This window comes from Dermacentor andersoni, chromosome 8 (genome assembly GCF_023375885.2).
Source record: "Dermacentor andersoni chromosome 8, qqDerAnde1_hic_scaffold, whole genome shotgun sequence".
Lineage (NCBI taxonomy): Eukaryota > Metazoa > Arthropoda > Arachnida > Ixodida > Ixodidae > Dermacentor > Dermacentor andersoni.
Genome location: NC_092821.1, coordinates 47,998,777 through 48,141,950, shown reverse-complemented (window position 1 = coordinate 48,141,950; position 143,174 = coordinate 47,998,777). Strand labels below are relative to the sequence as shown.

Genomic DNA, 143,174 nt, shown 5'->3' with positions numbered 1-143,174 from the left:
TATGGTTCCCAAAAACCATGATAAGGCTCCGTATGGGGCTATCCTGTGACGCCGCATTCTTGCCGATCATAAACCTTATATCTAACATGGCCCTCGGAGAGGAAAGTCCAGTGCTCGTAATAGACCTCATGGGCATATTTGATAAAGTTTATCAAAAAACAATATTGGAAAAACTCGAACTGACGGGATGCGGAGAACGTGCGTGCAACTACGTGTGGGCTTTTCTCTTCAACCGAACCGCGACAATAGGCATCGGTCAAATCTCTTTCCACAAGTTCAAGATGCACAGTAGAGGTACACCCCAAGGGGCAATAATCTCACCTTTGCGGTCCAACATAGCGATGTGTTGTCTGCGTTGACCGCTGGACCAACTCCATGATTGCGGTTACACATTGCACGCAGACGACATAACTCTGTGGGCAGTAAGGGGCCCTCTGGGATACAAAGAACACGTAATACAACAAGTAGCCGAGGGAACAGACAAATTCTCGAGGAGCAGTGGCCTCAAATATGCCCGCGAAAAAATTCACGTCATTAGGGTACACTCGAGGGGCTACATATCCAACGGATCTGTCAACTTCGTTGCGGAAGGGTACACGGTCCAAGAAGTTACGACAAAGCAGATCCCGGGTTTATGGCACAAACTTAGCAGGAAAAAGTCGCACAGCATCAATACACCAAAAACCACCAGAATAACATCGCACAAATGACCAGCCGCGTAACTTATTGCAAAACAGGCATGCAAGGAAACAACATGCTAAGGCTCGTCCAGGCACTAGTGATACACCAAGTGACGTACGGCCTGCCCTACCACTTCCTTAGTCTTGAAAAGGAGAGGCAGGTTGACATCTTAATACCAGCAGATAAAGCCTTCCTCGGACTACCCAGGAAGACGTCCATAGAGCACCTGATATCCTTAGCAGTACACAAAAGATTCGAAGAGTCAAAACTAGGCACACACTCTCAGAGGGAACACCGGGGCTAGACTCGGGCATGATGGGCTCCTTTGACAAGAGCACGTATTCACCGACACCTAAAACTCATTAGGGAACGCGTTTTACCACTACCACCCTCAACACAAGCTCAAATAATCGTGGCCCCCATACTCAAATCATGCACCGAAATACAATAAAGCAAGGCCAAAAGCGTGCGCACAACGTATTAGAACAGTGTATGAAAATAACCATGCGTGCAACACATTATACACGGACGCAGCCCCGTATCCGAATGTAAACCCCAACGCCAGCGAATGCACAAAGGAACAAGAGGTAGGCAGTGGCAATCGTGGACACGAAAGCCAAGGAACTGTTTAAAGCATCCATCAGGGCAGGTACTTCGGCGGCTGCCGAAACGTTCGTTGTGGCAATGGCTCTCGCTCACGCCGAACGCGCGCACAAGAGTCTCACAATAATCACAGACTCAGAAGAAGCATGGCGCCTGCTTCTGAGGGGCCATATGACCAAAACGAGTCACTGAATATTACCGACGAAATTCACTTATCATCCCCGGATCGGATGGCGCTCAGGTCACACAGGCCTTCAGGGGAACGACCTGGCCGATTCGCTAGGCCAAGGGATCATTGACCGGGCCGACTTGACTAGGACGGTCCCGGGAATCTACTGTATTCCCACTGAACACGCATTGGTCTATTAGCCGTCTACAACATGACTTGGAATGATCAGGAAGACATCTTAAATATCAATATAAACGTCTACAAGACATATTCAAGACTTGGCAAAATATTTAAGACTTCTTGAAGACGTCTTAACAAAACTATCTCTTAAAACGTCTTGTAGCAATCGTGAAGACCGTCTAGTACACCACCAAATAAGGGATATAAGACGTCTTGCAAGACATCTCGTAGCCCTTTTAAAAACAGCTATAAGTCGTTTTGCGAGACGTTTCGTGGCCGTTTTAGAATTAGGTATAAGATGTCTTGCTAAACATATTAAAGGCGTTTTAAAAATGGTTGTAAACAGTTTTGCGACACGATTTGTAGCCGTCTTAAAAGGGTTTTCCCAACATAATGAACAGATTTCTGAAAAGCACGGTATGATACCTTATAGACAATATTTGTGTAATGTAGCCCTATAACTTTGTAAAGAGATTTGTTCAGTTACATTTGTAAATCTGTTGAGTGACAGGTAAAGGCCGTAAAGTGGCGTACGTACAAACCCTTTAAATTTCTTTAAACAGTGGCGGCACTTAATTCTAGTCAAGAGTGTTTAGCGTTCATTGCCAGCGTCCATACTTTAAAGCGGTATCGAAAACCACCACTTGTTCATAGGGCTAGGGTGTTGTAAAAATGACAGCAAGATCTACCAAACCTGTCAATATACAGCGGGAACACTATTAACAGGGTAGAACTAGCACAATGATGACATTTTAAGTTGTCTCCAGACGCTAAAATTCAGTCATAACATTGCAATCCAGACTGTGTGTCTCCTTCGATATCAACTGTTCAACGAAATGTTGCTGAGCTTCATTAAGCTGTCTAGAAACGGCATAAACAGCACATATGTGATGGTCTGGGAATACCGAAAAGGATTTTCCGTACCTTGCCAACATTGTTCGAGATCTGCCGATGGAATATTATCAAGGACTACAGCAACACTATCACGCAAGTTTTTTCTTAGATAGATGTTTGGCACACACATGAATTTAGGAACACAACACACACTTTCGCTATAGCACTAACTATAAAGGAATTAAGTGTCTCTTGATGTTTGCTAAATGGACAAATTAATGAAAATTTTCCTCATCCTCGCAATATTGAAAAAAAAAACCTTTGGCTACACCGAAAGCACCAATCCATATGGCCCATTTCTTACAACCCACCCTACCACCACTGAAATATTGGCAAGGCCGCAAAGTTATAACAACGTTAAAGCTACGTGTAGAATAAAGCATTATTAATCAGACATTTGAAGCGCAGAAGTGGCCAAAGGTTTCATAGAATTTTTAATAAATCAAATCAATAATACCACTACATAATCAAAATGTTTCTAATGCACTTTCTTGAGATTTGCTTTGTTACTGTCCGCTATCCCACATTAGTCACTTCATAATTCAGGGAGCTGGCTTAGACAGTTCCGCAGGCTGATGCACTGCCGACAGTGTAGCTTGTTCCTAATGTTGCTTGAGCACAGATCTGCTCCCTGTAATTAGATGGTAAGACAAGATTTAAACAAATACATGTTACAGTGAAACATCGTTATAACAAAACGGGCATAACGAATTATTCGATGTAACAAAATGAAATCTCCTTTGACATCTCCGTAGATGTCCGTGTTTCATAACCTTGTTTCAACGAAGTAATATTATCCTGGCAATAAGTATGCGGAAATTCAGTTGTCTCTGAAATGCAAGTTTGATTTGTCTCCGAAACAAAAAATGCTCAACCTGTGCAGGCTCCGTCGCGTTCGGCGGCGTTCGGCGGCGTTCGGCACACATTCGGTGCCAAAGCGTTTGGGTATTTGCGTTTAATGCGACTTTAATGCGTTTAATGTTCTTTCTCACCACTGCGCGTAGCTGCGCATAAGCTGAGGCTCATTATCGCCTTCGCAATTTCTCTCACTACGGAACCGCGCAGGCTAGCGCAGCTTGGCATGGCCTCAGAGATTGCACCGGTACAATCTCAGAGACCAGGCCTCCCTGTGTACCACGTGCTGCTTGAACGGCAGCACGTGAACGGCGTCGCCATTTCGCGATGCTAGAGACAAGCCAACCGAAAGCAGAAACGAGAGACCATCACATTGAAATACAACGCAGCTATCGTAAACGCAATCGTGTCATGTGCCAAGAAGTCCAATGTTGAGGACGCTGAAATTTCTTTTCCTGTTTTCTGTTGAGCGCACGTAGCCATGTAACGGTTCTACTGGCCGTACGACCATCTTATATGCAAGTTCAAATTTGTGCACTTCATTACGCATGCATTGCAGTGAAGAGCAGTAATGAACATATTGAAGCGATTTCGGCTCTCCCTGCAACGTCGTTACAAAGGGATTCCATATGACTGATAAGAGTTGCCACTTATTTGTACGCAAGCTTTGTTTGCAAACATTAAGTGTTAGAAATTCGACCTAGGTATCTTGCGTATGCGTATGCAATCACTGCGATTCAGCCTTTTGCGTAGTCTGACAGGTAGCAGCCGGGATACTGCCGTGAAATCCAGATTCTTGGCGATAACGAAAGCGTTATCCAAGAAGGCTCAAAGTGTTATCCCAGAAGGTCATGATCTAGGTATGTTGCAAGCGACATTTTTTGTTTTCACGTCATACACGCGCCACTTCAAGCACTTTTCGAAAATTCATCTTTTGTTCAGGTAAATGCAATCACAGTTCGCGCACAGCATACCTTTACCACGCGGAGAAACGATTTCACAGCATGTCCTTCACATGCACCATTTCAAGCTGCAACTTGCAGGCAGCTATATATATGCGTCGCATTGACTTCAAAAGCTTTCAGAAACCTCCGTATCGCGCTCTGCCATTAAGCTAAGTGCGCAGTAACGGGTTGTGCGTCATTGATGACGTTCTCTCGGGCCTAGTAGTGTTTGCATGGTCTATTATGCGTTCGTGGTGTGTACTGCCGGTGTCGCCTTAGTGGAAGACGTCATTCTTAACCGACAACGCACACTTCGCGCGTTCAGTGCGGAAGCTGTGTCATAGTGAACTCGGCAAACTGAAACTTTCTGGCTTCTTAGCAGCTGCTTTGCTTCGTTGCATTCATTGCTGTGTGCTCATAACGCAGTGGATTTGTAGCTAGGCCATTTTACTGGCTTATTGACTTTACGACGAAAGTAAAATTGCTCCGTTAGTTATTGGCATCCGAGATGACTGTATGCCGTTAGTTTTTGTTTCTGTAGGTGGCTCGCTTTACCGCTCCGAACGCGCAGTATTTGGTTTTTTCAAGTGCGCTGGTTGACTCAATCTTGCCGCGAATGGCTGTAATTTTTCCGTCAGTGGTCGAATACGTCGATTATCTTCCTTGAGAATAATACCACTGTTGCGCGTCGGAGCTCTGGAACCATTTTTGATGCGGATGAATAGTGACCGGCTGATAACCAATAAAAATTATCGTTGACTGCTAGAAAATGAGCTACAAAGTAATTGCCCATTCCCACCAGTGCACATAGAAAGCGGCTTAAAACGCAGTTTGAAGGAGTCATATGACTGTCCCATTGAGCATGTTCACGTTTAACCTCAATTTATAAATGTGTGCTATTACCGGCATGCTAAATCTACCACGAAGTACGTTGAGCTTGGTAATTGAGGCGAGGATGCCAGGAGAAACTGAATACGTCATAGCGGCCTCGATAATGAATCTATACTTTAGAAAATGCACGGACGGAACGTCCTATTTAGTGTACATATGTTTTTTGTGACTTCAAATAAATAAATTCATAACTGTGCCCTGTATGCGCGGCATATCTGTTTTTGTGTCTTCATTTTGGGACCGAGTGAGTGTTGCAATTCCAGAACCTTTTGTTGACGTAGCATTTTTCTTTCGCTGCTGCACTTGGTTAATGAGAAATCTACTTGTTCTACCAATTTAAACAGCAAGAACGTATAATAAGCAAATTTCTGCCGTCTTCAACTTTTTGCTCACCCTAACTTGCGTACTTTGCAACAGGGAAGAAAATTCAAATTCAGTGCTTCGTATGGCTTATGCGTTCTCCCGATTTTGGAGTTCATGTTACAAGAAAAAAAAGAAAGGGCGCTGATCAAAAAGTGTTAATAAAAATTAGACGTTTAGGCTTCTGTACGGAAGACTTGTTCGTAGACAGCTCAAAACTATGGAGTTCTGAGTATGAAGGCTGAAGAATGCTATCGTTAGGATTGAGCGTTTCTTCTGTAGTCTGGATAGCAAGAGAGTCAGATATTGTCAGATGACACCTTTATTTATAGGTACCTTCCAACTTTTCTTGTGGAGAATTAGGGTAGCTGCGGAATCTTGGTAGATATTTTCCAAAATATTTACGTAAGCCTCTTCTACTCCTTGATAGCGTAGTGCCTCTATGACTGCCGATACCTCCACTGAATCAAATGCCTTTTCGCAATCAATGAAAGCCTTGTAGAGACGTTGATTGTACTCTGCAGATTTCTCGAATACCTGATTTATTGCATGGATATGATCTATTGTACTGTATCCCTTCTTGAAGCCACCCAGTTCCCTTGGTTGACTGAAGTAATGTGTTGCCCTTATTGAATTGGAAATTATCTTCGGGAATATTTCATGCAATACTGGAAGTAAGCTATTGAGCCTATTGTTTCTCAATTGTTTAATGTTCCTCTTTTTGTAGATTCGTATAATGCTGGCTTTCTTCTAGTTTTCTGGGACCCTTGAAGTCGTGAGAGTTTTCGTATAAAGTGCCGCAAGCTTTTCAAGCATGATGCCTCCTCCTTCTTTGCTTAAATCGACTATTATTCCATCTTGACCTGTCGCCTTTCCTCGTTTCATGTCTTCTAAGGCCCTTCCAACTTCACCGACAGTTATAGAAGGAGCCTCTGTAACCTGTTGTTTACTACTTTCAAATTAGGTGCGCTGGCTGCTCTGGGTAGTACAGTATAGAATTATTCTGCTCCTTTTACTATATTTTAGAAATTGTTGATGATATTGCCCTGCTTATCTTCCAGTGCATACATCTTGCCTTGTCCTCTTCCATGTTTTCTTCTTGCTGATTTCATGCGGCGTACATTTATTACTGCTTTCTCAGTCTTTCTTACGTTATAATTTCTAACATTCTTTATTTTCGCCTTGTTCATCAGTTTTGACAATTCCGCGCATTCTATCTTACCTATCGAGTTGGACTGCTTCATGCTTTGTCGTTTCTTTATTAGGTCTTTCTATGGTTGGGCGAGCATAACTACTGGTTGCCTTAGTTCATTGCCTCCTACTGCAAGTGTTGCTTTTGTAGTCAGCCTAGTTACGGTTTCATTCATTAGCTCTATGTCATCTACAGCTCGCTGTTCTAAGGCTGTATATTTGTCTGCAAGTACCAGCCTGAATTGGTCCCCTTTTGTCCTTGTTGCGTCTAGGATGGCCCGTTTCTTCTGGATGAATTTTACTCTCTCTCTTTTCAAATTCAGGTGAATCTTATACTTCACTAACCTATGGTAACTACACTTTACCCTACCTACCACTTCAACATCCTGCACTATGCTGCGATCTGCAGAATTTATGAAAACTATTTCATTCCTTGTTTGACCATGAGGGCTTTACCAGGCGTACTTTTCTTGCTACGCTTTCTGAAGCTGTTCATTATTGGTAGCTTCTTCCTTTACATGAATTCTATCAACATCTCTTCTCTAGTGTCTCTAGAGCCGACGCCATAGTATAGGTATATTCGACATTTTCTAAAGGTCAGTCCTTATCCGCAGGGCTCAACGTCATTCGTCCGACACTGAACGACGAAAATTTACAGCCGGTGGCCGCGTAGAGAGAGAGAAGTATTGCGCATAAAGACGGCCGGTGGTAGACCTGGCATGGCGCTCTGGAGTGCCGCGCAGTGGCTCATAAGGGCATGGTGGCTCACTAGGCTAATGTTTTCCTATCTACCCTAAGGAAGATTTGTACATACAGAGCTTATGTTTGCAGGATTCGTGCATATCGTTCTGGTGTTCAAAATGTATATTTCAAATTTTTAGGCTTATTTTGTGCAATGCAGCTGTAATGTTTCCATCATTTTTTCGGTTTTGTTACAACTTTCTTTTTTCATGATTTTTTCATACTATTTTTGATATAGTACTGCCTCGTTGATATGTTCCCGCTTACGTACGTTTTCCCGGCACGTTCGCAACCGAGAACACAAAAAATAACCAAATAATGTAATGCTCATTTATTATCGGTTCATACGTTCCCGGAAAACACGATTTTTCTGCACCAACGTGATCGTGCGACCGTGGGATACGCTGCGATATACTGCGATCGTGGGATATGCTTTCTGTTTCCTAGATCCTATGTAAACAAGAAAATGGCCGAGGCGCGTGCGATCGAGAACAGTATATAGCTGCAAGCCGCAGCAGCTTCACCGCAATTCTCGCCCACCCTCCTCACGTGAAAACGTCGGCACGCACTCAGTTTCTCATTTCGGTGCCAGCAAATCTTCTCCGGGGTCGTCGCACGTGGCATTCACGAATATCACCGCCCATCCTATTGCGATAATCATCTTCGCCTATGCGTTTCACAGTGCGTGGTGCGTTGAAAGTGCGGCGCACACTTTTGATAAACGGTAAGCGAAATAAACTGCAGAAGTGTACGGATTTGGGCTTGTTGGTTCATGATTACGAGCAGTAAAATAGCGCTAAACAACAGGACGAGGAGAGGGACACAGACTACAGCACTGTTGTCTGTGTCCCTCTCCTCGTCCTGTTGTTTAGCGCTATTTTACTGCTTGTGATAAACGAAACGTGCCGCGGTTGCCTGCTGCAGACCGGGATAGTATACGTTCTCCGGCCGCCAGATTCCATGTGAACAAGAAAAGCCGCGATGGGTGCTCGATTGACAGTAGTATATAGCCGCCCGTATCACGTGAAAACGACGGCGCGCAGTTTCTTATTCCGGTACGAGCAAATCTTTCCCCGGGTCGTCGCACGCCTTACTCACAGCTATCACCGCCGAACCTATTGCGATAAGCATCTTCCCCAATCTGTTTTACAGTGCGTGGTGCGTAGCGCCATTGGTATACCGTATGTATTTAGTAGCCTATAACCCAAACGCGCCGCCGTTCTCTGTTGCAGGCGGCACCCGACGTCGCCCACTAGGACGATTTCAGTTCGGTTTTCCGTCGCCTTCTTAACACACCACCCAATAGGAAAACAACAAAACGCGTCTAGGGCCGCCGGAACACCACCAGCTCGGGGCGCGCCGGCGTCTCGTACCGCAACCATCTGCATGACACTTCGCATTAGGCAGATGCCAACAATAGTTGAGTCTGTCAGTTTTTTTTAGTTCGGATCGTACGTTTTCCCGGTTAGCAGGTTCTAAAACGTATGGACGAGGTTCTACTATAAAACTGTTGTTGGAAATAATTGTTGTTGGAAAGATAATTCTCCCTCTACAGTTTGATACCATACCCTTAAACATTAAGTAAATCCTCTGGTACGAAAAGCAATATTTCCTAGACCACCTGAAAACTTCGATTTTCCAGTAGTCACGAAATTGTTAAGTACATGAAATACAAGATGTTTTTGAAATGGCCCTGCCAGCAGCTATGTTAAACAGTGCGCGACCAGACATTGTCCCATGGTTGTTTTTTTTTATCTGGCATCTTGCTTGAGCAAGCTCCGTTGCACACTGGTACGACGAATATCGAACTGAAGCACAAACTCGACGAAGAAAAAGAAAACTGACCCATAGCTGAATTTTATTATTCTGTTGGAAGGTATGCAAGATAATGAATAAACAGTTGAATACGGCGCAAATCTACTTATTATACGCTCTTGTGGTTTAAGTTAGTAGGACAAGTAGATTTCTCAGAAACCAAGTGCAGCAGCGAAAAAATATATCGCTACCTCATCAGACGGTTCTCGAATTCCAAGACTCATTGGGTCCGAAACTTGCAGGTAATGATGACACAAAAATAAATATGCCACCCATACAGGACACCGTTATCAAGTTATATATTTAAAAGCGCGAACAACATAAGTACACACAATAGGACGTTCGATTCGTGTGTTTTCTAGTCTAGCCTTAACGAGGCATTCAATTCCTCCTGACATCCTCGCCTGAACGGTAAGGTAAACTTACCTAGCGGTAAATATAGCTTGCCGGTAACAGCACAGTATATTGAGACTACTAAACATGGACACGCCCAATGGGCTATTCATATCACTGCTTCAAACCATTAAATTATGCTATTAAGCTGCTTTCTATATGCAATGGTGGTAATGGCCGAGGGCTTTGTAGCTGATGTTGTACCAGTCAACAGTGATTTTGAATGAGTATCACCCGGTAACTGTTCCTCTGCATCAAAAATGGTCCCAGAGTAACGACGCACACCATTGGTATTATTCTCAAAGAAGATAATCGACGTACGCGACTACTCACGAACAAATTACAACCATTCGCAGTGATGCTGAGTCAACCAGCGTATTCGAAAAAAGAAAGTATTGCGCGTCCGGAGCGGTGAAGCGAGCCACATCAAGGCCCAAAGAAACTCTCGGCAATACAGTCAGGTGGAATGATAATACCTAATAGAACAATTTCACTTCGTAATAAAGTCGCGCATCTAGTAAAATGGCCGAGCTACAAGTTTGCTGCGTATACGAACACACACAGATCAATACAACACAACAAAGGAGCTGATAAGAAGCCAGGGCGTAAGTTTCAGTTTGATGAATGCACCATGATACAGCTGCCTTGCCGAATGCGCGAAGTTGGCGTCGTCGGTTGAGGATGACCTCTCCGACCAAGGCCACGTGGACAGTATGAATGCATGACGCGCCACCAACGCATAATCGAACAAGCACGCACTACTAGCCCCGACAGAATTTTATCGTAAACTACGCACAATCGGTTATTATGGCACACAGGATTTAATGGCAGAGCGATTATATGCGCGACATAGAAGTTCCTTCCTCCATGATGTGCGAGCACGTACTGGCACGTGGTACATTGATAAGATTAGCTCAGTGACTCTTCAGCTCATTTATCCTGATAAATGGCAGATGTCACAGCACTCTTCGCATTATGTGGTAGCGACCGCCTCCTGGCACTGACCAAAACCCATCTTCACTCTAAAACAAACAGTTCCGGGAACTCTCTTCGAGGGAGCACCTGTTTTTACGATATTTCACTCTCTTTTCGAAAATAGATCGACCCTCTTTGAGAGAGAGTAGAATAACTCCTCCTGACACAGTTTTATTACTCCACCGCTAGGGAGTGTTAGTACTATTTCGCAGAGTGCTAATACTCTCCCCACAAGGGTAATAGTACTCGTTCAGACTTAGTGCTTCTACTCCTCCAAACTGAGTACTTCTACTCCTTCAAGCCGAGTGTTTCTATTCCTCAAACACTGCTTGTACTCCTTCAGAACAGAGTGCTAGTACTCTTCCCAATAGTCTAAAAGTACGATGTAGAGCCATGGTCGCGTCACAATCCTTACATGTGGGCAATATTTTATTCCTTTGTAAGTAGCGCCTGCACTTATGCTTGGTGAATTGGATGTAATCTGTAGACGCCGAGTTACTCAAATGAAACATTTCCTCTGTTAATAGGTCAATATGTTTATTGGTCAGTCAAAAGAGAAACTGAATAATAATATCAGGAACATACTGACAAACACATAAAATCAGATTACAATGATGCCCATGAACTTTACACATCTTGTAATAAAGCATAAATATATTCTCTAAAATTTCATCAGTATTATACTGTGCAAATATCCTTTATTTTTCATTTCACTCCACCTTCTCAAACAAAGTATACAATAAACATACAACAAACGTGTGCAAACTCTTTAAGTACTGACGGTACAATTTCGAAGAGAAATTTGCGCCACATTACAGGCCAGCAAACGCAGTTCTGGTACAAAACGCATGCACTTATATGGCAGAGGTTACCAGATGAGCTGCTAAGCACGCGGCTGGTAACGTAAATACAATGGGCAAGCAAGTTTTTTGTCTGCAATATTCTAATCAAGCACCTCATTTGATAACTTCCTGTACAGCATATGGATGTTCCTGACTGAGAGTACAGTGCATTTGTAAATGTGCTGTGTTTTTTATGTGCGGACGCACGTCTAGCTAGCTTCGCTTATATTTCACATAAAGTCATTCATGTATGCGTTGCACCCCATTGATTCTAAGCGTGTCTTGTCGTTGTTCAGCAGCAATATCCTGCCCGGCCTCAAAGCGGTACGGAGGCGTATCATATTTCCTATTCGGTTGGCCTCAGTTCAGTTCAGTTCAGTTTATTGTCCTTAAAGACCCCCAGAGGGTGTATTACATAAGGGGTGGGTTTAACATAAGTTCCACATTTGGTACACTTCATTAGTTATGTTCAAAGTGATAAATCACACGCTGTAGGAATAAAGACAGGCAAGGGATGCTAACAACGTCAGCAGGAAGGCCGTTCCAGTCTTTAGCTGCTCGAGGAATAAACGAGGCGGAAATATGAGTGGTTCGGGCACGCGGGCGTGCGACTTGCTGCGGATGACTGGTGCGGTAAGAGATGCGTGCCGCAGGAACGATGTATGGCGCATGATGAAGGGTACTGAAAAAGAACTTGTGATAGAGTTCAAGACTAGCAATGCGTCGGCGATTAGATAGTAGTGTTAGTCCGGACTGTGTTTTAAGTGCGGAAATACTGACATCATATGAATATTGTGAGTTAATGAACGTAGTAGCGCGGTTCTGAACAGATTCAAGTGGGGTGATAAGATACGTTTTGTGCGGGCTCCAGATGGCAGGTGCATATTCAAGTTTTGCCCGAACAAGGGACTTGTAGGCAAGCAGTTTTACGTTTTGAGGTGCCTGGCGGAGATTACGTTTTAAAAAACCTAGTGTTTTATTAGCAGATGATATGATGTTAGAAACATGCCAAGACAGATCATTGCATACAGTGACACCTAGGTATTTATAGGACTCTGCCAGTTCGGGAGGCATGCTTCTAATTTGGTAGGGAAATACCAGGGGATTACTGCTACGAGTAAAATACATAACTTTTCATTTTTGCCCATGAAGTTTCATTAACCAATGGTCACACCATGTTAGTATGTTGGTGAGGCCTTTCTGCAGGGCTGTTTGATTGCAGGTGTTTCGTACAGTGCGATAAATGACACAATCATCGGCTAACATTCAGATATTACCGGACACATATTAAGGTAAGTCATTAGTATATATTAAAAATAATAGAGGGCCAAGAACCGATTCTTGAGGGGCGCCTGATGTTACTGGCACAGGGTTAGATAGGTGATTACTTTTTAATGACAGATTGGGAGCAGTTGGTAAGAAATTGAATGATCCCATTCAAAATATCAGGATACAAAATTGAGTCTTGTAAGTTTCAATATTAGACGTTGATGAGGAACTTTATCGAAGGTCATAGAGAAATCCAGGAAAATTGCGTCAGTCTGTATGTTACTGTGAAGGTTAGTGTGAACATCGTGCAGGAAAACGGCCAGCCGTGTTTCACAGGAGACACCTTTGCGGAAACCGTGCTGGGCGGGATGAAAAAGTGATTCAAATCATGAAAATTCATGATTAGAGAGTAGATGACATGTTCCATGATTTTGCCGGGCACGCTTGTAAGGGAGATGGAGCGGTAGTTAAGAGGCGAGTTTCTGTTACCTGATTTGTGGACTGGAACGACCTTCCCAATTTTCCAGTCATCTGGAATGAAACATGAAGAAAGAGACCGGGCAAATATCAAAGACAAATATGCTGCAAAAATAAGCTTAGTGTTATTTTTAAATTGAGTTAATCTCGTCCATGCCGGAAGATGATGAACACTTGATTTTGTCAATTATCGAACAAATACCGTCTACATTGAAAGCAATAGCTGGCATTAACGAGTTTATACTAAGCGATGACGAAACGGGAGGCGCATTAGATTCGTTTGTGAACACAGAAGCAAAGGCCAAATTAAACACGTCGGCGCAATCGGAATCATTATTAACTTCGTTCGATTCGTTAGTTATCTTAATAGTGTGCGTTTCGCTATTGTTTATAACTCTCCAAAATCGCCTCGGGTTATTGATTAATAGGTTTGGTAGATTATTGTGATAAAAGGAGTGTTTAGCGTGACGCAGTGCGTCAACGTAGCTCTGTTCGGCTTCATAATATTTATCGTTTGCGCATGGGCGTCCTCTCTGTTTGGCGGCGCGATACAGACGTTTTTTTGTTTTTTTGTTTTCTAGGCATTTTAAGGCCTTTGAACCATGGTTTTTGCTGATAAGAACGAAAGGTGACTTTAGGAATAAATTTATTTGCAAGATCACTTAGTTTGTTCTTGAAGCGCGCCCAGTGCTCTTAACGGAACGGTCTTGAAAAGTTGATTCGAATATAGGAAAGAATGTATTCATAGCTTCAGTTATAGCTTCGTAATTTCCTTTGTCGTATAGACATCTTGTTTTCTTAAAGGTATCCCGTGTCAACAAATTGAACGAAAAAGTGGCATGGATGACTTTGTGATCACTGATCTCAGGCAAAGAATAAATGGATGAAAGGCTGTCAGGGTGGTCGGTTAGTATTAGATCGAGGACGTCAGCAGTTTGCTGCGAAATCCGGGTTGGTTCAGTTACTAGCTGGGAAAGGTTAAAGTTAAGGCCGAAATCGACAAAATTCTTGGCCTCTGTGTGTTCGGATACCGAGAATGATTGTATGGTACGCCATTCTATTTGTGGGAAGTTAAAATCACCGAAGAGCACGATTTGCGCGTTTGGGCGGGTGGTTACCAGTTCGCTTATGACGTTGTTAAGTTGATGGCAGAAATCAGAAGTAGCACTGGGCGGTCTGTAACAGATACCAAGTAGCAGTTTTTTTGGATAGGTATGCATTATCACCCATAACATCTCAAGATGTGATGTAACGTTAATTAGAGAGCATGGCAACTGCTCGCGAACAGCGACTAGTACACCACCACCACGGGTTCCTGCGCGGTCGTTCCGATAGAGGCAGAAACCGGGCAGGTCGGCTAGAACTTCGCTATCAGTAACGGCGCTGCTCAGCCGTAATAGTATGTTGCTACCGGTTGATAAAACTATGTTCGACACCAATACACGCTTTGGGAGGAAACTGCACACGTTCGTGTATATTATAGAAAGCGAAGCGCTATCTCTGGAGTAAGTCGGTGTTATGTTATTTTTTTTTGCTTGGGGTGATGTAGCTGCTATGCCAACTCTTTGACACTACTCGAGGCGGCATCAAAGGTGTATCTTGAACCGATGAACAAAGTCTCAAAGCGGAGAGAAAACGGAACGCCTTTATCATTTACGAACGCACAGAAATGTTTTCGGGAATTTCGTACTGATCGCGAAAAGTCCTCGTTAATACTGTAGTCAGTGCCCTTAAGCTTTCGGCCACTCGAAAGGATGTTAACTTTGGTTTTATGGAAAGTAACTTTTGCTATAAGGGGGCGAGAGTGATTGGAGGAGTGACAACCGATGCGATGTGCACGTTCTATTTCTTTTGGGTCAATGGTTAGTAGCAACGTATCGCGGCAAAAGTTCCACAATCCATCTTTCGGAGTCGGCAGTAGTTCCCGAGCTGGAAGGGTCAGGAATGCCGTAATAAATTAGGTTGTCCCGCCGTGAGCGATTTTCGGCATCATCGATACGGGCCTGGAGCTCGGAAATACGAAAAATAGCCCGCTCAGTCGTGGTGCGCATTGCATCCACTTCGTTTCGAATGGGCAAAAGCGTCTGGTAGTGACCCTCAAGATCGTTCATTCGTTTGCTTAGATCAGTAATTGCTTTGTCGGCAGAAGTAAGTTGTGACCTAAGACCATGAATTTCACTGATCAGCTGGTTCTGACCGGCGGTTAGTTTTTGCAATTCGGTTAATAGGCTTTCAGGAATGTCAGGACCCGGGTTTCTTTCCACATCACGGGACAAAATCAGCAAGGCATGAATAATATGAGCACATTCGACAGCAATGGCGGCACAGCAGTGCTCGGCCTCCTCACGAAAGTGGTTTCTTGGTGCTGTTGGGATTGATCTGTTACACTTTCTCACAAATAAATAAAATTAAATTTGCAATATTACTTAGTGTGAAGCAAATGAGTATAAAAGTGCAAGAAGCATTGGCATTAAAATTTTGCGCGTCGACTTTTTTGTCATATATGGTAGCTTTTCATTCCCATTACGGCAAGAATGCTATACTTCTGAGGAGCAGCTTGCATAATTACATAATCAGTGATTGTGACTAGTTGAAAATGCAGTATAACTAACCTATAGCCTGGCTTCACATATGAACGAAAAGTCAGATGTGATGAATATGATGCATCAAAGGAGACACAAGCATGAGTACAGTGAGAGAAGTGCACGAAAAAGACAAAGAAGCAAATCGGAAATCGGGAAAGTCATCATCCCGTTTCACATATCCCTTCGATGCATGTCGATCTCGAATGCGGCTATGCATATACTTGCACAATGAACCAACTACCTGAAACCAAAGTTTTTCCCACTGAAGTGCTTAAGATGCGCTAAAGTAGGAAAAATCATCACGCTTCACAGAATCTTATCTTCGTCTCGAAACAAGTACATATGTGTCTGTGAAGATTAATACGTCGCCTCACTGTTCCCTTTATATTAAGTCCAGAAATATACCATGTGCAAAAATGCCCTATTTTATTTTGCCTTATAAAAATCATGCCTGCAGAAGCCATCAAACTAAGCGGCTTTTGCTTGATTAAACTATATGTTCTCATCCGACAACTGATTAGCAAGTGTTCCACTCAGATGCTCTCAGTTCTTTGCATTGAACACATATCTGCCTCCACTAGCATACATGGTTGGCATGTAGATTGTGTCGCCCAAATCTAAATATCGAATACTTGCCAGAAGCTATCACATGACTATTTCACAGAAGGATAATTCACAATTTTACTTATTTAAAATAATTTTAAATTGCATGTGATTCTGTGGCTTCTAAGGCGTAAGGTGCGCACCACGGCGCACACAGTTAAAGGTCCTAATTTCTTCTTGCTTTCGCTTCGGGAGGCACGAGCGGTTCTAATGAACTCGTTTCGGGCCCATGCACGTAAACGATAATGACTTCTTAAACATGGGATGTTTTGCCCCCAATGCTTCCTCTTTTTGGAACCTAAGAGGAAGCCATACTTATAAAATTAGGCGTAAAAGATAGATAAAGGGGAAAAAGGGAAGACATGAAAATCTGTTTGCTTCATGTCAGCATTTTAAATAAAGAATGACAGTGGTTTGGGTTTTCGCCCTTACATTCACGTGCTGTTAAATTATGTGAGGAGCTAACCAAGCATCAGCTGTTGTTTTTTATAAGGAACACAGGCACCGTGATCATTGCAAGTATGTATTATGTCACTAAGCGAACGTGCAATTTCATTGTGCCACTATTTTTTATCACATGGATATATATGTTTGCGACGCGAGACAAAAAGCAGCCAGTTCTTGTAAAACTTACCAGCTATATTTAAACACATTTATAACTTTTCAATTACACTTGCTTCTATATGTTTGTCTCCAAAGAGCATACTTTGGCTTGAGTTTCCCATCAGAGACATTACATAAATATACCATGTTAAGATGCCTGCCTAGAGCACGTGAGAATTTGCATCTTGCTGTTGCATACTGTATTTTGAAAGTTTTGTTGACATTTAGTCAAATGGTACACCCAATATAACCACATTCTCGTTTTCCCGTCTAAATTGCATGGTAATGTATTTTGATTCTTTGGCGTGCGCTCTGCACTACGTGGGTCGCGCTGGGCTGGCTCTTTGACATTGCGTCCTTGAAGTTGCCTTCCTGCATTATATGAAGATGATACCTGAAAAATATCATGTGCAAAAGCAAAGACGAGGACATGGCGTAAAACAACATCAACACAGTCAAGAAATGAGGTCACGGCATTAAAAGAAAACCTTAGCTCTTAGTTTTCCTACTGAAATGCATGCGAAACATCGAAATGACTGCAACAGTCAACTGCTAAACTAAATTCAATGTTTATATTTAAAGAAAAGAGGAATAACCAACAGATCATCCTCGCTCAGCAGCAATGTTACAATACTAAATATAATTTTGGCCATTATCAGTTATCATAAGTGTGTCATTAGTCTGCATGGTGTGTCGCAAACACCACTTGTGGCACATCCTGAGCATGTGCCCAGTGTGCCCCCCGCACCATGTCTGGTTGTGCCAGTGCTCAAGCCATAATTTGAGGATCATATCTGCAAACATGATTCTCAGTAGGGATGAAAATATGGTCCTCTAGTTCAATGGATATGACTGGATGTGCCTATAAGAATGGGCAACAAGGCGTGTTATGGCAAGCTTACCCACATTTCAACACTAACAAGAAACAGTTCACTGCGGCCTGTATCTAAGCTTACTAAAAGGCATGAACTTATTTTCAGTTATGAGGCGCGCAGTGGAGTTCATTTTTTACAGACTCGACTACTGCTGCAGTTTGAAATCTAGCATTTTTAATTCTTGAAGGCTTGTGAAAGTTGCAGTTAGGCCGCAGTTATTAGTTTATTCGATAAACTCTTTGTTTTGTCTACGACAGACGACTGGTAACCCGGAATTAAAGCAACGTTTTAATTTGATACTTTAATCCTCTACTAAAAATATTAAAGCGATAAACACATTTTGATCGGCCATGCAGTAGCAAAATGCACACATTACGCTTGTAACCCCAAGATGAAGTGTGATTTAGCTGTTGATATGACTTAACTCAGAAGCACCAATGCCTAGTAGCAAATGCACAGGCATGTCCAAAACAGTAAACGTATGCAAAACGCCCCTGCATTTGTAATTCCACGCAACAGCTCTTTTATTCGATGCCGATGCATAACTCGCTTCTTCACGATTCACCGAGTTCGTACACATAATCACCCTTTAAGATTAGCACTGTGCTCGAAAACAGAAACAGGAGACATAAAAAAATCAGATGTATAATCACAACATTTCAAAACATGAGCAAAAACAGTTTACTCTTAGGGCTAAACCCCATGAGAGCTATTTTGTGCGCGACGGCTTCGAGCAACCTCTTCGAGCGACAAAACGGGCCGTCGCTTGAACAGATCGCTGGGTTCTGGAAATCTAGAAATCATCGCTCGACACCCCGAAGTCCTATGAGTGACTAGCCAATAGCGCGAAGCCGGAACTGGATGTACATCACTCAAACAGTACTGGTTGTCGCACGGAACGAGCAAAGGATATAATTTTTATACTTGCAAGGAAAGGAACCTACTGCAAGACCTTCAGAAATATTTTAGGCTGCTTTTTACAGTAAAATACACCAAGTTAAATTTCTAAAGCACGCGTCGCGCTAGTTTCGGTGCGTATTTGCAGCCCTCATAGCGGCAACACTGGGGAGACGTCACTCAAAATCGTCGCTCGCACGGAGTACGACTTGTAGGCGATGAGCGAACGCGACAGCCATCTCCATCGCATCGCTTCTCGCTGTCGCACGCAACATCGCTTATATGGGGTTTATATATTGTTCAGCATAAAATATGAATTCCTCATGCATTTTCAATAAGTTCAAGATAACACGCCCAACTGACCTCTTGCAGCCTGAAGCTGAATGCCTGAGGCAAAGTTTCTAACCAGCACCTGCGCTGCGCGTAACTTCAGTTTTCGCAGATTACCCATGGGCGAAAGACACCGTAAAGTGCTCGGCTTATTTATAACAAAAGCATGTGGCCAGCAAAATGACGCCGTCTGTTATGTGACTCCTTATTTCAACAGCGTTCCGTGCAGAGTAGACTGCCAAACTGAACAAATTCAAACACAGAAAACGCACGCTAAGCCCGCTCCGCATAGGCTCGAAATCATGGGCTGGAGAACAAACCATTTTAAGCGTGCTCTCGCCTCACGTCCTATTGAACATACCATGATTCTGGCAGCGCTTGCGATTTTCAAAGTTCTTACGGATAGCGGCAAGTGATAAAATCAAATGCCGTTACCGCGACTACTGCCTTTTTCGATTGACATCAACAGACACAGCAGGCTTGCCTAGTCCGTTGTCAATCGCATCGGCATCATATATGCAGAATGTGCAGCTAAGTTAGAATTCACTTACAGCGGAGGATTTGTTGTTATATCCAACGAATGGCGAACTACTGTCATGTTTTCGCGGCGACGCGAGATGGCTGACACACCATCTCCCTTGGAAGACCTTCGTTGCTGCTCGCTGGTGGGATCGCCTTTCTCCGGTGCTGGCATGTTCCGAGATGATGTGCGCGCGCTAAATTGGGCAACTCCGAGTAAAAAAAGTAGAGCGTTGTCTCCGCGTTCGGTTTAACTGTGGCTGCCTGTTCCCTAAGAAGCAAAACGGTGTGTTCCTTGCTCAGCGTGCATGAGTGATACATCGCCATGTTCGGGGCCAGCTTCCTACAGTTGAAGCAGAAGGTTACGCTACGTTTTGTTCTGTATGGCCGCAAGAGTAAAATGGGCACTCTACTTTCTCTCAGAAGGGCCGAGAGAAAAGCACATTTCACTCTCTCCTTGATTATGGAATGACCAATGCATTTCACACCACTCCATATTTTGAGAGTAAAACAACGCTTTCAAGATTAAATCGGTCCCTGCACTCCTGCGGCGCCCTCCCTAGTTTTTATTTCACGGTGGCCTCAGAGATTCTGCGGCGCGGCTGAACCTTTAGAAGCTTTAACAGAATGATTCAGATGTGAGCACTTGTAGCAGTAATCGTACCACTGCCTGTTTTCTCTTATTGCAAGGCATTTTTTATTTGAACAAATCTTTAAAATATTGCCTGTGGCAGGTAGCACAATTTTGATTCTTGTACTACAATACTCGATGAGGCTGCCCATTATTCTTACAAAAAATCAAATGCTAAACTGAATATTTGATATAATTACGCAAATTACCTTTTTATTAGTTACTTTACTGCGCATATTTCAATCTACAAATTCTACATAGGGTGTACGCAATGCATATCAAATTGGAACGAATTCTGAAGATGGCACTGGTTTGAAGATATGCGCTGTAAAACTTGCGGTAACAATGCACTGTTGCTTAACTTAATTTTTAAGGAAACGCTGTTTCAAGCACTCAAGCATAAACTATTTGGTACTCCAATGCACTTTGTTGGACACTTTGAAATTTATCTCCAAAACTGCAAGCAGAGCCTTCAACCGGAAAAAGAAAATCACGCAGAAATTCCTCTGGGAGTTGTGTTGGTATGCTTAAGCATCGTGCCAATTATCTCCACACAGCCCGGTGTCATTATGAATGGTATAAATCCTGATCCTACCAGTATAAACGACAGCTAGACGGCTACACGAACTGCTGCGAACGGCGACGCAAGGTGTATCAAGACGCAAGAAAACTACTGCCGGTAAGTGCGGCCGACGGGTCAGGCGTGCTGATGACGTTCTGATCGTTATAAGCCGTTATCGGTCTTTAGCGATAACGGCTTGCACGGCTTGAACATGCACGGCTTGAACATGCACGGCTTGAACGGCTTGAACATGGACAACGCCGCACCGCGGCGTTCTGCATGTTCGCGGCGTCTCCACGCTTGCCCTTATATGGCTTTGCCTTAACCCGCGTTCACGAGGTCAATCGCCAACGGAATTTCTTCAGAACACCATCCGAGCCTCTCGAGCGCAAAGCTTACGCTTGCATTCGCTCCCAATACTTTGCCATCTCGTCGAAATTGCCAATTTTCTTTCCCCCTGTCTGACAGTTTTCAAGGGTTCTTTTACCTCAATTAAGTGTTCAGCTGCTTCTGTGAACACCAATATTCAAATTATTTTTGTTTGAACAGCGCATGTGGTTCAATGAACACGTTACTGCTTACAGCAGGCGAGAAAGTTCTGCTTTTGCCTCTGAGCATGTTTGCAGGTGTATATTATATACAGTTGGCATTTTTATTGGTAGAACAGTGTGATACATCCACATGGTGCGCACTCTGAGATGTCATAGTCGCCCGGTTTTCCTCTGAGTAACGAGCTTCACCACCCAAATGCACATGAACAATGCATTGAGTGCAGCCATCAAATGGAGCAGCCCGTTGTAGTCGCCATAAGTGTCTCTGAAGTATCCTGCGAAGTAAGAAAAAAAAATAAAGCATCGCAATGTACAAATAATGTACGTGGCCATCTAACGTAAAACTATTCCAGTCTGCTTTTGTTCCCCTCTGCTGACGTCACGTTTACGTAACCGCCGACGCAAGCATCGCGCAGTCACGCGCAGCGTTGTTTCAAATACGCAATAAAACACTCTCCTCGTTTATAACGGAACATTTTTGTTTCCTTTTGAAGCTAATATTATTGCCGACCTCGAGAATTTCTTTTTCATGGCTGACAAGAGCCGAGGAGCACACAGAAGTGGAGAAGGTTTAGTTGGGGCCAGGCTAGTGCAGTGAGAGTAGCAACCAATTGAGGACAGTAGTGCCGGCGTCTGCGATTGGCCTGCTTCCGCTTGTTTAACTTGCAGTGGTTGGGGAAGTCATGAGGAAAGTTAAAAATACCACTAAAATGAAACCTCAGTTAGGGAAAGTTGGCGGATACACGTATCCATATGCGTAAAACGGTATCCACAACATTATGCTGCCCCGCAATACTTGTTACTACACATAAAAAAATTGGTTTCCGCTAGCATCTCCGAGTAGCCAATACCAGAGCGATCAGTGGGCGTTCCATTGCGATCGGAACCGGGTAGCGTCCAGCTATTCTGAAAAAAAAAATCATATTTTTTTCGGCATATTATTTATTGTTTCATGCATTAAGTCCCTTTCGCGTAGTGAGTTTTCTCGCTTTGTGACCTCTGGTGACAAAAAGGCGAAGTGGCCGCAGCCCGAAAACTTTTGACCTTAAACGGAGGCAGACAGCAAAAAAGGTGTGGAATCGCAAATAATAATTCATGCGAGGCGATTATATGGCCCCTTAAACGAAGATTCCTCGTAATCGGTGGCGTCACCGATTCATGGTACCAGAAATGGCCGACGGTGCAAACAGTAAGAACACGACAAAAAAATGCTGGAATTGATGTCAAACTTCTCAGGGAGGTTCCTTCGAACAGATTAAACTATTGCCTTTGAGAAGAAAATTTGGCTGTGAATCGGCTGTGAAATTTGCGTGTGAATCGAATCCGGGTGTGCGGGGCGCTAGAAGAGCACGCTTCCCCGACGCCACGGTGGCGCAACGGTTCTCGCTTACTAAACGTGTCGCCTAGTGCGTGCGTCCTTGGGCACGTGACGGTGCAGCCAATTGGCAGGAAGCGGCGCCGCGTCAGGAGTGTATAAAATTAGTAAATAAAAAAAGCATTCATGTCCAATTGAATGCCAGCGAGCGGTCCTTCGAGTTACGAATCCTCGAAACAAGCGGACGCGTGAGATGCTTCGTGTGTTTCGATCTCGCCTTACCGAGGCGCAGTTAGAGAGCAAGCGAGGGCTTGCGCCTAATAGGAACGCGCGAAAAAAATTCACCGGCGATTACCATACTCACTAACGCGAATATTGAGCGCTACTGCTTAGGTGTTTTCAATTCGCGATACATTGCGGGAATGCATTCGATACTGAACGACAGGGTCCTCTCGGCGGGAGCGCTGGGTCTCCTTTCGGGCAGCTCGTTTAGCACCAGCGGCAGGCGCAGCTTCTTCATTTCCACCGATTGCGTCGCTAATTGTTCAGAAGGAAAGCATGAACACGGCAACGAGTCGCTCGCGCGGAGCTCATTCCTTAGCGGCGGCGGCGCAGCATAAGTAGCGCACGCGTTGTGAGTCCAAAGCCCACGCCAGCACTTTGTTTCTATAGCGCTCGCCGCATGCTTGGTCTCTACATTGCTCCTCGCCCTTTCAGCATACGCTCCACCTCCGTTTCCCTCCTTATGCTTCCACTGCACCATCCTCCTCTGGTTTCCACATCGCGCTCTTTCTTCTCTCACCGTCTTTCATCTCCCGCTGTAATATACGTTCGTTCTTTCATCCGTCGCTGTTTTCGTTCGCTCGGTTACGAGGGATAGCAGAGTCCCTCGTAAGCTCAACGGAGGAATGGGCGCCTAGGGGCTGCGCTCTAAAACTTTTAATCAAACAGACTATAATGCTTTCGCATTCCCACACGCAAGCAATCCTTAGTGTTTCTGCCAAATTTCCTCCTCTGTTAGGTCTTATCTGGCATTATTATTGTGCATACATGTTATAACAGATGAACTTTTGCAGTTTTCATGACGTCGCATCTATGACAGGCGAAGTGAGGGCATCGCGCAATATTTTGACCAATCGTAGAGGCGTGATTGTAGGAATAAAATAGAAACAGTTTGGAAAAGCTTTACGTTATGACGCCCATGATCTACCGCTTATAAAAATTTCGCCTAACGGAACGAAAGAATACGCCGTTAGGCTGAGGGAAGTAGAAATGTTGTCGCGCCTATATGCTATCGACTCATGGGCAAGTTTAAGTATGTGCAATTTTTAAAAAGCTTCGGCCTTGGTCTAAAAGGACAAATCAATTGTATAGGAAAATTTGGAGGATGCTGAAGCATATCCTTTAAGAGTGGCAAGCGATAGCATTCAAAAATCCCTGACTGGTTTTCAGGCCTCCCCGCAACCGCAGCTCATGCAACCGTAATGTTAACCCTGAAAAGCTGGCGGCGAACGGTGTAGACGAAGGCGAGCTATCTGGTGGAAACCCGGCATCATGCGTGGGCCGCTCCTTGAGGTAGCACCGCAACCGGGGTAAAAAACAGATCATTTTGAAGTTTCTGTCATTGTTTCGCACTTTTAATAATGAAGTGTGACAACATTTAACATCCAAGGCATGCACTCTCGGTGTTTTGTTTCATAACATTTGTCTGCGGGCTGTAATTTCCAAAATTCCGAGGAATAACTTTGCCAAGAATGTAAGACAAGGTATGATCAAAGTTTGTGCTCGAATGGTGTAGTAATATAGCGCTGATATACCGCATACCATATATCAAGGCGTGGCACATACAGATACCTAAATATATACGGCAATTTTCGCTCACGGCATCTCCGCTGGCGCCGACACCGAGATCGAATTTTCCGCGACATAGGCTCCTTAATTTTATCGCATTAAATCTCGGATTCTACCTTGACCGCCAGTCTGTTGGCTGGATATGCACTTGTTGGAGAATTTTAGTGCATCCGGTATTCCGGCAAACGCGGGCGGTTTGCTGGTTTAGCGGGGCGTAAACGCTTGCGGCCAGATTAGTGGCGCCAGCTGGTGGCGCGAAGCTTAACCACACAAACATAAAGGTAATTACTATATTCTGCTTAGCTGCTGCTGTAAATTTTCGACAGCGGCATAAATGCGAACATGATTACGCCGCTGCCAAAGATTTGCACCAGCAGCGAAGCAGGATATAGTGGGTTTCTGCAGTTTTAGCTCTGTGTTTGCCTGGTTTAACTCTACGCCATCAGGCGGCTGCACCGTTCTGGCCGCTCACGTTTACGCCCGCGCAAATCCGGCAATCAGCCCAAACCGCCCCTGTTTGCTGAAATAGAGGACACGCTAAAAGTCTCTATTTGCAGCTTAGGATCGCCAGAAAGGTTTATAAAAAAATGTGAAGTGTGCTGCATAAACTCTGCGTTATTCCAAAATTAATGCCACGGGGAGAAGCTGCATGGAAATTTGTCGGGTTAGTGTAAACCATGACTCGTATACATTTCCTCACTAGAGAAGAATGCGATCATACTTAGACATCCCAACGATCCCCAACAAGCCCATTACAAACGAACAACTGTACCAGTGACGTCTAAAGAGGCCTTTCTTGCGTCAACTAACTCAACCCTAGATTCTTGTTAGCGATCTGGTCATCACGCACTTTTCAGTGACATAGCAGGACACTATGGCATTACGGTCAATGAGAACGCCAATCACGTTGCACGATCAGCTCATGCAGATGGCTCGTACGAACCTATTGCGTTCTAAGAGAGGAAGAAGCTATGAAAAAATCAGTGACAATTTAGTGGAAAATGCTAGACAAATGCGTTAGCAATACGTCGCACCCCTTTCATGTTGCGGATGCATGATTTAAACCACATTCATCACACTGCTCAGTGTTGTTCATGAGCTTACTCGAAACATGCCCTACCTCTACGATGAGCGAAGTGCGACTGAAAGTGGTCCGGAAGAGACATTTGAGAACAGCTTAGTGTAGCACCTGATACAGAACTAAATCTTGACAGCAGTGACGCTCTGCGTGGAAGACGCACTGAACAAGACAGTTAAATATTGCAGTAGTGACGCTTTTACCAGTGACAGATGTATTCCGCATTACCTAAGTGGCAGTGGGTGGCGTCGTGGGTTGGCGAGCTGTTGTCACCCTAACATATAGACGAGCAATTGCGGCAGACCCACGGTTTTCAGCAAGGGTGCAGCAGCAAATGTTTCGGATCATAATGGAAAGTGCCGCAGCGAACGTCGCGATGCTGCTACGCCGGGTATCATGAGTTCCAATGCTGCAGCAACCGCGACAGTGATGCTGCAGCAACAGCGACCCTTTAGACTACACACTCAACAGTACTACAGTGTATATCACAGTGAGCGTAATACATCTATAAGCAACTTGGCCTTGTTAATCTGGCACTGGTGCCAGGATTGCACGTAATTCTTGATATCTTCCTTCATATTTTTCGACTTGAATCGATGTTTTATCTTCCAATAAGTTACCTAGAAACCATCATGCCCTCCTGACTCTGGGCTCTCATGGCACAGCTTCAAAACCTTTTTCACCAAACTTTTCGGCACGCAGAATTTGCCATTATCCGAATGTTCGGTGCCTTTCCACAAGCTGTAAACGTATGCATGAGCAGATGTGCTCCCTTCTGAGATTTGGAGCCGGGAAACAGCATCTGCATCAGGGAGCTTCATCATCATCACCATCATCCTCGTTACGCCCACTGCAGGGCAAAGGCCTCTCCTATACATCTGCAACTACCCTCGTGATGTACTAATTGTGGCCATGTTGTCCCTGCAAACTTCTTAATCTAATCCGCCCACCTAACTTTCTGCCGTCCCCTGCTACGCTTCCCTTCCCTTGGAATCGTGTTTGTAACCCTTAATGACCATCGGTTATCTTCCCTCCTCCTTACATGTCCTTCCCATGCCAATTTCTTTTTCTTGATTTCAACTAAGATGTCATTACCTCGCGTTTGTTCCCTCACCCAATCTGCTCTTTTCTTATCCCTTACCGTTACGCCTATCATTCTTCTTTCCATAGCTCGTTGCGTGGTCCTCAATTTAAGCAGAACCCTTTTCGTAAGCCTCCAGGTTTATGCCCCGTACTTGAGTACTGGTAAAACACAGCCGTTATACACGTTTCTCTTGAAAGATAATGGCAACCAGGGACCTTATCACCAGGTAAACGGCTTACATCGAAAGTTGAATGCTGTATTTCACTGATTCAACGCAGCGCCCTGCCCTTAGGCTGGGTTAATTCCAAGAGGTAGGTTAACGCTCAGTTGCCAGTGAAAAGCAGGAAATGGCGACCCTCTAAGTAGCTTTTGAAATACCGGTGTGCTATCACAACAGCCAGAGCCTCTTTATACGACCACAGAAAATTTTCTTGAGCTTTTGAGCACGTAGAAGAATAATATCCGATCACTTTGAGTTGTCGTCCTTGCTCCTAGATTGTGTCTCGTTGGTAGACAACGGCGCGTATACCGTATTTTGAAGCGTCTGTGTGCAGTTCGAAAGGCTTCTTGTTGTCAGCTAGCGCAAGCGCAGGATCCGACGATATTGCTTCAACAAGGTGCTGGTAAGCTTTCTCGCGCTCTTCCTTCCGCATTAATGGCGCATAATTTTGCGTCAGCTGAGTGAGGCGTCGGGAATTCGCAGCGTAATCCTTAATAAGCGCACGGAAATTACCGGCGAGTCCAAGGAAAACACGGCGTGAGTGTAGGTCATATGCCTTGACGAGCTTCTTCATCCTTTGTACAGAGGCCACTTTTGTTGTTTTAGTTTTACGTCAAAAACTCTTCCCAGAAAGACATATCATAAAAAGCCAACAAACAATAACGCCAAGGGCAACATAGGGGAAGTTACTTGTACTTACTAATTGAAATAAAGAAATGACAAATAGACTTGTTTGTTGGCTTCTTTTGATATGATTAATAAACAATCGGGCCCCTCGGGTAAGCTGTTTTTTTTTCTCCCAGAATGACAACATCAGTCTGTAAAAATTTGCTCTTGCTTTTGTTAATTTTTAACGCCTGTTATAAAGCTTAAAGATCGTTAATTCGTGCAGCAAGATACGCATAGTATGTATTTTGGTGTCCGCGTGTTCTGATCGATGTAAGGAATCCATCGATGCTAGTTGGGGCAGCGTTGATGGCATCTCGGGGGGGGGGGGGGGGGGTTCATTATGAAGAAGCTGGAACTCATGTGCGGTCCGACCGCTGAGATGACCTCAGGTGGCAGTTTTCCCGATCTCTCAAGTTCAACGCCGATCAACTTGAACTGTTGCTCACGCAGATAAGATCGATTGCGACGAGCAAGAAGAAGTCGACTGCGAAGAAAAAAACTCCTTGGCGAAATCTCTGAGTGGATAGACGCGCTCAAAAATACAATCCCCTTTGAAAATGACTCCCTGACTACGGCCGGGTATCAATGGTGCTTCTGCGGAGAATCAGTACTGGCACAGCCATAATTACTGCAAGGCGAGTGCTGTTGCAACCTTCAGACAGCAAGCCTACCAGCAGAAATAAAAACATGCCTCCCCGTGCCAGCCTACTTCCATAAAGCGCGGCAAATGTGCGAGGCAAAACACAAGTCAGGCACATGCGCACATCCGTACGAAACACGTTCCTGGTGCACAGCCCCAGTAGGAAAGGCAAACCTGGAGCACGTTACATCAGAGCACTTGCACCTTCGTGATACAGGCACAAGGTAATCGAATAGCTACCTATGAATCAATCACCTCGCTCATTCCTTGAGCGGAATCGTCGCATGATACGACCGCTAGATCGAGAGGAAGTACTGGAGAGCCTCTTGGAGTTTTTACTGAAAGCGCAACTCTATAATTTCATTTAGCCCTAACAACACCGACAAAGGGCAAAACGCGGGGATCCCGGATTTAGGAGCTCTATAGCACAATAAAGTAATCTTCAAAAAATCTGAGATGCAGCGTTGGTTGCTTTTTCGAACAACGCTGTTCGCGCTAACGAGCATTCTCCAGTTCTTGCGCCATGCCGGGATAAGCTGTCCAAGGGCACCGGCGGCTTTTCCGCAATGCCGAGCTTTCTACGCGTTTCGGTCTCGGGCGGTCACCTCATATCCATGGCACCCGCCACCTCATCGAGCAGTCCCCTTGCTGGCATAGGTGCCTTCTGCCGGAGGTGGTGCCACACCGCGCACACAAGTGCACTCATGCTCTCAAAAAACAGCGCTTGACTTCGCAACTACAAGTGCATGCTCCCTGCCGCCCTAGAGCGCCTAATAGCGTAAGACTCGACTCAAGTGCCTTGATATGCAAGCGCATGCTTGATTCTTCGCATTGACCACGAAGCCAGCGCCAAGCCCTGAAATCCTGAATACGTCTTCTTTTATTTTGACAGCACCTTTTCCTTCTAAAGTGTTGACAAACTCCATATCAATGAAAATGCTAGTGTTTAGCATTATTCGTCGTAATATTCAACATTACCCAAATTAAAAGAAGACCTGCGCTTTTTTGTCATTATTTCAGTGACATTTTTCTGCGCACATTCTTCACGAGCTTTCTTTTTCTTCTGTCAACTTAAGCCTGCATAGTCGCATGTAGTCAAATATACGCTGGCTAAACACTGATCGTTAATAAAGAATTTTTTTTAAGATGCAGACATACACAGCAAACGTGGTGCCCGCTATATTGTTGGTAGTTCTAAGTAATTAATTTTATACATGGGGAAAGCAGTGATTGCTCGGAGGTGTCGTGCAAATATGGTCGACAAGCGGCAAGCTGAGGGGTTGTTTGACACTAGTCTTATAGCGAAGAAAGCGTTCTAGCACTATGAAAATTAAGCAGCGCGTCCCGTGTGGTCACTCTAAATCGAAGCACAACTATGACTTCCATCGCATATTTCGCAGCACAGACTTTTCAGAGCCTAACTTTTCAGAACAGTGCTGAATAATGGGAATAAACACAAAGATGAACATGTTCTCAGGGGCGCCAAGTGTACTCACATGTTCTGATATTCAGTCAGCAAATTCTCAGTGATTGCCATAAAGTATCTGCCATTCTTCTGATAAAACAAACTTTAATACGGCCGCATGGGCTCAGCCAAGACAAACTTATAATGCCTACGTTCATTAAGAAAATATTACAGAGCGTTTGCGTGCTGTCCTATCTTTTGTTTGAGTTGTTAGCAATGGCCGCTCTGCATATCTAAGCACTAGCGTGTCTCTCAAAGAATTGAAAGATCTCATTCCAAATACAAACAAAAACGACAGCAACGATCGCGTTGAACGTTTGGTGTGGTTATTGCGACATAAAAACCACTTCTAGAGAGCACGCCAAAACAAGCAAGGAGCAATGAACATAGGTGAAACGGAGGTGTAAGTTATCCTTCGGGAATGCTGTGAAGCCTGTCCCGATGGCAGTTTAGCAGGAGCCATTTTGACAAGAATAAACGGGATGCTTTGCCTGCCGTGCAGGCAACACGTTTTTTTAACGTGAACTTTCCTTTGCAAAATATACCGCTATTTTGCGTGTCGTCTCCTTCGTCGTCGTTGGTTATCTCTGCGATTAAAAGATGCTTTCATTGGGGCAAAACACAAGCTTGGTATACTGTTACACCACCGGATGGTGTTAACCATGCGTATCACGGACGTCGCAACCCAACAGGCACCGATATGTCGCCGCTCTACTCCCCATTCCGTCCTAAGTTTATGAATAAATAAGATCTTCATTTTTACTGGCCAAAATGACCATCTGATTATTGGCAAGCTGTAGTGGGGGACTTTGATTAATTTTGACCACCCGAGGAATGCACTGTACACTGACCGCTATTTTTTTTGCATTTCGCCCAGATGGAAATTCGGCCGCAGGGGTCGGGATATGATCCCGTGACCTCGTGCTTTGCAGAGTACAGCCATAGCTCCTAAAACAGCCCCGGCTGGTCCTCCTAACTTAACGCGACGGATGTGATAACCAGCAACGTGCTTCAGCATCTGGCCAAATGACGAGTCCCACTGTGTGCGTGAGGGGTCTGTTTGCGACTTGTACAACGACTGTCAGGAGACAACAGGAATCAGGAGACGATGATGAAGGCCAGCATCACGAAGACGAAAAAGGACAATGTTTTTTTCCAATATATTGAGAGCGGAGTGTCTTCACCGGAATTCTAAGTTGTTGTGCTAACTGCGGGGCCAGATCACCTCAAATACCATCTCGCGTATAGCGGAGACAATCAGCTGAGAATTGCAAGGAACGTTAGTTTTTGCCCTCGTGGTTTGTCTCTGTTGTCTCAGTCATTTACGTTTGTGGTTATGGGTATGCAAAACGGTGATGGCAGGTAAATCAGAAACTTGTCCATTCTCAAAACCAAGGGCGTGGGTAAGCAAAATGAAGTTCCCAAGACAAGCTTCCGTTGTCGCAGTTGTAGCGTTTCACCGCCGTCATGGAGTGTGGCGCACCTCAGTAGAGAAAAAAATTATAACGTTAACAGAAGGAGGAAAGTAAGCTCAACATGAAGAACAGTCAGCTGTTTTCTATAAAGGCAAGACAGCTGGAAGCGTGGCCCGGATTTGCAACGCTGAATTCGAGGCCGATCATAAAGCCGGCTAAGCATCCTTGTTCTCACACAAGAGGCTGGTGGCGCGGGTGCTTATCGCCGCTGTTTGCACCGTGGCCGAGGCATTGCGCTCACTCACGCGAGAAATGCAGCGCCCCGTTATGCGTTAGAGTTTTACTGGACTTGCGCCACAAATGCTTTCCTTCGTCTTCTTTGAAGTCTTCGATGAAACGACGCGAAGTGTCTATAAGGAGGTGGTTTAACAGAAGAGATCGCTCAAGAATATTGCCCCTGAATACAACCTATTTTTGATCTTTGTAGGCCATTGCGGCTGATTACTATTAGGAATGAATGAAGAAATAAGCTACAAAATTCAGAGAATTGCCTACCAATGTGTAAGCATATCTTGGCTTGACTGTGAGTTTGTTCTTGCTTAGTTTTGCTTACTTGCTTTTTCTAGCTTATGGGCGTCTACCCATAGCCTTTTCTGGGGCAAAGAATGCTGACGCTTTAGCAGACAATTGTCAGATCTTCTCTTCGTATCCGGCCTCTTCAATGCAATCATACCAATTGAGCCGGAACACCGGACACAATAGTGCCTCGACAGAACGGAGTGGTCAAATGGGACACTAGCTGCCGCAATATTGCGTGAGGCGTTCCGTTCGGGTATAGTACATCGCTGCAAAGCCATGCCACCTTCGCTGTCACCTTCGCCAGCCTGTATTATGCGTGCGTTCCTTGTCCACACAAGCTCTCGCCTGCGTTCTGGCTGCACCTTCGTAAGGACCAATGAAAACGCGCGAAGCATTTCAAGGCCCTCGATTGTCCGCGAGGTGTTCCTAACTCGAAGGACGCTTAGCAGCGTTCTGAGTTAGACATTGCGCCACAAAAAACATTCAAGTTAGGCAACATCCGAATTTCACGTTGGCTCACCCCAAATTTAAGTAGGTTCACCCCAAATTTTTGGTGGGCCCTACTACACATTTCAGTTGGTCCACATAAAATTTCAAGTAGGCTCAGCCCGAAATTGAAGTTGGCCCACCCGCAAATATAGGTTGGACACCCTCCACCCGAAACATCAAGTTGACCCACCCCTATATTTAACTTGTCCTGCAGGGAAATTCAAGTTGGCCTAACCCAATATTTAAGTTGACCCACCCCCAATTTCAGATGGTCTGCCCAAAAATTTCAATGTGGTCACCCCCCAAATGTAAGTTGGCCCACCCTCAGATTCCTACTTTGCCCGCCCCAAATTTCAAGTTGACCCGTCCCCAAATATAACTTAGCCTACCCCCGATTTCAAGTTCGCCCACCCCTAAATTTAGCTTCACGCACCCCAAAATTTCAAATGGGCCCATCCCCAAATTTAGGTTAGCTAACGTTCTAATTTCAACTTGGCCTACCCACCAATTTAAGTTCGCCCCCTACTAAATTTAAGTTGGGCCACACCCAATTTAATTTGGCCCACATATAAATTTGAAGTTGACCCAACCCCTAATTTAAGTCGGCCCACTCCCTCGTTCCAGTTGGCTCACCCACAAATTTCATGTTGACGTACTTGCAAATGTTAAGTTGACGTACTCGCAAATGTGAAGGCCGAGGAGGAAGGACATGTCCAAACGTATACTGTCTTGCCCTGTAGCTAAGTAACGAATGCCAAGTGGTGTTAAGGGTACTTCATTTTTTAACAGTTGTTTGCCTATTATCGAAACAAAATCGCACTCCGACAGCGAAAACATGTGTTCCATGGATTCTGCTTTCTTGCAAAGTAAACAGTGAAGTAGCCTACGGTAAATACTCTCGTTCTTCTGCGAGCCATGTCTTCACATGCGATGTAATGCAGTTTAAAAAATGGTTTAACTCCCCTAGTGCCATCATCCATTTCACACAGTTTCACGCATCTTTCGCCTTGCGTTCGTGCTGCACTAATCGCTCCAATGGTCCTGAGAACAATGTCTAATACATGCGAGCTTCTCCGCTTACAGGTCAAATCAGCCAAATGTTCGAAGGAAAAGTTGTGGTTTAAAAGTTATAAATACCACGACTACTTCACGTCGAAATTTGCTCGTTACGTAACACCCACCCTCCTTCATTGAGACAACAAAATTAGGTAAGTTATTGCTCAATCTGACTTCAATAACTGTTCGCGAGAAAGGATTTGTCGTGTCTGGCAAAACCGAAAATGTAGAAACCAGTTGCTTGAAATGTAGGTTCGGTAATGACAAGTGCGCCGGAACTAACTTCCGAAACAAGTTATTCCTGCTTCTTCTTTATTAGTGTGATAGCCATACAGATAAGGTGAGTGCTCTACGAAATTTCTTAAAATATTATCGGGAACAGGTCAGGACTTGCATGAGATACCAAAGCTTTCTCATGAATAAGGTCCTGCTAATGGCCGTACCTGTGAATATTGCGAGGTCACGCCCCACCCACTTATCAGTTTCAGCTGTTGATTCCGGTACCCTTCCATTCCATAACTATTTGGTGTCTCATTGAGTGCCTAAAGGTAAACAAAGATAAATCCCAGGTGTGAGACTCAACAGTACACCTTCAAAAACACATGGCGTTGTTGGCCAGTGGCCATGCCAGAAACCGACAACACTTATTCAGGTTTACATTACGGTGTGTCATGTCACAATACTTGCGCATAATTGTCAGAGCAGTTCGAACACTCACCTTATCAGAGCAGAAAACAACGACAGTATCAGCGTAAGCTCATACACGCTCTTCACTCCTTTCTTGGCTGAAACAGTACCACATCTGGACTATTAATAATTTCTTTTTTACACGGGGCCTCTAGCTATATCGCGAACAAAAGAGGGGACACGTGGCATCCCTCACGAACAGAGGACCACACTTCTGTCCTTTCATTTACCGCATAGTTTATAATGAGGTTAGTTATGCAAATATTATACGCCATTTTATTTATCTCTGTTATCAATGATCCAACTCCGACATAATGAAGAATTGAAAACAGCAAATTGCGACATACTTTGTCGAACGCATTTTCTAAATCAATTTGTAGCATACGAACTTTCCTAAAATATGCGTTACAAGTTTGAAGTAAGATAGGAGCCATTTAGATATTAGGAAATCGAGGCCTCCATTAATCTCGCAAGTGTGATGCGGTCCTAGCAAAGCACCAATAATAACTTTCAGTCTCCGCGCAGATATCGTCAACAAAGCTTTATAAGCTGCGTTTGTCAGCGTAACTGGAGTGTAGCCTGTGACATAATTAGCTTTATTCGCGTCATAGCTTTTTGGTGTCCAGACTATATACGACCTTTTAAAGTAAGGTGGCAGGTGACCTGCTTGATAGCCTCCTGAAAAACGAGTTCTAATACTGTGGCTATCCGCGAGCAGAAGTTTTTTATAAATAGCTGCTGTTAAGCCGTCTGATGCTGGTGAGCTTCTAGGGTTAAGGTCTTCAATAGCCATTTTGAAGTCGTTTGCTGTGGTACCTACTGACAATCTTTCCGTTTCGGGGGCATTTATTGCAACTAGAGTGGTCAGAAAATGGCTGCCATAACCAGGCTTGCTTGGTATTCTACATTTGAACAGCTTTCTATAATATTCCTTAAAGGCATAAATAATTTCATCAGCATCTATACATAATTTTTCCTTGAAATCAGTGTGATCTATTTCGTTACACCCGGCATATATATGTTCTGTCAGCTTCGAAAGCACGCTTTGTTGGCATTTCATTTTTTTTAACCGTTTGTGCCTCAACAAGTGCGCCACGGTATTTTCCCACGTCGATAGACTCCATTTTAATCTTTGCTTCTCTTGCTTTTTCCACAAAGGTGCCCGGCGCTGCAGTTTCAGAATGCATCAATTTTCGAATAATTCTTTTCAGGTTATTTTCTTCTTGGAGCTCTTAAAAATGTATTTTTACTGCTGGCTCTATGGTGTTCACTTTTACAGCTTCTTTAAACCTCTTCCATCGCTCACACAATTCTCTTTCACAGTCACTATTTGCTTTAGCAATTTCTGTTCCTATACCTTTCAGAAATTGATCGTCTTTTCAGAGTATTGCGGTAATTTACCTCTTTCCCACTTCACTCAAGGTTTGGCGCTGATGTTTCTCCTATTGTAAAGTCTACTAAGCAACGGTCGCTAAATGCTATGTCAGCCCCTTGTAATCAACGCACAGTGCGGCAATTTCTTGCGAAACATAAGCTCTGTCAACTTTGCATAGCTTTGCATTGTAATTGAGTATAATGCCAATTATTACATCCAATCGCGTATTGTGCATTGTCCTCCAACAGGGCTCTTCCTATGGCCCGCCTTAGGAACACAACGCACTTATCAGTCCAGTATCCCTCTCTCTAACGATCGCCCGATTTCAAAACGCTACTCAAATCTTGTAAAACTATCAGACATCTGTCTGTTTTCATGTACTGTGATATTTCTCGAAAGAAGCTTAGCTGGTCATTCACTTTTGTTGGTGCGCACACACATAATGTTCGGAATTCCATACTGCGAGAAACAAAATCCACAGCAGGAATCTTCAACTCTGACAAATTATGCTTATTCCACTGCACCCGGACCTTTCGTAATATATATGCAGCAACCGGGAGTTGTGCCAAGAGCAAGGTTAACGCAAATATCGTAATGATGCACCTGTACAGCCCTACCATCAGTCTGACTTGCTCTTATTTTTGCCTCCTGAATCGCCCACATATCCCAATCTTCCTCCAATATTGCACGTCGGAGCTGACACTGCCTGCGTCTCGCCTGAAACCTCTAACATTGAGCGTTTCCACGCGCCATGAGGCTAGCGACATATCGATTTTAAATAGCAAGCGTAAAACAACGGTAAGACCTACAGCAGTTAGCAACTTTCACAAGCGGAGCCACACTGTCGGCACGACAGCTTGAACAGACACCCGCGGCACCAGTCACGGTGGTTGCGGCGTCGCGTGCATTTCTTGGATGAGTGACGCTGACATTTTCGCTGAGCCTTACTTCCCTTTCTAGGTTTGGGTTGACCAGACCACCATCCACTGCGGCTCCAAGCGCTGAACACTACCCCGGTCATGTACTAATTGTGGCCATGTTGTCCCTGCAAACTTCTTAATCTTATCCGCCCACCTAACTTTCTACCACCCTCCGCTATGCTTTCCTTCCCTTGGAATCCATTCCGTAACTCTTAATGACCATCGGTTATCTTCCCTCCTCATTACGTGTCCTGCCCATGCACATTTCTTTTTCTTGATTTCAACTAAGATATCATTAACTCGCGTTTGTTCCCTCACCCAATCTGCTCTTTTCTTATCCCTTAACGTTACACCTATCATTCTTCTTTCCATAGCTCGTTGCGTCGTCCTCAATTTAAGTAGAACCCTTTTCGTAAGCCTCCAGGTTTCTGCCCCGTACGTGAGTGCTGGTAAGACACAGCTGTTATAAACTTTTCTCTTGAGGGATAATGGCAACCTGCTGTTCATGATCTGAGAATGCCTGCCAAACGCACCCCAGCCCATTCTTATTCTTCTGATTATTTCAGTCTCATGATCCGGATCCGCAGTCACTACCTGTCCTAAGTAGATGTATTCCCTTACCACTTCCAGTGCCTCACTACGTATTATAAACTGCTGTTCCCTTGCGAGACTGTTAAACATTACTTTAGTTTTCTGCAGATTAATTTTTAGACCTACCCTTCGGCTTTGCCTCTCCAGGTCAGTGAGCATGCATTGCAGTTGGTCCCCTGAGTTACTAAGCAAGGCAATATCATCAGCGAATCGCAAGTTACTAAGGCATTCTCCATTAATCCTTATCCCCAATTCTTCCCAATCCAGGTCTCTGAATACCTCCTGTAAACACGCTGTGAATAGCATCGGAGAGATCGTATCTCCCTGGCGGACGCCTTTCTTTATTGGGATTTTGTTGCTTTCTTTATGGAGGACTACGGTGGCTGTGGAGCCACTGTAGATATATTTCAGTAATTTTACATACGGCTCGTCCACACCCTGATTCCGCAATGCCTCCATGACTGCTGAGGTTTCGACTGAAGCAAACGTTTTCTCGTAATCAATGGAAGCTATATATAAAAGTTGGTTATATTCCGCACATTTTTCTATCACCTGATTGATAGTGTGAATATGGTCTATTGTTGAGTAGCCTTTATGAAATCCCGCCTGGTCCTTTGATTGACGGAAGTCTAAGGTGTTCCTGATTCTATTTGCAATTACCTTAGTAAATACTTTGTAGGCAACGGACAGTAAGCTGATCGGTCTATTATTTTGCAAGCCTTTGGTGTCCCCTTTCTTAAGGATTAGGATTATGTTAGCGTTTTTCCAAGATTCCGGTGCGCTCGAAGTCATGAGGCATTGCGTATACAGGGTGGCCAGTTTCTTTAGAACAATCTGCCCACCATCCTTCAACAAACCTGCTGGTACCTGATCCTCCCCAGCTGCCTTTCCCCTTTGCATAGCTCCCAAGGCTTTCTTGACTTCTTCCGGTGTTACCTGTGGGCGCCACTGGTACTGTATAAACCTCTATAGAACTCCTCAGCCACTTGAACTATCTCATCCATATTAGTAATGATATTGCCGTCATTGTCTCTTAACGCACACATCTGATTCTTGCCAATTCCTAGTTTCTTCTTCACTGCTTTTAGGCTTCCTCCGTTCCGGAGAGCATGGAGAAATATAGGAGAGGCCTTTGCCCTGCAGTGGGCGTAACCAGGCTGCTGATGATGATGATGGAAGGAGTGTCCGGTTCCTCACTGGCCATCTCATCAGGAGCCTCATTTGGCATCTCTGGCTCCCCGTCTATCTTTGATGTTGATGATAGCGATCTAAAGAAAAGAAAGACGCTTGATCCTGCAACCCGTGAGACAGCACGGCGAAGCGTCGTCAGGGGAGAGCGAGTAGGAAGTAAAAGATGATAGAGAAAGAGGGAGCATGTGGCCTGTTATGCTCCACTTTGTGCGACAGGTGGCACTCCTCAGTAAAGTGACCAGCGTTGGAGCGGACGCCCACAGAGTGTCCATTCCAGTGGAATTGATAAACTCCAGCAGGCTTTGCAGCGCAGGGAGCCGGGGACAAACTGGGAACAGCAGGTCAGTCTCTGTGGCTGCTGGAAGGCCATGGCGTCCGTAAGCGCTGATCACTATGGAGCGTTCGTGCGCCAAGGGTGGGCAGGCACAGAGAAGGTGCTCCAGAATCTCAGGGTCCCTGCACCTCTTGCAGGCAGGTGACGTGGCGCGGTCCTTGGCGTACAGCCGGGCCGCAGTCCTGGTGCCGCCACTCCACAAGCGCAGGAGCGTGGAACGGTCTCTTCTGGAGAGCCGTTTTCTGGAAGCAGCTTGGGGGCCCTGCCGCTAGCCACTACGGGGTCCGGGGACCCCCGTACCTTGTGTAGCCGATATATTGCGTAGCCCGAAGCCGCTACCGCTCTGGGAACCGGTACTACATCATCGTGGGCAGCTATGGCGTAGGTATCCCCTTGTCGTAACCGGCTACCCCTTGTTGCGTTCTCCAGGCTAGCGAACCCCACCGTTGCCGACAGCTGTTGCTATGCCTGTTTCTCGCAGCTCGACCGGAGTTACTATTGGGTAGTGTGGCGTTGTCGGCGGGCTACAGGCGTCCGGCAGACCATGCCGATCAGGCAGGCACGAGACAATTTCTAGTGCGAAACTTGCTCGGTTTATTCAATGGTTCGTGAAAGATGAGAAGAAGAGAATGAAGTTAAATAGTACACTGCGGGCCCTTTGAATTGGCCGAGTAAAAACTCCCTTATTATTATTTTCCAGCTCATTTAACCACCCGATTCACGGCCAATGCCCCACTGTGGGTATGTGCCACGGCCACTCAGGACAACAGCAACAACGGAAAAATCGCAGGCGGGATCTTGTTCACGTCAACCTCACGTGACATGCACTGAGTCCCACGGCACTTCGCGGCGGCACCCACTTTCCCAGAACGATATTTTCCCCCGTATGCCTGCGCTGGTGGCAACTCGCGGGTCCTGGGGATCGTAGGCAGGTGATCACTTCCTTCGCGCGTTGCTGATTCGCGGCAAGGGCGTCTGGTTGTGGATGGGCGATTGATCTATTTTGCCAGTTGACGTCTTCACAAGCGTGCCACCGCTGGCGGCAGCCCGGTGGTCGTGTCTGGTTTGCGGAAAAGGTTCTCACGCACACGCACAAAGGGGCCTGTGAACACTGCGGGGTGTCCACCGGCTTCCAGTCGAGACAACCATAGCAAACTAGGAATCCACTCTTCGTTTCGCTTCAGCATGGATACACACGAAGGGACCTGTAAGTACTGCGGCGCACCTGCCAGACCGGTAACCAGTCGAGACAACCACAGCAAATTAGGAATCCACCCTTCGTTTCGATGAGGCATGGTGGTAGAGCATCGTTTTTTCCTGGGGTGTTATACGCCAACCGTAACAGCATCTCCCGCGGGGGAGGAAGATCCCGACGCGTAGGGGCCAGCAGCCACTGGGCGAGGGATAGGCATTTCAGCCGTAGAATTTCCCTCAGGAGTGACGAACCCTTGGTTCATAGTTGGTAGATTCCTGGGCGTCGTTCATCAGTCCTTGTGGCACTCTTGTGCCTTTTCTGCTTGGTCCGGTCTGGTGAAGTGGACTTGCAAACCGGTCTCGCAGCTTTACGTCTCCTGTTTGGGCAAGCAATCATCTGAGAACAGTGCCGGACCCACAATCACAAAGAGGCGAGCACAATGCCACCCTCCCCCAAGATACACCAGGCTTTACAAAAAAAAAAAAAAAAGAAAACCCGCTACAGCTTTCCCATGCCTGTCACGCGTCCTTCCCCCTGAACACTAAAACAGCCATTTCTTGAAAGCGTTAAGACGTGGTTATTAAAATCAACTAACAATCAATTACAACTTCGCGATAAAAAAAGATGTATGAAAAAAAAATACCAACGAAATAATGCCACAGAAACCCGAGCCGAGTGGGCCTGAGGCTTTCGTTACTCTATGGCCAACGACTCAGACCGTAGGAATTGCCGTTAAGCTTACCCTTCTTGTATCGAACATCGAAGGTGTACTGTTAACGAGCTAAGCTCCAGCGCAAAAGACGACCGTTTTTCGTAGACATGGACTGCAGCCATGTGAGGGGACAGTGGTCAGTCTCTATGGTGAACCTTGAACCAGTGATATAGCGAGCTAGCTTCTGCACCGCCCATACTACGCAGGCGCATTCCTTTTCTGATGCACTGTATGCTTCCTCACGAACTGCAAGCTTTATACTGGCGTACAGTACAGGGTATTCGTTTTTGTCATCTCTCTTTTGAGAAAGCAACACAATATCACACTGAATATTGAATGACTTAGAGTAGTCGGGCGCGTTCAACACTGGCTGACTCGTTAGTACTTTCTTTAGCATACTAAAATCCTTTTCTTCTTCGTCATCCCACTTTAGCGTTTGTGGTTCTGTTTTTCTGAGAGCATCTGTTAAAGAACTTGCAATCTCGAAATAACGCGGGATATATCTTTGGTAATAACCAGCCAAGCCAAGGAATGACCTGATGTCCCGCTTGGTGTGTGGTTGCGGGAAGTTGTCTATTGCGGTCAGTTTAACCTCAAAAGGCTGACGATGGCCTTGCCCTATTGTATGACCTAGATGAGCTATCTCCACGCGCCCTAATTGGCATTTGGGAGCCTTGACCGTTAAGTTGACCTCTCCTAGATGACACAACACGGTGCGAAGTGTTGCATACGGTCCACCCATCATGAAGAAAAGATTGCAATATCATCGAGATACGGAAGTGCAAAGTCCTCCATTCCCCGTAGCACCTGTTCCATAAGGCTACAGAAACAATAGGGAGCATTCTTCTATCCAAAGCTCAGGAATTGCGACCGAAAGGTTCCCATCGGGAGAATAAACGCCGCAAGCCTGCTTGCCCTCTCGGTCAACGGAACCTGCCAGTACCCTCTGACTAAACCGAGCGTGGAGATGAAATTAGCACTGCTAACTCTCTCAAGCCTTTCCTCGATATGCGGTATTGGGTAGGTCTGCCTTATCGTGATTAGGTTGAGTCTGCGGTAGTCGATACACGGTCGTGGCTCCTTTCCTGGGACCTCAACCAAGATAAGAGGCGAGGTATAATCACTCTCTCCGGGTTCAATTACACCTAGTTCTAACATCTTGTTTATTTCAGCGGCCATGACTTGACGTTGACGAGGTGAAACGCGATAAGCTTTCAAACGAACTGAGTCCGATGAGGTTAACTCTATATCGTGAACGATCGCACTGGTCCTGCCAGGTGCGGCTGAAAATATGTCTTTAAATTCAAGCACGAACTCAATCAGTACGGCCCTTTGATTGAGATTCAACTCCTCCTGCTGTACTAGCTTGTCAATGGTTTCATGAATGTCTTTTGCTTCCGTCACTGCTGTTAACTCCGGAAAGTCGACAGGCATCTCCACAGGTTGGTTAAGGGAGTAGTCACTATGGCCTCCCTCTGCCGGTAGATTGCTGTGGTACATTTGCGGCGTCCTTGGTTTTCCAGTACCGTGATTACGTAGTTTGTTTCACGTAATTTCTGACTTATGTCAACGGGTCTTTTCCATTGAACCTGTATTTTGTTTTGCAATGAGGGTTTCAGGATCATTACCTTTTCCCCAACTTCAAAGCGTCGCGTTCGAGCCGCCCTGTCATGGTAATGTTTAGCTTTGCTTTGTGCCGCACGCATTTCCTGCTCAGCAATCATTGTGGTAGGGCTTACATTCAATAACTTCCTCCCGCATTCTGCCTCTTGAGACATTTCAGGCTCCGGTGCTTTCCTGACCTCTTCATTAGCTAGTGTGCTTTCCGCAATATCCACTGTAGGGCTGTCCTGTTTGGTGGTGGTTGACGAATCCTCTGTCAGACCTGTTTTCTCCACCACTGGACATTTCTACACTGCCTTGGACGCGAGCTCCTTTGCCTTCGAACGAATTAGGGCTTGCACTATTCCCTCATTATACCCGATTCCCCTGCGTCGTAGCAAATCCTCGGATTTGTTAGAAAACAAATATGGAGATGTGCCGAAACGGCGGCTTCAGTGTCGAGTATTCCAAAAGGGCCTTCGACGTGAATCTTTGCCACAGGGAGACAAACACTGAAGGCCTCGGCGGCTTGCCTTATCCAAGCACATTCTCCCATGAACTGGCCTTCCTCCACGTACGACGGGTGCACCACATCCATTGTGGCTGCCGAGTCGCGAAGACCCCGACACGGTTTGCCGTTGACCATGTGGTCTCGAATGTATGGCGCCAGCAAGTTCAGATTTTCCATGTTACTACTTAGTGACTTCAACACTACTTTGAGTTGTAGCAAAATACTCGTTTGTTTGCCTTGAAAACATTTTCTTTTCCCTTCTGCCCTCCGCTCGGGTAACTCCTCCTTTCCCCCGCGGTCCTCGTCACTATTTTTCACCGAATCTTATCTTTCCTTTGAATTATACTAACTCAACTTTGACTATCGCTTTGGCTTGTCATTACACATAGTATATTGCAAAACATAGCACCTAATGATAGATTGGCGCTTTTGGAGTTAGCCAATGACTCGTGGAAAAAAGAATGCTCCCTTGATTCTTGGAAAACAGCAGGCATTATATCTTTATTGAAGCCTGGTAAAACGCCCCTTGTACTTGAGTCTTTTCGTCCTGTGAGCTTGAAGGTCTGTTTATGGATGGTGTCGGAGAAAAGAATTCACACTAGGCTGCAACGGTGATGTGAGCAAACAGAAACACTTCCCGGTCACATGGCAGGATCTCGAAGGCGGCGACGCATCACGGATTGAATTTTGGATATCGTTAACTATGCAGAGCAAGAACGAGCTAGGGAAATCTCACAATACCGGTTTTCTTTTATATTTTGAACGAACCCTCGACACAGTCGCTAATGCTCATATATTGTGTGGCCTGTTACAGGTGGGATTCTGTGGAAGCACGCTACCTAGGATATTTTACTTCTTAAATAACAGATCAATAACAATTCAAACAAGCAAAAGGAAAAGTTCCTCTCATAATATTATTTAAACAGTCCCACAAGGCACTGCTTCAAGTCCGTTTCTCTTTATTGTGGTATGGCGGATCTACCGCGCATATGTCCACGTGCACTACTCTACTTCATTTATACAGGGATTATGTTTGTATTTGGGCCTCTGCTTCAAGTACCGGCATTGGTCAATCAACTTTGCAGGATGGCCTAAACGTTGTTAACAAATTCTTAAACAAAAGAGGAATGGAGCTGTCTTACACTAAGGCAGCTGTGCTGCTTTTTAACAGAGGTATCTAAACGATTTTCAGCTGTCCCTTGAGGGACCACCTTCAGAAGTAGTGAAACAACAAATTTCTTGGGCTTATATTAGACAACAAAATTTTTATAAATGCTCACAATAAAGCCCTCGAACAAAAAAAAAACTCACTAATGTTGCCGCGTAGCAGGCACGACATGGGGAGGGTTCATTTCATCTCTACTGAAAGTGCATAATGCAATTCTTAAGCAAAAGATAGCATATTCTTCACCTGTTCTGCATGGAATCTCTCGTTCCTCTGAAGGGAGGCTTCAACGATTAAAGGCTAGGAGCATTAGAGTAGGCTTAGGCCTTGCTCGAGCAACCTAAAGTTTTTAGTAATTACAGAGGCACGTCCTCCTTCATTTGTTATTACGAGGAAGGTTTAAAGTTGTCGACAATACATTAAAGCTTCAGTGCAACCCAAAAGGCACCGACTAGTAATTACAGTTATAGAGAGGGACAGGGCGAACTTCAATACAGTGATGCAGGTGCTCAAAACTCTACTACCATATCAAGAATTTTCGTTCGCAAATATCCCCTGCGATTCATGCCAACTCCTCGCTCCAGAAATTGAACATTCGGTTGCAGGAATAAGTCGCGAACGAGATATTCTTGCAAGCAGCACAACAACTCGCGTTATATCAGATATACTTTCGATGCCCTGGCTATATTCAAGCCTATACAAATGGTTCTTGCCGAGCAAATTCTTCTACAGCTGCCATTGTAATTCCAGAGTCGAACCAATTACAGACATTTAATCCATCTCACACGATATCAACAAGAGTAGAGCTTTTAGAATATTGTCTTTGTTGTGGTCATAAATTCAATGCAAAAAAAAGGAACAATGGGTCATCCTCTGTGACCTGCCGGCAGCTTTGCGTTCACTTCAAGTTGACATCAGCAATTCGCAGAACATGGCGTTAGCTTACGAGACACTAAAAGAACTCACAAAAGGAAATATAGGAAATTGCAGAATAATGTTAGAGCGCATGCCTGGCCACTGCAATTTCACTGGTAATGTTGCAGCCGACAGGGCAGCTGGACAAGCGCATGTCAATTAAGCCGCACATGGTCTTCATCTAACGTCAGGCGAATGGCAGCACATACTAAGATAAATATCCCGTGATCGCAAAGTGACATGGTTTGTTCAGAACTCAAAATCTTCAGATTGGTTTTTCCTTGAGCCATCGCTTCAATATAAGATCCGCGCCACATAAGATAGTAAGAAATATTCAAGTTATTCAAGAAACTGCGGACTTGCGATTTAACAATATCGTGTTAAAATGTGAGAGTAGCCTCACACACATAGCTACATAAACCTGCATCTGCTTGTATGAATGTCACATTGCAACATCACTGGCAGTTATTTCGCGTGTGAAGGAAATAACATAAAACATTCTAAGAAAACGCAGATTGGTATCAGGTCCAATGAGAATTGTATTATAAAGGAAATTCGCTTGAAGACGAGGAGCGTTATAAAACGTAATTTCTTGATGTAGTACATCAGAGCGCTGTCCCATATGTTCAATGATGCACTGAGTATTAGGAGAGCAAACACGCTACTTTTTAGGAGAGAGTCAGAGAAACAAAATTACATGTTTCGATTAAAAAAAGCAGCATTGCTATTTTAGTTTTATTGAAGTGACATTATAGAAACAGTGCAATCACAGGTTGACTTCCCTGCAAAATAATAAACTTTCAGAAATACAAGAAAACACATAAGGACTTTTGGCATACACACAGGTTATCGTGACAGCTCTTTTCAACTGTACTATATACATAGAAAATTATGCATACAATATAAAGTCTGCTCGTTACTGCCCATAACTGTTCATACAACACAACAGACTTGCAGGAATGCCCACATCATTTCTCGCTTAGAAATTCCATAAGGAAGCGTTAGTTCTCCCAGTCTAAATGCTCGTGCCCATTAAGTCTAGAGAATCACTTGCATTAGCTTACTTCATAACAGGAAGCAAACAAGCGATAGTTAAAGCTCTTGCAAAAATCAAAGTTTCAAGCAAATTTTAATGAAACTATTTCTTAACTGTGCATTCCGACATCAACATCGCAAACTCGAAAAACACGTTTATAGTTTTTGTCGTTGTACTAGTCGTCTTGTGTTAAGCATAAGAAGGCATATTACATGAACCACAACGCACAAAAACGGGCGCATGCACCAAACTTGTTTACCTCTGAATGCGTGCTCGGCAAACGCTCCGTCATGCCACAAATATCCGGCATCCGCCCTCCTTCCGGCTTAAACACTTTCAAACTAGGGATGAACTCTAGGACGTCATAACACGACTTTTATCAAATCCTTCCGTACACTGCCATTCGATGCGAGAGCACCAGGTTTTCATGAGCCGGGAACAAAGAAAGCGCGAACGGGCCAGAGCTGCAATGCTCGGAATCGTCACACCGCATAAAAGATACGGTAAGTTAATGGCTTTACGAGAGCACAGAGGTTTTGCGGTAGTTAATGCACACGAAAATGAGCCGATTCACGTAATGGCGGCAATGTTGTTTACATCGTCTACCGGTAATTGTATCGCATGGATGGTCGCTGGTGGCGTGAATGTCGTAGTATTTCTATCTTATCCGAGTGGTATTCGGCATGTTTCAGCAACGGTACTTTCAGCTGCGAGGACAACAATCTGCGGAGCAGCTTTATCAGCCGGTCAGGGCTGAACTTCGCCGCATATCGTCATTTGGTTTGCGAATGCTGCGGGGTGTATGTGTTATTCTGCGGCAGTAGTGTAAAATGACTGTTTCTTGTGTGCGTAATCGACGACTCACTTGGAGTGGAGAGGCTTCCATGACACCCTTTTTATTGGTTTCTGTGCGGTCCTGCGGATGTGTATTGTTGATGAGTAGAGCCGTCTATGAATCGGACGCTACTGTACTGTCATGGCGGCCTAATTTCTTGCATTGTTGTGCACTTGTTGAGAGAGAGAGAGAGACAACTTTATTGAACCGAGCTCGACATCTTCTTAGACGCCGTCGATGGAAGTGGTTCCCTCTTCACGGGACCCATATGCTTCCCCAGCTGCCTGGCCCCTGGAGATCAGGACGAGCTGGTCTTCCAGGGCGGTGCTGGTGAGCAAGGTCTCCCATCGTTCGGTGAGGGTGGATGAGGGATGGGGTAGGGTAGTGGGGCAGGTAAGAGGTGGGGGGATTGCCTTGATGAAATCGCATACTCCAATGACGTGTTGGAGCATCCCTAACTGAGTTTTGCAGAAATTACAATCCTTCTCGTACCTTTCCGGGTACATCTTGTTTTGAAGGTAAGGGTGCGGGAAGGATCCTGCCTGTATCTGCCTGTAGATCGCTTGAATTTCTCTGCTAAGCGACTTGTGAGGATCGGGGTAACGGCGCCTCTCCGTCTTATAATGGTTCGTAATAAATCTATAACTAATTATGGACTGTGGCTCACCTTCCTCTACCCGGTGTTCCATCGCTCAGGCGAATTGGTGGGCAAGTTCATTGCCCTCCAGCCCAGAGTGAGCCGGTGTCCATATCAACTCAGCTTTCCTTTCAGGTACGTCGCGTTTACTCTTGATAATAACTAGTGCCACAAGAGACACCCGCCCCTTTCTGTAGTTGTTATACGCCTTTTGCGAGTCAGTGACAAATTCTTCCCACCTTGGGCTGCGCGAGTGCTAGTGCGATCGCGGCCTCTTCTGCCACCCCCGGAAAAGACGTCTTGATGGAGGCGCAGGTTACGAGCACATGCCGCGTCGTAACTGCCAGCGTTGCTTTCGATGAAAAACTGGGTAACGAAGCGTCTGTGAAGAGAACGACCCCCTCTTCCTCTTCTACTATTTGACCCAATGTCTCCGTCAAGGCCGCTATACGAGCCACTCTGCGGCCGTCGTTACGACCCGACCTCATGTTTCTAGGCAGTGGCTTACTTTGGATTTATGCGCCCAAAACCTGTGTAACGGCGCCGTTTCCTTCCGCTCTGCCTCTTGGCAGCCCAACTTGGCAATAACGCCACGTCCCGCCGACGTTTGACTGAGTCGAACTCTTTGATTAGACAAATGGGCTTCTATCAACTCTTCGACGACGTTGTGCTTGGCCATGCCGAGAAGCTTGTCGGTCGAAGAATGCTTCGGAATGCCCAGCGCCGTCTTGGTTGCCTTGCGTATAATGACGTTCAACTGGTCCCTGTCTTTCTTCAGTAACTTGAGGTACGGCGCAGCGTAAACGATGCGCGACGTCACGAATGCCTCGACGAGCGTCAGTGCATCGTTCTCCTTCAATCCCCTTCGTCTGTTAGTGACTCTTCTGATCATGTACGAAATTTGTTCCGTTGAAACCTTGATCTTATCGATCGACGCCCCCGCCTTGCCACTGTTCATGAGGATGACACCCAGGATACGTGATTGCGTGGTTGGCGTTATGGTCGTCCCATCGATGGTGATGCGGACGTTCTCTTGGTCTCCTTTTTCTCTTCTTGGCTTGATAACGAGTAACTCTGACTTCTGTGGCGAGCAACTGAGGCCGCACCATTTAGCGAACTCGTGCACGGTCTTTGCCACTCTCTGAAGGGTCTCCTCCATCCAACTCTCCTACCCTGCCCTCGACATCCACACAGTGATATCGCCTACATAGAGAGCGTGATCTATGCCCTCTATGTCTTGAAGCAAAGCCGGGAGAGGGAGGAGTGCCAGGTGGAAGAGAAGCGGCGAAAGAACCGATCCTTGCGGGGTGCCTCTGTCTCCCAGGGTTATCGGTTTCGACTTCTCTCCAATTTTGATCGTTGCCGTTGTATTGCTTAAAAAATTCTGCACATATTTGAAAGTTCGCTTTCCGCATCCCGTTGGGCGCAGGTTTCGGAGAAGACTTTCGTGTGTGACGTTATCGAAGGCCCCCTTGAGATCGAGCGCCAGGATAGCTCTTGGCGTAGGGGTCTTCGCTTGCTTGATAACCAGTTCGTGTAGTTGTACCAAGACGTCTTGCGTGCTCAGGTGCCTCCGGAATCCGAACATGGTCGGTGGCATCTGATCAGTGACGTCCAAATGTCTCTGTAGTCTCTTGAACACCATACGCTCGACCACCTTCCCTACACACGACGTGAGGGAGATGGGGCGCAGATTGTCGACGTGGGGAGGTTTCCCTGGCTTGGGAATGAAATGCACCTCCGCTTCTTTCCCTTCTTTTGGTAACGAACCCTTCTCCCAGGGCGCGTTGGCGAGGTTTAGCCGTTCAGCTCGGCTTTTGTCGCTCATATTTGTTAGCAACTTGTATGTAATGCCGTTAATTTCCGGTGCGCTGCCTTGATTACTTTCATCGATGGCTGCAACCAGCTCCAGTTCGGTGAAGGCTTCGTCCATCACGACGTTGCTATCCCCTTCATACTCATGAGTCGGGTTAACGCTCTTCTCGGTCTTGAAGCATTTACTTGTGAGTTCACGAATGAGCTTCTCCCCGCCCCCGTCGTAACTGTTAATCGTTCTTGTGAGGTCTCTAGCGCATGCGCTCTTGCTTTTTAACGGATCTATGTGGTGCCGCAACAGCTTCCAAGTCTTGTCTTCTTCATAGACAGTGTGCCTTGCAGGTCGTCACACATCTTCAACCAGTTTTCCCTGCATAGTTGTTCCGCATACTCGGTCACTTGCTTGTTGAGCTCGTGTATACGTCTGCGAAGCTTCTTGTTATGTCTTTGCCTCTTCCACCTTCGAGTAACACCGTGCCTGGCCGCCCACATGTGAGTAAGCCTGCTGTCTACGAAGGGAATTTGCGTAGCCATAGTAATCTTCTGAGTAAATTTGTTTACAAATTCGCGTTGCTTTATGGCCCACGCCTCATACGTCTTGGTGTCTTGGTCCTCGTCCTCGCCTTCACTGTCTGCTCTTCTACGTAACCAGTCCCGGTCTGTAATGTTGGCTTGACTCAGTTTCGCCTTGATGTCGGTCCCCCCGAGGGTTACAAAATTATATCGTGATCCGAGCCAAGATTTTCCCCCGTGTTACGCCAATTTGCGTCGAGGTTCCCCCGAACTAGCGTCAGATAAGGAGCGGTGTCTCTGACCGTGCTAGTGCCCGTCCTGGTCATTACACCCGGTTCGTTAACCACCTCCATGTCATGATCCTTTATAGCTTTAACCAATTGGTTTCCTCTTTTGAACGAATATTTGTAACCCCACATCGTGTGGGCGGCGTTGAAATCTCCTATCACTAAAATCGGTCTTGTTCTTGCTTCTTTAATGCAGTCCAATATGGCGCCTTCAAAGTCAATGACCCTGCTGGACGGTCGGCAGTAAGCATTCAGGACGAAACTGTTCCTGCCCCCCCCCCCCCCCCCCTCTTCTGCTGTGCATTTCGATGGGCGTATGTTCGCAGCCTCGCTGAGCGGTCACGCGCTGTGTGGTCGCGACGTTGCTGTGAACCAAGATCGCAGTACCCGTTTCGCTAGGGTCCGTATAAGTAATTTATCCCGTGAGCTTGGCCCGGCTGTTGGTCTCTTGTAACGCCATGATATCCGGTTTCTGGTCCAATTTATCAGCGTATAGTTGTAACTCCCCTATATTGTTTCTAATAGTCCTACAGTTTCATTGAAATAATGTCGCAGTCTCTTTCTGCTTTCCTTTAGTCTTCGCCATTTTCTACTTTCTGAGCGATAGATTTACGCACGGAACCAACTTTTCGCGGCCTGACCCGAAGATCTTTAATTTTTAGTTTTTAATTTTAATTTTGAATTAGCACAGTTGAATATTCTTCTTTCATATTGCAATATCTATTCTCGCAATCATATAACTCTGGCATGCTTCCGCTAGATTGGAAAACAGGAAAAATCATTCCCATGCACAAATCAGGTGACACTCATAATTCCTTTAATTATAGAACAATTTCTCTTACCTCAGTACCTTGTAAAATTATGGAACATGTAATCTACACGCATCTCATTAACTTCCTTGACGACAATAATTTCTTTACTCCTCACCAGCATGGGTTTAGAAAAAACTTCTCTTGCGAAACACAGCTTCTCACATTTACAAACGATTTACACTCTAACCTTGACGCAGGCTTCACGACGGACTGTATTTTTTTGCACTTCGCTAAGGCATTTGACAAGGTCTGTCATGCTCAACTCTTACACAAACTAAGCATTTTAAACATGGACCCTACACTACTTAAGTGGACCTGTAGCTTTCTTACATCGCGCGTTCAGTTTGTTTCTGCTAATGAATGTACTTCCTCTCTAGCCCCTGTCGGCTCAGGCGTCCCTCAAGGATTTCTCCTGGGCCCACTTTTGTTTCTTATATACATTAATGACTTACCTATTAATATTTCATCAAAGATATGTTTATTTGCCGACGATTGTGTGATATACCGCAAAATTTCCAATCACTGCGATGTAACAGCTCTACAAACCGACTTAAATAAACTAACTGATTGGTGCAGCACGTGGAAAATGCAACTTAACATTAAGAAATGCAAAACTATGAGGGTTTCTCGTACTAACTCTAGTTCTCCAAATTATTCTCTCACTCATATATCACTTGAACGTGTCACCTCGTATCGTTATTTAGGAGTGACCATAACTAACAATTTGTCTTGGAAAACGCATATTGATATCATAGTGTCCAAAGCTAACCGCACTTTAGGGTACCTGCGCCGAAGTTTTTCTCGTGCACCATCATCATCAAAACAATTACTATATACCACTTACGTTCGCTCGCAACTTGAGTATGCTTCATCAATATGGGATCCCTGGCATTCAACACTAATACATACGCTGGAAGCTATACAAAACCGTTCAGCCCGTTTCATATTAAATAACTTCAATCGGACAGCAAGCGTAACACACATGAAATGTTTTTTAAACCTGCCTCTCTTATCCGACCGCCGAAAACACTCACGCATTTCTCTTTTTCACAAAATCTATTATCATAATACCTTTTTACACACTCTTTGGATCAGGCCAGCACCCTTTATTTCTTCTCGCCGTGATCATAATCAGAAAGTTAGCATATCTCATTTCAATACTATCATGGGCGCAAATTCATTCTTACCAATGACTAGCAAAGACTGGAACAGCTTATCCCCTTCATTAACAGGTATAATTATTCCACTTATGTTTAGAAACGCACTTGAAAACGAACTTTTGTAATATACTTACCATTTGGCTTGACTATGTGTATGTACCTTTCTCTATTGCAGCGTTTTCATCAGTTTTCAACAGCATCATAATCAAAAAGTTAACAATCCATTTTGTAAATCTACTGTACATATTATGTTTTTTTTATCTCTTTACCATTGTGTACATCACATTTGTATTTGTATCTTTTGTACCTCTGTTTATTATCATCGGATGTCAACTCAATATTTGAAATTATTACTGCTGTTATTTATTTTTGTTTGAGTTACTTTTACCGATGTTTACTTTGTATTTTCTTAGCCCCTCCCCTCTATAATGTACTATGTACCTTGAGGGTAAAATAAATGAAATGAAATGAAATGAATTAAGTCGTCATGACTTCATTTTGGCAACGGTGAGATGCTTGTTTTTCGCATCCAACGTCATGACTCTAACGGAGAGTTGGCTGCATTTGGCCTCCACATTATCCATTCTTACTGCTAGACTCTTCACTCGCGCAGACATTTGAGAAACTTGACTGGAGATTTGCGTAAGCATGCTCATGACCGACTCCATTGTCGGAGGAACAGCGGCCTCGGCCTTCTTTTCTCCATGGCAACAACTGCCGTTTCTGTCTGTGGCGTTTGCGTCACTGACTGCGTTAACGCCAGTGACGTGATCAGCTTCGTCGCTGCTGGTGCAGCGCTGGTGGTGTCTCTCTTGGGTATATTCCTTTTAACTGCACTGACGTCATTATCACTGTTCTTTGTTCTACTGAGCGTCTCAATACGCTCCATCATTGCTTTTATCTGATTGTTTTGGCTCTTGATTTGATTGTTCTGCCTCTCTATCATCTCCTTGAGTTCCAAACAGTGTCTACACTCGTTGTCTTTGGAAGGGCGCGAGGAGGGGAGGGGAGGGAAATTGCTATTGTCAAAAGCGACGGGAGACCCCGCTGCACAGCCCACCTGTTTCTCGGCGCCGTTGCTCCGCCGGGTCTTCGACTTGTACCTCGAACGAGATTCTCGCCTGTGAGCCCCAGCTGCTGATGGGGATGTGGTATCGCCCGTGCTTCTCCCTCGCCTTGTCTGAGAGCGGCTGCGATGCTCGCTCGGCGCCTGCCACGCTGTCTGCTGCCACACTGGCCCCCTCGGCTGCTGCCACTGCTGCTGCCCCTGTTCTCGTTGCTGACGTTCCCAACGCCGTTTACGAACGACGTATGGCGTCTTGAATCTCGCTGTACACTCCTTGTCCGCGGTGAGGTGGTTGCCCCCGCAGAGGCTGCACTTGGGTTTACAGCAAACGTGGCTTTCTTTGGGATTCTTCTTGCCGCAACCACGGCATATCTTGTCTTTGGCGTTAGGACAAACGTCCATCCGGTGACCGAGGCGACCACACCGGTAGCGCATATCGATCTGCTTGCAATACAGCGAACACTCGACGAGCAGGTTGTCGTATCTGATGTAGCTCGGGACCTTGTCGCCGTCGAATGAGATGACCACCGTCGTCGTCTTGCCAATGCGGTTGGCTTGCATAGCAGTGGGATTATGCTCTTGAACGATGTAGTCGTTGATTTATTTAAAAGTGTCCGTCATCGGAACACCGCTGATGACGCCCTTAACTTAACGCGGTCTCGTAGGCGCTGGCTTCGTGTGCCGTGCCGTTGATAGTGAGTCTTCTGACGGCCGAGTAGCGGTCTGCGTTCTGTCGTTTAGGCGTACTGATAACCACTATGTTTTGCTGTTTGTTCGGGCAGACAACATCTTGCGTCACCTCCTTGCCACTCACGTTCGCAGCTGCGATGATGGCTCGGCTGATCTCGAATATAGATACTTCCCCAAGGTTCAGACCTCCCCTGGGACGCATGAGGATCTTGATGCCTGGCCTCGGCAACCCAGGCACCCTCGCTGCCTTGAGTAGCTTGCTCTTGAAATTTTTCCGCTGCGGGCGACGATGCCCGGCAGCCGCCGGCCCCCCGTTGACCGGTATTAGACTTAGCTTGCTCTCTTGCTCCTGGGTCTTCTTCTCCCCGGCGACCCGCCAGCCAAACTTCTCGGAAACCTCCTCCGGCATTATTTCTTCACCCTCCACTTCTACACGCATAGCGTACGCCATTTTCTTGATGCACTTCGCCTCTAGATCCCCGGCAAGGTCGATGGCCCCGCCGGAGCACGCTTAAGCACGGCCGCTATTTTGCTTTCTTCAGGCATAGCTCGCAGCGACACTATGCTCGTAGAAAAAATCCTCCTAAATCGGAGAAAAATGGTTTCCCACCTCAAATTTTGGTATCCACACGGTCCTTGTAACTTCACGGATGCCGTTGTGTGAGAACTTGCATGAGGTGGGGTGAATTACCGGGCCTATTGCCGAAAATCGAGGAGCACATGTGCTCCTCACATGTGCACTTGTTGAAGAGAACTTCCACAATATCGCTAGCGCTTTCGGACATTGCTTGCGTTCTCTTTGTGTGCTTGTGTGCGGGCGCGCGCCTGTGATATTTATTGTTAGTGTGTTAGCTAAGCCAGCGAATTCCAGTGTTCCCTGCATTTGTCCACGACGTGCCCGAACGCAGTGATATGCTACGTGTTCGTTATTTAGAGAGCTTCTTTCAATGCTGTAGGGGCATTGATTTTTGCTGTTTCGTGGCCAGTTTTTAATGCATTGCAAATAATTACCTTGTGGTGAATGATAGATGGCGCACTAACCGCTTCGGTATTTCTCCTTTCATTTCGAGTTTTGTGTTATGTGTTCTAGACAATGGCTACCAACTTGGCAAGCTAGTCAGAGCCGAGAGCACCATTTCTGTTACCATAGGGCACAGGAGGCTCTGTCAGCAAGCACTAAAAGTGTCAGTTGTGCATTTATTGTTTCAGGCATTCTATGTGGCAGATCTTGCATATTAAAAAAATATGTATGTAGTTCATACGGCTCCCAGCTTTTTTTTTAAATGCTGTAGATGAGAAACCTGGCTTTGTCATTTCTAAATATGGACGTGTTTTTTCTTGCGCACGGCATTTAAACTTCAAAAAAAAAAATTTGGGCGTGCACGCACTCGCACCTGCAACAAAATTAAGCCATACATTCTATACCACTCTTACATATTGCTTGAATACTGTAATCATGTATGCACCTGTTCATGAGGCTACACGTGTGTGTTATGCTTGTACAGATTCCATATGTGCTGCCCAATACTAATAGATTGCATGTCTGTAATACGCGCATGAATTCCGCATGCATACGGTCATACGCTTTCCGTACACTTCCTACAAAGGTTTTCCATATGTCCAGCACAACCTCCGGGTGCGTCTATGAAAGCCAGTTTGTTGTCCTTATCTTTCTATATTATCCGTAGAAAGTTTCCCTATGCGCCGCATAACTTCCAGATGCTTCCTTAATATTCCCATATCATGTCTTACTTAAGGAAAATATACGGAATCCATATAATTTCCATAAGATCTTATACGAAACGTTTCAGTATAGGCTTCACAGAAATTGACCTATTTACGCCTAGATGGCAGCAGGAGTATTCTGGGAAACCAAACGGAAGGACCAACGGAATGGGGCAGAGATTGTACCGGGCATCTAGCCAAAGAATGCTGTGCATTAAATATCCGTAAGGACGCATCACGTTACAAGAGCGAAGATCACACAAATCCATGTACTATCAATAACTTCCATGGTGTCTACACAATTGTAGTGCCAAAGTTCCTTCTAGTAATTGCTGTAGAAAACAGTTTGACATGAACTGTTCTTAGAATTTTCTCGAAACACGACCATTGCACGCGACGTCGGAGAACAAGTGTTGCATAATAAGCCAGAAAAATAATTTCTGTATGATTTAATTGCATGTATTGCTTTAAAGATAGAAATTTTGTAACTATGCTGAGTTATCAGTGACGACGAATGCAGACGTCAAAACGCGGCGAGAATAAAACGCATTGAGAACGCAGGCGACAGCTTGCGCGCGCAAGGTACGCGCACAAAACTCAAGCAACGACATATTTGCGTCCGCCGCAACAGAGAGAAGCTTTTGAAGAAGACGCGTTGGAACGTAGGCGAGTGCGTCAGTGGGCATAGAATGCGAGAAAAAAAGCACTGCATAACATTTCTTTCAGTTATAAAACACGAGATTAGCGGTAAAAAAGAAATTTCCCGGGAAAATTGTCATATTGTGCTTATTATTATTGGAGTTGCTAATCTCTTAAAGGGTCCTTTACCAGGCCACATAGCAAATTTTAGTTATGCACTGAAAGTTGTCACGTGCCCTCTAGGGAGATTTCTGCAGCACGAATTTTTCAAATTTGTTTCTTAATATTAATTCAAGAAAAAACAGCGCTACAACGACACGGACTAAGTATGTTACACAAGTATGTTACACCAACTCGTCCACATCGAGCTCCTGCTGGTTCATTATATATTTCAGCGCTGGGAACCCATGATTTCAGGAGGCGAGCGTCAGCATCAACATATCCTTCTCTCTCCTTGTTCCCGTCTAGCCTATGCAAGCGATAGCCCTTCCCTGCATTTTCTCATAACCAACCGGAGGATCACGCAATGCGTACGTCATGGGCCCCACCTTCCTTTTTTTTCCCGCGCTTTCTTGCGGCGCGCCCACTTCCGCTGACGGTCAATCGCGCGAGCTGTTGCGTTTCTCTCGTTCCGCGCAGCGCGAAATTTTTGGCGCCGGGCACGAGAACGCCTCACCAGCGGGCACTGAGCAAGCCGCATGCGGATCACAGTGCATCATCGCGCTCTGGAACACGGTAGAAAATGACATAGTTTAGCTCTCTGTGCGCGCCCCTGCACGGCATGGGAACAAGCAGATGAAACAGAAGTACATCTCTCTTGCTACGGTACCAAGTAAAACAAAGACACACAGACATTCGATTTGTGGGTTTTATTATTGCTTTCAACTTCAATTCGTCTATTGAATTAACCGAAGCAACAAATAAATGATGTTGCCTTTAATAATTATGAAAGTCACCTGCCACAATGAGTGTCGTCACAGCATTGCCATGTGCGTAGCCGCACTTGGGCGATGCACGCGTACATCGACTCTAAAAAAATTAAATTATGGGGCTTTACGTGCCAAAACCACTTTCTGATAATGAGGCACGCCGTAGTGGAGTGGTCAGGCAATTTCCACCACCTGGGGTTCTTTAACGTGCACCTAAATTTAAGTACACGGGTGTTTTCGCATTTCGCCCCCATCGAAATGCGGCCGCCGCGGCCGGGATTCGATCCCGCGACCTCGTGCTCAGTAGCTCTACACCATAGCCACTGAGCAAAACATCGACTCTTTCTAACCAGACTGCGTTTGGTTTGAAATTTCAACTCTTTTTCACATCGCGCAGGAATGTATTACTTTGCAGACATGACGCTAGCGCGTGTTGGGTGCACTGCGCTTGTCAGCTCAAAATGGCCGGACCTGGTGAGGGGCCCTTTTGAAATACTCCAGTCTTAGCTTCAAGGGTAGAGCATAGGCTTCATAAGTGATGACTTGAAAAAATGGTGCGCACTGTATTACAATTCTTCCATTGGGAGTTCCCGCCGGAATTTTAATTTAACGTGTAGCGAATTGCCACCACTTCTCCGTATGTGGTATGTTTCGAGCTTCTTATCATAGCCCAATCTAGAATATAGTGTCGCCTAAAAAATGTGGACCCATATGTGCTGCTGGTTGTGTTTTAAGCAGACTTTTTTGCTTGTGCCACATTCATCTTTCTTCCCTAATGGTATTGCAGTCCCTGACAGAATGCTATCTCTATACACTTCCTCATAATGCAAATGAACGGGATTTATTGGTTGTATACGGAAACTAGAAATTTCAGAGAAGCGGAAGACAGGTTCTTGCCCCTCAGAATCACTTCATAGTCCTCTCTGTTTCCGCAAACAGTACTTGAATCTTCCAAGCTACATAGGTGCCCTCAGTAATGATCACTAAAGCTTTTCATCGACGGAAAGGACTCCGTGGCTATGGCGATCTGCTTCTATACTAAAGATGACGGGTTGTATTCTTTGCCGCTATGGTCGCATAGAAATCGAGGCGGGATCGCAGAAGGATCGTGTGCCATCCTGTTGTTGCACGCTAACGAACCCTGATTAATGAAATGTACCGGGAAGACCCCCAGTGCATGAGCGAGAACCTGTAAACACACTAAACAGAAAGAGCGCTTCTTCTAATGCGACTTACCGATCAGTGATGGACGGAGGAGAAGAGATACGCCTATGCAGAAGAACACACCACCCATAATCACAGGCAAATTGCCGATGCCGAAGTCCTTCACCAAAACAGGAGCCTGCAGACACGTTCTTGATCCGTACGTGGCACCCATGAGGACAGAAACGGCAATCATTTGTGGTACTGTATTCGCCCAGATAAGCCACTCATAAGTAAGTCCCTGCACTAAGTATCCGATAACCATGACGGATTCATGGGATAAAGTCTGCGAATCGACAGTAATGCCCACAACTGATCTCAACGCGATATCCGCTGCCGATAAAGCCTGGAGAAAATACACGGCATTTGAAGGATTAAGGCCGTGGTCATCGGTAATGTCTCCCATTATTATAAGGAACACGCTCGCGGGGATAATTACGGCTGCGAAAGACAGTGCGTGGACAAGGAAAGACAACGTGAAGATTTGCCTTGTCGCCGCGGGGAGACTAAAATTTAGGAGAGCCTCCTTTGCCTCCATCAGCTTAAGAGAACTTTTCCGTGTAAACAGCCCTGTATGCGACATGTTTTCCTGCTCCTGCTGAAAATTTAAGCGTTTGCTTGAGTAAGCGTCATGATTTTCTATCGCTTTTGGTATGCTGACGTCTTCATTGGCAGGTTGAATCAAAAGACATGTCGCTTTTTTTTGATCCTCTTCATTGGGCATCACTTTCTTTGCAATTTCCGACTTCGTCAGCCACGGCGGGCTTCTGAGAACAATAACGGCTGGTATCGTGTTTAGGAGAATCGCACCATAAATGAGAAACGCCCCACGGATTCCATACGTCTTTCGCAAGAACTCTATGAGTGGCGTAAGAACGACAGAGCTGAAGCCGAACGCTGTAAACACTAGGCTAATGGCCGTCGCTCTTCGCTTCTCGAAATGCTGGGCGAGCAGGATATTCGAAGCCACGTACAAGCCGCACAACGCAGTACCTGCAGAAAAAAAAAAAGAATGTTGGGAATTGGTGGAAACAGAGTCGCGAGTTCCAGGGCAGGCGCAAAAACTTGAGAGTATTAGTGCAAATAACAAAGATTGATTGTTGAGGATAACATCGCAAAATTAGCATTGCGCCAATAAGGGACCCGCACGTCATAGAGATTAGTTTTAAACACAAGGTCTCTTTAAGGTACAGCCCAAATGCGAACACGAAAAGTGTAGCATTTTACCCGCATGGAAATATCACAGCTACTGGGGAGTGTCGAGCCCTGGCCTCATTCTGAGCCACTGAATGTAGAACGACAAGGCCACTGCGAACGTTTGAGTAACACTTTGATGCACTGAACCTGAGATAAGAAATCTATGGCTTTGTATTCATAGGTCAAATTTTAGACTAGACGGGCCCGTTAAAGATAGCTGTAGTGAAACTACAATCACTACAAAGTCTACACGATTTAGAAAGAGAAGAATACGCGACATTTAATATCGCACACGACTCTCCCGCATTACTCGAAATTACTAATGCTATTCGCATTGTTTAGGCGCTTCCCTCAGTTTGCGTTATATCGGTATGTGTCTATGTGTCTATACATCTATGTATGTATGTCCATGCCTGGCCTCTTTTCGTAAACTTGGGCCTCTTTGTAGTCCGTGGTCAGGCATAGGGAGCATCGGGTTACTGTGGCGAGGGAACAGGGTTATAAACAAACCGTCCAACCAGCTTACGTCACTGCGTATGTAATACTGGATATGTGCTTCTCTTCAATGAACCACTTCTACGGCAATGGTTACTGGCTATGTTCCACTGGATGTGTTGCTATTCATTGACCCTCTTTCACGCCCACTTCGTACGCTGGAAATGTGCCGCTTTTATTGAACTACTTTGATGCCAAATTCGGTTAGTAGGTTGCAGGCATGCACTAAGGTGGCTGTACTCGAGAAAATATTTTTGGGTCTATATGTATGTGTTACTTGTCAATAAACCTCTCTATGTGTCGCTGGGTATGTTCCACGTTTCGTAATAATCACTATGAAAACGTAGTTGTTGGACGTGGGCCGTAGATCCAGAAAGGCATGCATCGAAGAGCACTCGTTCAGGTCGAGCCTTGTCTCTGGCATGATGTTGGCAATCCACCTTGCGATGGGCTGTTCTCTTCATTAGAATTGCCCCAACGGAATAAGCGGGAGCCATCCTAGCGATAAAGAGGCAGGCAATGGAGGATCGAAGTAAGATTTGAGGCAGTCGACGTGAGTGTTATCCTGTCCACGGCGGCGTAGATCCGCAAGCAGTCTAAGGGGCTAGATAACCATGGCGACCAGTCAACAGGAGATGTGCACTCGACAGCCTGGAGGCTTACTAAAAGGGTTCTACTTAAATTGAGGACGACGCAATGAGCTATGGAAAGAATAATGATGGGTGTAACGTTAAGGCATAAGAAAGGAGCAGATTGGGCGAGGGAACCAACCCGAGTTATTGAGATCTTAGTTGAAATCAAGAAAAAGAAATGGGCATGGGCAGGACGTGTAATGAGGAGGGAAGTTAACCGATGGTCATTAATGTTTACGGACTGGATACCAAGAGAAGGGAAGCGTAGCAGGGGGCGGCAGAAAGTTAGGTGGGCGGATGGGATTGAGAAGAATGCAGGGACAACATGGCCACAAATAGCGCATGACCGGGGTAGTTGAAGAAGTATGGGAGAGGCTTTTGCCCTGCAGTGGGCGTAGCCAGGCTAATGATGATGATGATTATGATGATGATGATGATGATGATGATGATGATGTTCATGTGCGTTCGACTACCCTATAGATCTTGTCATACTTAGGATTTTCGAAGACATACCAGGGGCGCGGTGTGGTATATGCAACGATACGATTAATGCGCGAAGGAGAGTAGTGGTGGGAGGATGGTCGTCCCGCATCTGTTTTTTGGCGCTGCTGGCTGCTCCTAGCGAAACATCTGGCCAGTTGACGACGTCATTCGGCACATCTGGCAGCTTCGAAAATGGGCGCATGCTCGGAGGCAGGGCGTTCGTACGGCAATAATGTTTCTATGGTGGTCATGATGGGGAACATGGAGTTTTGTGGCGCAAGGCCCAAGGATGACCAAAGAGCGCCAGAAAATAATATGGTGTAATCAGTGATGTAGTCAGTAACGAATGGCAGATGTAACATCGCCGTATAATGGCCCAAATTTTCCATGTAAGCTATCCGGCCTATGTATTAGAATATGATAATTAAATGTGAGGCGTACTATGAGTATATAATGTACGTTGTAAAATGATTGGAAACTAAGAATGTAAACGTTTCTACTAGCACTAATGCCTCTCTTGTCCTCATGTACGTAAGAGCAGGGAAATCCTTGCTTTAACACTGCAGCAGCATCCGATAAGGGGCTGTGTTTCATATAGCTTGTATAATATGCAGTAAATAAACGTCCTTTATGAAAGTTAACATTGATATGTGGTCAAAAATTGGGTTATTGTTAAGGAACATCGCTAGATGGATTGGAAATTGCTGATGGTATGGCAGAGGAAAGTGCTTTTTTTCTGTGACCTTTCAATTCACGAAATTCCAGCAATACATGGAGGACAGTCAACGTCTCGCCACATTTATTAGAAATAGGGTGCTCATCACCAGTCAACAGGAGTGAGTCTCTGCCATACGTCCGGCCCATTCTAAGTCTACAGATGATTACATCTGTTTGTGGTGTTTTTGTTATGGGTGGCCAATTTGCTAACTGTCGCTTAATGACGTGTAGGTCATTAGATGTCTCAGTGTCCAATGAGAGTGGCCAAGAGTTCCGAAGGTCTTTTCGTTAGAAATCCCTCAAGTCAATTGTAGGAGGAGCTATACTGACTTTTGTTGTTATTCATGTGGCCGTTTCATGTGCAAGCGCATTGACTCCGACGCCTCAGTGTCACGAGACCAGGTATATTGTTAAATGCTCGCGAGAGATCTATGTTGCACACAGAAATGGGTAAAGGGCACTTAGTATTGGATGTTTACTTTTATGAAACGAACGTAAGGATCTCTGGACGCTTAAACAGTCGGTGGATATAACGGCTTTTTGCAATTTCGTTTTCGCATTATGTTTAACTGCAGGCATGATAGCGTATGGCTCCGCCGTAAAAGTACTCGTTTCAGTGTGCAGATAATTGTATTCGGAGAAAGAGGACCCGAGCGCTCCATAAGACACGCCAGAATTGACATCGATGCCTCAGTGTAATGATTATGGCAAGAGTATTTCGCCCCAGTTCTAGAAAGTGCATCCTAATAAGTGCCCTTGGAGCATGTTTAGTGACCTCAATAAACGATGTGTTACAATCAACCAACTGCGACTGCCATGGCGGTAAGCGTTTCGCTGGAGCGTTAGACTGCTCCAGAAGAGGCACACCCATTTCTTTACTGAGCTTCCTAACAAGTGAGACGGGCTGTCTCACTGTGGGCCGATTATAAGACAGTGTAGCACGCTTCAGGCCGTTAGAGAGTTTTGGATTAGAGAGCCCCAAACACTTGGATTTCACTAATTTAAAACTCTAATAATAGTAATGTATGAAGAATGTTAAGGGTCCGAATGTATTTTGTGGAAGTGAAGGAAGTTCGCGTATGTCCTCTGCAGATGTAGAGACCACTCATTAGACTCGACATAGAGGCTCGCTATTGGGCTTGTTTGCAAGGCACCGGTTGCGCAGCGTTTACCTAAATGGTGCACAGGGTGCAGCATCTAAATCAAACTCGGAGTAGGCGACAGATACAATATGGGGCCGCAGTCTAAGCGTGTACGCATAAGGCTCTTGTACAGGTTCACGATGCAGTTTCTGTCACTACCCCATGTTGTGTGCGACATAAACTTAAGAATGTTCATCGTGCTTAGGCATTTGCCCTTGAGGTACTTTAAATGGACAATCAAGGTTAACACGGAATCAAGTATAATAAGGAAATTTTGTGTTCTTTTTTGATGACATTCTGTTGGGCGGGTAGTTAGATAATTGTCTCGGAGATGAGCTTTCTCTTCCTTAAAAAGAGAACCTTTCTGTTTCCTTAAAAATAGGATTATCTTTAAAGCCATTTATTCTGCCCATGTCAACGCTTTGTTGAGACTAAGCTACACCTTTCACTCACAGACGGTGAGGTTACACAATTGATAACTAGTCCGTAGATCGTCCACGTACACGGAATGAAAAATGGCTTCAGGCAATGCTGTTCGTAGTGGGTTCATATTAACAATAAAAAGTGTGCCCCTGAGCCCCCCACCCAGTTTATTGTGCTAATGAACGTGCTAGCGCATTGACTATTTTGACCCAGAAAGTACTATTATGCAGGTATCTAACTATTACGTCCAGCATATTCCCGCGGATAGCCACTGCCGACAGGTCTCGCAGGATTCCGTAACACCACTCTGTGTTGCACGCCTTTCCCATGTTGAGAAATACGGATTTGTACAACTGTTGGTGTACAAACACCTCACGAATGGTTGCTTCCCAACCAGGCGAGATGGTCTGTTGCAGACCGCCCGTCTAAAGCCACATTAATATGAATCAACTAATTTGTTTGACTCAAGGAAATGCAAAAGGCAACGGTTTATCATTTTTCCGGAGAGTTTGCAAAGTTGTCAGGAATATTCGTCGTTAATTTCTTACTAATGAAGATTATTTACCTTCTTTCAAAATCGGAATCACAATGGCTCCTTTCATGCAGATGGGAGGCACCCAGCAGCCTATATAGCATTGAAAATTGCTAGTAGTGTCACTGTAGTGTCACTGTGGAGGTGTTTAATTATGTCGTATGTGATTCTGCCAGCACCCGGTGCAGAGCTTTGACATGCGGTCAAGGAACTGCAGCTCGGCGATGCTGAAACGAAGGTAATGTGGTTATTTTTGTGTTAGTTTGCTGTCGATTCCTTTCAGTTCTGCTATCGGTGTCTTACGAATGCACCATAATAATAATTGGAATTGGATACGCGCTTGAAATACTCGCCAAGAACGTAAGTTTGGTCTTCCAAGCTATTTGCTTCGTCCTTCACTACGGGCAACGGATGGATTTGTTGTCCCTTTAGCCATCTTATCCCGTTCCGTACTTTCCTCTCCTGAGTGTATGAATTTATACCTCAAAGAAACCTCTCCTTGTTTATCCTCTTTGTCTGTCGTTGCGTCATTCTTTCAGCAATTTACCATGTTTAAGTTCTACAAGCTTTTCAGCAGTGGGACATTCACGTAGTTTGCACCAGGTTTTATTTTGTTTACTTCGTGCCCGTCGCAGATCAGCATTCCACCGGGGAACCTGTCTTTGAAAGTAGCATTTGTTTGAGGGATAAACTTCTTAGCTGCGTCAGTGGTAAAAGCGGTAAAGCATGATACAGCGTGAACTGTACGAAAATTACTCATAAGATGTCGTGATAAGTAGGTGAAATTTTAAAAACAGATTTGCAGTGATCTGATACTTTCTAGCGAGGGACATGCGGAAGGGAGTCATGCTGTCTTATTAAGTTGAGCGTTACTGGAAAGTGGTCACTTCCAAATGGATTCTTGATTAGCTACTAAGTCATGGAAAATCGAAAGCCAACCGACAGACCTATTCGTGAATGTGAATTAAAATGAAGATTGTAATATGTTGTTTCTTTCCTATCGAAGAGGCACGCACCAGATTTTTCAAGGAGGTTTTGTATGAGTCAACCTCTGGCGTCACGTGGCGATTGTCCCCACAGGTGTCGCAAGCATTAACATAGCCCAGAGGAATGCAGGGTTCCATAACCGATGAATAACTTTAGGTTACCAAAATCTGTTTCCCCGAGATGAGTACTTGGAAATACATATGGAACATTTAGCGACCAATTTGTTAAAAATAATTGCCCGAAACAACACTTCCTCGAATGCCCCCTGAAAGGCCAAATGGAAGCTGCAGAATTGTCGACAACTATTACTACACCACCGGACAATGCGACAGCGTCGTCTTGGTCTTTCCGGAAAATGCCTACTGCCGGAAAACGTTGGTTTGTGTAGTTTTAAGATGTCTCTCCTGAACACAAACCACCTTTGGATTGTATTTGTGCAGAAGTTCTTTAATGCGTTCGAGGTCGTGGATAAGACTTCTCGCCTTCCCGTGTATAACTTGTATATCCACATTGTTAGTTGCGAAGAAGAGTCAACTTGGGGTACAGAGCCTTTCAAGGCCCCTTAATCCATGGTTCGTCTTTCTTTGAGTGGTCGCGAGAATATCGCCATAACCATGCCTTGGTTGCGCCGTCTGGGTTAAAGCGTGCCCTTGAACTTCCGTGCACTCGAGCCGGTTGTTTTCTGGCTACGCCTTGCCTCCAATAGCAGGGCTTTGGAATGCATCAACCCAGAGATCAATGGAACCCCTTTCAGAGATGGTTCATCAGAGCTGGTTGCTGTCACGTGGTGGGCTGATGGCACTGGCACGGCCACACTCACCACCGCCTGGGCGGAGGCCGCTGCCTGCTGTGGCGCTGCCCCTTTACACGCTGCGCCAGCATACCATGATGTGTAGGAGAAGGAAACGCGCTTTCGGGCTTCCTGAAAGAAGTGTTATCCTTAATCTTTCGTAATTCCTTCGTTTTAACAATAACGTAGGTTCAGCGCAACAATTTTATGGGAAGAAGGAATGAATTGATATGAAAGAACGCTGATTCACAGCTCAGTTCACTGAATAAATACCGGCCAATTTTGTACAGGTCATGAACCGCGCGTTTTCAGAAATCTTGCCTTGTGGCTTGCATTCGCATCCTTTGCAATCCACAGCCAGGTGGCTACCATACCCATTTTTTACCTTATAGGCCTGCTGCCTCGCTGTCTCATTAAAGCAGCGGCCTATTTGACCTATATATATATATATTTCCCCAATCCATCGGTATTTCGTAAACAACTTGTGATTGCCAGTCAGTACATCTGTTTTCGTGAACAATGTTGCACTGTCGAATAGTCTTGTTCTTTTTTAAGACACACTTTGGTAGGTCTACAAGGGGCGGAAAAAAATGATTTCATATCTGATCGCTATTTTCTTCAGATTGTGAGAAAACATATGTACGTACAGAATGACATGCAATGGTCTTTGGCCTTTTTCGTTTCTTTTATGACCAATTTGCCCTTGATCATCTAAAGAAGGGTTTCACAAACAGGTGCGAAAGCTCTGTTTATATAGCCAGCAGCTTTCAGGTGTTCTATCTGGATTTCTAAACCGATTTCGGCCTTTTGCTCACGCTGACTTTCACAATAAGCTCAGTTGAAAATCAGTGTTCTTTCCTATCCATTCCTTTCTCGTCCCTATAAAATTATTGCGCTGTAATTACGTTATTAAGAATGAACTCATTCGCCCAAATCAAGCTGTTGTTTATTTTCGCTTTTCCAAGAAGGACATGGCCGGCACTATGCAAGGTGGTGACTCTCGCAGTTTGCAAAGTGGAGTGACTCAGTAAAATTGTGGGCAGGACGATCGTGGGACGCGACGTTTCACATGTGGCACCATCCCGGCAGCTCTGAGAGCCGTGAAAAAAATCGTTGGCACTTCAAGCAGCGGCGCAGGTCGAGATGCAGCTCCTATGTTGGATTTTAAGATATCCTGTTTCTATATATTCTGGTAGAGTATTTGTGCGGAAGGTCAGCATTAGGTGTTTAGTAGGGATCTCTTTGTCGTCCAACCTGATTTTGATTTTTGGACATTTGTCACGTGCTTTTCCTTCCAGCTCTTAAGGATCTCGCTTTGTCTGAAGTTTGGTAGGTCTTTCCCAGATATGAATCCACGTGTACTCTTCTGACAACCGCGTGGGTTTATCGAGTCGAGGGTTTTAGCAAGTGGAACAAGTCTGGGCAGCTTCTCGAACTGATTCTTGCCATGGACTTAGAACAACAGAGCACCACTGGCCATTTGCGTCACCTTGTCACCGTGATAGTTTTTTAGTAATACACTTCGCAACGATACAAGGTGATCCTCCTCATGCAGTTTTTTGGGGATTTTGACAAATTAGGGCATGGTACTTTTGGTATATCTCTTTAGTCTGGCCGAAAAATTTGAGGGAGTCATCGGTGCACCCTCTGTTGAAAAGAGCGGAGTCAGAGAGTTGGGGAAACATTGCGAAAGCCATTAAATTAGCTATAATTTCGGTAGCTATGGCAGCCATTCAGCACCGAGCCAAGCAAGGAGATGCTACAAGGCCCATAGTAATCGAAGGCACCCGTTGTGTGCAGCTACTACAACCTACACTACGAAGGTTAGATAATTACACCTGGTGGACATCAGGGAAAAGATGAAAGGAAATATAAAAGCAGTAGAGATTAAGAAAGAAAGACTGAAGTTGGGCTCAGGAAAAGCCGACTACTGATTTGGTCCACGTGGGTCAGTCTGAAGCAGCCGTCTACTTGAGGCAGAGGACAAAGAGGTGTGTTGGTCAGGACACCCAGCATCGGCTAAGCCCCCAGATCTACCCCTTCCCCGAGACACGACACCGTCGCGCATGGCTTCACGCGGGATGGTCGAAACCTCTTGAGAGGGACCGTGGTGCCACAACGCACCAAACGTCTGCTGATGCATACGCCTCTGCGTTGAAGGTGTCTATGTTATAACACGGTTTCGTGACTGTACAATAAAGGAAATGGAGAGAACCCGGTATTGACTTGCGTAGCAGTTCTGTGCGCGTCAGTAGCAGAGAGGAGAGCGAGGTCCCAGTTGGCCTGATCTGACGAAACAGGTCGTGAGCGTCGCTCAACGTGCAACTAAACTACTCAGTGAGGCCGTTTGTCTGAGGGTGGTAGGCCGTGCTGGCACGGTGGGCAATATGTCACTCATCAACAGTGCTTCAAGCACGTATGACAGGAAGACACTGGTGCAGTCGCTCAGAAGTTTGTGTGGCCGGACATGTCGCAGCATAGACCGCTAACGAAGGATGGCAAAGGAGTACATTTCACTGGCGGCGGGTGGAGTGGCACTTTCGGCATACCACATAAGGTGGTCGACATCGACGATAAACCATCCGTTCTCTGCAGTACTGAATGGTGCGTGTCAATGTAAATCAATTCCGACACGGTCGAGTGGACCGGCAGGATGTGGAAGAGGCTCTACAGAACGGGTCGTAATATTGTTACGTTGAAGAAGTAACGTACGACGATGCATTTACAATATTAAGAAGAGAGGCAGAGATGCATAACAAAGATAGCTGTCGAGACCGATTCCCCCTATACACGTTAAATTGTCTTCTCGCTGACGCCACGCTTGAGTGTGCCGTAACAAACCCCGCCTGTAAAGGCGCCATCTCGGCGCTAACTATGAGGGAGGGGAAGTCGCTGCAAAATGAGGCTTCAGCCAGAACACATGCACAACCTCCGTGAGGAAACGCAAGTCCAGCGAATCGTTCTCGTAGTTCACATTGCCGAGCTGGCGCACTATCCCGTAGGGCCCTGTGTAGCGCGGCAGCAGCTTTTCAGACAAGCCGACGCGGCGACATGATGTTCATAGGAGGATAACGGAACCAGGAGAAAATCGAAAATCCCTATGTCGGCTGTCGTAGCGGATTTTCTGCGTGGCCTGAGAATAAGTGAGCCGGTAGCCTGCAATCTGGCGGGCCGTGTGAGCACGGCGAAGACGTCTTGAGCATATTTAATGGGAGTGTTCGTCGATGAAGTAAGCCGTGTGTCAAAGGGCAAAGAAGGGTGGCGGCCGAACAGAAGGCAAAATGATGAAAAGCCAGCAGTCTCGAGATGAAACAAATTATAGCCGAAGGTCACAAAGGGTAACGTGCTGTCCCTATCACTGTGGCCGTCAGAAACGTGCATAGACAGCATTTCTGCCAACGTGTGATTGAGGCGCTCCGTCAGTCCGTTTGTATCCGGGTGGTAGGCGATGCAAAGCTTGTGCTCGGCAGAACAGGAGCGAAGTACGTATTCAAAACCTCTAGGCAAGAAGGTGTGGCCGCAATCAGTGAGGAGGTACCGGGATGCGCCGTGATGGAGGGTGACGTCATGTAAAGGAAATCCGCTACCCCAGTTGCACAGCTTGTGCGCAAAGCTACGTGATCGCGTACCGGGTCGCGTAATCAGTCACTACGATTCGCTTATTGCCAGAGTTCTACGTCGGAGAAAGGCCGAGAAGGTCGCAACCGACGTGAAAGAATGGTTCTGAGGACACATCAATGGGGTAAAGGCGTTCAGCGGGCTGCACAGCAGTTTTTTCGCGGTGCTGACATAGCGCAGAATCTACAACATCGCAATGCACATAGCGGTACAGGCCTGGCCAGTAGAATCGGGGCCGTACGCGGTCGTAAATATGCGAAACGCTAGGTGGCCTGCAGTAGGAGCGTCATGCAACTGCTCAAGTACTGATGTTCAGCGATGGCGTCCTTCAGAGCGTAAGCTGCGACGGTAGAGAACGTCGTCGCGGGCCATGAACATGCGGAGCGTGGGCTGCGGATGTCCAGAATTGCGACGATCGATGAGAACATGTAAGTAGTCATAACACTGTTGTTCCGTGCGAATGTCGTGCACATATCAGTAATGGCCTGGACCCAAGAGTTGGTGTTATGTGCATAATATTGAGGGTAGTCGACGGGGTGGCGGGAGAGGCAGTTGGCGTCCTTGTGCAAACGGCTTGACTCGCATAACACAGCAAACAAAGATTGTTGGAGCCGTAACGCCCATCTACCTAATCATCCAGGGGGGTCTTTAAGCGAGGAGAGCCAGCACAAGGCGTGTTGATCGCTAACCACGGAAAATGTGTGACCGTACAAGCAGGGGCGCAATTTGGCGACTGTCCAAACTAGCGCCGGGCACTCCCGTTCGGTAATTGAAGAATTCTTCTCGGCGGGCGACAAGAGGTGGCTGACGTATGGAATTACGCGCTGTGTATTATGCTGTCATTGAACGAGTACACTACCGATTCCATGATCACTGGATGGATGTGAAGTTCAGTTGCAGCATATGCATCATAATGTGGCAGCAATGAAGGAGCCGTGAGCAAGCGTACGTGGGCAGAGAAGGCTTCGGCTTGAGCAAGGGCCCATGTGAAAGCAACGTCCTTATTTAGTAGGTCGGTGATTAGTCGAGCGGTTTCGGCGAAATTCTTGATAAAACGACAGAAATAAGACCATAGCCCCACAAAGAACCTTACGCCTGGGGTCGGAATGCGGAACAGGAAAGTTCTCCATAACGCGACTCTTGTCATGGTCTGGTTAAACACAAGCGGCATTCACGAGATGACCAAGAACGGTAATTTGACGTCGTTCACAGTGACACTAGCATGAGTTCAATTACAGGCCTGCGCGTTGCAAAACAGCAACAGCCGATAGACGCATTAGAGGCTCGCGAAAGCTGGTGAAAAGGCTATAACATCGTCTTGATAACACAGACATGTGGGCCATCGATAGCCGCGAAGTAAGGAGACCATCATACTTTCGAAGGTTACCGGGGCATTACAAAGGCCGAACGGCATAATTTTGAGTTCGTAGAGGCCATCAGGTGTTACGAAGGCAGTTTTCTTACGGTCCATGTCATCTTCCGAGATTTTGCAATAGCCTGATCGTAGGTTTATCTATGAAAAGTACTTGGCTCGGTGCAAGCATTCCAAGGCGTCATCAATAGGTGGCAAGGGGTAGACATCCTTGCATGTAATTTTGTTGAGCTGTCTGTAATCGACACAAAAGTGCCAACTGCCGTCTTTCTTCTTGACAACGACTACATAGCACGCCCATGGCCTGCATGATGCCTTGATAAGGCTTTTAGTCAACTTCTTATCCACTCCTCGTTGTATCACTTGTCGTTGAGCTTCTGAAACACGGAACGGCGGGCGGCGTAGCGGAGAGGCGTCTGCTGTGAATACGATGGGTGACCACCGATGTCGGGGCTAAAGAGTGGTCGTCGACTTCGAAAACACCGCAGTAAGATTTCAAGAGACGGCGGAGGTCAGCAGCTTGTGCTGGAAGAAGATCAGGTACAATCATCTTGCTAAGTTCGTTTGTGAGAATCGGTGAATCGGGCATTCCTTTAGACGGTGACGGAATTTCGGCATCAAGAGCCGATATCTCGCAATGGATAAAAGGCGAGATGTCGCCCAAAGACATGGTATTGGGAAGAATTTGAGTCTAGCAGTTAAAAGTTATGAGATGTAGTGAAGTCTGATTGCCTGGAACAGTGAGCACGGTATGGGGAACGGCCAAATTTCTTTCAAGCGGTATGTCAGTGGTGGGAGATAGTACACAGACGCCGTCAGAAACAGAGGGGAATGACAGTCGAGTGACGTACGCAGTGGCTTGAGGCGACCGGCAGGTGTCTTCGGTAGAGCATAACCGTGGTTGTGTGGTTGGTGTACTATAGCAGCCGTGGGGCAGTTCAAACTGAATGACACTAGACGCACAATCAAAGAAGGCTGAATGGGACAATAAAAAGTCTAAGCCGAGTATAACGTCGTAAAGCTCCCAGAATGCCCCATCAAACTTCCACCAAGCAATTAAGACGGGGCGCAGATTTTGTAGGCTTGCGGAATAATAAGATATTTGCCTCTTGCCACTGTTTGGGGTATTGTGATTTGGGGTATCTGGGTATTGTTATTCCGGTTACAGATCATGCCTTCGTGATTCTAACAGGTCCAGGGGCCATAATTGTGTTAAATGATTGGGCAGCTACGTGGATCTCTGATATCGTTATGGGTTCGTCTATTACCTAGTTTGGTGGTCGTTCGTCGTTAGTTTTGCCGTACAGTTGATTGGCCGCTAGCTAACGTAAATTTCTCTTCGATGAGTATTTTTACCAGTTAATTCGCTCTCTAGCAGTTTAAGCATTTTATACGTGGCTGTTTCGTAGTTTCTGGGTCCATCATGCTACGAAGAATTGCCCACATTTTCTTCGTGTTCAGTGTTCCCTGCATCGAGTCGCGGGATTGCCTCCAGTTGTTAGGTATAAGGCCTGGGCATACTCAATGGCTTTCTGCGCTAGCTCTGCAAAGCGCGTCTGTAGGCTTCTGTTGTTTATGTCTTTTACATCTCCTAGTTAAACTGCGTCGAGCTTCCCATAAGTGTAATAGATGTCCATTTACTGCAGGTGTTTCAGTTGTGATCGTTACCGTTCTTGTTTTTTTCCCATGTATGTCCCGAATATACGAGGCCCACGGTGTCATATGCTTCTTTCCAAGTGGTCAGTCCTGTTTCGGCCTAAAGGCCGTCTAGTCCGTTATCATTGCGGAGCCCGTCGTCTTCCCTATTTTCGGCGTGTTTGTTGTTAATGTTATTATGTTATGATCGCTGCCTAAATTTTCTTCTGTTTCTCCATTTCACTCAGTTCGGTTCGTTGGCCAGCGTTAGGTCTGATATCGTGTCTCGTGCTCCGCTATTGCCCATGCGATTGGGTATTCCTGGAATTATTATTAATTCTAGAGCCGTTTGTTCTATTGATTCCAGTAGTGCCTTCCCTTTAGGTGTATCGTTCGGGTAACCCCAGTGCGAGTGTGGGGCATCGAAGTCCCCTAGCATTATCCTTTATTGCACTCTCAAAGCTTCCTCCATCGTAAATTCCACTAGGTGGCTGACGTCTACTTGTTTCTCCCTGTGCGGACTGCATATGTTCGTTATAATTATTTTTGCTTTGCTCTGTTGTATGGCCATATTGTCATTATCTGGTGTAATATCTCGCAGTCCCGCACGTACTTAACACACAATGCAACATCCTTTTTGGAAAAAGTAGCGATTTGTGGGAAAGCGGCGTTCCAATTGGCATCGCAACCACTGAGCTTCGGTATCTTACTGCCAATTTCTTGGATGGATTTAATGTCTGGCGGGATTTGTGCCGGCTCTATGCACTGTGTTAGAACTGCATGTTTGTTTTTCGGTGCGCAACTGTTCCAGTGCCCCACCTCAACATTGCCGGGTAATCTTCTTCCGTGACTAGCCATGATTCGTGCCTTCGATATCAGTCGTCCCCAAAGCTTTGGGACGGTGGGTCGGAGCACCCGGCCTATCGCTAATGTGCTTGCGGAGGGCTGTTTTTTGTGGAATTGATCTATTCGTGTGCTTGTCAATTCAGCGTACGTATTTCTGCGAACATGAGCCGGATATGTTGTCTCTATTCGGCATGCTGTTTGCTTGGTTCCGGTTGTTCTGTAATTTCTTGTTATTGATCTGGTCGCGGCTAACTCTGGGTTCTCAGATTGTTTGAGAGCGGCAGCTCCTGCTTACTTTCGGCCAGGCTAGCTTTCAGAAGGTCGAGTCTGGATTTTGAGTAACTGGTTTGGCATTGAGTGATACGACTTGAGCCAAGCTTACTTTTGGTTGGGGCGCTTCTAGTGGCGGGTCAGGGGCTCCCTTGGGCTATGTTTTTTTTTTGTAGGAATATTTGGGGTTGTGTGGGGTCTTGGTGTTTTTTCCCAGGTCTTACAATCTCGTTCTTGATCTGGACCTGGATTGGGATCTCGATCTTGCCCTTCCCTTTTCTTTCGGAAGTTCTGGGTAGTCGCTGTAGCGCGCTTTTTGGTCCTCAGACGCGAATCATCTTGGACAGTTCTTGTAGAGTACCTAGGCGTTGTCTCCTTTCCTTTCAGCTTTCTTTGGGTTATTCGGGGGGTAGCTATGAGCTGGCTTTAGACCATTTCTGCAGCTGCGGTCCCCAGTCACGTGTTCTCCAACACATGTGGCACACTGCGGGTGGCAGTCATGCCCTTCGGTTCGCTGATGGGTGCCGCAGATTGTGCAGACTGTAAGTTCTGGTTGCGGGCACACGTTGATTCGATGCCTGACTTGTTGAAAATTTTACACACTTGCACCGTGTTGCGGTACAGGTAACAAGCGTGTTCGCCTCCTTTAATACACGTATCGGGGGACAAATGTTCCGTATAAGGTTATAACTGCACTTTTAAAGTCTCGTAGCATTCTGGCTTGCATCACATCGACATTTTGGCTGCATACGCGAAGATTTATCTTGATGGTTTCGGGTGGAGTGTGCGGCGGCAGTCCATTGATGACATCGCGGAATGCCCTCTCGCCTGTGGCAATATGCGCGTTTACCGCGTCTAGCCTGCCGTTTATTACCATAGATGGGAGTTGGTGCCACAGTGTAGGAATGCTATGAGAGGTGTGCGAACGGCGCTCGTCCCGGCATAGTGGTTTCGCATGCGGTTCATGCAGTTTCCGTAAAATGGCGAGCTCTTTTTGAGGCCATCAGAGAACGAGCACAGCGAGATATGAAACAGCGAATGCGGAGCGGGAAATCGAAGGCCCAAAGGGCGGAGACCAATGAGAGCAGCCCCTTCAGTGAGGTACGCGCGGGAAACTGGTGTCATGCGGACCCGCCCATAGAATAAAGAACAACTTTAGAGAAGGGAAACTGTACCTTCCACAGTGGTTCGAAAATAAGAAGCGGCAGCGCATGGAACTTAGTGGGGGGCCCTACAGATGGCGCTACTTAAACAGAAAGCGGAAATTTTTTTTTTAGTACAATATTCAATATGGCCGCTTTATACCGGTGCCGTACGCTGGGTACGCGCCGTGCTCGCCTCGCTGGCTTTGCGGCATGCCTCAGCTGCCGCGTTTTAATGGCCAGGAGACTAAAGAGCCTCTACTGACGCCCATACAAACAAGCCACAAGTGAGTGAACAGGACGTGCCACTTTATTGGCAGAAGAAAAGCAGTGCACCTTCTCATACAAGATCAGAAATAAAATTTGCATGTCGAGATGCGCTGAAACCATTAACGCGAGCTCGTAAACTGCTCACTTTCGTCGCCGCACATGGCGATCTGGTAACGAGCGACAATCAGTAGCGCAAGCAAATTGGGCAGTGCACCACTTGTTTGCACTAACAGTCGCTGTAACTTACATTGCGAAGCAATCGGATGACGCAAGGCATCTGCTGCCGCAACCAACACAGCGACATGGACTAAACGGCATTTTAGCGCTCCCGCCTTTCCAACCTGCACGCTTCTTTTTGTTCTTTCGGGGGCCGCTAATGTGTAACTCATAGTTGGTGCCCCACATTCTCAATGTGGGCATCACCATTTTGCAGCCACTTTTGCAGGCCTTTCCACCTATGTGGCTATCAACTTCGGACCACGTAATAACGTGTGCTGTCTCCGCTCACGCCACATCACGGCCGATGAAGGCCCACAAGCATAATTTGCCGGCGGCTGCAGCAAGAAATGTGGAATGGGGAGAGCACCAATTACGGTGCATGTAAATTGGGAGTCTTTGTCGCTGTGTGGACTGCAGGAGCAGATGGTTACCTCGGGAGACTGTTGCCCATGCAGCTAACCAGGTCGCCACATCGAAGAAACATAACACGGCGACCATTATCAAATTAGACTCTGCATTCAATCACCGCATAAGCTTCAGACAATACACTGTACATTGGCTAAGATCCATATGACAACAGTGGGCATTCACGCACTACAAATTGCATACAGCTTATTCAGCTATACGACTTCAGGCACAGTGCTTGCCTACGTCGCACATGGTGGTCTAGTAACGAGTGACAACCAGCAGCACAAGCAGATTGGTCAGTGCCCCACCTGTTTACACTGACAGTCACCGTAACTTGTACTGCGAATCAATCAGGTGACGCAGGCACCTGCTGCCATAGCCAACACAGCGACATGAACTACCCGGCATACTAGTGTTACCTCCTTTCCTACATGCATGTTTCTTTTTGTTCTTTCGGTGGCCACTAATGTGTTGCTCACACTTGGTACCCCACCTGCTCTCAATATGGATGTGGTCTGTTTTGTGGGAATCGCCATTTCGCAGCCACTTTTACAGGCCTTTCCACCCATGTGGATATCAACTTCATACACTTCAAACCATGTAATCATGTATGATAGTCTCTGGTCACGCCAAATCATGGCCAAAGAAGGCCACAAGCACGCTTTACCCACGGCTGCAGCAGGAAAGGACAAACAGGGAGCACCAATCACACTACGTGTAAACAGGGAGTTTGTGTCACTGTGTGGACTGCAGGAGCAGGTGCTTTACCTCGAGAGGCCATTGGCCAATACAACTGAACAGGCTGCCACATCCCAGAAATGTAACACGGCAACCATGACCAAGTGGGACAACATTGAAACAAGATTATGCAATCAAATCACTTCAGCATACTCTAACATAATGCTTAATCTATACATTGGCACTATGCATTGGCTACGATCTACATGACAACAGTGAGCATACACGCACACGGGTTGCTTGCGGCACATTCCACCGTCCGACTGTAGGCATAGTGCTTGCCTTCATCGCACACTGCAGTCTGGTAACAAGCAACAACCAGCAGCGCAAGCAGATTGGACAGTGTGTCCCACATGTTTGCACCGACAGTCGGCGTTGAATATGAGCAGCTTGCATTGCGAAGCAATCGGGTGACGCAAGCATCTGCTGCCACAGCCAACAGTGACATGGAGTGCCCGGCATTTTAGAGTTACCGCCTTTCCAACCTACATGTTTCTTTTTGTTCTTTTGCATGCCACTAATGTGTAACTCACACTTGGTCCCCCACATTCACTATATATGGGCATGGTCGGTTTTGTGAACATCACTATTTTGCTGTCACTTTTGCAGGCCTTTCCACACATGTGGATATCAACTTCATGCACTTAGAGCCATGTAATTATGTATGAGAGTCTCCGTTGACGCCAAATCATGGCCGAGGAAGACCACAAGCAAAATTTGCACACGGCAGAAGCAGGAAAGGACGGAACGGGGAGCACCAACCACGGTGTGCGTGTAAATTCGCAGTCTATGTCACTGTGTGGACTGTAGGAGCAGGTGCTTGCCTCGAGAGACTGTTTCCCAATGCAACTGACCAGGCTCCCACATATGAGAAACGTAACACGGTGACAAGTACCAAGTCGGACAGCGCCGAAACCAGATTCTGCAATCAATCACTTCACTGTAGCTTGCACAAAAACACAGGCTGTCGAGCAAGAATAGCAATCCTGAATGAGACTAGGAATTCAATATCGGAATGAGAAAGCTTGCATTCAAGAAAGAAGCCAATCTACCTTGCAAGCATTGAAAGCCAAAAACATTAACAAAAGTTAAATGCTACATAGCACACACTGTAAAGGTTAATGCAAGACACACGCCAATGCTGCATCAGCTATTTCAGGAGAGGAATTGCACATGGCAACATACACTAGAAAGAACTGCTACACATATGTTATGCTACTATACAGTGACTGGCATTAAGTATGAGCAAAGAATCGGTTGACCTTTATTGTTTGTATGAGAAATAGGAATGATCTCTAACAAAAGTGTGGAATGAAAAAGCTTGCATTCATTGAAACAAAATTATACTTGGCAAGAACTGGCAAGGCCAGGAAGCTCATTAAGGAAGGGCAAGCTGACAGAACACTCTTAGCCAGCGTCATCTGTGCTTGTTCAGAGGTTGCAGGTACATCTGAAGACAAATAATTTTTGTTGTTGAGGTACCTGGATGACTCGGCCAATATCCGTGCTGGTGGAATGATGGCGTAGGCTCTTTTCACTCTTGAAACAGTCGTCCGTAGACTTGATATCTCATCCAAATAATTCTGGAATGGCTTCTTTGTTTGTGGTCTTGTGAATTCAGCTCCAGTCCCTTCCTGTTGGTGTAGATGGGGGCTCCCGTGATGACCAAGATGTACTTGGCACAGTCTCTGTTGGGGCAGAACAATGGAACATGAGATACAGCAGAGATTATCCAAACTCATGTAGTGTTTTCTTTTATGTTCGAACTAATTATGCTGAACTGTAAACATGAACAAATGTTCATATCATCTGCTAGAAACAACTGACATGTATCTCAAGACTAGCAAGCCAATACAGCATATATCAAGCATATTTATTTCTGAACCAGGTGTTGTTTACCTTGTAGTAGCTGCCAAAGTCCACACAATGACCTTGTTGTAGCAGGCAGCAGCTTCTGTTTAGTGCATGGAGTGTGTTGCTTTATACTGGTGCCATCCTCATTACTGCATGGCTGGAACAGGAATTTTTGACTGCATCAGAAATTGAATAAGCACAATTTTGCAATATAAAATGCGTAAAGGTGCGACATATACATTGCAATGGTTTGTGACTACAAAACACATGCAAATGTACACTGTTTGTTCTAGGGTGCTTAAGCAGCATGGTAAATAAATATGGTTACTCTCCGTAAAATTGATGTCTGCGTAACTACAATGCATGTCAACAGCTTAAGTATTATTAAGATCACAAATAAGTACATTTGTGCGCTCGTTTATACACTAGAAGAGATCACACTGCTGATTTCACAAGCAAATAGATGAAAGACATGAAGCTATTAGAAATGATGCATTCTTTTTGTGCATGAACGTGATGCACCGCTTCACTACTGCAAAAATAGATGTCCTGAGGTAAGCCAAACTGAACAGCAAGAAGATTTGGAACCAACAGGTACAAAATATGGGTGAATTATCATGTGTGCAACTGTTTAATACATTAAATTCAGTACTTTAGCTTCAGTTTATGAAAAGGTTATTCGGTTCTGCGAACTAAAGAAGTTGCCGGTGGACTCGAAAAAAAAAATATATTGATAAGGCAACGCAGTCACTTATGGCTACGGCTACAACGAGATGAAAAATGCGACGCGCGTTCCGATATCGTTTCTCTTTCGTGAATGTGTGTATAATGATGGCCTCGCAACTGAAAGTTTATTTCGGAAACAGTAACGGAGGGTCCTGACTGCCCTTATGCAATGCAGCATCTAGTTCGTTAAGTTAACGAGACGAATAAATGACATAGCGATTGAAGCAGTGATGTTAAACGACTCACCGGTATTGCTGTCCCCAGTTGCAGCAGGACCCGGCTCCCATTTCGATGCAGACGTGTTCCACATGGCTCACGACTGAAACCTAGCTTTCAGGCTTACACCCCAAATTAAATAACGCGAGACATCGAAGCGCAGTAAACTGGTGTTAGCACAAAATAACCAACCAATGTACGAACCAAGGAATCCGTACCTGCCGCGCACGCGAAAATACCGGTAAAAATTTTAAATCCAGGTCAGAGGTCACGTGGGAGGTCGATGATGCTGAACGCTATTTTGCGTTTAAAATGACAAAAAACAACAAAGTTGGTAATGAAAAGTACAATGTAAAATTAGGAATTATAATTTTGTAGTCTTTATCATGCAATAAGAACGCTTCGTTTACTGTTGAAGAAAGTTTGTAGGTTAAAATTGCGCTTACTACGGCGCCTCTAGCGGGAGATAATGTGCTCAACGGGGAACCTTTTTAATTGGCGTACTATGCCTGTTTCTTTAGCAGCGCCGCGCGGTCGATTTTTTCGCCCTCTGTGGCCATTTGTTGAACTTGAGAGTGTGCTACCCCTGACCCGCCCGACCACTTGTTTCGTACTATCGTCTGCTTGCGTCTGCTCTCGCTCGCGCCTGTTTGGTTTGGTTGGTTTGGTCTCGTTTTCGCTTGTTTCAATTGTCACAAAAATGGGTGAACAGGTTCACAAAACGATTAATACCGCAAGAAACCGTGCAAAAGCAACACACGTATACGAGCACAACGCACAGAAGTAGTTGCAACTGCATGCTACGAAAGCAAATGGTGATGTGATGTCAAGGACGAGCTGGCGACCCCTATCCTATAGCGCCGTACCTCAGAAGATGGCCGAAACACAGGCAAGGTTTCGACACCCTCTCAGCACGGCGAGGAGCCACCGTTCGCACATATCTCACAATATTCCTAAAACGGGGCTTGACCACATGCTCTGCAACCTATTCGTACGGGATCGCCACTACCGCGATTCTTGAGCCGCGTTTAATGCGTAGCAAGAACTGCTGACTTGTGACTTCCTTTTGGCACACCTCGATGAGCGCGTAGGTTAAGATGAGGCTTTTCAGGGTCCGCATTAGTAGGCCCTGGTGCGGTCGTATTGAAGTCGTCACGTGGCAGCGGCGTTAGTTTTCTGAATTTGGTGGTTCTACGGTGAGATTTTGATTCGTCTTTGTTTCCGCTCAGAGTTCCTCGGCACTTTCTGGCGTTCTTTCGCTTGCTGCTTTCTTTGGCGGAGAGGAAGCACCATCCTCCAGCGCTCGTTGTCGTCTCCGGCGACGTGCGCTGTCGTGCGGGTTCGCCATTCAGAGTCGATTTTGAATTCCTTGTTGCCCTTGGCGGCCTGGTTCGGACGTGGTTGAGCCTTGGAAATATCTACACACTTTCTGTGGCCGATTCACCGCTCGTTGAGGCACGCGCCGAACCGTTTTCCGCTCCAGACGCCGGTGTACGGGCCGCCATCTGCGTCAGCGTCGTTGATGCGTCGTGCGCTTTTGCCGGCGTCGCTGGTGCAGCGAACGCTTCCGTCCTTCACTCTTCGGTAGCGTTATCTCAACTTCCACGTTATGGAGGTCTCTCGATCGTGAATCCACCAAGGTTGTTCATAGGCCTGAAAAATTTGTATCCTCGGATGGCGCTCGACTTCACGGATCAAATTATAAGCACTTTTTGGGGGTAGCAGTAACTGGACCACCCGAAAAAAATGGAAACTGCTGAGCCCAATGTGAGCGCGTCTGCACTCAAGTGAGCTGCATCGGCGTTAAACTTCGACTGCATCCGACGGAAATTAAAGAAGACTTCGGCGTTTCGACAGCAGCGCTGTTCTTTCCCCCTAAACTGCGGCAGTCAGTTTCCCTGTTGTTTAGGGGCAGAACGACAACCCAAGAGAGATAAAGAGCAGCGATGCCGTGAAGGTGTGCGACGGGACACGAATCGTACACAGAATCTTGGGATACACGGTATTGCGGAACGAAAGAGTCGTAGCGTGAATTCGACCGGTCAACCTAATATGGGGGATGACGAGCGTCCCAAAACGTTTTCAGACGACGAGATCAAAGATGACGCTATTCAACTTCTTGGTGTTATTCCGTCAATTGCGCGTGCTCAGCCACTGCTATCACATGAGCTAGTCCTCAAGGTCTCGGTCGTATTCGCCTTTGCAATTAAACACAGAGGAAAGCGCGCCGGAGTAAAGGGCGACCGGTAGTCGTAGCGTATGCTGGGCCGCATCAGTTAGCATGGTGGACTGCAGTGTGTGGGATCGCATCTCCAGGATGTATGCGTTGTGGAGTATCCAACACCACCGCCATACGAAAAGACGCATACTGGAGGCGGGTCATGGACGTAGAAAGCTCTGGAGTGAAGAGCGCAGGTTCAGGTCGAGCACTGTCGCGCACTGGTTTGCCGATCCTGCTTGCGCCTATGTTGTCTGCCTCTTCATCAATACAATTGCATAGACAATATCAACCATGACGCACCAGACATCAGATCGATTGCTAATAGCAATAAAGTTCTAATAGCTAGTAGCAATAAAGTGTGGAAGTAGATAAACAGAAAGTAAGGGAGAACGCTGAAGATGCACAGTCATTAGGCAACACTGGCCATGGCGTCATCTTGGTCGTGGCGCCCATGAGAGGCAGATGCATATTGCGAGGCGCTGCGACTGTACCCGTGCGGCTATTCCTGGCTGTAATGTGCCCAGCGAATCGCGAACATGGAACTTCATTATGCGGCCATGAATCAGCAAAGGCAGCGTGTTGTCGTACGTTGAAATATTCGTCCGGACAACATCAAGAAGGGCACTACTTTCAAGCCAAAATTTAGGTTCAGGTGACTTGGGCTTCCAACATACACTATAACTGCCCTAAAAATTGCTCTTCGGGTTTCAGATGTTTGCATGAAGCACCTAAAACAGCCTCGATTTCAATACAATAGCACAGAGTCATTGCGTCCCCCCCCCCCAAACAAGAACCTCGCCGAGTGCGAGCTATCAAATATCCCGTACTAGAGCTGTTCGTCGAAAGTGCATGTTAGGAAAGCACCACACAGGAAACAAGTAACGACTGTTGTTGCCAAGTTCGTCTTTGATTCTTGTTTTTAATTGTGGAAGTCTGGTCGCATATGCGCCCTCATTGATAATAGAGGACAAAATATATTGACTATTTGAATGCCGGGATATTGCAAAGTTGATTCCCAGTTTAGAAGAACTTGTTGTTGGGCGAGTTGGTAGATATTAGCGAACATTGTTTAACTGCGCGAACAAACGAACCACAAAGACAGCGAGGGACAAGGACGGGCCCTCGCGTCCTTGTCCCTCGCTGTCTTTGTGGTTCGTTTGTTCGCGCAGTTAAACAATGTTGATTCCCAGTACTGCGTGCTGATTTCTTCCGTCCGCCGCTGCCCTTATCAAGCGTTTGCACTTCATTTACATGGCGTCTTCCACGTTCCTTGTCACTCGAATTCTTTGCAGTGCTAAATTCTCGTGCAGATTTTGTGTCTGTAAGATGAGGGTGTTACTGTTCACACACTGTGAAGAACGGCCCAGCTGAAGTGCAAGTTTTGCCAGCCGGTTGCGACAGCGGCGTCAACTTTCCTGGAGCGCCACTGCAAACCTCTAGCCACGGCTTCACTAAGTCGACTGTGTGTGGAGAACAATGCGCGCGTCCTCGACTCTCCGTCGCTGGAGCCAAGATGAGTTCGACGAAGCAGGCTTTGTGCCGGAACACGACACCGCTACCCGGTCCACCGCGAGCAGGGGAGTCCCCGAGGGAACGTAGTTCGAGGACCCTTCCCACGCGCCGTTCAAGACGCAAGACAATGGGCATCTGGTGGTGCGCTGCGGGGGTCAACTGGGGGAATAATAGGCGCCTTTCCTGAAGTAAACCCCTAGTTCTACGAAGTCCGTCTGACGTCGGTTGCGGACCGTGAACCTCGCGCAAAGAAGTGTGTGTGTGAGTGTGTGTCTGTAATCCCTCGCGCAGAGAGGCGACTTCTTTACGACGACTTCTTTACGAGGATGTTTTCCTCACCTTGGGATCGAGGGAGGACCGAGTGTTTATAAACCGCTGTTGTGCGGCTGCTCAGTGCACTTTTTCTCGCAGTCATGCTAGATTGATGAACTGCAACGTCCTGATGTAGATACTGTAAATAAACCCATATCCCTCGTTCTCGATGAGAAGCAGTCCTTCACTTCAACAACGTCCTCAGCGTGGATAAGTTAGACGACTGCATGGGCCAGCTACCATCTAATTCATGCTCGACTCCAATCCTGACAACTGAGCACGAACGATGGGATTGAGCCCCCAGTCCTAACAATACGCTCCCGCTTCAGGTACAGCGCATTAACATCAGCAACCCTGAGAGCTTTCGCCTACCCATACTAGCCGGGCTTCTGAATACCAGAGCCAAAGATAAAGAACACAAGGTGACAAAATGCGTACCTTTGATAAACAAATACACATACTATGGGATCGCCAGCTGTGAGGTGAAGTAGTGAGAATTTTATTTTACATAAAGCTTGTTCCTCCTCCTCTTCCTCTGCCATTGGTGCTCTGCTGTTATTAAGTGTAGTACCAATGGGCACTTACGTAACTACACGTTTCACCCACCATGGAGAAACCTGTTCCGATTAATTTTCCTGTTCTGCGTGAACTTTTCAGTGATTAAAGTTTTCGAGAAGCTTTCTTTTTCTGTGTGTAGGGCACCATCTGCTGTATCCAGGATAGGTGAGCAGCCCAGATGTACTGTTTATGCAGCTTTGTTCCAATACTCTTCCATCGATAGCTCTGTTTTGTTCTGCACTATATGGTGCTTCGTTATGGCTAAACTGACATGTCAAAGCGCGTTTCTCAAAGTACGAATTGAAATGCAATTTCCGAGAACGTGACGTTGTTTCCTCAGTTTATAATGTTCGCTTGATCCGGACAAAAATTACGCCAGAATTCACCTCGTTATGACAGTCGACGCTAATGGGGATAGCATTCGAGCAATGCAGCGAAAGGCCGTATTCCTGAAGTGACCTTCATTTGACACGGGCAGTGGTAATTCGGAAAATTTCGATATTTCGGCTATGTGCTGCCTACCCTGATATTGTTCTATTGTGCGACGGCACTCCCTTGCTAAGGCCACCCACGGGCATGACGACGACTTTATGAGGTCAACGCATGCGACGATGCAATCACGTAGGAATTGTATCGATTGAACGAAAAGGTGCTATAACGACGCGGCAAGACAAGTTGATTTCGATTGCAGTGGGTAAAGGAAACAAGGGGAGGACTACGATATGTGGACAATGAGACGGCGCCGGTGGTGTGGTGGTGACGGTATCACATCAACCGTATATAACGGGTTCAATCACGACGAGGGCACGACACACAGGCACGATGACAATGGTATGACAAGGGAGGCATGATAGCGTCATTATAACTATGACGGAATGACAGCGATTGCATGACACCTGTGGTATAATCTTGATTTATTGATGACAGCTTTATTACCCTAAAATGACGAACAAGGAATGACGTCGATGGACTGTCGAATGTGGTATTATGACGGCGAAATAACGACAATGAAATGACGTTACTGGCGTTAGTGTAAGAGGACAGACAGACAGACAGACAGACAGACAGACAGACAGACAGACAGACAGACAGACAGACAGACAGACAGACAGACAGACAGACAGATAGACAGATAGATAGATAGATAGATAGATAGATAGATAGATAGATAGATAGATAGATAGATAGATAGATAGATAGATAGATAGATAGATAGATAGATAGATAGATAGATAGATAGATAGATAGATAGATAGATAGATGGACTCCAAACGGCTTAAGTAAAAAAAGAATGCTAGGCTCATTAAACATTTCACAAAAACATATATCACACAATGCGCAAAACTTTATTGCATTTTCAATAATTATTTTAACTCTTAAAATAAGTAGTCCGCTTCGAAAATTTCAAGGAGAGTTGTTATCAAACCGCATACCTCAATAAAAGGAAAAAAAATAGATGTCCTGGTCATATAGGGTATGTAAATAGGTGTTCAATCTTTTTTCATATGGATACTAAAGTTGCTGCGCAATGTCTTAAGCAACATTGTCGTGGAGAAAAAGAGCATTCAAATATGGTATGTTTACCGTGAATGATTCCCAAGAAAATGGTGATAAATAGGAGATCTCTCGCCAGGTAACATAGACAGACTCCAACTCCAGCCAAGGGTGAGCAGACCAACAGCACTGCCCGACACGAAAAACGCTGGCAGAGGTAGCCAGCTATCGGACCTGCAATAAAAAAAAAATACAGCGATGCTTCACTTCGTGATCGCGGGTAACGCACAAGCGTAAGGACGGCGCGAACATGCACAGCGAGCAGCAAGGCGTCGAAGCACAAACTGAAAGGGTGCGAACGCGGTCACGGACGCTACATTGATCTCGACGGTGCGGCGCGTGTTGTGCCACAGGGAAAGCGCAAGTGCTATACACCGTTTCATGCATCAGGTGCAACGCTGTGCAACCTACGCAAGTAGCGCGGTCTCGAAATTTTATCACTCCGCGCGTTCCGTGTATGCTTCGCTGAGCGCCAGCGGTGTTTTCTCGCTCGAGCATGCACGTGAGGCTGCTGCGACGGGATGGCTACATATAACAACGAAAATTGAATTGATATAAAAAGACTTGCTAGCATCTGAAAGAGCGCATGGTCTGTTTCTAAGGGCAAATTTTATGCGAAGTATATTACTAGAGCTCAACCCAGCTCCTCAGGTGCGGCGGTGTCGCCTTCAATACCACGTGACACCGTGACGTCACGACAGAGGAGAAACGGGGCTCCAACTCGCGCCATCGCTCGCGGCGTCGCCTTCAAGGCTGACCACGTGACACCGTGACGTCACGACAGAGGAGAAACGGGGCTCCAACTCGCGCCGTCGCGGCGGTATATAAGCAGCTGCGCTTGTTTCTAGGTGGCTTTGGCTCAACTCTTGCAAGATGTGCTGGGTGGGAATTGAACCAGGGTCTCCGGAGTGTGAGACGGAGACGCTACCACTGAGCCACGAGTACGACGCTTCAAAGCGGTACAAAAGCGCCTCTAGTGAATGCGGTGTTGCCTTAAGGCCAAGATATAGTCCGACGTTCTCGGCGCGCCAGGCCGCGGCAGGCGAAGTCGGATACGCTGCGCTAGCGACGCCAGGGGTGCAAGAAATTTGCTTCCTCTACAGTTCGGCGTGCGCGCGCAGCGCGAGGCTGGCGCCATCTCTGCGTCCGGGATCGCAACTTCACGGCTCGCGCATAAAACGAAAACTTTTGCGGCATGGCGTTAACTTGTCCTGGAAGCCTCATATTGCTAGTACGTCGGCTACGTCAAAAACGGAAGCGGACCATGTACATACGAAAGCTATTCGACAAGCGCCCTCAACTCGGCGACTACCACCAGCTAGTACAGGAGCTGCGAAATGCAGCTTACCTGTGGCGAGACCACACTGCTTTCGTATAGCTTCCCACGCGTTGTTCTTCCGCTCTGTGTCGCGGTAGTCCATGCGTTTCATCACATCGTATACACATGGATGGTTGCGAATCGCTTCAAGCAGGCGTCCTCACTCGCGCTGTCATCAGACACGGATGTTGAAAAAACCACAGCCGCACTGTCAGTACGCGGCCACGCGCGTCGCGGGTTAAGCGACGTCGGTGAAAAACGCGCACTCTACAGTTCGGCGTCACGGCGTAGCCGGCGTGCCCAGGTGCGCTTGGCGAACTCAACGCCGCCGGCGCGGAGATAGAGCGTGTTCTATTTCACGCGGCTGACGCTAGACCAGAATGCACTGCGCGCTGTAGCGGCAGCGAGCAGAAGGCAGAATGGCGGCCTGCGGTGCGCGTACTGACAGTGCGGCTGTGGTTATTTCAACATCCGTGTCTGATGACAGCGCGAGTGAGGACGCCTGCTTGAAGCGATTCGCAACCATCCATGTGTATACGATGTGATGAAACGCATGGACTACCGCGACACAGAGCGGAAGAACAACGCGTGGGAAGCTATACGAAAGCAGTGTGGTCTCGCCACAGGTAAGCTGCATGTCGCAGCTCCTGTACTAGCTGGTGGTAGTCGCCGAGTTGAGGGCGCTTGTCGAATAGCTTTCGTATGTACATGTTCCGCTTCCGTTTTTGACGTAGCCGACGTACTAGCAATATGAGTGCGATGTTCTGGCTTCCAGGACAAGTTAACGCCATGCCGCAAAAGTTTTCGTTTTATGCGCGAGCCGTGAAGTTGCGCGCCCGGACGCAGAGATGGCGCCAGCCTCGCGCTGTGCGCGCACGCCGAACTGTAGAGGAAGCAAATTTCTTGCACCCCTGGCGTCGCTAGCGCAGCGTATCCGACTTCGCCTGCCGCGGCCTGGCGCGCCGAGAGCGTCGGACTATATCTTGGCCTTAAGGCTCAGGCGTGCGTCGCTTGCCCAGGCGCACATTTCGTTGCCGCGCCGAACGCTGCGTTGCTCGACGCTCACCGCGTCCAATGCGGGGCGCGTAGTCGCTGCACCGTAGCCCATTGTCTTACACCCCTTGGCGGGTCGACGGGAACGCTGTCGCGTTCCACTCTTGAAGGCGAAGCAGAGTAACGCATGAGTTGTTTCTTCGTCTAGCCGAACCTAATATATCCAAGCAACAGCAGTTCACCAGGCTAAACAGTGGTTCAACAACTAAAATAAAGGCTAGTATGCTTCGCATCCTGGGCTTAACCTTAGCTAAGCCACAGCCATTTTTTATTTGCATTCAGAACTGATCTTATATAAAGAACATTTTCAGAAAAGTTGGTCAGCAGATGCCAAACTGTTGCCTAATGCGAACGCAGCCACTGCAAAAAGTATCTCCAGCCTCCAGAGTGTTCCGCCTGATGTATGATACGGAGCATAGGCGCGCAAACAGACGCCGCGAACAGGCTCAGCGAGCACGCTGGCGTCTAACCAAAACAGTATGCACAAAGGTCAGCTTTCTCGCAAGAATGAGGCCTCTTGCGTGGGCCGATCTTTTGTTATTATTTCACTCTTTTCATAATTCAGTCTGTGAAGGTTTAACATAAAAGGCCCTCGCTGCCGGCGTTTCGTTTCATGATACTTATTTTTCGGCACTGAGGACTTTTGGACCGTGCATTGCCCGTAGTCTAGCACATGGCGCTGTCGCAAAGTAGCCGACGGCCGCGGCGAATCAAACCGCGGCACTGAGAAGGAACGAAGACCCGTCCTGATTGTTGTTTTGCTTATTTTCCCCAGTTGTGGGAATAGTTATGAATAGCTCTGTAATGCTGCAATCATATGGAAAGAAAGTTTGTACAAATAGAGATGTTGCCTTTTTCTTCTTGCAATCAAGCACATCGCATCTCATGTCGCGGCACGGCATGCCGCGCATTGTTTATCTAGAATGCGCGGCAAAGCGCATAGTCGAAGGCATTTTCCAAAAGTGTCACCCAAGAGCAATGAGTGTTCTAGGTGCCTGTTTCAGAGAATGGTGAAAGGTAGTTGTAAACTTTTTGATATAAAGCGCGCCTAATTCATCCTTTTACACAATAATAAAGCGGCCATTTTTTACTGTAACAACTCACCAGAATAATATTAATCATAATGAAAGCTTCACTGAGCAACGTCCTAACACGGCTTTACAATGGTGACACTACATACCAAGATTTTTCTCCTATTTGAATGCAATGTCTCTCCTACCTAAGTGCATAGGGAATTCTGGGACTTTAACGGACCATCATACACAACTTCCTATGTTGTATTTTCCGACGTTATTCTCGCGCAAAATTTATGGACACACATGGTGCATATATGCGACTCAATATCAGTAGGCCCCTTCAAATCTACATAGCTTGCGATATCCATGCCGCAGATTTTCTCTCCTCACGTAGTTTTGAAGTAAAAACTTTGATTCAAATATAGCAGCAGAAAGAAGCCGACATATCTTTCAGTAAGTATGGCTGGAGCCACCAATACCCCAAGCATGAATGAAGGTAACCGGCACGCGTGGCAGCCGAGCTAGCCGGAGCGAGCGGTGTCCTTGTCTTGACGTCATTCACAAGAGGGCGCCACTCAAACTTCTCGGCGGTAATTATTATTTGGCATTCGGTGGCAAACGCATCCTGCAACCCGGTTGTACGAGAGGACCTGCTATGTCATCAGCATATTTGCACCAGCGAGGTGCAAGCACCGCCAACCACCGACCAGTACGAAAACAGGTGGAAGGCTCGAGAAGAGCTCTCCGTTCTACAACAAAACTGAAACTTTGTGCACAAATGATACAACTCATGCATAGCATTTGCCTATCGTTATATTCACGTAATGCAAAAAGCATAAGCTATCTGCATCCTGCCTAAATGTATAGCAGAGCCATGCATGAACTCATGTGAGAAACTGCCTTTCACTTTGTCCAATGAACGGCTCTGTTAAAAAAATTACAGATATTCCAACATTTCGCTACTAATGCGCAAGCATTGTTGGATCGACTAGGCTGCGATATCGGTTTTGCTTACTTTTGCTAAATTGGTTTACCTCGTTTATGCGCGTCCACGCATGACGTTTCCGGACGCAAGGAATACATAGGCTTTTGTATGAAACTGCGAGGGTTTCTTGCTGAATTCGGCCCCTTCATTACAATCGTACCAATTGGGGCGGAGCGCCGGGAACGATCTCGCCTCGACGGAGCAGACTGGTCGAAAGGGAACACCAGCTGCCGCAGTAGGGCGCGAGGCGTTGCATTAGGAGAGAGTGCATCGCTGCGAAGCCATGTCACCCTCGCTGTCGCCCTGACAGGCCTGTCTTTTGCACGCGTTCCTTGTGCACGCAAGCTCTCGCCTGCGTTCTGAGTGCGCCTCAGCAAAAGCCAATGAAAACGCGCCAAGCGTCTGAACGTGCTCGCTTGCCCGCGAGTTCATAAGTCGAAGGGCGCTCAGAAGCGTTAAATTGGATATTGGGACGCACCAAAATGCGCAAGTTGGCCCAGAACCAATCTTCAAGTTGGCCAACCCCAAAGGTTAGGGTCCGGACAGGCCGCCATTGGAATCTGAACGTGGCAACGTTTAACGCTAGAACGTTATCTAGCGAGGCGAGTCTAGCAGTGCTATTGGAGGAATTAGAAGGCAGTAAATCAGATATAATAGGGCTCAGCGCAGTTAGAAGGACAAAAGAAGCATATACTGTGCTGAAAAACGGGCATGTCCTCTGCTACCGGGGCTTAGCGCAGAGACGAGAATTAGGAGTCAGATTCCTGATAAATAAGGATATAGCTGGTAACATACAGGAATTCTATAGCATTAACGAGAGGGTGGCAGGTCTTGTGAAACTTAATAAGAGGTACAAAATGAAGGTCGTACAGGTCTACGCCCCTACATCCACTCATGATGATCAGGAAGTCGAAAGCTTCTATGAAGACGTCCAATCGGCGATGGGCAGAGTCAACACAAGATACACTGTACTGATGGGCGACTTCAATGCCAGGGTAGGCAAGAAGCAGGCTGGAGTCAAGTCAGTAGGGGAATATGGCATAACCTCTAGGAATAGCAGGGGAGAGTTATTAGTAGAGTTTGCAGAACAGAATATTATGAGGATAATGAATGCCTTCTTCCGCAAGAGGGATAGTCGAAAGTGGACATGGAGGAGCCCGTATGGCGAGACTAAAAACGAAATAACTTCATACTGTGCGCTAACCCTGGCATCATACAAGACGTGGACGTGCTCGGCAAGGTGCGCTGCAGTGACCATAGGATGGTAAGAACTCGAATTAGCCTAGACTTGAGGAGGGAACGGAAGAAACTGGTACATAAGAAGCCGATCAAAGAGTTAGCGGTAAGAGGGAAAATAGAGGAATTCCGGCTCAAGCTACAGAACAGGTATTCGGCTTTAACTCAGGGAGAGGGCCTTAGTGCTGAAGGTATGAACGATAATCTTATGGGCATCATTAAGGATTGTGCAATAGAAGTCGGCGGCAACTACGTTAGACAGGATGCCAGTAAGCTATCGCAGGAGACGAAAGATCTGATCAAGAAACGCCATTGTATGAAATCCTCTAACCCTACAGCTAGAATAGAACTGGCAGAAATTTCCAAGTTAATCAACGAGCGTAAGACAGCTGACGCAAGGAAGTATAATATGGATAGAATTGAACATGCTCTCAGGAACGGAGGAAGGCCAAAAACAGTGAAGACGAAATTAGGAATAGGCAAGAATCAGATGTATGCGTTAAGAGACAAAGCCGACAATATCATTACTAACATGGGTGAGATAGTTCAAGGGGCTGAGGAGTTCTATAGAGATTTCTACAGTACCAGTGGCACTCACGACGATAATGGAAGAGTGAATAGTCTAGACGAATGTGAAATCCCACAAGTAACGCCGGAAGAAGTAAAGAAAGCCTTGGGAGCTAACCAAAGGCGGAAGGCAGCTGGGGAGGATCAGGTAACAGTAGATTTGTTGAAGGATGGTGGGCGGATTGTTATAGAAAAACTGGTCACCCTGTATACGCAATGCCTCATGACTTCGAGCGTACCGGAATCTTGGAAGAACGTTAACCTGATCCTAATCCATAAGAATGGGGACGCCAAGGACTTGAAAAGTTATGGACCGATCAGCTTACTGTCAGTTGCCTATAAAGTATTTACTAAGGTAATCGCAAATAGAATCAGGAACACCTTAGTCTTCTGTCAACCAAAGAACCAGGCAGGATTCCGTAAAGGCTACTCAACTATAAACCATATTCACACTATCAATCAGGTGACAGAGAAATGTGCGGAATACAACCAGCCCTTATATATAGCTTTCATTGATTACGAGAAAGCTTTTGATTCAGTCTAAACCTCAGCAGTCATGGAGGCATTCTAAAATCAGGGTGTAGACGAACCGTATGTAAAAACACTGGAAGATATCTATAGCGGCTGCACAGCCGCCGTAGTCCTCCATAAGGCATCAGGCAGGGAGATACGATCTCTCCAATGCTATTCACAGCGTGTTTACAGGAGGTATTCTGAGACCTGGATTTGGAAGAATTGGGAATAAGAGTTAATGGAGAATACCTTAGTAACTTACGATTCGCTGATGATATTGCCTTGCTTAGTAACGCAGGGGACGAATTGCAATGCATGTTGAATGACCTGGAGAGGTAAAGCAGAAGGGTGGGTCTAAAAATTAATCTTCAGAAAAGTAAAGCAATGTTTAACAGTCTCGCAAGTGAACAGCAGTTTACGATAGGTAGCGAGGCACTCGAAGTGGTAAGGGAATGCATCTACTTGGGAGAGGTAGTGACAGCGGATCCGGATCATGAGACTGAAATAATCCGAAGAATAAGAATGGGCTGGGGTGCGTTTGGCAGGCGTTCACAGATCATGAACAGCGGGTTGCAATTATCCCTCAAGAGAAAAATGTATAACAGCTGTGTCTTACCAGTACTCACCCACTGGGCAGAAACCTGGAGGCTTACGAAAAGGGTTCTACTTAAATTGAGGACGACGCAACGAGCTATGGAAAAAAGAATGATGGGCGTAACGTTAAGAGATCAGAAAAAAGCAGATTGGGTGAGGGAACAAACGCGAGTTAATGTCATCTTAGTTGAAACCAAGAAAAGAAATGGGCATGGGCAGGACATGTATTGAGGCGGGAAGATAATCGATGGTCGTTAAGGGTGACGGACTGGATACCAAGGGAAGGGAAGCGTAGCAGGGGGCGGCAGAAATTTAGGTGGGCGGATGAGATTAAGAAGTTTACATGGACATCATGGCCACAATTGGTACATGAGCGAGGTAGTTGGAGAAATATAGGAGAGGCCTTTGCCCTGCAGTGGGTGTAACCAGGCTGATGAGAATGATGATGATGAAAGATTAGGTAGGTCCACCCGCAAATATCAAGTTGGCCCAACCAGACATTTGAGTTGTGCCAACGCAAAGTTTCAAGCTGGCCCTCCCCAAAATGTAAGCTGGGGAACCCTCCGGCCCCAAATGTCAATTTGAAGCATCCCTAATTTCATTTTGGCCCAGCCCCAAATTACACTTCGCCCACCCCCAAATTACAGTAGGCTCACCTCCAAATTTCAAGTTGACCAACGCCAAAGTTCCAGTCGGCCCCCCGTGCTGTAAGTTTCCCTAAGCGTTATGCAAGGAGGCCTATGTATCTCCATTTGTATTCCCTTTGCAATGCTTTTTTGTTTCAATTGTACTTTGTCACTTATAAAGCTGCCAATCGTCTACCTTTACACTATGATAAAGATTAAATATGCTTACTTTGCAATTTAAGTAGTTCTGTGCAGAGACAAGGCGTTACAGTTATCCCGTGACGTGGCTGGGGTACTCGCCAAACAATGCTTACGCATTAAAAACGGTTAGTTTAGCGCTGGAGTGCTCAGGGTCCGTGGAAAAACGGAGGGCTGTAAATGCTTCGCGATAACCGTCTGCGGAGAACAGGTAGTTGCCTCTTTGGAAACGTTCATGCGCCATTTAGTAAAGCCTTGAACCAAGCGTTTATGTAACTACCTAGCGCAGCGCACGACCCTTCTGCGGACCCTGCACAGCTCAAGATCAGAGTTTATTACACGTTTTCACTGGATCCTTAGTATTTAAATATACTCCTACGTGATATAGTACTCGTATAAACAAATAAATGCCACAAAACGATCTTGGTATTTTGGAGCCTGCAGCGAAACTATTCTTCCAGTGATATCCTAATTAGCCTCGACTAAGAAGAGTTCGTTGTTAGTCACGTACCTCCTAATACAGTGAAGGTACCCGCCAGGGACACCGGCCACGAAGCTTCATTTCTGGTTGCCCCGAATGTTTCGACGATTCCGTAAAAGAAAATTCCAGCCATACGGGGTGTCGCCATGGCCAGGAACAACACCCAAGCACAGAAGAAGGCTGTGATCCAGCTCCACCAAGAGTCGATTCCAAACCGCGGGTCATTTTTAAGCAGCCGTGCGCTCACCATGGCGCTCGCCGCATGAAAACCTGGCAACCGCCACTCTTTCCCGCACAGGAGTGCATCAAAGCCACTAGCATTAAGCAACCGCCGTAGTGAACGAAGTGGTGCCATCTATAGGCCCAGTGTTCACTGTTGATGTGTGATCATCGCTGTGAAGAAGTGCTTGTCCTTTTAGATTATTACTGGACAACTGCAGGAGCGATTCATCGATTGCGGTGCTCACAGCTTTCGTTTCGGACGATGCGAGTGGAGGCAGCTTGTATGTGGACTGCGCTCAAGCAGTCCCCGTCTCTTCTCAGGAAGACCAATGTGTGTTTGGCGGGGCTGCAAGGGGTTTCGCAACGTCCGTCAAACCGCTGCCACCGTTGCTCATACTGCAAACCTTGCAAGAGATAAACTTGCTATTGAGTATACGCTTCCGGCTGGCTCGGCCTTATCGCTGCCATTCTCTCACACAGCACGCACTGAAAGGATAAGATATAAAAAAGTACAGTAAGATGATACACCTATGTAAATGAACCTATGTAAAAGAGGTGGCGCCCGTCAAACGACTGCCACCGTTGCTGAACCTGCAAGCCATGCAAGAGATAAACATACGCTGGAGTATACGCTTCCGCATGGCTCTGCCTTATCGCTTCCGTTCTCACGCGCAGCACGCACTGAAAGCATAAAATGTAGAAAAGTACATTAAGATGATACACCTATGTAAATGACCCTGTTGTAGATTAGTGATAAAATAGATAACGAAAACTGCCTCTCTTCCGTCAGAGCAGAGTACCATAACTGCTGTTAACATTGTGTCACGATTTTTTTTTTCGCCTAGGAAACAGAGTTTGTCACGGTGTTTTACAATGTGCCCTAGCGATTCTTGCCCACACTTCGAGTCTTCGTTGCCAAAATTCGTTGCCATGAGAATGAGAATCTTATCGACGCTCTAAAACATGTCTGCAGTCAAACTGATAAATTTACAAAACCGTAGTGAACTCAAAGCTTTTTCACGGTGGATAGGAGTAAGAAAAAGTCAAGAGCACAGAAATAGCCGTTGAAGCTGCTAAGAGGTTTAGATGGCACTTATGTTTCGGTTATAAAGATATGAGTGGCTTCTCCTTTCTTCATGCTGATATCCGACATCTTTCTTTGAATTTTTCGTCTCCTCTATGCATTGCAGTGCCACTGTTAACTTCATTTCAGCTTCTATCGCTGATTTTAGGTTATCTCAATAATGCAAATAGTGCGTTTGATTTTATCAATCAAGTCGCTAAAAAGCACCATCGAATTCAACAAGCGAACTGGGCATTTGGTTGAATGCGAAATTAAAGAAAAAGCTAAATGAGAAGGTTTTACATGCTAAAACCACGATTCAATGCTGGACCCATGGGGCGCTTTTCCATGCACCTAATGAGCGGTACATGAATGTATTCGCATTCCACTTCTTTCGGAACGCAGGATCCGCGTCCGTAAACGAACCCGGAACAACTTGGTGATTAGCGGAACGCGACACCTACTGCTTCATGTCCGAGGCGCGTACAGTAAAATGGATCGGCGGTAATTCATCGGGGTAAAAGTTTTGGTACTCGCAACCGATAGGAAAAAGTGGGCGGGGGCCGTGGTCAAATTTATAAGAGCACTTTTTGCAAACAGTGTGGCGCAGAGCTTTGAAAACTATTCAGTCGAGAAATAAACCTATGTGTATATAATTAGCAAACACTGCACCAAAGTACGTTTTTTCTAAGCGCTTTCCTCCTTTCGCACCCTATTAACATTTCAACTGGCTCCTAATGTCCAGCTACAAAAAACGCCACTTATGTGGGATTTCTGGCTACGAGCGTAAAGAAATCTAAATGGAACGCGATTTCTTTATGGATGGGCGCCGGGATTGGATAATCACCAAAGCTGGTATTTCAGCGGCTGTTGCCAGCTCGCTGCTGCCAGGGCGCCTTGTTCTGAGAGCGCAGCCCTGTTCCTGGGTTGAGTGTCCAGGTCCCTCGGCCTTACCACTCAGAGGGGCTCGTGCCATGGCTCGCGCGTTCGTCGTCGTCTTCTTCCGCTGCTGGCTCCGATGCCGCCCATCATGACAGCGTTCCCATGCTGCCCCTCCATCTGCAAGGGCTCTCACGACACTAGCCCACTGCGAGCCGGTGCGGTGATTTCGGTCTCAAATTATTTGCCTCGATATATCGCGTAATGAAAACACGTATCGAGCTGCGCTCAAACTTCACAATACTGAGTGCCGCAATCGACGGACACTTCCTTATTCGAAAAATTCTTGCTCATGTCAAATTAAAGAATGTAACTTTATTGAGCTCAAAAATTTCAACAGCAGCACGTTGAGAGAGAAGAAGATTTTGAAGGTGTAACGGGAAGAAAAAGTGAAACTATGTGCTTTACAAATGTTGCCGTGCCCATTTGGGAGGACTATTTAGTATGTGTAATGCAAAGATCTAATCACACGTGTTGAACTGGGGCTCGAGAAAAAATGTAAGTACAATGGTTTCCACGGCCACACGCGCTAGTACGCCACTTGCGCAGCGCGCAAGATGCTCTGAAGATCGCGCCATGGGTTCAAGGTTTACGTATGTATCAAGACGAACTTGTTATCTGAAGCATTGCGTCTTTCTTAAACCCAGGCCTGAGAGTAGACCATGAAGAGTTCTGATAACCGTGACAATGGAGAAAGGCTCACGCTTATCTTCGTAGGTTGTGCCCTTGAAGCCTTGTTGGTCGGTGGTTATCTGTTGCGCATGTGAACGGTTGTAATCAGTTCCTGCTACCGTCCGTGTAACGGCTCCTTAAGCCAAGTGGATTGTCACAATAGTACTAGCGGCACGAGGAAAGAGTGAAACTCTTGCTTTTTGAGCAGCACTTCCGGTACACTTCCTGAGACGCGCCGAAACGAAATTCAAAATAAATAACAAAGTAGAAATACAACAGTACAGTACAAGATATATGGGGTTCATTACAGATATAAAATATGAGCATAACTTTAGTTAGAAGTTGAGTTACGGAAGTGTCTGGAATAATTAGAATTAATTAGAAACCACTGAGACGACGGGAACGAAATTTAAAATAAACTCGAAAAAATAGAAAACTGTAGTACAGTATAAAATTCATGGGTTTGATTATAGGTATGATATCAGAGCATTAGTTAAGTTACAAGTTGAGTTATTGAAGTGTCTTGTATAGCTACAAATAATCAGAAATAACTGAAACCATCGGGAACGAAATTCAAATAAATCCGTAAAAATGTAAAAAAAATTGCACACTGTGAAATCGATGAGTTTCAGAATAGGATATCAGAGCGTACATTTAGTTACAAGGTAAGTTACTGAAGTTTCTGGAATAATTATAAGCAATTAGAAATCCCTGATTACCACACACCAAAGCACAGAACCGTAAACTTTAGAGACCCGCCACGTTAGCACGACATTCGCGAAAGTCCTGGAAACCCGGAAATAGCAAGCGGAAGTAATTACTTTACTGAGGACTTCACACCAGGAAGGTAGCATGATATTTGACCCGTTAATTGACGGAAGCGTTTCCTCCAACTTCGGTTCGTGCGTTGCGTTCGCCTAAAGTTAGCCTAGATGCGAGTGCCACTAAGAGACCCAAGTAGAAGATTAGGATTGCCTACCATTTTTTCGTAGAACATGTTTAACAAGATCATTTTCTGATCTCACTATTTTTCTAGCAGGTTTAACTCGATCATTCAGAAAGACTGAGTGGAGTATTTATTGATAGAAATAATTCGGGACGTTTACAGCCCTGTAGTTAAAGCTGGGCAAGTGGACACGTCGTATTTCTAGATGACTAAATAATTTTCTGACTGAGGCTGCTTCGTGCTCAGTTAAATATTACGGCCCAAGATTATTTTCGTTCCGCTGCAATCGGTGTACGAACGTCGATTCTGGGCATCCGATCGATCATGTCGTGTTGAGTAGGCGAACGTCGTAGCCAGCGAGCCAATCTGGTTGTTCTCGGAGGTCCACTGGTCAACTGCGTAGTTTTGTGCATGGTTTACACAAGATTGCCGAATTTTTCCATGTGTCTCGCCTCAGCAGGCAACTCGGCCAATATATTGCGTACAAGTACACATCAAGTTCCAGGGTACAATATCTATATTTACCATCTACAACGGATGCGCGTGCGCGCACACACGCAAAAGCGCACAGGCAAATATATACAGGGTTGGGGGCACGTTAAAGGTCTCGTGGTGGTCCAAATTTATCCGTCGACCCCCTCCACTAGTGCGTGGCTCATACCCAAATTTTGGTTTTGGTACTGAATTCAATTCATTAAACTGTGCATAGTGTGTCTCAGCGCACACTTTCAAACGTTTTTTTAATTGCTTGTAGTAGATATCACAATTCTACTCTTTGAGTTGGTCAACGGGAAGAGGCGGACATGAACAAAAAATTGAAATGGATAGTCGACTAATTCAAAAACATTCACTAATAAAATTTTTAACCTATTACCATGTGGCACATACTCCAACTTACAAATTTTAATGGGTGAGACTTCAAGGCATGCCCACTTGAAAAGAATTGTGTTGATGACACTATTTAGGAAATATGCGCCATGAAACATGCGTTCAAATTCCATTGTTGTACTTACTTTCTTAACAGAACGCTGTTTTAAGCATTGAAGCACGAAAGTAACTGGAACACCAATGCATTTCTCCGCAACCTTCGGGAAATATTATCTCGAAACTGGCGTCATCCTGACAATTCGTTCCAAGTGGAGTTGCTTTCGTTCTCCTAGGCTAGAGTTTGTAAACTGCTCTATGTGTCATAAGGCAATTTTTAAAACATAATTTGGTAATTGTTTTTAATTAGCTGATTATAGATTTCAGTTTTTTGAGGAAGTAATGTTCGCCTTTTCGAGTAGGCGAGCTCGCGGACTATAAATTATTGTACTATCTAGGAAGTATTCAAGAAACACCCGACATGTATATATATATATATATATATATATATGTATGTGCGTGTGTGTGTGTGTGTCTCTGTCTGTGTTTGTTGATCATTTTTTTAAAGATAGCGTGTTGCAGAAAGTCATTGAGGAGGATTATTCAGACAGGTGGACACTACCTGCACGAGAAATCGAACCACATAGTCATATAATTACGCAAAATCCAATATTTCAATTTACGAATGGCACCTGGTGAGTTTTCAAGGCCTATCCACTAGGAATTAACTTCCAAAATGACGCCAGTCTGGAGATATGCACCATGAAACTTGCCCTAAAAACTCACTGTCCAAGCATTAACTTTCATAAAACGCTTTTTTCTGCATTTAAGCACAAAGGCAACTGGAACGCCTATGTATTTCGTCCCATACTTTGGGAAATAATATCTCAGAACTGGCGTCATCCTGGAGACATAAGTGGATATGTTTTGCAATGTCACCGGGCTTCAATTCATAAATCTCAGTATGTGCCGCATATAAAATAATGAAGAAATTAACTATGTTTTGTTATTAAGTTGAAGATGCCTTACCTTTTCGCGTGCTAGAAAGTACGCCACTTCGAATAACCCATATCAGGAACGACAATTAAGCTATCCGCGAAAGACCATTTGTAAAGATTCCATAATACCTAATAATTAACACCCACTATGTATCTGTGGGTAAGGCAGTAGCTAGCTCGACAACATGCATATTCGCATACTGTTGTTTAGACAATTACTTTGCCTAAAGTACTGCATTCCTAATCCAGTGGCACTCTACCGCAAGAAGCCCAGAGCCGCATTCGCCTTCGCCGGGTCACAACGGTTGGCTGTTGTACTGCACTGTCACCCAAGGTTGTGACATCCTGGGAACGTGCCGCACCATGCCTGTTGATGCGCCGATCACTTGTCGTTTCTATGACGTCAGCTGGGATGAGCCTTTCATGTGTGGTCTCTGGCCGGTGGCACCATTCATTGAATGCTCGAACTTACTGACCGTGGCACCCCTCTTCAGAGGTCAGGGAATGGGCTGGATTGATCTGATTCATAATAGTATACTGTTGCATACTCAGATACGTTATCGGAATTCTTATTGCTTCCGACATGATTATCGCGTGTTCACGCAGTGTAAGGTCATGGCTTTTGAGTGGCATGTTTGTGCACGACTTCTTTTGCTAAGTGGAGATGTTGAGAATATTCCTGGCCCACCAAAGCGAGCACAATCATCCATTTGCAAGCGATCCGAATAGCCTAACACGGCATGCTTAACAAGATGTAAAAGTACATCTAGTTCAAAGAAGAAAGGATCTTCGGCTTGAAAAGGAAGTGCAGGCAGAGGTATGGCCAGCGATAACCCGGACGTATCTGCCGTGTTTCTTGGTCAACGGAAAGAAATGACTCATGGCCTGGTCAAGTGGCAGAAATCTGTTAATTAATGACTGAATGTCATATAATTCCGCGTGTCAGCATTGGAATCATCGTGCGCATCAATTAAACCTATTGCGACAAGATTTGACTTTGGTAATCTCGCACTAATGCACTTGAATTTCTTACTCAACTGGTTGAGTTCCGATTAAGAAGTCTGCGTACATTTGAGTCAGGTTTAAGTGCGTTGGAGTCTTCTGCCTTAACGTTGATGATAGCTATCCTTGCAATCAGTTTCACTGCGATTTAAGTACACTTCGCTATCTCTTTCATAATTTTTGCAAAAAAGATGATATTGCGAACTAATCTAGACTTTACAACGTCATATCGTATGGACTCACAAAAAAGAAAAATAACGCATTACTGAAAGACAAGAAAACGGAGTTTTTCTCTCAAAAAGCTTAACATGGCTTGTCCTTCATGTACCGTTTTGACAGAATTAGCAGATGAGGAAATAAACGCCCGCGCCCTCTGATTGGGAGGTTACTGGACTTTCGAAGCAAAATAAACTATAAAATTGCTTACTCTCCCGTAATTTAGCGCAGACGTCAGCATGAAATCGCAACTGGCAAAGCAGCTTGGTTGGAGATGGTACTATCCACAGTCTTAAAATATGGCACACCCCACCATACCACACGTCATCACACCACATCAAGCCATACTGTGCACTTGTTGATATGGGCACAGTCCAGATAGAAGAGAACCGACTGAAGGCTGCACGACAGGCGGCGAAAGAAGCAAAATTTCTAGCAAGATTTTTTAGGCTGTCGTTACACTATTGTTACTAGAACCTACGAATAGTCAATTGAAGTCCTACCAACTGTCTTTATACATCCTAACAACGCTCTAGTAACACCCTAGAAACAATCGGCCACCAACTCCAAATGGAAACATGCTCATAGGATGTCTTCAAACTTCCTACTAATTTCATATGAACATTTGTCTTTATATACCCTAGTGACATTCTTTCAAAAGAAGAATGTTCATATATCTTCTGCCAACTTCCTACGAAATACCTATTTACATTCTTCCAATTGAAGAATATTTGTAAACGTTTTGCCAACTTCCTACCAATCACCTATTAACATTTGTCTTTATACACCCTAGTAGCATCCTGTCAACAAGTGACCACTGTACTTCAATTGAAGCATGTTCATAGATGGTCTGTAGACATTCTAGTAAACGCCAACCAACACAAGTGTTTAGGCTCTGTAGTAACATTGTGGCAATATTTTACTTACATGTGCTTAGGTACTTGCTACTGAAGTTTTACTAGCCCCCTAGTAATATGTGTCAGTATGGGTGAACAAGTTGGCAAAAGGCAGTATGCAACCTCGGAGGTGCATGTACATGGAAAACAGACGCAAGTTCGCACTAAAAAAGCTTATTCGCACAAAAATATTTACACAAGATTATGAGAAAATTAATAGAGGAATTAATCAAAATAATAAATAAATATTGACTTAGTTGAGTATGGCATGGCAGCTGTCGTGTAATCTCTAGCAAGCATCTATGATAATGTATTTTTTTACATTCAGAGCTGATGTCTCTGAGAATGTTTGCAGAGTGAACCCTGCACTGAAACAAGATGGTAAATGTTAACATCATGTTCAGTTAGCCCATCACATATACAGAACAGCGTTTTAATAAGGTTCACATGCAAGTTCACATGAATGCTAAAATTGTAGCCATCATCCCTGTTTTCTTGCAGAGAAAATGGCAATGATGGGGCACATTTTGCAATGCATATCCTTTGCTGCGGTTGGCTACGTGTTATAAAAGTCAGGAAAGTGTGCAAGGCCATTTCGGCAAAAAAGTGGAACAGCCTAAAACTATTGTTTTAGCCCCCAAAGTTGTGGCATCAATAAGTTCAGTTTCCCAAAATGTTTTATTGGCCAGTTACGTGCATAAATAATTTACTATCTCAAAAAGTCAATTATATGGCTTAGTGATGGTTAAATTAGTAGCGCGCACAATAGAAACTGACGCAGAGAAGATGGACACGTGGCGCTTACTTACAACTGTTTTTATAGAGACACTGTACGTAAAAGTGCCAGCTAGCTGCACCGAGCATGTGAAAAACGAGTCGTCCATTTTTATGTAAACAAATTGCAAATCTTGAAGCAGTATTCAAGAATACAAATTCTTTGTGAGTGATAGCAACCAATGGTTGACTGATGCATTTTTAAGCACACCCTATTATATGGAATGCTTCTGTGATTTCACGTGTTCATTTTTTTTGCTCCGAAACAAGATATCAGTGTCAAAAAATACGGGTTCACAATGACGTAGGTTGCAGAGGCTAGACAAGTGCGGATGATTTTCTTTCACATTCGCACTTGTCTAACCAGTACAACCTACGTCATTGTGAACCGTAAAACTGTACGCCTACTATTTCGCTGCATCTCATCCTAATTTTAATTAATTATGGGGTTTTACGTGCCAAAACCACTTTCTGATTATGAGGCACGCCACAGTGGAGGACTCCGGAAATTTCGACCACCTGGGGTTCTTTACGTGCACCTAAATCTAAGTACACGGGTGTTTTCGCATTTCGCCCCCATCGAAATGCGGCCGCCATGGCAGGGACTCGATCCCGCTACCTCGTGTTCAGCAGCCCAACACCATAGCCACTGAGCAACCACGGCGGGTCTACATCTCATTCTGTACAGTCAGAGAAGGAAAGAGGAAAGAATGACTTCATGATCAGAGAATACTTATCGCACAATAAGTAATCTAGACCGCTGTGAAAACGTATTTGTACGCCTCGTGTTTATAGCAACCTCAAGCGAAACACATGACGCTGTGTAACTGAAGTATGTGAGAAAATCGTTGTTAAAGCTTTTCAGGTCATTATAGTTCCGGCTATAATAACCTGCCACAGTGTAGCATAAGAAACTGAAATCAAAATAACATCACAATAGTATGTGTATGAAAAATGACTGAAAAGGACATACCTTTAATTATAATTTGGAGACAGACAGAACTTCGGCACAGTGCTGTCTTGAGGAACAGCTGTTCGCTACTTCTGCAGTGGGCAGTTGAAAACAGGGACAGTGCCAATAATAAATCCCTATCACATGACACGACACTGCATCGTAGCTGATAGAGAAGTTGCAAAAACTTTCACATCACGGAACGAAGAAAGAGCCGTGGGCTTCGCAAGCACGTTGCTGGTTCACTTGCATCGATGAAACAGCCACCATACAGCGTAAGCATAAACAGCAGCAAAAATAGCTAGATTGCTGTTACAATACGCGACCAAGCATCTACATCACTCCGACCATACCGCACCGGCGTCACAAAGGAACTGGTGGTGATTGCGATGGTCTCCTTCTTTATATATATGGTGATTATGAAGGAGGAAAGAGACGCCTAATTTCTGCAGCCCATCAGGGAGCACGGCGCAGCGTCATAGGAGAGAGGAGTGGGAGGTAAAGAGGAAAAAAAAATTACCGACGATTACGTTACTTCCTAATGCGAAATTTGAGCGCAGCAAATAAGCTGTTTCACCTTTTCGATAGATTGAGGCAAAGAAATCGAGCAACACATGTATGCGCTATCACAGAATTTTTTTTTATTTTTCACACGTATTCCTTTAACAAAGACTCCACTAACAGTTCTTGACAGTCATGAAGGAAGATTTGTGGTCGGAGAAATAGACTGATATATGTTCGACTTGGTACACCAATGCTTGATTCTCAAAGACGAGATCTATACAAGTGCCTCGCGAGGTTGTCACAGCCGTGGGACGCGTTACGAGCGAGAGGAACGGGATGTTCTCCCGCATAAGTGTTAGGAAATTGCTGTTTGTCTTTATGTCAACATTAAAGTCCCCCACTACTAACATCGGTGTGGATCGATGGACGGTTAATGCGAGTTGCAGGAAGTGCACGACGTCTTTCGTGAGTGTGGTAGGGGCGAAGTAGGCAGCTACTACCAGCAAGATAATTTCGCAGTGGCGAACGGCAGCGGCAATTTCGGCTCGGGCGGTGCACATATACAGATCCGCCGCCACCGATCTGGCTCTCTGATTGCCACCGCACAGGGCGAACGGCAGCGGCAATTTCGGCTCGGGCGGTGCACATATACACATCCGCCGCCACCGATCTGGCTCTCTGATTGCCACCGCACAGGGGTTGCATTGGAGGAGGAGCGAAGAAAGGAATTAAGTTCGAGCCGGCGCTTTGACAACCGGAGACTCGCAGGAAGAGGGGGGAGGGGGGCGGCGTGTACACCCAGCGGCAAACGATGGGGGCAGAAGCGCGCGCAGCAAGCGGACAACACGATAAAGGGAGGAGGGAAGAGATAGCAGCGACTGACTGATGCCGCTGACGCCGATAGTGAGTCAACCCCAGCTGCGGAGTTGGTTTCAGGGACAACGCCGCCGATGCCGACACAAACAATATGATACCCTCGCTTCCGCAGCGCTAAGAACCAGGTCTAGCCGTGGGAAGGTGGGCACGTATTCGTCGACGTGCCGGGGCCTACGTGAAATAACCGGCTCGTCGGCAACTGAAGAGCACCCTATCCGCCACACAAGAACAGGGGGGGGGGGACCCTTTCCTCCTCTTTCTGCATGGCGGCGACGGTGTTCTATGCAGTCACGTTATCTTGACTCTCTAGCGGCGTCAGCGGCATCCAGCGGTATCAGTCGGTCGCTGCTAGCGCTGGGGGGATGAAAGGGGGGCGGAGCTGGTTACGAGGCCGACGACGACGCGAAACCCAGGAACGGACGCCAAAGAGCTGCGCTCTAAAAGGTGAGAGATGGTTCAGGGGGCTCGTCCGCACTTGGCAGCAGAAGAGGCAGGGGCAGGTGTGCTCAATGGCATGCTGCTATTGCACTCGCCTCCATGAACTCCACAAGGCTGTTTAGTGCCTGGAGATGGTAGCGGGGTGGGAACAGGAGGTCAGAGAGTGAGCCAGCAGGAAGGCCCTGCAGTCTATTGGCTCGGGTGACCCTCGAACATTCCTGTGCTAGGCCTGGGCAGGCGCATAGGAGGTGTTCAAAGGTCTCGGGATCGCCGCATCATCGGCAGGAGGGGGAGGCCCGTCGGCCTTTGGCGTGAAGTCTAGCTGCTGTCGATATGCAGCCAGTACGGAGTCGCAGCAGGGTGGACCTATCTCGCCTGGTGAGGCCAGACTCGGGGAGCAGCTTGGGTCCCTTGCCTTTAGCTACCCTCGGGTCTGGGTGAATTGCCAGTAGCAACTGCTTCAATCGTGGCCTCGAGTAGTCTGAGGCCGCCACTGCTCGAGTGAGTGTGACTGCTGAGTGGTGTCCGCGTCCTCGTTACCAGCTATGCCCCCATGGGAGGGCAGCCAGTGAAAGGAGACTGACACTCCGGAGGAGGCGAGCGCCGAGAACTTCGCGGCCAGGAGGGCCCCCGTCATTCCAGCTCGATGGCATATGGAGAGGGACGGTAGCGTCGGTTCGCTGTCGCATAGCACAGTGACCGGTTGTGCAGGTGGGTCCTCAGCCAGGAGATCTGCGGCCAGGTGAAGCCCCGCCAGTTTCGCCGCGGTTGAACTAGCTGGGAACGGGAGACAGCGTTGCCTGCTGCTGGCTCTGGCAGGGATGACGCACGCCGCTGCTGACCCATCCTGCATCACGGATCCGTCGGTGAACAACTGCAGCCGGCCCTCCAGTTCTTTCTGGAGTATGCAGGGTGCTGCCTGCTGCAGAGCGGCCACAGCTGTCCGATGTTTTGTAGCTCCACCGAAGGAGGGGGGACCTCTGGTGGCCGGTGGTGCGGTGATGGTGAGGCAATCGTCACTTGTGGGTGTGTGACGATCTGCTCAAAGAGACGGCAGAGCCCTCTCGTCGGTGAAGATGGTAGGCTTCGAAGCCGCTTAGGAGGGCCCTGCCATCAGGTGTCCGGTGCAGCCGGTCCACATGTCCCAGCGCTCGCTGGAGCGTTCGTAGAGAGAGAGGCCACTCGTTGGCCACGGTGAGTGTAGTTGCTACTGGGGAATACTTGGGGAGCCCCAGGATGGCACTCACGGCACCCCTGTGCAGTCCCTCCAGTTGGCGTTTCCTGGCTGGAGACAGGTTCACCAGTGGGAGTGCGTAGAGGAGAGCAGATGTTGCTGCGGCCTGGTTGAACCGCAGTACCCACTTCGTGGTGCATTCACGGCCATGCTGCTGTAGCTTGCTGATTGCTCCCTGGACTCGGCGTACTTTGGTTGTGGCCGCCTTGGCAGCTGGAATCCAGGTAAGCCGGTGGTCGATGGTGAGCCCCCGGTACGTGACCACCGGCTTCCATGGCAGTGCTTTGGTGCCAACCTTCAACTGCTTGACGTACAGACGCGCCGGGGCCAGCGGGTGAAGCAGGAGGGCTTCCGTCTTGGCGGCAGACACCCTGAGCCATATGCCTCCTAGGTACGAGACCACCGCATACAAGGCCTCCTCCAGCGACCTACTGATGGCCGGGATCGATCGCCTCGGTCCCCGCACCCATTGTGCCACGTCGTCCGCATAAATGGAGCAGCGGACCGGAAATCGGGCGGCGGCTGGGAGTGAGGTCGGCAATCCTGCCAGTGCCATCTTGAAGAGGAGGGGGCTGAGCACTGATCCTTGTGGGACACCTGCTGTGGTGTCCCTGGGTTCGCTCAGCTCCCTTCCAGCACGGACCCGGAAGGTACTTCCCGTCAGGAATGCGGTGACAAAGCCGCGGAGGCACCCGTCGATGCCGCGTCCGTCCATGGCAGCCTCGACTGTGTGTGGGAGGCCATCAAAAGCACTCTCCACATCCAGCAGCAGCAGCATGGCCACGTCCCCGCAGCTCTTCGCATTCTCCAGAGTGGTGACGACGTCCGCGATGGAGTCCGCCGTGCAGCGGTAGCGCCTGAAGCCCGACTGTTGCTCTGAGAAGAATTGCAGCTGCGCTGCAATCCACTCCAATCACGCCAGGGCCACCCTCTCCAGCACCTTGCAGGCTGCAGAAGTGAGGGAGACTGGCCTGTACGAAGACAGTGCTGTGGAGGGCTTCCGTGGCTTCAGGATCGGCGCTACCACTGCTGCTCGCCTACTCTCTGGTATGCCGCCTGAGCTCCAGATGTCGTTGAAGCACTCCAGGAGCCGTTGCCAACCGAATCCTCCAGATTCGGCAGCATCTGGAAAGTGATGCCATCAGCTGCAGGCGTGCTCCGGCACTTGGTCCTGCTGAGCGCTGCTTCCAGCTCGTCTATCCGGATGGGCTCACTACACAGCTCCTAGATCTGTGCAGCCACCCATCCTGGATGATGGCAGGATATTGCAGTGCAGCAGCCTGTGGTAGTGTGGCCAGCGGAGTAGATATTCTGGCAGCAAACCGGTTCGCCAAGAGCTCGGCCAGGGCAGTGGTGCTCATTTCCAGGTGTACGGCAACTGTCAGCACCTGGCGTGCGGCTTGTGGAACCATCAGCAGGCACTCCAGCAGGCGCCACGCACGGGTAGCATCCTGGGTTCGGCTGATATAGAGCAGACGCCCTCCCAGCTTCGGCGCCGGCGTCACCGTGCGTGGCGTCTGCAGACGGCATCCACTCGGCGGTACTTAGTCCAAAGGTCCGGCCGGGCAGTGCGCAGTGCCTGGCGCTCCTCTCGGCGCCGTTCCGCCCGTAGGGCCAGGTGCCTCAGATCCAGAACCGGCTGGCCCACCTGTGCTGTCAGTTGCAGCCCTGGCGCTATCGACCACCATCTGGAGGAAGTCTCTGCTGGAGGTGTTCTGGTGACAGAGCCATCTGAAGGCCCGCCAGTCCACGATGTGGCACTCTTGGCTCCTAGGTGTCTTGCCTTGGAATGGAGAGAGCAGGAGAGGCAGGTGGTCAGACCCCCAGGTGACCGGGGGTGGCGCCCAGGAGTACCGATAGCGCTCTGTGGCCACTGTGACGTCAATGGCCGAGCGGACTGCCGGGCCTGAGCGTCGGAGGAACGTTGGTAGGCCGTTGTTCAGTATCTGCAGGCCCAGTTGCAGGAGGACGTCCCTCAGCTCCTTACCTCGTGGCCAGCACCGTCTGTTGCCCCAGACCATGTGGTTGGCGTTGACGTCTTCGCAAAGCAGGAGCTCCCTCCCTAGACGGTGGGCCAGCTGCCGCAGGCATGTGGGATCGCATGGCTGGCCTGATGTAGACGCTGGCCACGGTGCTGTCGGAACCCTCGAGGCGCACTCGAACAACACAACACTCGAAGGGACCGCTGACAAGGTCTGCCACATCCACCTACGCTTGAAGTAGTTCCCTCTTCAGATACACAGCACAGCGAGGAGCGCCCTGCTTATGGCTGTCGTCGAGGCATGGCAATCCGCCCGGGTACAGGAGGTTCGGCTGCTATAACCCGCGTAGGCTAGGAGGCGCAGTTCCTGAGCAGCTACGTACACCTCCTGCAGAGCAAGTACATCATAATCTATCTGCAAGAGATGTAGGGAGAGGTCCGCATGTCGCCGCCGCAGTGATTTAGTGTTCCACTGGAAGACGCTAGGGCAGCGACGACGATTCCTTGCCCTAGGCGGATCAGCCATGATGGTTGGCTGTGGTCTGTGCTGCCACTTGCTGCACGCAGATGGCTCTCAGCGGATGTTCAGCTGGCAGCATGGAGTCGACGGCCTGCATGGTCAGCAGAGCATTGGCTACCAGTTGGTCCACTGTAGTCAGGGCCAAGGGGGCCGCAGGCGATGTGGTCGTGGTGAATGCAGCAGCCTCCGACATCTGGCAGCGGGATGTTGGCGGAGTTGACACCGGGCGCCGCGAAGCAGCGGGGCCACCCTTCACCATTTCGCGAAAGATCGTACCAAGGGTGTGGAGGTCTGCTCCACTTTGCTCTCCTCGCGAACAGCTGCTCTCACAGCACGCCTGGATAGTGCTGTGGTGGAGGAGGCCATGATGGTGGCCACTCGTCGTTCGTGCTGCCACATGGAACAGACCGGAGTGTCTGCAGCGTGGGGGCCACCGCAGCTCACGCAGCGGACCGTCTGGCAGGAAGAGCCTGCAGTGTGGCTCGTACCACAGGTGATGCAACCCGTCGGCAACCTGCAGGCTTCCACCACGTGGCCGAAACGGCCGCTCTGCCGGCACTGCAGTGGACGGGGCCTGGCCGGCCTCACCCTGAACCAGAGCTTGAAGAGGCTTACGTGTTCAGGGGGGACTGGCCCCGCGAAGCGGACTGTTACGGTGTTGCTCTCCCTAGTAGCAGACAATACCGCGACGCGTTTTTATTAGTAGGTTACTAGTAGGTACAATTACTAGTAGGTACAACGGGGCGTGGCGCTATTTGCGGCGCTCGACGTTTCTGCACAGGCGTAAGTAAGAGCGCGTAGGAGAAAGTCTCGGGGCCTTTGCTCCTTGCATATGTGAGTCTGCCTAGGCACAATGGACGTGGTTTCTTAGCGCGTGTTGTATGCGTTCGTCTCCTAGGCATTGCACAGTGCGGTACGATTTGTTTTACGCTCCGCCGCTGGCTGCCCGCGCGTTGAGGCAGTGGGCACGGACGCCCCATTTGGTGATCGCTGTCTCTGAAGGGGCAAGGTCCTGACTGGTGTTGTGTAAGTTCGTGGGTAGCGTTTGCGACCAGCGACCAATACAAATGCGAAATAATGGCATCTTGTTTAAATTAGTAGACAACACGATTGAATAAATATAATTGCGTCGAGCCACCAACTTGCGATGCAAAGTTCAGGGGCGCTATAACGTAAAACTATTCCAAACTTTTCTATTCCAATTCTCCTATCAGCCCTCCACGATTGGTCAAAAACATTTTTCGGCCGCCCCCACTTCACTTGTCTATCACGCGGCGCCTCGAAAACCGCGATAGCTCCCCATCTGATATGATGTGTACACACTGATTATGCATGATTTGACAGAAAAAAGAAAGGCAGTTATTTTTGATTCGACCCCATTTCGCCATTAGCCCTCGGCTATTGGTAAAATGTTTTCGGGCTGCACCCACTTCACCTGCCTGTCACGCGACGTCACAAAACCGCACAAACTCACCGCGTCAAAGTGACGTGTACACTTGCAATAATATGCCTTAATATGCATTAATAATGCATTAATATGCCGAAGAAAACTGAATTTTCTTCGGAATAGCCGCATGCTGCCCCGTTCCGAAAGGAATAAAAGATTACTGCCGCCGATCGCTGAGACGCTGGCTACTCGCCCCTGCCGGAGAGCATGGGTGTATTTGCGTATAATAAAGCTTCTTGCGTGGCCGTGTAACGTTTTCGAGCACTTTCGGCACGTTTACCACCTCATTCTGCCGACTCTTCTTTGCTGAGGGTCAGTTTTAGCGTCATTCTTAAGCTGCCGTTGCATGCCGCCGCGATTTTCGACCAGCCACTACAAGCTAAGTAAGGGAAAGCCGACCAGTCGCAGACGCCGGCACCACCTTCTTCATCCGGTTATCTATTTTCAGTGCACTGGCTGTGCCCCAGCGGATCCCTCTCCACTTGAGCGTTCTCCTCGCCTCTTGTCAGCCAATTAGATACGACAAGCCGCTCAGTGTAGGCAATGTTATTCGTTTTTAAAGCAAACAAAAGTGACCTCCTATGGACGAGGAGAGTGTTTGATTGGTCTGTACAGACAACCCTGTGGGTGACCGCCCGGTGCTTGCATCGGTGGTTACGCAAATTTGACTTCAGTAGATTGGAATAGAAACATATTGCAATAGTTTTACGTTATAGGGCCCCAGCACTACCGCACCCCGTGACTTCTGCTGCCACGCCGAGGGACAAGCACTAAGAAACTCCTCCTTAGTGCCGAGGCAGAGTCCTATATTTAAGGAGCGAAACTCCCCACATTTCGTCTCTCGCACCCGCTCTTACTCGCGCATGCGCGCAAACGTCCGTCGTCTCCTCAAGTGCCATGCCCCGTTGTACCTACTAGCAATTGGAAATACGCCACCGGGACACTGGACGCGATGGCCTCCTGGAGGTCCCTGTCAGCAGGCTCTCCGTCCACCCCATGCAAAAAGCCGGTGCTCTTCCCGTGCTCAGCCGGTAGACGGGGAGTCACCGGGGGGGGGGGGGGGGGCGTGGAGCTCCGTGACCACCAACAGCTCCTCTAGGCACGTCCGAGTTGTGGTATCCGCGGCCACGATGTTGCGCTTCTGGTTTACTCTCACCACAGCAACACCGGGCCGCGCAGAAAGTGCCGCTGCGATCATGAGGCGTGGCGTACCTCTGAAGGCTCCACCGGATGCCGCTGAGCTGAAAAGCACCGTGCCAACGACCTCAGGGTTTACCGGCAATGCTGCATTCTCCAAGGTCCTTGTGCGCCGCCGTTCTGCCTTGGACCGGGCCAGCGCGAAGCCGTCCAAGGGGGGTGCTTGGTCTTCGGGGACCTCGTGCTTCACTGGCTTGGTGCGGGGTGACTGTAGTCGCTGGTGCGAGGCGCGAGTCAGCAGCAGTCCGGGGGGAAGAAGCAACTGAAGTGCCGGCAACTTTCTTCGAGTTCTGCTTCTTCTTTTTGCCTTGGTTCTACTGTGCAGGAGGGCGTTTCAGGAATTCTGCCGCGGGATGTGCAGGTACATGCTGCGTTGGATAAGATGGCACAGAATCCGCGAGCTCCATTAGGGCCGAATCGATCGGGTTGCTAGCAGACGACGTAGCAGCGGGCTCGCCATCATTGCCAGTAGCTGGTGGAGCGTGATCATCAGTGGTCGCGCCCTCTCTTGGACAGAGCGTCAAAGAGGCAGCCCGCGACTCATCAGGCGCCCGAGAGACGGCGCTCGCATTCGGGCGGGGACGGGCAAGCCGCAGCAGCCGGCGCCGACGTTTCGAGACTAGCGCCATCTTGTGCGGGAGGCAGGGACAATTTGGTGGCGGTCACTCCTGGTTGTCGGGAGATGGCGCTGTCAACGTGCCTCCGTTTAGGCAGTATAACAGCAAGAGCTTGGTGGCGCAAAGCACCACCCCGTTCCAAAGGGGACGCTCATAACATCCATCCATCCATCCGCTCCGCGCGTAGGTCGGGTGAAACGCGGGCCTCCGAGCAAAGTGGGGCGCTCGACGGCTGCTTGCGAGGGCCGGCCACGTCGTCCTCCTCACTCTCAGCTTCACGGATGCGTTTCTGCGAGCTCGAGGAGTCCATTTCTTCCTCGTCGTCTGAAGAGGGAAGGGAGGTGGCAGTCCTCTCAGTGAGGGTGGTGTCCTGCTCCAGGGGGATTGGTTCCACCTGGGGAGACTCCACAACTGCTGCCGGTGTCCCAGTGCTGCCGAGCACAGCCATAGGCAGAGCAGGAGCCGCTGGTTGCGTAGTGGTAGCTTGTTTATGCAGTCATTCGTCGACAATGTGCGCGGCACGGTTCGCGAGCTTTTCTCTTGCACGGAAGTCTTGAAGAGTCGACGGCTCGAATGTCACGAGCGACGTGCTGGCGTGTCGACGGTGACCCGCGCGCGGCGGGCGTCCTTCCGGCGGGCGGAAACTCATGATGCTCGAGGGAAAAAAAAACGCAGGGCACGATAACAGCACGTCACGAGAAATGCATCCTCACCGCGGAACACAAACTCTGGACACGTGCAGCGCGCGCACAACAAAACACACGTAGCAATTGCACAAATCACCACACCCGTGCGTGGAGCAGGTGTCGACTTGGTGTCTCGTCACTCGAAGTGTGATAGGGAAGCGTGGACGTCGGGCAGGGGGAATGATCCTACGGCAGGCACGATGCAACGCGGTAGGCGCAGAAGGACGCCCAAAGCATACCTCGCAGCACGCGACGGCGGTGGGCCACGCGGCTCGTGCAGAACACGCCGGAGCGATGTGCAAGCACGTCCGCACACGTGAAGGAGTCGGGCGCGACTGGCAAGGCGAGGTCGTCGGAGCAAAGAGCTGCGTGACCTCTCTCTTCGACAGTCAGGGCGAAAAACCCTTCTTTGCCTCGACTTGGACCAGTGTCAAATTTGTGCGCATACGCGAGATAGACATGTGGCATTCTTTCCATCCAGCCACTTCGCCTTGACCACCGCGCAACTAAAGCCCGTCTTTACGCCGAACCATGCCCCCCTCCTAGCTTGCAATGGTTGACTGACACCTGGTCGTTCATCGCCTTTCGGTGAAAGCTGTGGCCGGCCTTCGTGTGCGCACCCCTTTCTGGGAACTGCACTTAGAGGCAGGAATGTACCTCATGGCGGAGGTTGAAAAACAAAGCCTGACAAGACAGCCGGCTCAATTTTGTTGCGCATTAAGGGGCTATATAGCTTTATCTTTCGAGACAATTCTTTCGGTTTACACTAGAAAGAATTGTCTCGAAAGACAAAACTATACAGCCCCTAAATGCGCAACAAGATTGAGCCGGCTGTCTTGTCAGGCTTTTTTTTTTTTGTCAGGGCCTCACAGTTTATTTTAACGCATACTGGGAAACTGGAAAATTCCCCTCACAATGGAAAGAAGTCAAAATTATTATGATTCCCAAACCCGGGAAGCGCCACCTACTCGAAAACCTCCGCCCTATCTCCCTCACTTCATGTGTCGGAAAGGTCCTCGAACACGTCATCCTCACACGCTTACACAGACATATGAACGACAACGACCCCAATACCATGGTTGGCGTCCGCCCGAAACTTTCTGCTCAAGATATCACGAATCAGCTCAAGCACCAAATTATCAATGGCGACAAAAGCTCCAGGCTGGACACCAGAGCCATCTTGGGGCTAGACCTAACCAAGGCCTTCGATAACGTCACGCATGAGGCCATACTGAACCAACTGGCACAACTCCAGGTTGGACATCGAACATACAAGGTGTGACACAAAAGAAACGAGACTGGTCCAATAACTTATTGTACTTACTGAATCAGTTATCTGTGACATTATCACCTTCAAAGTCTTCCCCTTCAGCATTCACACACTTCTGCATTCAGTGCTGCCATTGCTGGTAACAGTTCTGGAACGAGGTTCTTGGAAGGCCCTTCAGGAGATTCTCCGTTTTTGCGTGAACCTCTTCAACCGAGATAAAATGGGTTACCTTTAAGCAAGATTTAACTTTAGGAAGTAAAACAAAGTCGCATGGAGCCAAATCAGGTAAATAAGGAGGATGCCCCGTCACAGTAATATTTTTGCTGGTCAGAAACTGCTTGACAGATAGGGCCGTGTGAGCGGGGTGCATTGTCCTGGTGCAACAGCCATCCATCACTCCACAACTGTGACCTTTTCTTTCCTAATTTTTTCGCGAAGTCTTTTTAGCCCTTCAATGTAGTAGTGTTGATTAACAGTCTGACCACTGGGAACCCACACGATCATTACAATTCCATTAATGTCACCCGTCGTGGTTGCTCAGTGGCTATGGTGTTAGGCTGCTGAACCCGAGGTCGCGGGATCGAATCCCGGCCACGGCGGCCGCATTTCGATGGGGGCGAAATGCGAAAACACCCGTGTACTTAGATGTAGGTGCACGTTAAAGAACCCCAGGTGGTCAAAATTTCCGGAGTCCTCCACTACGGCGTGCCTCGTAATCAGAAAGTGGTTTTGGCACCTAAAACCCCATAATTTAATTTTTAATTTCTAATTCCATTAATGTCGAAGAAGACGATTAACATTGCCCTGAATTTTGATTTTGACATGCGTGCTTTTTTGGGTCTTGGGGATCCTGGAGACTTCCACTGCATTGACTGGCGCTTACTTTCTGGGTCATAGGTAAAAATACATGTCTCATCACATGTTACAACAGATTCCAACAAATTTGGCTCGTTTGCAATGCGTTCTAACATGTCCGCGCCCACGTCGTTACGGCACTGTTTTTGGTCAACAGACAGAACTTTTCGAAGAACCTTCGCGAAAATCTTTGTCATGTGTAATTCATCCATTAAAATGCGTCGAACAGCTTCCCTATTCAAGTGAACCAACTCTGCCACTGCACGAATTATTCTTCGGTTACCAGTGATCACATCAAGAACTTTGGCAATGTTTTGATCTGTAATCGCCGACCTTGGGCGCCCAGCATGTTCATCATCTTCCACACTGTCCCTTCCCCCTGAAAACCGCTTATGCCATTCAAACACACGTGCACGAGACGAGGTTACATCTTCATAAGCCTCGGTTATTATTTGAAATATTTCCTTGGCTGATTTCTTAAGTTTCACAAGAAACTTGATGTTGATTCGCTGTTCAGTTTTTAGATCGGACATTTTTCCGGCAGAATGCAGTTGCACGTGTTCACTCAATGACGCAGCACTCCCAACTGGCCTGATCGGTTCCGTCGAAACTGGAGGCATGAATAGAGGAGGTGTGTGGGATTACGTCAGCAAAACAGTTGTTGCCAACTCCACTCTTTTTTCACGCTACACACTTAGTCTCGTTTCTTTTGTGTCACACCTCGTATAACTACGTGAATAATGTTCTTACAGGTTGCACGGCCACCATTACCATCGGAGCGTTGCAGTCGCCAATTATTCACTTCGGCAGCAAAGGCATGCCGCAAGGATCGGTTCTATCCCCTATCCTGTTTAACGTGGCCTTGCTAGGACTACCGCCTGCATTAGCTAGCATCCCCAACCTCAAGCATAGCCTCTACGCAGACGATATCACCCTGTGGGTCACCGGGGGCAGCGACGGGGACATCCAAAACTCACTGCAGCAAGCCATCAACAAGGTCGTCGCATACGTAGAACCGCGCGGCCTGGCGTGCTCCCCACAGAAATGGGAGCTCCTTCTGTACAAGTCTAATTGGGGAGGTCAACGTCCAGACCCTCACCCGCCCGAGATAGAACTCCACGTTCACCAGCAACGCATACCTACTGTACCTAGCATTCGTATCCTTGGCTTACGCATCCAACGACACGGCAGAAACACGAAGATACTCAAGCAATTAGATAATCATGTACACCAAACCACTCGCCTCATTGCACGCATCGGAAATCGACATCACGGCATGAAAGAAAGCAACCTTATACGCCTGGTAACCGCCTACGCCCTGAGCAGGATCACCTATGTTGCCCCGTACCTTAGCCTCAATGCAACTGACAAGATCAAACTCAATACCATGATCAAGAGGGCCTATAAACAAGCCCTACATCTTCCCATCACTACCTCTAACGAGAAACTGGACGCCCTCGGCATTCATAACACCATAGACGGGCTTATTGAAGCGCAGCGTATTAGCCAATACGAACGACTCGCCAATTCCACCACGGGCAGGCACATTCTAGGCACCCTAGGCATAACCTACACCACCCAATCCTGACCAAAAGTACCCATCCCTCCAAACATTCGTGCTCAACTAGTTATCCCACCCATACCTCGCAATAAGCACCCTGAACACAACCCGGAGCGAGGTGCAGAACCAGCTAAACAACTAGAAAAGCGCTACGACCAAGCCGCTGACGTAACCTACGTGGACGCAGCAGAATACCCCAACCAAAACGCCATGGCGGTCGTCGCAGTCGCGGGTTCGCAGTACCGCCTCGCCGCGGCCTCATCAATATTCACTACGCAACCCGAAGTAGAAGAAGAAACGGCAATCGCTTTGGCCTACGCGGCTACCAATTCACACTGCATCATCAGCGGTTCAAAAACGGCCATTCGTAGCTACACAAGAGGACTGATAGCACCCCAAGCGCAGAAGATTCTCTATGGCACTCCTCCCTCAAGGCAACGCCGCGTGCAGATCATCTGGGCCCCTGGTCACTCAGGTCTGGCTGGAAACGAAGCCGCCCACGATGCCGCCCGAGCTCTCGCACACCGGGCGCATCATCCTTCTCCTGCGTCTTCCGATCCTGACCGGCCCTCTGTTCTGTATCGCGGTCACGCGCGGGACCGAATGGTCACGTTCAGAGAAATTCTCCTGCACTACCGCAGAGAGCGGTTACGCTACCCCCCAGCACACAAAACACTGAATAAGTCTCAATCTACCACTTGGCGACTCCTTTAGACACGAACTTTTCCGAACCCCGTGCTTTACAACCGCATGTACCCCGATGCATACTCCCCACTCTGCAAAGCGTGCGAGGCCCGCGCTGACCTCGATCATATTATCTCGCAATGCCCCAAAGCCTCACCCACCAACACCTGCCGCACTAGCACACGCATCATAACTACGGCCGAGCAGTGGGAGACATTGCTGCTCAGCTTGGACCCAGAGGAGCAGCTCTGGGCCGTCCGGATGGCCGAAGATGCCGACAGAAGGCACGGACTGGCCGACATCTGAGGAAGGGGGGTATTGGGGATTAGTCTCCCGACACCCGCCACCCCTGAACCCCATCAAGGACATAATAAAGTTTTATCTCTCTCTCGCGCGCGGTTTATACTGCATGTGCGAGCCCAGCGTATACCAAAATTTGTGAACCAATGTGCGAAATGTGCAGTCTTCCGCACGACCACACGCGTGCGGCAAGCGGCCGGTGTCACGGCTCAAGCGTAAATAGACCTTTAATTGGGCAGCCCTAAGGCCGGGATAAAGCTGTGTAAGTGGTGTGCGGCCTGCACAGTACTCCGCCATCACACCGTTCAGTTGGTGTACGTAGCGCAAGCAAATTTTCTCGAAGTGTGCTGACGTAGTCCAGTAGAACATCTCAAAAGATTAGTTCTAACAGTTTACGAACACAATTTTTAACATTTTAGTAGCACTCCTTCAACAGTTGTCTACCGACTTGGATTGGACCTGTGATATAAAACAAAGAGCTTGATTACTGAATAGGTCATATATCCGCATTAATGTGTGTTACAAAACTTTATCAAAAACTCTCAAGTTACTTCCCATTCTAAATATTTTTCGATGGACTGCACGAGCTGTAGACTTATTGAGGATGCAGGTCATTCAGAAAAAATATTTTGATGATGTATAGTAAAACATTCTTTACACAAAAATTACAAGCGCTTTGACGCAGTACTAAAGTTGTTATTTAGACAAAAGCTCGAAGAAGATATGTTAACAGCGCACTTAAAGTATTCTATGTACAAACGTAAGAAGGAAGTTTTTTAAGGGTGTACTTAAAATATTCTTTATGCAAAAGTAAGAATGAAGTCTTTTAACGGTGTATTTAAAATATTCTTTATACAAAAGTAAGAAGGAAGCACATTAAGGGTGTATTTAATATATTCTTTATGCAAAAGTAAGAATGAAGTCTTTTAACGGTGTATTTAAAATATTCTTTACGCAAAAGTAAGAATGAAGTCTTTTAATGGTGTATTTAAAATATTCTTTATACAAAAGTAAGAAGGAAGTATTTTAAGGGTGTACTTAAAATATTCTTTATGAAAAAGTAAGCATGAAGTCTTTTAACGGTGTATTTAAAATATTCTTTATGCAAAATTAAGAATGAAGTCTTTTAACGGTGTATTGAAAATATTCTTTATACAAAAGAAGGAAGTATTTTAAGGGTGTATTTAAAATATTCTTTATGCAAAAGTAAGAAGCAAGTATTTTAACGGTGTACGTAAAACATTCTTCATACAAAAGTAAGAAAGAAGTATTTTGACTGTGTATGAACGAGTGTTAGTAGAATGTAAATGTAAATAGATTGTCAGTAAATAGGTTGAAAGTTGGTAGAAGTTCCAAATAATGTTAATAGGCATTTTTGTAAGGGCAGTAAGGTGGGCAGTCTTGGAGGGCCGGTCTTTCCATGGTAAACTAGCTGGTCCCTGAGATGGCGTAATAAAAAGTGCGTCTATCCCGAAAGTAGTATAATCCTCAGTCACGTGGATCACGGAGGTCACAAACTGACTAGTTTCGGTCCAAAAGTGACTAAATGTGTCTTGCTAATTGGCGGGAGAGACACAAAACCGTTATACGAGCAAAGCACGTTTCATAATATCAACCATTTGTCATAGATTTCAACAGGTGCATTGGACTTGCTTATCTTTTTACCTTTTAGTGCACAAAAAGGCGTTTTGTAAAAAAAGAAACGCTAGAGGAACAACATTGCATTTTCCACATGTTTGAATATTCATATGTAAAAACCGATGTAATCCTCAAAATACGTTACAACTGGCAATGCATTCAGAATAGATTGGCTACGATTCGTAAATGGAAACCTTGTATTTGCACGAGTCTAATGCGCGCCTTTTTTAATAAAAAGTGCGTTCAAATTTGCATTTGCGTAACCGTCGTAACGAATTCTACTCGAAATAAAAAACCAAACCGATTCTTAGTAATAAAGAAAAGCTCAATGCAAGATAGATGGACACACTGTCGCCGAACGCATGTTTTTTTGATGCTTTGGTTTGCGGTCATCATTTTCCAGTTTGCTGTAAGTGTGGCCTTTCTAATACATTAGATGGAGCTGAAACTGACTTAATGTGGTCGGTAGAGTGTGAAAAGGAGGTGTCATCTGACTGCGGCAGTGACTAACCACTAAGAGTCAAGTGTGCGTGCGTCTGAGTGCCCTTCGTTGTTCCATAAGGTTATTTCAGCACGGTACGCATCGACTCAGGTTTCGTTTGTTCACGTGCGCGGTATAATCAACACATAGTTGCTTTCCTTATATATATGTATAAGTGGTAGCATACCTGAGCGTTACAATCGGGGGGTGGCTAGTATCATGCAAATACTGTATGTGTCGCAAAGCTACTACTTAAATTATACACTGAATTACGTATTTGGTCAATTTGTCAATGATTCATTTACATGTATCGTTACAGTTATGTCTGCCACTTTCAGCCATAAATATTGAGCATTTGGATTACGTTGTCTGTCACAGGTGATCTTTTTTTTCAAGAAATATGTTAGTTCTACAACACATATGGAAAACTTTCTGTATCATTCTCTCTTACCTACGGCCATTGAGGAGCAAAGATCAAGAGAGAGAGAAAGAGATGAAGAATAGAGAAGACACGGATGTTAACACAAGAGCATGTTGTTGGCTGCACTATGCTGGAGGTATGGAAAAGGGGAATAGAATAAAAACGAGGCAGAAAACGGTGAATTACGTTTGCGCGTGGACAGCAATACGCAGTCAAACGTGCTAGCACAAGCCAGTCGTTTTCTAAACTGGCAAACGTGCTCTTACTGCCCTCCGGTCCTATAATCAGTGGGCACGGTTTTAGAGTAGTGCTTGTACTCACACTGATCAATCTACTCGCCGCAACGTTTTGAAGATTGGTTGCATTTGTGGGTAGAAACAAAGACAGCGGAAGAATAGGTGGTCTGCGTTCTTTTAGCCGCATAGATCACCGGAATGACGGTCAGCCACTCTGATTAAGGTTGAATAGATTCTCGTGAAAAGAACTCCCGTTGGCAACAGATACAGAAGAGGTAAACTCGCGTCGGTGTTCTCCTAGCGGAGGTCCCAATAGTAGCGAGGGGCTTAGTCTGTGCCACGTCGTGCATCTTATATGTGCAGTATTGCACTCGGCAAACCAGAGTCTGTGTGTCACAAGGCGAAGCTGTCTTGCAGAATCTGCACGAGAAAATCGAATCGGGGCGCATTGTTTTGCTTTATGTGACATACAAGCAGCCTTGTCCGCGTCATAATTTGCACAGGTAACGAAGTCTGCGTTCCCAATCAATCATTGCTGTTGTTAGGATAACATTCATATCTCTGTAGAACATATCGTGTGTTCACAAAAATGAAAATTTCCGAATTACTTCGCGTGTCTACCTGACAGGGTTACAAATAAATGAACGCTTACTGCTAGCTCCCGCCGGCTTAAGGTTTTCCAGAATGTAGCACTATTGCACCTACATAAAGGAAATTCACTTGAGCACAGCCATATAAAGAAATCTGAAGTGACATCACAGAGAAATGTAAAAAAATAGCTTCATGAAAGTCTCCACAAGACAGGAGCATTGTTTTCCAGAAAAGATTTACTGAGGAGTAGTGAAATTTATTACAACTGCATAAATTTCATACTATTGAAATAAAATAGCTGCAAAGCTCGCTAATGTTGACGTCAGTGCTTTCATTTCTTTCTTTTTTGGTAAACAAGTTCCCATGATTGTCATTGTCATCATATTGCTACGGAACAGTATTTGCGATGACGAAGAGGCGAGCAGTGCGAAGATGACGACGATGATTAGAGGTTAGCGGGGACTGTTGCCTATTGGAGAACACGGCGACCAACAGTGGTTGGTTGGATGTTCCTAGCCACGCATTCCTGCTGTTGTCCCTGGTTCCTGCTGGCCTCGACAGAGCGACTGTTTCGTTGACCTGCAGTGGTGTTTTGGCTGAGTATCGGGTGGTTTAAGGTGTCTTAATAACCTTATTTTAGTTCCTGGTTGTATGGTATTCATTGCGTCAGCCGTCTTGAGCTGATGTCGACCAGTTCTCCTGGCCAGGCGCGATCCGCCTGGTCAGCATCCCTGCCACCTAATGAATAGTCCATAGATTTATTTTTTCGCAGTGGCGTCAGCACCATTCCTGTGGCGCTTGTGCCTACCAATGGAGGTTCCATCAGGATCACGAATCCACAGGCTGTCCAGAAGGCACTTAAGGCCACGTCCAACCACTTCCAGACCATCACTGATGTGCTAGCGTTCGGACGGGGAGGTATAGTGTGTCGTTCACCCGACCAGACCTGTGTTGAAGACTTCTTGAAATGCACTTCATTCGCTTCTACCCCGGTGAATGCTTTCATTCCGCTTCACTTTGCGTGCACCAAGGGTCTTGTACGGGGCGTAGACTCCCGATTAAGTCCTACTGAAACCCTGGACAAGCTATCCGCAGCAGGCGTCATTGCTATATACCGTTGCAATCGACTGGCAAATAACGAGAGGGTTCCGACAGAATCTGTTATTGCAACGTTTGTGGGCACATCAGGTCCATCTGTAATAAAGGTGTGGCCTCTTGTGTTCCGTGTAGAGCCACTTGCGTCACGTCCAATCCAGTGTAAGAATTGTTGGAGATTCGGGCACAGCGCAGGAGGATGTAAGTCTAGCTTGCGTTGCCGCACCTGTGGGGATGGTCATTCTTCAAGTGAATGCTCTACTTAATCTCAAGAGTGCTGCCTCTGTGGGGGAGAACGCCCAGCAGGCTATTCGAACTGCTCAGCTCGCGCTCAAGAAATACAAATTCTTGAAATAATCGACCGCCGTCGCTCCTCCCGAAAACATGCAATTTCAGTTATCAAAGACAGGGCCTTCGGATACTCTGGTGTTACAGCGCGCAACACTCCAAGCATGAACCTTAATCTCTCAGAAGCAATTGATTCTGCTGTGGAAAAAGCAATGGCTAAAGCTATGGATAAATTGATATCCAGTCTCTCTGATTGCTTAGCGCAAATCATTTCCAGTCACATGATGCAAATAATGCAGACCACTAAGACACCAATGCAGTGCCCAGTATCTAACGCCGCACCTCGAATACATAGCAACGACGTAGATATGCCTTACACAGTTGCAGAACATTCCACAGACACTACTTCGTTAGTCCAAACACGCTAGGATAGCCCTCTTATTCAGACGCTGTTAGTGTCACAGACATAGAACTTGACATTCGAGCTCCCAAACGTATGGGGTCCCCAATTTCAAAAACTATGAAACCAAAATAAAAAAAGAGTCAACCAACTTCTGTGCTTACAGCAAGTATTCTAAAGGCGGCAGTTGCCGTGGCTGTGCGTTCAACACCATTGGAGAGTTGAAAGTGCTGCAGTGGAACTGTCGTTCTATATTTTCAGCTTCAACAGATTTATCTTGCCTATCTATTCAATTCAATCCAGATATCTTACTTCTTCAAGAAACGCGGCTTTCACCAGAAAAAAATTTTCATTTAAAAGGTTTTCGGTCCTTCCGATTAGATAGAGACTCGCGAGGTGGAGGATTAATGATACTTGTTTCCAGTAAAATTTGTTACAAGGGAAAAATTTCTTTTCAAATCATGTACTGCGACTGTGAAATTTTGGCCATAGGTTTATGTCTCCCACGATACCATCCATTTTCAATTATAAATGCTTATTTCCCCAGCGGTGTGCAAAGTACACGTCAACTTGATAGGGCTGTGGCTGCCTGTAGAAAAGAAATTTTGTTTGTAAGAGATTTTAATCCGCATCACGTGTCGAGGGGGCTAAAAACAGATTTGTGTGGTAAGCGACTTTGGGAGTGTACTACGGATAGTCACCTTTCATGTCAGAACACAGGACAAGTAACGTTTGCTAGAGGACCCTTCCGTTCAGTGTTAGATTTGACATTTTGTAGCGCTGGCATCAAGGTTTTGTCATGGGTAGCGGTTGACTCAGCAAACGACAGTGATCATCTTCTTGTGTCATTTGAAATCAATTGTGAAATAACATCTTTAGAATACCAGACATGCACATTTGTGGACCATACGAAATTTAAGACTTTCTTGCGTTCTACCGTTTCAAAACTTGCCAATGCCAATGATAAGGAAATCGCTTCAACCATTTTCTCAATTCTAGAGTATTCCCGGAAGCAAGCTGAATTTGTCATCCCTTCGGCTAAAGGCACCGCTTGTCGTTGGTGGAATAATGAGCGTACGCGGGACTATAGAAAAAGAAAGGCCGCTTGGAAAATGCTTCTGCATAATCAGTGCCCGACAAATTGGAAAAATTATAAGTTTCATGCTGGTGTACTTAAGCGAACTGTTAATCGAGCCGAAGAGGAATACGATATTAGACATTACGATTATCTATCTAATTCAAAAAATAAGCGTGCTTTATTTGCCTTCCTCCGTGCTAGGAAGGTGCTACCAACACCCTTAACATTAGATTCAATTGTTTTGACCCCGTAGGAACTGAGCGCCTCCCTAGAAGAAATTGCCGAAGGCTTAGAAAATCGACTTACGCCCAGGCTTCCGGCTATTCATTCTACATTAGATCCTTGGGATGGCTTTACTCCAATTTCCTTAGCTGAACTAAATGAGACTGCACTATGTTTACCGAATTCTGCCCCTGGCCCTGATGGTGTCACAAATGCAGTGTTAAAAATATTGCTACAGAAATCGCCTAATGTTCTTTTAGACCTGGTGAATTATTCAATTAAATATGCTTGGATTCCGTTGCACTGGAAGCTCGCCAAAGTAATATTGATGCTTAAGAAAGAGGAAGAGGAGAACATTAGGCCCATTGCGCTTACATCAAACGTAGTAAAATTCATTGAGAGGCGTCTTCACCGTCGTATCATAAAATTTATTATTGATAATTCCATTCTTAGTCCCTGTCAGATTGGTTTCAGGGCCGGCTGCTCCATCCGGCATGCCCACGTCGACTTAGCCGAATACAACTCGCTCGACGTCATAAGCAATACGCTGCCTTAGTGACGCTCGATTTCGCTAAAGCATACGACACTGAGGAGCACACTGTATTGATCAATCCGTTAACTTCCTGTGGTGTTCCTGGGTATATAGTAGCGTGGATTCAGTCATTCTTAGGTGAAAGAGAATTCTATTGCTACGAAAGCGGCGTCCGGTACGCCTCTCGCCGAAAGCGGCGAGAGGCGTACCGCAAGGCTTAGTTCTTTCCCCGGTGCTTTTTAATATTCTCATGAGCACACTACCTTGTCATCAAGAAATAACTACTTATGTTTATGCAGGCGATATTGCGTTTTTCGCATCTGCAAACGACATCCACACGCTATACCAACGACTGCAAACTTACCTTTATGATCTGGAGAGGTGGTTAGATGCTAGTCACTTCACACTCAATGCCAGCAAATGTGCTGTTCTCGTTTTTCCGATACGTGACATAGTGCACATTTGATTGTCTTAACATCTTCAAGACATACCACAGGTGGAATCTGTTAAATACCTCGGAATTATTTATAACGCCTCTATCAAATGGCGCTCACACATAGATCATGTGACCCGTGCAATTGGCATATTGCGTAGGCTGAGCAGTCGTCGAATAGGATTGAGAAGAGATACACTCCTAATGATATATCGTATGTACGTTCGCCCTGTATTAGAATTTGGTTGCGTGCTCTTCTCTGGAGCTCCAGCCTACATGTCCCGTCCTCTAATCCTCTTAGAAAGAGAAGCATTATGTCTGTGTTTAGGTCTTCCTAAGTTTGTTGCAAATTCTATTCTTTATCTAGAATCCCGTGTTCCGCCACTTTCGTGCAGGTTCCGGCTTTTGACGGTGCAGACGTTCTTAAGGATTTATGAATCACCACTGCGTCATCCCCAAATAATCTTTATTTCACAACCTGGGGTGCTATGCAGGATGCGCCGAGTTTGGCGAAACTCGGGATCTTCACGAGCTCTGGCGACACCCCAAGATGAAAGCACAAATGGTACCGAGACACAGTTTATCTTTCCACAAGCCTCCAGTTTCATTGGTTTATCTAGATTCACTCTGGGTGGCTATCGTTCCTTGGGCGTTGCCTTCTGGGCGGTCGACAAACAGGGGCTCACGTGATCATACCGTCGGTGCATGGTCGTGCCTTCTTTCACTTGTTTGTCGTTCCACTGAGTGCATTACACGTACAAGCGAGTTATAAAACAAATGCATTTAGTACAATATTATTAGTTAGTTTAACGTGGTTTAAAAGCATTTTAAAGCTTACATGTAGACTGAATGTGTATTCGACTAATTTGTTATTTAGTACGCTTCGCATTATACCACGAGGGAACGCTGTGGTGGCGTCATCACATACATTCATCGGGCGAGCATGGCGGCTAAACATTGAAGCCCAGTGTAAACAAACTCGTACAACGAGCTTGCAGTGCGTGTCGTAGTGATCAGGCTCGACGATGACCACTGTTTCTTGGATAGTTCTGTTCCTCCGTGAGCAATATTTCCCTGCACCCCGAAAGACTGCCAATAGCTTAGGCGATTTTACAGATCGCAACGCGCACCAACTGTTCACGGCACAATCCTGAACAAACAACTTATCCGGTGCTGCTTCTGTGAGTGCGCTGAGTTCCTCCCCTCTGCGTGACTGCGAGCGTCACGAATATTGCATAGCGTGTGCTAAAGGAAGACAGCCGATATAGCTAAGATGCGACAAGGAGGTGGTGCCGATGATGGATCTCGCAACCAACACAGTGAAGGAGACATCGACAAACTGCAGATAAGTATATTTCTACTGTTTCATATTTAGCATAATAATAGTGCACGGATTAAGTCACTATCGTAGTAACGAACTGAATGTCCAGCAGTTTAAAAAAGGCATTGAGAACCAATGAGTGTTCGTGCTTTTACATGTACATGGGCCCGCGAAAATATGGAAAAAATAAAGGTAACCTTCACTAACTTGGTGAGATACCAGAAATTCATCAGTGACATTCAGCCCGCAAAATCTATGGAATAGTATCTTTATCCAGGTGAAATATCAATAGCAGGTACTGATGTAAAGCAGGAAACTTATACAAAAATTTCATGGTTTGAACAGCACATGGGAGGCATTCCCGAATCGTGATCGCCACATTACCGATATCCTTGAAAAATGTTTAGAATCATTGCATTCTACCTGTTATGCAATATGGCACATAAACCTGGAGGTTAACAAAGAAACTTGAGAAGTCGAGGACTGTGCAGAAAGCGAAGTAACAAAAATTGTTGGAGATAGCATTAAGGCAGGAAGACAGTGGCGTAGTAAACCGTGGCAACTGATATGCTAGCTGAGATTAAGAAAAAAAAATGGAATCGGCGGGCAGGCCATGCACGTCTTCAATCACTCGTTGCCAATTTATAACAGGTGATTACATAAGCGTGACAGAATGGATGTCAAGAACTGCAGCCGAGGATGGTAGAAAATTGCGTAATTGGACAAAAATATGATGTTTGTAGGCATAGGATGCAATCAGCTCGCATAAGACGGGATTGTAGGGAGCGGCATTGGTTTTGCAGTGAACAAAAATAGGTTTGTGGTGCTGACAGTAGAGACTCGTAAGGGTGCGAGGACACCTCAGCTGTTGGCACACTAGTAAACATTACAATTGGCTCTGAAAAAGCAACCCGTTATGAAAAATAAAGCAACGTTGTCCCGACAAATTGTTTTATTATGCATACACTAAAGGCTTCCACAGTTAAGGGCATTTAGTACCAATAGTGCAATGAGCATTTTTATTTGTAAATATTGGTTTATATGCGGTTGATTCATTCCAACAATCCACTTTTTTTGCAGCAAAACATTCTGCTGCTGGAGGCACTCAACCACCTGGTGGCAGTAGGCGAGCGCCAGGCACGTGCTCTTGAGAGTGTGGCAAGGTCCAGAGGGCTGCTCTGCAACAGTAGTATCAATGCCCTCACTGCTCTCCAGTCGAGCCCCCAGAACACACCTTATAAAGGAGCTTTCAGTTTATTATTTTGTTTATTATTCAAGAGCATGAATAAAATTATTGCAGTAAACATTGTGCTGTGCATAATATGACACTTGTAACATGCACTTGGTGTCTCTTCAAAATGGGCAAAAACGTAAGACAACCTGTGCCACTCTTGGACCATGTAAATGAAAAAGACACTAATGCAGCATATACGTCATTGTGCTGTTTGTTCTTTCTATGTGCAAGAATAGAGTGGGTGTTGATTAGCCACAAGATGAATGGTGTGTGTATTTGACAATGAAAAGACAGGAAACGGCATGAGATTAATAATGCTATCACCTATAGACTGTGCATATGAATGCAACACTCCCCAATTTAAACGTGCCATTACATGCATGTTCGATACCACATATTCTTTAACAATGTCATATATTTGCATGTACTAATTTTCACACAGCTTAAGCCCATGCATAGCTCACTTGTGATGTATCCATTTCATAGGCCAAATAATTGTACACTTTGTCCTTTTGTGTTGTACGAAAAGCGGCATCCTCTAGTCGGATACAACTTCAAAGACAGGAGAGGCCCCGCCCAGATGACCAAAGCGCAGCTGCCCATTGCCTCCACGTCTAAAGAAATAGTCTCTCTCCAATGAGCGGGTATTAGTGTGTCCAGCGGCACGACATCAGTGTAGAGTGTGTGCCCATTGGTGCAGGCTTGTGTTCACCTGCCACTGAAGTGCAGATTCTGCGGCCTCCTAAAGTTGTATCCGACTATAGAATCACGTAATGCCTTGCACTGGTTGCATAGACGTTAGCAACTTGATAGCACACAATGATCAGGAACAGAAATCTATAAAGGCACCCAAGCAAAGCTGGCTGGCCACACTTCCATTATGAGGGGCTGTAAAAAGGTATCGCCAAATATTCCCATGACATCCTTGAAAAAGAGCTGGTGTTTGGCACTTCTTTAGAATCAAAAACAGATTACAGTGAATGTTGTGAACCACGTTAAAACAAACTGAGCTTGGTTGTCTGCACAGCATGTAATGGAAGCTTGTGCTTCACATAGGAAACAAACTACTCTGTCCAGTACAATTGTCGAGTTCGGTGTGGCACCTATTATGTCATTAGTGTGAACATCCAAATTTTCAAAGGCCATTCATTTCACCATTATTTTTGTATGATGGTTCTTTCAATCAGTGCTTGTATTACATGAGCAGGTGGATTTGAAAGCAAAGCTTTGTTTGCAAACCTTCAGACTTCCATAATTGTGTGGCAAGGCACTGGCATGGTGTCGAATAGCTCACACTTCCTCGGTCCTGCACCAACGAACAAAGAAGCCCAATGCTCTATTTGAAGTTGGATCACGCAACAATTCGACGGCACACAAAGAAGAATAACACACACAGCACAGCGTTCTACTGTGTGTATTTCTCTTCTTTGTGTCCCATCAAATTGTTGTGCAATTCAACTTCAAGCTTCTATACCAATAAAACCAGTCTTCAACCTCATCAATGCTCTAGTTATTAAGCCACAATGGCGCACATCTTTGAAATGTCCCAACACGAATTAGCTCTCCAACAAATCACCACAAGCGTAAAATTTTGCTGCACAGGTGTATGCACGTGCGATATTCTGTACCACTAAACTCGCAGGAATCGAAGGGGCAAGCATTAACCAGCCTTACTGCTGCCGTTACCATCATCATCATGACAACAATAGAAAGACAGTGCTGCGTTTCAGTAAAGTAAGTGCCGGAGGGAAAGCCGTGACAGCGAGGCTTACAATAAAAATAGCAGTTACAAGACACGTTCAATACCAAAATACGCTACATATCGCTCATCCTACTTTGGCATTGCGGCAAGCTTTTACACGTTTGAGCATGTCACAGTTTGTGTAATCATTGCTCTAAAGCTGTACAAAAGGTCTATTCCCTCTGCAATCTTTATTTTTATCACGGCGGGTTAAAGACCCACTTTTCATTGGCATCTGCACCACATTTCTCCCGATATGTAATTTTGCCTTGGTGGTTCACGACATCTTCACGCACACAGAGTTCTGCAGAGCATTGGATCTGCATTGTTCTACTGCTGAAGAATTAAAGCCCCATTATGAGACGAAAATATATGATTTGTCCATACATAATAACGCTGCCCCCCCCCCCCCCAAAAAAAAAGAAAATACACTGAACCACTGGCAGGTGCACAAACAGCGAACACAGCAAACACTCTTAAGTATTTTGTTCATGCAAGCCAGCACACTAATGTTCCCAATGCATTTTCATTTCGCCATAAATGCATAGGCACAACCGGCTTGGTGCGACATCCACATCTCACACTGCAACGAATTGTGCAATGCCTTGCTGTTTCATAGTGCGGCCGATATATGACGCATGACCATAATTCAGCGTTATGCATACTAACTTGTACTAAGTACTAAGTAATCTCATAAGAAAAGCCAAGTTCTTTATGAGATTAGCATTCACAGGGTACTTCACACAATTTGTGATATCCATTTATCTATTCATACTTCATTAACCTCTTTCCCCAAAAAGTGAGCCATTTGGAAGGCACCCTGATAAGTAGAACAATCTGTAAAAATTCAGCAACCAGCGAAAAAGTCATTATCATAGGCTGTCGCATGTGTGATGTCGGTAACACAAAATTTAAGTCGGCTACACAGAAGTGACAAATTTGGCAATATGGTGCGTCTAGACATTGCTTCAATGCTAATCACAGTAACGCTGACATTGAAGGCGCCTTAATTCCTACGTACGTTCCGTCGACATACCCGACTACGTTCGTAATGTTTCCGCGAAGTAAGTAGCGTTCTTTTATAAATGCCCGCTCAGCCGCAGTCTTCGGGAAAGCCAGCCACCGCTTCCGCACTGCCGCATCAATAAGCGCATCAGACATCTCTGACACAGACGCTCACAGTAGTCTGATGGCGTCCAATGTAACGCTCGGCGCCGACGCTTCCCTGAAAACTCCCAGTCCTGTAGAAACTGAGGGCGCAGAGGACTTGCTCTTCGACGGTGAGCGAATGAAGCCCGCCACGCTGTCTCCATATACGAGAGTCTTCGCCTAGCTCGTCACACAGCCAGCGCACCGATGTCTTCGACAGGCGAAAATGACGCTGAAAATCCACGGCGGTCATGTACGTGAACGGGTACAAACGGTCATACTGACGCTTGCTGCCGCTGGATGAAATAACACAGGCTGCTGCTGCCGCCGCCATGTTCCCGAGTTGAACTCGGAAGGGGTTTCGCGATGCACGAGTTTAGCACGAGTTCGCCTGTCAATCAAAGCCATAGGTCACGCCCCGCACGAGGCATGTAACTCTTGTGCGCGCACCCACCACGGTTGGGCCACGCCCAACTTATCTTTCGGCAGCAGCGACGCGGTGCCGAGCTGACAGGCATCAACAATATTCACCACCGACATAAAACACGCACAACGCACTGTGATCGGTGATGTACTGCGCACTACTATCAAAAACAAAGCGTTGACTGTCGCTGGCTTATGCATATATCTTCTCGGGCTGAGATGGCCCCACAGCACTGTTTCATTGCCTGCATTGTGGCTACGTAGCGCACAGTAAATAATTATCGGCACGTCACTGTAGCTGCTTGCAAGGCGTCGATGCACCGAGGGTGACGACGATGCTGAGGAGTGCGTATCGCAGCAGTGGTTTGAGATGGCTGCTCTGTCATCGGTGTTGTATCGGAGCCACAACGTCGTAAACACGATTAGCGTCCGAGAATCGCTCGCTCTTCTAGACCCAGTGCAATGGCATTTCTTCATCACAAGCACTGCGCACTCAACAGTTCCAACACCTTCCTCAGTTCGAAGTCTCATTTCATAACCGCACACAAGAGCCCTCACCTGCCAAACTGCAATTGCTGCGGTGTTGTTACGGTATCCTTCTGCGATCGCTGCTGGCTCCAGCATAAGTAATCCGCAAGCACCTTGGTGCGCACAAAACACTCATATACTGCGTACATGCGCTCAGAGGCACTTTCACTGGGCAAGCGATGACAAGCGATGAATTGTGTCGCTGGGAAGCACGCACTTCGCAATGGATCGCTGAGGCTTCGCGCACAAAGATAAACTGGTACATTTTCACTAAACTGCGTCACTACGGGCACTACGGACTACCATTTTGCAGCGACAGCCGTTGCTCCCGTGACTAGTGTGTCGTTTTTAGTCGGTCAAGCGGAGGCCTTAAGGCGCCTGTGATGAACAGCCGTACCACGGCGCTGCGTTTTTCTTCTCCTAATAGAGAAAGAATGGTGATCACTGACATTATTGAGAATAGTACTGTAGCGCCCCTAGGTGACTTCTCACCGTATGAACTGCCTCGGGCGCGCGACCCGCTTCAATGTATCCGCTTCTAAGCTTCCGGCTCACTGTCGCCACTCGCGGCAAGAAGTGCAAAATTTAATGATTTGCTCGATCTCCGTTTGTCATCAGAAATTTCTAGCATTCAAAACGAAAAACAGACACTTAAAGAAATAAAAATGTTCGTTATTTTATTTGTTGTATTTTAACGTATTCGTTTGAGCGAAAGCGTAAGCGCAAGAATGCGCCGCATGTACCCAGTTCGCATTCGATGGAGGATAGAAAGATAGTCCCGAAAGAGGAGGCACGCCCTTGACGCGCCCGCGAAAGGCGTGGCAAGCGGCTCACGGCAAGTGTGCAGACAGACAGCGGGACAGTCGCGGTATTGCTAAGTTGCGATAATCCGTTGATAACAATACGCGGCGCTGGCGCGTTTCGTTGTGCAGCCGTCTGCGCTTGAAACGTAAAAGTAGCGTCCCGCGCAGGGTGCGCTCATGTTGTCATACGCGGCTTTTTGTCTACGTATTTTTTTGCCTGCAGCCTTTGCGCGTCCCGCGCTATCTCCGTTCACTGACTGCCGTCGAGCAAACTCGGGTAAAACTCGGGTGAACGAGAAACTCGGCGCATCCTGCATAGCACCCCTGGATTGTTTTTCGGTGCCATCTGGCCGCGACTACATACTCCGCAAGTTATATTCGTGCAAAAATTACTTGACTCTTTGGGCGTGCGCATATGCGATGTACTTCCTGTTCCCGACAGAGCTGTTGCCACGGATAGTCAATACGATGGCATCTTTCCTAATAATGCAAAATTACCTTCACACCGTATTCTAGACGGTATGTTACAAGAGCACCTGAAAAACCTTCAAACAAACGTTGTAATTGCTACAGATGCTTCACAATGTGAAGAAAAGTCATGTGTAGGAATATTTTCCCCTGATTCTCGATTGGACATTTTCTCTTCGGCTGCCAGATTTCATACCGATCTTTTTAGCCGAATTCATGGCCGTGGTGCTGGCATTACGCAAATTAGGACCATCAATTACGTCAGCCGTGATAGTCACTGATTCATTATCATTGTGCTCATCCCTCACTGCTTCTAGTGATTCTCGCGTGATGAGGACATTTCATTCATTGGTACCTGGTTACTTGAGCAGCGTGAGTTTGATTTGGGTGCCTGGCCATAAAGGACTAATCTTTAATGAAATTGTAGACTCTCTAGCCAAGGCATCGATAAGTGACCCGATTCTCCCTTGCTACCCTTTGACTGCTTGTGTTACTGCTGCTAGATTTCGCAGGAGTATCATTATACAGACAGTATCAGGCTCCGCAATTACTAACTCTGTGAATTACGGACATCTCCTACACCCTTGGAACAGAGATTTTTGCCGAACACGGAAAATTGAAGTGTCCATCACGAAGCTGCGCTGCCGTATACCTGCATTGAACTTCTACCTCCACAGGTCTGGTCTGGTCCCCTCACCATTATGCTCATTCCGTGGCGAAGCGGAGACAATCGACCATTTCTTTTTGTCTTGCAGACGTTTTTCTATTATAAGAAAACGACTACTCGAAATCCCGCTTCGCTCTATTGGTCTAACTTTATCAGTGCCTGTGACCCTATCTTTTGGAGCCTCCATTATCGGGTTCAGCTACAGAAATGTTTGCTCGGCGATCCAAAATTACCTCATTGAAACCAATCGATTTCCATGTTTGATTGATCGTTCTCCCTCCCACCCATAGCTTTCTTTTATTTCTTATCTAATAATAATAATAATATTAATAATAATTATTATTATTATTATTTTATACCTCGTTTTCATCTGATTATTTCCTTTTTTCTCCAAACACAACACGTTTACTTTTAAACTCACACGCTCAAATTGTTAACTCTCTTGTTATCGTTATTATTTTTATGCATCTAATTAAACCACCCGATTCTTGGCCAATCCCCCACTGCGGGTATGAGCCACGGCCACTCAGGACAACAACAACAACAACAACAACAACTATTGGCCATGAGCGGCGTATTTCCTTGTAAATATACTTGTATATAGCTTTTCGTCTGCGTCTTCCTACGTAACAATATTACGCTTCTCATGTAAAAAGAGCTTGCTGCATCAAAAATTTTCTCAACGACGTTAATTATATAGCAAGACAGCATTTCTATTCAGATGCTACGCGACAGCGACTACGCTGTTATGTGCTATAAGGCACCTAAATATTACGCATAAAGCACTGAAATGGCTCCGCCTATGCATATACTACGTGCTTGCAGAAGTTTAGTTTATATTTTCGTCCATATGTTTGACATAGCTATGATACAGGCCGTATAGTAAATATTGAAAAGTGGTAGGGGCACTGTCTATAGATTCACCTGAATTACCGCTGGCTTCTTATTCTGCGCAGAAACGTCGGTATGCGAACGTTTTTGCGCATTGGCTGCATTCAGAATACGGCTTGCGTGGTAGCGGCGAATAAAGGATGCCACGTACAATGCCATCTGTAACAACTAAACTACCGCGGTGAGTCCTCCCCGAATGTCTTAGATTTATATCAATGATAAGGGGATAGAACAAGCCAATTTCGAGTACCACACGCTTTTAAGCGCCAGCGTACATGCCCCGCCTGTGAAATCGGCGACATTAGGTGCATTGCCGCGAGGGAAGCGAGCGCCGGAGGATGGATAGATTGATGGATGCTGTGAACGTCCCCTTTGAAGCGGGGTGATCGATTGCACCCCCAAGCTCTAGTTCTTATATTTCCCAATGCCCTACCTATATTTAAAAAAAGCAGCGAAGAATCCCCATCTCCAAAATTTCTGAACCCCTAATGGGAAATTTATTTTTGTAGGCCCCCGTTGTTTGACGTTTTATTACTTTCCTTCCACCAATCTGCCAGCCGCCTCTCAGTGATCTCTATTGCTTACATCTTTGCATTCCCCCTGCTCTCGCTGAATGCAAGAGCTTCAAAGAGGTCAAAGGTGCCTAAATCGACCGCTGGGTAGATATCTTCACATTCGAACAAAACATGCTCCATCGTTTCCCTAGCCTTACCGCAGCAAGCAAAGTAATGAGCTTTCCTTTGAGTTATCAGAAAACGTTTCTTTCCTGATTTTGTGGGTCCCTCTTAAGTAGTTATTCATAGCAGGTTACTTTTCCATTATCGCTACCCATGAGATAATCTCAACCTCTCTGAGTTTCCACTTGACGTTCTTTCTTGTCATGTTGGTCAACATACTGGTCGCATATTTGCTGGTAAGCTTCCTAGTTCTTTTCCTCCACTGTTAATCAATCTTTTTCCTGTACAAATATCTAAACACTCTCTTAGCCAATTTAATTGCCGCCAAATTCATCAGTAGTTCTTCATAATCAATTTCACTGTTAGCTTCTCTCACTTGAAAACTTGTCCAACCCATATCACCCTGCACAGCTTTCATTTGTAGTCTTCTCCTGAGCGCCCAGTTCTTGGGGCATGACTTACCTTTGGTTGCCATCGAGTCCTTATTTTACCACTGGCTTCAAGCAAATAACTTCATTACGAAATGTCAATCCTGAAACCATTACACCTTTCCACATAACCCGGAGCACCTCGTACCTATTGCATCCCCATAGCCCTCTGTGTTTCATTATGACCGCATTTCTTTATTCTTTATTCTTTATTCAGTAAGTGCCCCGCTTTGCCAGAAAGGCGTTACAGCAGGGGGGTTACAGACTTAAATAAAACACTTCTTCATCTATACAGCACACTTGCGTCGCTTGCAGCCGGTTCAAATCTCCGATGGTCCTCACAAAGAAGGAATTGTAAAACGTAGTTGTCCTTGCACGGTACTCTTTCACCTTGTGTCGGTGATCATTTCTACTGGATATGTAATTGGGTTGATAAAGGTAGTTATTATAAGCAATTCCAGTGTTACCATGAAAAATACAAAAGAAAAACTTCAACCGCAGTTTTTTTCTGCGTAAAGAAAGCGATTCCCAACCCAATTCCGTTTGCATAGCGGTACAGCTGTCTGTCCACTTGTACCGCCCTAAAACAAACCGCGCAGCTCTATTCTGAATTTGTCAAGTTTATCTATAGACCTGGCCTGCATCGGGTCCCACACAGGGCATGCGTACTCTAAAATCGGCCTAATACAGGTGAGGTAGGCTGTGTTCTTTAAATTCTTGGGTGCCCATCTTAGGTTCCGTTGGATAAAGTCAAGAGTCCTTGCTGCTTTACCAGCAACATAATCAATATTAGCATTCCATGAGCAATCATGCGATAAAACAACACCAAGATATTTGCATGTCGGTTCAGTAGTAATCACATACATATTCAGGCTGTAAGATGTTTCAATTTGTTTCTTTTTTTTGTAAACACGCATGTGCACACACTTTTTTTGGATTCAACGTGATTTGCCACTTCTGGCACCACCTTGTAATACGATCCAAATCGTCCTGCAAAGAAACGCCGTCACTTGCGTCCCTAATCTGCCTATATAAAACACAATCGTCGGCAAATAAGCGCATGCGCGATGAAACACTCACAGAAATATCATTAACAAAAATGAGGAACAAGAGAGGTCCAAGGACGGAGCCTTGTGGCACGCCTGACGATACACCAACATAGGACGAACACCTCCCATTTAAAAGCACGCATTGACGCCTGTCGAACAAGTAATTGGTTATCCAAGTTAGTATATTCTGGTCAAAATTTAGAATCTGCAGTTTGACGAGGAGAAGGGAGTGCGACACAGTGTCGATGGCCTTTCGAAAATCTAAAAAGACACAATCTGTTTGCCCACCCTCGTCAACGTTGGAAGCCAACTCATGAAAGAACTCTACAAGTTGCGTGGTACAAGAAAATGCTTTGCGAAAACCGTGCTGCTCATTTATCAGAACATTATTATCTGTAAGATGGGTCAATATGTGCTTAAATAGGATATGTTCAAAGAGTTTACATGATATCGATGTTAATGAAATGGGCCGGTAATTTGTTACATCTTTTTTTGAGCCACCCTTATGAACCGGAACAACATGGGAAATTTTCTAATCATCGGGTAAAGTGCCTGTTGAAAGGGACTTCGTGTAAATTATGTAAAGGTAAAGTGAAATGGGCGCAGCACATGGCTTCAGTACACGAGGAGAGATACCATCAGGACCAACTGTTTTGGATTCGTCTTGGCTTTCAAGAAGAGAACGTATACCACGAACACTCAGTTCCACTGGCGGCATCAGTGGAAACGTGCTTGGGTGCGGTTGGCAAGGAGTGTCATGCTTAGGTAAAAACACGGATTGGAAATACGTATTTAAACATGTGGCTTTAGCTTCCTCATCGACTATTTCTATTGCCCTTTGCTGTTGTAGTCTTTTCATGTGATTCCACACATATTTTGCTTTTGTTTATTCATATACCAAGGTATTTATATTCTTTTAGCCGATCTATTTACTGGCCCTGTATTGACACCGTCTGTGCACTTTTTTTATTGTCTGCTCGCTCTTTTCAGTGCGCAGCAAAGCAACGCCACCTAGAGGACGGTCTAGGTGGCATTGAGTGAAGCGGAAAAGGGGAGTGGAGCCGAAGCGTTGGCGAGGAGGAGGGTAGGCGGAGGCCCTCTGGCTCCTCTGGCTACTTTGGAGGCTCATGGAGGGAAAATTTTCGGGCTGGCTACTTGGCTATCTGGTTACCTTCAAAATCAACATTTTTCTATAGTAACTAAAGAAAAACGAGCAATAAAGAAAAAAAGCTTGGCGGACGCTTAAGCTTCGCATTCAAGAGGAACGCGATCCCGTTATCAGACCCGTTAACACCGGCACCGGATATTCTGCGACATGGAGCCCAATAAAAACAGTGGTAGGTCCAGCCCTGTGGCAGTGCAGGACAGAGCAGTGGCTCTTACCCCCGTCAAGCATACGCTACAAACAGTGACTCGTCAATTGCCTATACTTCCGGAAGGAAGAAAAAAGGGGTATGTCTTTGAGTTCCCGCGTAACAGAATTATGTTTTCTCGTATATTCAGGTCACAATCCGACGCTACCATGTCTGTTGGTTGTGCTTATGTCGTACTTTATAAATAGTCTGACGCATTTCACTTGAAAATTCATGAGTACGGTAACGCTACTGCGCCACGCTGACGGCTTGTGCACAACCGCGCACAGGCTTGGGGACATTTTTTCAGACGGACCACGCCGTCAACACCAGATCTACAGCGACACGAGGCGCTTAACGTTATCGCGTGAATATTACAAGTAAATGGTGTAAGTCACTGTATTCTGCCTGTTATGACCCTCACGATGTGCAACGACCATCCTCACCATGTGTACATGGAAGGGAGGATCCAACCTCCACCTTGCAACCGACGATATTCATTCAACACCTTCTAGCTCATTTCATGGAACGTCTCTTCGTATGGCTGATTGCTTGGAAACTTATCTGGTGAAAATCCAAGTTTCATTGCGGATCCATGATGAATTTGAGTAAAGGCATGTGAGAACACATTGATATATGGCTATACAAACTACTAGAAAACACTTTTCCTAAATGATAAGACATCCTTACTAGTATATTATAGTCCCTTGCAAGGTTGAGATACGGCACAGGGGTACATGCATAAATGACTGAGAAGCGACAATTGTGTACACAGCATATTCGCTCGTACAAGAGGGCAGTCACAACTGCTTGCGTTTGCGTGATCATTTATACAGAGATAACATTTCCCTAATACGCATGCAGATCCACGAGTTCTAACCTAAACAAGGTGGAGGGCACTCGCAGTTTCAAAAGGAGCCGTTTATTATCGGCTACAGCAATGTTTTCTTAACTGAAAAGGTAAAACAGGAACACCGACCTAAAATGAAAATGTTTAAATAGCTTCCAGAAGTTTCGGCATCCTTACGGAAGCCGAAACGCCTTCAAGTTCTTTTAATGTTTTCATCTTTAGTCGGCGTTTTTCTAAAAAAAAAAATGAGTAATGGCGTTTTACGTGCCAAACCATGATACGATTATGAGGCACGCTGTATTGGGGACCCAGGAATAATTTTGACCACCTGGAGTTCTTTAACGTGCACTGAAGTCTAAGTTGCACGGGTGCTTTGGCATTCAGCCCTCATCTAAATGCAGCTGTCGTGGCCGGGGTTGGATCCCGCGACCTCGTGCTTAGCAGCCCAACACCAGAGCCACTAAGAAACCACCGTGGATGGCGTTTGTTTGTTTTACTTTTTCATTATACCTGCTACCGGCCAGACCAATTAACATTGAACCATTGCTTTCTTCTGAAATGATTGGCCATGGCGGAATCCTGGCGACTTTCTTGGCTACTTTTTAAGCATACGCAATGAACTGGATACATTTTTGACTACTTTTCGAAATTTTCTGGCTACTCTTCACATTCTGGACGTGGAAAAGCTGACTGCCACGGTTTCTGTGCGCACTATGCACGTAGTGGATTTGCCTCGTGATTGAGAGGCCGTGCACCGAGTGAGAAGGACGAAGCGACGACACAAGCGGCGACAGGCTGAACTCCGGTCGATCGACCCCGATGTCGTCGCCAAGCGCCGGGAACAAGCTGAACAAAGTTGGCAAAAGGCTAGAATTGGTTTTACAGCATTTCCTTACAGAGCCTTACCATATTTCCTAATGGTACTTACCACTTTATAAAAATCGAAACACGGACATAAAACTTATAAAATAAGAAAATAGGCCTTGGTAAAAGCAATCTTTACACATGATCTCAATCATTATAAGATAATCTTAAGCGGAATGCAAGATAAGGGAATAGTACCCATAGAATTGCGCGTGACTCGCGTTCACAGGTACACGTTATTGGAACGTTTTTCGCAGCATTTTATGAATATGGTGCTATAGTCGGATGCAACTTTAGAAAAAAGCGGAGGCCCCGCCAAGATGACCGAAGCGCGACAGCCGATTGCCTCCGCGACTAAAATAGACCCGCTCAAAAAATAGTGCTCCTGAAACGCGTAATTCTCGGTATTCATAAAGACTTTTGTATTTTGATTACTGCTTTAGTAGAGCTCTCATGTGCTACAGCACATGCCGGATCGCGAGAGAAAAATAACCCTATGCCTTCTACAAGGCTGCCCATCGTCTGCTCTTTACCTTCATTGCAAGTGACAAAAGTAGAAAGAGCAGCTCTGCAAGGCTTTTGCGTTTTTTCACATGTACACGGCGTACCTACTACTCGTTTTCCAAGCTTAAAATGAATCGGTTGCTATTGAAAAAGTACTTATATAAAACAATGCATTTATCGCAACCATTACAAACCTGGGGCGAGAATACGGTCGAGGCAGGAAGGTACAAAAATGCTTCATTCATTGCTTTAAATAAATGCTCTTGGTTTTGAATCGCATAAAATTTATATTTCTTGTTTTTTTTTTTCGCAATTTCACAGCACGCATTCTACAGCTTGCGCGTGCAGTGAGCACTGGTGGACAGCAATCAATCGACGGTGCTACACAACGCTCGAACACCTTCGCTAGACGCTCGGCTCTCTCACTGCTGACAATGATCGTTCACGCTAGGTTGATGGCGGCAAATCTTTGCGTTGAAGGCTTTTTCTGCAAATATTTTCTGTTGAGACACTCGTAGGTTTGTTTCATGCGCGCAAACTTTTCTGATTTCTCCTGAGAATGGTTTTGCTCCATCACTTCACCCCGTCCGATGAAAAACGCAGCGACACAGTACACGAACACACGTGTCGCTAACAGTAGGCACGAGTCTTTGGAAAACTTTTCTCGTCGTAAGTTCACTCGGGAGCGAAATAAAACATGGAACAAACACGCAGGATATGTGTTCGTAGTGGTCGCCGCGGGATCCTGTTTTCAGGGAAAGCGTAGCGCAGCGCCAGCGATGTCCGCTGCAATGTTCCTTCCCCAGGTCACGGCTCAGAATAAACGCACGCGGCACAAATGCCGCATTGCAAGCCCGCAGTAATATTTCCGGCATGATAGACCATCACAAAGAGTTCTGGAATTCACTCTGACTAGGGGCTGAAGCACACAGCTGAAGCGACCTTGCCCAGTTCGAAGCGCGAGCGGCCATCTTCACTGTCGGCGGAGTAACTGGCCGTTCGGCTCATGACGTTAGTCCGAAGTGCGCGCCCATTGGTGGATGCTCGTGTGCCTCCGCCTCTGAGGAGTAAACGCCCCCTTTTTTCTAAAGTTGTATTCGACTATAGTATTCTAGAAGGATGTGGAGTAAACATGTTTCATTATTGGTATGGTGCTGCACTTAGCGCGCTGACTCATTTCCTTTTTATATACCCTTTCATGTTTACGAATAGTTTGACAACACTTCGGAGTCAATAAAGACAAGAATGCTGGCGCTGAAAGTTGTCAAGACAAAGACGTGGCCGCGGCTCTTTCACGCTGCAAAAGGAGTGTGAGTGAAGCTAAACCTTGCATTAAATTGTATTGCTTCTTTCATTGTTTAATTTATGAGCAAAGCTTCAACTGTTTACTGCATTTGATTGAAATTAACTTTGCAACTAAGTCGCTTTATGACTATATGCACCACCTTTATGAGGAAGATGTCTAAGAGGCTTCAATATTTTGTAAGTGGAATGCCCGCGGTATGACGTTCCAAATTGCAAAGGCAGTGTACAACTGATGCACAATCGAATCAAGAAGTGCTTGTTCAATGAACCCAGCGTGCATGTACATTTGAGGGAGCCAGGGCCACTACCTTGACAATCGCCTCACGCGATTGTCGAGCTGCGCCGATACCGCTGCCTAGGTCAAGCTAGGCCAATCACGTGAGGCGAAACCGAACGACATTTTCGAACGCGTACAAGACAGCGGCCCAGACCTCGAGTTTTCTTCCGGCGGTCTATGGGCTTGCGACATAAACTGTCATCATGGCGTGTGTCACTTACATTTTGCGCGCCGATTCCCTTTAACATCCTCGTCGTTTTCCCGTCATGTCTCGTTAAATTTACTTTGCGATTTGCCGTATACAGGGTAGTAAACCAGACGTTTTGAGTTAGCCTCCTTTCCTTTCACTTGTTTATATCTGTCTCTTCCAACGCGCTCAAAACGGGTTTTGTCTGTTTTCATAGCTATATGTTAGAACTACAGAACACCAATTGTCGTACAGAAACGCGTACTCAATATACTGCAAAATAAATTCAAAGCCACAAAGAATCGAAGAGGGTGCTCCAAGGCACCTTTTCAGGAAATTTGTGAAAAAATTATTAGCTGGGTGTATCCACAGTTTGTATCAAGAAATCATATTGATACTTAGACTGGTGTTTTATCATTTATCGGCATATCTCCTGCACCTATCTTCGTTGTATACATATACACGTGCACCGTGTTCACGGCATTTCTTCATGAATGCTTCGATACAGTCATTTCTGTTTTCATCGAAAGTGTGTTTCAGAACCCACGTTGAACACTGCACCTTTTCTGAAATGCAAAAAAAAAAAAAAAAATTACACTACTTCTAGGTAACCGACCTTACCCAATACGTCAATACAAGTAGATACTGTGGCAGATTCGTTATGGCGAATCCTTACAAACGAGCATAATCAATGCTTTAAAAGGCTGTTGATAGACGCTCCCCAGAAGCTTCAGATTTGCGATCCATGGGGAGATTATCATTATTGTCGCTTGCGAAATTGCGCTTCAATTCCGCACCTTCTGATGCACAATGTTCCAATACTCTCGTGACAAATTTCTTCAATAATGCGAGCGACATCGCCAGCTGATATTAAAGAAAGAAAGACGCAGTGCAGCCACAATATATCTTATTACATTTATTTACCTATATTACAACAGGTGACTCAACAAATTTATTAATGCATTGTAGAACGATGCGCTTTGTATGCGATGTGTCTATTGTAGCAGTATTCAACTACTCAAGATGCAGTTCTCTGACATAGGCTAAATGCACGCGGCATTTTCTAGAGCAATCAATGGGCGAAGTTGGTTCGCGTCTCGATCCACCACCGCACGCCCGATGCTAGGCATATACTTAACCACCTGAGACGTTGGGATGATTGTGTACGGCCTTTTCACACGGAGAGATCTTCAGGAATCAATTACCTATTCTTGCAAGCACAGTCGTCGGGCGGTCGAATGTAAACAGAGAGAGCGTGGGTGACACGCGGTGTCCCTGGGAGGGACGCTGGTCTCTGGTTATTATGTCACTTTGCAGTGACCTACGCGGACGATAAGCGCCGTGCTTCGTACATACTTTAGCATGTAGGTGTATGCCAGACGTGAAATATTCCCTCTGGCCAACTTGGCCATCCTTGCGATCATCTTGCAAGGCGTCCTACCTACGAAGACACTGCGCTGCAAAATATATGAGGCTGTGAAATGAATATGCGACGTGCGAAGAAGACTCAGGGCACGCATGAGATTTGGGACGCTCATCACCAGCTCATTGTTTGTAATCACGAACCTACTTTTGGTGCTCCGACTGCCAAAAAAAAAAATGCGCCATGCATGGTAGACAGTGAAATAACAACTTTTCTGGGGGTCTTTTCTTTTCTTATTTCATTTGTAAGTGTGTGACCATCTTATGTCCACCAGTCTATGTTATTGCGCGCTGTTTCATTCATCTCGACCGATCTCTATCAATTAATATTTTGTTGTAGCGCAGGTAGAACGATGGCCACACCGAAAAGCATGTTAGACAACGCATGTGCCCTCTGTGTCCCGGTGGTTCGACCAGCGCTACAACATTCCGTACCAAGAAGCCCATATAGCTACGCATGAACTATCCCCTTATACTGTGCTTATTCAATACCTTGCTTCGCGCTCGCACCAGTGTATTTGGAGGTTTATGCGGTGCTTAGGGTGCTATTCAAACATTGGGGCTACGAAGGGCAGGGGAATAATTTTGGATACTGGAGGGCTCCGGA

The 143,174-nt window shown here is 46.4% G+C and overlaps 2 protein-coding genes across 2 annotated transcripts; both read right to left on the bottom strand.

The window, feature by feature from the left end:
* Positions 1-21,514: 21,514 nt before the first annotated feature.
* LOC126526389 (monocarboxylate transporter 3-like) lies at positions 21,515-93,567 on the bottom strand. The gene is made up of 4 exons (XM_055068178.2): positions 93,329-93,567; positions 84,742-84,885; positions 57,876-58,835; positions 21,515-21,711 (listed from the first exon to the last, which is right to left on the bottom strand). The coding sequence occupies exons 1-4, from the start codon at positions 93,546-93,548 to the stop codon at positions 21,587-21,589; spliced, it is 1,449 nt and encodes a 482-aa protein (XP_054924153.2). The 5' UTR covers positions 93,549-93,567; the 3' UTR covers positions 21,515-21,586.
* Positions 93,568-105,120: 11,553 nt separating this feature from the next.
* On the bottom strand, positions 105,121-108,098 carry LOC126526280 (uncharacterized). The gene is made up of 3 exons (XM_050174187.1): positions 107,543-108,098; positions 105,772-106,770; positions 105,121-105,698 (listed from the first exon to the last, which is right to left on the bottom strand). Exons 1-3 carry the CDS (start codon positions 108,096-108,098, stop codon positions 105,121-105,123), a joined length of 2,133 nt encoding a protein of 710 aa, XP_050030144.1.
* Positions 108,099-143,174: the final 35,076 nt, after the last annotated feature.

What these genes read in the sequence shown, in the direction of transcription:
- LOC126526280 (XM_050174187.1), bottom strand. Translation starts at nt 108,098, where the DNA reads ATGTGGCAGACCTTGTCAGCGGTCCCTTCGAGTGTTGTGTTGTTCGAG. An exon ending in GGCTGCAACTGACAGCACAG is followed by an intron (nt 106,771 to 107,542) that starts GTGGGCCAGCCG and finishes AATTCTTCTCAG; the next exon opens with AGCAACAGTCGGGCTTCAGG. An exon ending in GCTGCACCGGACACCTGATG is followed by an intron (nt 105,699 to 105,771) that starts GCAGGGCCCTCC and finishes CTCTTTGAGCAG; the next exon opens with ATCGTCACACACCCACAAGT.
- LOC126526389 (XM_055068178.2), bottom strand. Translation starts at nt 93,548, where the DNA reads ATGGTGAGCGCACGGCTGCTTAAAAATGACCCGCGGTTTGGAATCGAC. An exon ending in TACCTTCACTGTATTAGGAG is followed by an intron (nt 84,886 to 93,328) that starts GTACGTGACTAA and finishes TTTTTATTGCAG; the next exon opens with GTCCGATAGCTGGCTACCTC. An exon ending in TTTCTTGGGAATCATTCACG is followed by an intron (nt 58,836 to 84,741) that starts GTAAACATACCA and finishes TTTTTTCTGCAG; the next exon opens with GTACTGCGTTGTGCGGCTTG.